General features: G+C 36.9%; 4 protein-coding genes and 9 non-coding genes across 19 annotated transcripts in view; 12 read left to right on the top strand and 1 right to left on the bottom strand.

Annotated features, from left to right (window-relative positions):
* LOC121383169 (sulfiredoxin-1-like) overlaps window positions 1–3,867 on the bottom strand; it is a 5,271-nt gene extending 1,404 nt beyond the window's left edge. The window contains exon 1 of one of the 2 annotated variants that reach the window (XM_041513000.1): window positions 3,465–3,867. In XM_041513000.1, coding sequence (XP_041368934.1) covers window positions 3,465–3,806 — 342 coding nt within the window. In that variant the 5' untranslated portion in view covers window positions 3,807–3,867. The remainder of the gene's footprint in view (window positions 1–3,464) is intronic. The other variant, XM_041513001.1, reaches the window with a different exon arrangement.
* A 2,093-nt stretch (window positions 3,868–5,960) lies between these two features.
* LOC121383346 (von Hippel-Lindau disease tumor suppressor-like) lies at window positions 5,961–10,069 on the top strand. The gene is made up of 3 exons (XM_041513323.1): window positions 5,961–6,046; window positions 7,855–8,228; window positions 8,602–10,069. The coding sequence occupies exons 2-3, from the start codon at window positions 7,892–7,894 to the stop codon at window positions 8,742–8,744; spliced, it is 480 nt and encodes a 159-aa protein (XP_041369257.1). The 5' UTR covers window positions 5,961–6,046; window positions 7,855–7,891; the 3' UTR covers window positions 8,745–10,069.
* Window positions 10,070–26,789: 16,720 nt separating this feature from the next.
* Window positions 26,790–87,794, top strand: LOC121382710 (protein PRRC2C-like). 5 transcript variants are annotated; one of them, XM_041512257.1, is made up of 40 exons: window positions 26,790–26,933; window positions 30,508–30,680; window positions 31,456–31,596; window positions 32,927–33,036; window positions 33,634–33,712; window positions 36,157–36,306; window positions 37,097–37,368; window positions 38,107–38,183; window positions 38,484–38,675; window positions 39,419–39,466; window positions 40,925–41,219; window positions 42,220–42,327; window positions 43,035–43,127; window positions 43,523–43,753; window positions 44,314–44,430; window positions 44,884–45,133; window positions 45,526–45,690; window positions 45,964–46,036; window positions 46,454–46,621; window positions 47,331–47,518; window positions 49,046–49,251; window positions 49,753–49,844; window positions 50,517–51,376; window positions 52,058–52,214; window positions 52,387–52,953; window positions 53,795–53,901; window positions 64,377–64,558; window positions 67,088–67,301; window positions 68,300–68,523; window positions 70,920–71,006; window positions 76,454–76,597; window positions 77,234–77,472; window positions 78,155–78,455; window positions 80,202–80,396; window positions 80,677–80,917; window positions 81,262–81,520; window positions 82,009–82,114; window positions 82,965–83,174; window positions 84,562–84,757; window positions 85,972–87,794. In XM_041512257.1, the coding sequence occupies exons 2-40, from the start codon at window positions 30,566–30,568 to the stop codon at window positions 86,313–86,315; spliced, it is 7,803 nt and encodes a 2,600-aa protein (XP_041368191.1). In that variant the 5' UTR covers window positions 26,790–26,933; window positions 30,508–30,565; the 3' UTR covers window positions 86,316–87,794. The 5 variants fall into 5 exon arrangements, with proteins under 5 accessions (XP_041368191.1, XP_041368190.1, XP_041368189.1 ...); XM_041512256.1 differs by having other exon boundaries at window positions 68,300–68,604; window positions 78,155–78,389; XM_041512255.1 differs by having other exon boundaries at window positions 68,300–68,604; window positions 80,217–80,396.
* LOC121384835 lies at window positions 54,131–54,226 on the top strand. The gene has a single exon (XR_005959452.1). It is a non-coding gene; the product is annotated as a small nucleolar RNA SNORD14 (small nucleolar RNA).
* On the top strand, window positions 54,703–54,798 carry LOC121384834. The gene has a single exon (XR_005959451.1). It is a non-coding gene; the product is annotated as a small nucleolar RNA SNORD14 (small nucleolar RNA).
* LOC121384830 lies at window positions 55,130–55,225 on the top strand. Its single transcript, XR_005959447.1, has one exon. It is a non-coding gene; the product is annotated as a small nucleolar RNA SNORD14 (small nucleolar RNA).
* LOC121384832 lies at window positions 55,768–55,862 on the top strand. The gene has a single exon (XR_005959449.1). It is a non-coding gene; the product is annotated as a small nucleolar RNA SNORD14 (small nucleolar RNA).
* On the top strand, window positions 56,196–56,291 carry LOC121384831. Its single transcript, XR_005959448.1, has one exon. It is a non-coding gene; the product is annotated as a small nucleolar RNA SNORD14 (small nucleolar RNA).
* On the top strand, window positions 57,563–57,658 carry LOC121384828. The gene has a single exon (XR_005959445.1). It is a non-coding gene; the product is annotated as a small nucleolar RNA SNORD14 (small nucleolar RNA).
* LOC121384829 lies at window positions 60,451–60,546 on the top strand. Its single transcript, XR_005959446.1, has one exon. It is a non-coding gene; the product is annotated as a small nucleolar RNA SNORD14 (small nucleolar RNA).
* On the top strand, window positions 61,088–61,183 carry LOC121384833. Its single transcript, XR_005959450.1, has one exon. It is a non-coding gene; the product is annotated as a small nucleolar RNA SNORD14 (small nucleolar RNA).
* LOC121384836 lies at window positions 63,818–63,913 on the top strand. The gene has a single exon (XR_005959453.1). It is a non-coding gene; the product is annotated as a small nucleolar RNA SNORD14 (small nucleolar RNA).
* A 4,837-nt stretch (window positions 87,795–92,631) lies between the features above and the next one.
* LOC121383194 lies at window positions 92,632–120,703 on the top strand. Of its 2 annotated transcripts, XM_041513050.1 has the most exons (8): window positions 92,632–92,886; window positions 96,202–96,510; window positions 111,917–112,270; window positions 112,719–112,820; window positions 113,230–113,541; window positions 115,511–115,873; window positions 117,786–117,908; window positions 118,307–120,703. In XM_041513050.1, exons 1-8 carry the CDS (start codon window positions 92,826–92,828, stop codon window positions 118,423–118,425), a joined length of 1,743 nt encoding a protein of 580 aa, XP_041368984.1. In that variant the 5' UTR covers window positions 92,632–92,825; the 3' UTR covers window positions 118,426–120,703. The 2 variants fall into 2 exon arrangements, with proteins under 2 accessions (XP_041368984.1, XP_041368985.1); XM_041513051.1 differs by lacking the exon at window positions 96,202–96,510 and having other exon boundaries at window positions 92,635–92,886.
* Window positions 120,704–144,179: the final 23,476 nt, after the last annotated feature.

Here is a 144,179-nt window from a genome sequence, read left to right as displayed (position 1 = left end):
ATCCCAGTCGAGGCATGGGATTTTTAATACAGATACCGACTCCAAACCCTGAGTGAGTGCTCCGCAAGGCTCAATGGGTAGGTGTAAACCACTTGCACCGACCAGTGATCCATAACTGGTTCAACAAAGGCCATGGTTTGTGCTATCCTGCCTGTGGGAAGCGCAAATAAAAGATCCCTTGCTGCCTGTCGTAAAAGAGTAGCATATGTGGCGACAGCGGGTTTTCTCTAAAAACAGTGTCAGAATGACCATATGTTTGACGTCCAATAGTCGATGATACGGTAAAAAAAATCAATGTGCTCTAGTGGCGTAAATAAAACAAACTTTACTTTGTCCAGTTGTGGTGCATTGGTTGGAACGAGAAAAAACCCAATCAGCAGAATGGATCCACCGATGTGATTCGATCCTGCGACGCAAGCGAGCACTCAACCGACTGAGCTAAATCCCGCCTCCCCCCCCCCCCCCCACTAACACAGAGACCAAAGGGGAGAGCTGGAGGACACTCGACACACCCATAATGGCACCCGTCAAATGGATGAAACTCTGTGTATGTGGCCCGACACATTGAGCCTAGCGGTGCACTGGTAGCAAAAAAAATCCCCATTGCCTACCAGCCTCAAGTCCGATGGCGAACGTTGTTTATATGGAGGTCGAGTTATGCTTCCCTGGAAAATATATCGAAAAATATGCTTGAGCAGAGGGTCGACCCCCGAATACCCCACTGCACACGCGCATGTAACGCAAAATGTGACATTTGTTATGCCCCTACCACAAAGTAACCTTTAATAAATGTGAGACTGAAAATTAGTTATTATATATGAATATATGAAACTGGTTTCCTGTTTGGGGTAACTGTGGGTCCACCGAGGAGGTTCGAACCTACGACCCAAGTACCTCAGGCAAGCGCTTTACCAACTGAGCTTATAAACCCCGCCCCACTGAAAGACAATTTGCGAGCCGTTTAACAGTTAAGAAGGCACGTGTACAGGGGTGGACGGGGGAAGTCAAAACCCACCTGCTTCTCTCTCTCTCTCTCTCTCTATCTATCTCTCTCTCTCTCTCTCTCTCTCGTGTATCGGGCTGGCGGTGGTATAATTTTAGAAGAGGGGGTTGTCTTGGCATTACAAAACATTATTACACTGGTGAGGGTTATAATAAATGTAAAAGAAAAACCAATTCCCAATACCAGTCTAATATGCGGGGGGGGGGGGGGGGGGTTGTTACACCATTATACATGGGGGTGGGACGTAGCCCAATGGTAAAGTATTCTCCAGATGCGCGGTTAGTCTAGGATCGATTCCCGTCAGTGGGCCCATTTGGGGTATTTCGCGTTCTAGTCAGTACACCACGACTGGTATATCAAATGCTGTGGTATGTGATATCCTGTCTATGGGATTGTGCATATAAAAGATCCCTTGCTACTAATAGAAAAATGGGCGCAGGTGTTGACTTACGCCGGCTCCTTCGTCCAGGACAGGAAAGGTGTTGGGGTGGGGTGGGGGTGGGAGAGGGGACCGTCTGCGCTTGGCAAGTGCAAGAGAGCACAAGCAGTCCGACCAGTGTCGGTAGCGGGCGGAGGTGTTACCGTCTGCGCTTGGCAAGTGCAAGAGAGCACAAGCAGTCCGACCAGTGTCGGTAGCGGGCGGAGGTGTTTGTGGTGAACATCCCGTAGGATGGAGTCCAAAAATGCAACAGTTTGCGCAATTTCGTGAGGTAATTTTGGGGATACAATCCTATCGATTTTTAATGATACACTCGTGCGTATGCCTGGCTACGTGCTAAAACGACGTTTGGTTAAATTTTAAAACTTTGTTTTGTTTAATGACACCACTAGAACACATTGATTTATTAATCATCGGCTATTGGATGTCAAACATTTGGTAAGGTTTTACTTGTAATTTTCCCATTAACATACAGTAATTTCCCTAGACAGGACAGCACATGCCACGGCCTTTGATATACTGGTTGGGACGGGGGAAAAAACGACCAACGAATGGGTCCAATGAAGTGGTTTGATCATATGATTACATTTATGCGCGTGTTAAAACGTCATTAAAAGCATAATTGTCTGTAATCATTGATTTATTTCAGTAATTTTGCGAATATGCTTCATACCAAATCTTACAACTGTTCCAAAATTATAGATACCAATACTGACAGCAAGTGTGGAACAAAAGCCTGCCAATTATAAACAGTGGCGTAGCCGCGGGGGGGGGGGGGGGGGGGTGTGGGTGCACGCCTACCCCAATCAATTCTTTTATTAACATTGTATTACATTTTATAAAACCATCGCATAACACCTGTTACTAAAACTGTGGGTTGTACCCCTCCCTCAGTATACTCAGTGTATTAAAAGGGAAAGACTGCGGCTTTACATTCATCTCTTTGATCTTTATAATGTCCTAACAAACGATTTCTTTATCCAGGGCTTGCGCTGTCGGTAGCTAAATTATCCATTCGCTAATTTTTACAAATTGTCTCTGGGTTATATGTTTGGGAGTCTTATAAATAACAGCAAACAAACAGACAAAGAAGAAAAAAGAAAGAAAGAATTCACCTCCAACACAACACCGTATACGTCAATAAGCAATCACTTTCAGGTAAACGTATACGTCACAACGCAATACATTTCATCAGTGGATGGCATGGCTGTGGCAATGGTATGTCTTTAAATTAATAACACGTGCTAAATTGTCGTGTGAGATCATCAATAACATGATGTTCTCACCAAAATATGTAACAAATTCACATTGTGCTTTACTATGAAAATAAGCAAACTGGATTAGTTGGGGTTTTTAAATTGTCTTGTAAATGTCCAATTTTCATTAAACTAACTTGCGTTGATAAAATAATAAGAGAAATTGTTTTTGTTAGTTGTTGGCAGCAGCTATACTTCCGACACCCAACTGAAGAGTATGCACACCCTCCAAAGATAAATATCAAATTAATAATAATATATAATTAAACAACTCGTCCAGTTGCCAGCATCTTCCAAGGCCTAGGGCGGGATGTAGCCCAATGGTAAAGCGTTCGCTTGATGCGCGGTCGATCTGGCCCGGGATCGATCCCCGTCTGTGGGCCCATTGGGCTATTTCTCGCTCCAGCCAGTGCACCACGACTGGTATATCAAAGGCAGTGGTATGTATTATCCTGTCTGTGGGATAGTGCATATAAACGATCCCTTGCTGCTTATCGAAAAAGAGTAGCCCATGAAGTGGGTTTGTGCTTTCACTATCTATGTGGTCCTTAACCATATGTCCGACGCCATATAACCATAAATAAAATGTGTTGAGTGCGTCGTTAAATAAAACATTTCCTTCCTCCCTTCCTTCCAAGGCCTATGCAATTGTTAGAAAGGGTAAGGTAAAACTTTAATCCAAGCAAGTTATTGGTGCAACTTGCAGCGCATGTGTTCAAGACGGGGCGAACTGGTGGGAATTTAAATGAGGTATAAATTAAACTACCTGTAGGCCTACCAGAATTGTTTCCATCAAAGACTGTACTTTCTGTTCATCGAGCACTGGCGGAATTGGCCGGATCAGAATTTGTAATGGCACGTTGTGGACTTCGGTGATGTGCGCTGCGTGAATTGTATAGCCTTCTGGATGTTTAGACCCAGAGTCATACATTATTGAACTTTGACGATCTCTGGAGCTTGGACTTGAAGACATCGCAACTGCTGCAATATTATAACGCATGCAGCTTCGACTATTTTGTGCTTTAGCAATGTCTAGTAAAGTAATCAGTAGGCACCGACGCAAAATACATGTTTTCAGGAAATGTCGCAAACAGCACCAACCAGGCATAGTCACATAACCCTTGGTTATTTCGTCATATTTCTTCGTAAAACAAAGCACGTACCTAAACCAGGAAGTAAACAGGAAGTAAATACTAGAAATTATAAGGAAACTAGTTTCTAACAGACTCCAAACCAGATATTACATAATTCAATAATAGGTCTACAGTACTAGTATATGGAGTAAAATAATCAGGGCACGAGCTATTGGTGTGTCCAAGTACGTCCCCTTCGGTACGTACTCTGTGACACGCCATTCTTTGATTTCTCTTGCCTAAATATATAAAGAAAGAAACTTTTTAAAAAAAAACACCCCACAACAAAAACAACAACACCCGGAAACCTGGTGCAGTAGGCCTAGCCTGGTCATAAATAGCAAACCATAGGTTCGACATTAGCGCCCAGAGGGCGGGACGTAGCCCAGTGATAAAACGTTCGCTTGATGCGCGGTCGATCTAGGATCGATCCCCGTCGGTGGACCCATTGGGCTATTTCTTGTTCCAGCCAGTGCTCCACAACTGGTGTAACAAAGGCCGTGGTATGTACTATCCTGTCTGTGGGATGGTTCATATAAAAGATCCCTTGCTGCTAATCGAAAAGAGTAGCCCATGAAGTGGCGACAGCGGGTTTCCTCTATCAATATCTGTGTGGTCCTTAACCTGACGCCATATACCCGTAAACAAAATGTGTTGAGTGCGTCGTTAAATAAAACATTTCCTTTCCTTTACATTAGCGCCCAGGAAGGTGAGACAGTATATATACAGTCTACAGTTCTTCTTTGTGCAGTAACATTTTAATCTAGTAGGCCTACATTTAGGCAGACTCGACAGCCCTGTGGTTCTAAATAAGGAGCTCTATCAAAGGTGCACAATTAAATAGCAGCTTACCAAATATTTATAAATTTTGTCTTTAAAAGTAAAGATTATTCATTTAACTATGTGCTTATAAACGTTCAGTCAAATAATTGTATTTATTAACAATCTAATTAAAATTAGCTCCACTATTACATGTGGATCTAACAGCAGCCCGTTGGAGCTCATGTCCAGTTGATCTTTCATTCGACCAATGAAAACCTTACTTGCAAAATCATGCCAGTGATTTGAAAAGAATTTGAAAACATTCGGAATTATGCCGAGGGTATACGAAATGATTCGGGTGAATTACGAAGTATGCCGGAAACTAATTTCAATATAAAATTTTATATAAAATTTGTTTCAAGACGAAAATAAATCCGTGATGTTATAGCCATAAAATCTGTTTATACTAGTATACAATCCAGAGTTTATTACTGCACTTTCCCCCCATGTTTTTCTCAATGCTGAAATAGACCAACAAGTTCGCCTATTGCATAAATAGTCTCGCCCGATAGTTTTAGAATTTGTATGCTCCCGAATAACACTATAAAAGGCGAAGTGTAATTGGTCGATATTTAAATTGTTATTTATAGATGAAATGTCACCTGGACATGAGAGTCCACACAATGCTGTTAGATCTACTGGTAGTAGACCAGTAGAGCTAATTTCAATCAGATTGATTTATTAACAGAAAGAAATAATTAAATTTTATAGGAAAATTTGTCAACGATGACTGAAAGGTTATATTATTAGTCTGAAGGAATTACCACATGGGTATGCAAACTTTTGTGCATATTTGTTATCTGCAGATTCTGATTCCGTAAGGGGTCCTCATGCATTGATCTCAATTTTGGTGGAACCAGTGTCTTCCTTGGCTCCAAAAACCATGGGGTAGATGCAAGAATTGCTGTTCTCTGTCAAGTTAAAAGCAAGCTATGGCCATTTCTTTGTTTGGTCACCATCTTGGATTTTACAAATTTCTCAATTTCCCACAACAGAGTTAAAATTCGCAGAGAACAACTCTGCACTAAATGTTGCACCCTTCGGCCCCAAATTGGCATTAATTTTGGCAACTGGACTATGTAGACTCAGTGGAGTTAATTTTGCACACATTGTTTAAACCCTTAAACAATTTTATGTAGGATAGTTGAAAAACAAAACAAGACACAAAAAAAGAAGAAATAAACCCTAACTCACCCACCAATCCCCCTCCAAAAATAATCTCACCAAAACCCACCCAAACAACAAGCAGCAAAACATAATTTATATATAGATAGTAGTATACAGATATCTTCTTTAATACTTCAATATGATTGGTCGCAGAATACTAGAACGAGAAAGCAACACAAAATGGTTGACGTTGTCAAAATGCTGATAAGAGTCACGTAACTTCGTCGTAAGTACCACTATTGCATCATTATTGTCATTGAAAGTGAAGAAATGTGTGTTTGCTGGTATACTGGTAATGACTGAGTGATTGGCATTAGATAGCATATCATGTAAATGGATGCAAAGAGAAATGGATGCCGAGATTTTGGAGCAACATTTTTTCAGCTGTTCTGTTGGGTTTTTTTGGACTGAAATTTGTTTTGCGTTTAACGAACACATTGATTTATTAATAATCGGCTATTGGTTGGATGTCAGACATTTTGTATATATTATCCCCAGCTGATAAAAAGTAGTTTCGTTTTTGTACAGACGGTGCAGTGTTCTCGCTGGGTGAAAATTAAAGTAGGGCGGCCGCGCGGCTTGAAACCCTTCAACCCCCCCCCCCCCCGCAAAAAAAAAAAAAAAACAATAAAAAAAAGAAGAAAAGAAAAGGATGGTTACCATATTGTTGTGTGTTGGATGACTTTGTGGAAAAACATACTTCTTATTTTGTCTGTAAAAAAGTTTATACGAAATACAAGCAGACTCGTTTTTTAATTGAACCCGGGATGTTATCCGTCTTGACATTCACGGGCAGTTCCGCTTTTGCTGAACCGATCAAAGTTTTAATATTATTATTTTTAATAATGATTTTAAGATATACGAAAAACAATAAAGATGTTTGTAAAGTGATCCCCTAATGTCGGATACATTTTTTGTTATTTCCATCTTCATAAAATGAATCGATTGTTGTGATAAAATATTATTGCCAGCTGATAAAAAGTAGTTTCGTTTTTGTACAGACGGTGTATATATTATTTGGCACCCAAGATAAATTATTTTAAGTATAAACATTAAACACTACCGTTGTTTTTATAAGCGGTGTTATCCCTCCAAAATGAAAAGTTTATAATATTTTATAAAGAACTGCTGAATAAACAGAATGATGGAAATGACAGAAAGTAAAAATCATCAGTTAAACCAATTATATCTACAATAGAGGACAAAATATTGGACGATAGTGGAAACAAAAGACAGAATGACCGTTCTTATCACGTGACAAATTTGGCGCCAAATAAGTGAGTTTTTGTTTTTTTCAATCGGAATTGCTGAATCCGTAAAAAATAAAAATGTTTTCATTGCTCAAATAAATTACAACTTTTCTTGTTTGTATTAAACATACAAATGGATACAGGTATGGGACCAAATAGAGGCTGTTAAATTACGTTGTACGGTAACTGTCGTAAATGATTCATCAACTGCTTTTTCGTACACACCGCAGCTTGTTTCCTTTGATGTCCAGTGTGCAGACTGATCGTTGTTTTTGCGTTTTTTATGTGTGGAAAAAAGTGTGCATTTGGAAATAGCAGAGACAGGTGCTGGAAAATATAGTATGGTGCTGGAAAATTAGTGCGCAGAAAAATAAAGCATGGCGGAGGGCGGCAAAATGCAATAGTCACTAGTTTGTATTGAGGTCAGCAGTTTGTATAGCTCAGTCCTAGTAGATGATCCAGGTTTTCATTATAATCCATATTAAAAATATACACGTGTAATATGTACCATGATAGACAGATCACTCATTGATGAATTTCTATTTCACTTAAAGATCACAAGCATGGGTCACACTGGAAAGAAATTTGTTTCAGCCTAAGTGAGGTGTATTTGTTTGACATTGTAGTTAGCCATTAAATTATTTTAGTATCTAGGGGACAGCAAAAGACCACTTTAATGGCCCACTTTTATTTTATTTTGCACAATGACTAACATATGATTTTACACAATGCGTGCAACAATTACACTTTTAACAATATTTTGTTCTTTAATTATATTTCCCAGGTATTGCTGAGAAGATAAATTAGAAAAAAAGTGGAAAATGACAGCAGTGGCTGATGCCAGTGATGCCCATGGGCAGAAATGGATGAAATCTGGACGATCAGTTGTTTATTCATTTGTGCGATTTGTTAACTGCACTAAGAGGCGTGTAGATATTATATGGCTGAACTATGAAGGAGCTCGGGTCAAGTACCGAACTTTGCAGCCTCATCAGTTTGTAGATGCAAACACATTTGTCGGTCACCCGTGGGTGTTTCGAGATGCTGACACGGGAGACAGATTAATGGTACAGCTTCGTGAGGTGTACGAACCTGTTGGGTGGTCGTCGTCTGATGGCTGGCCCCCACAGCGTAAGGTTGTCAATATTTCTATTCCAGGTTTGTGGGTTTTGTATCTCGTCAGCAAATCAAATAGCTGCTTATCTTGTGTTTAAAATTTTGCATTACCAGACATTTGGATTTTTTTGTTTTTTGTTATTGTTGAGCAATTCAACAATTATGTAATGATTTGGAGGAAGGGGAATTATGGGAGTGAGAAAGGTATAATTATTAGGTTTCAAGTGACGTTTTCAAAATGTAAATGCAGACAGTTGTGACCAATTTTTCTATTAATGATATTTTTTAAATAGTGAAAATCCACTAATTTATAAACAATGTCTTGCAGTGAATTTAATAACATAAATAAATGATAACTAGTTCTTTTTTTTTGTTACTGCTTAAATTATTTCTAATTCTACATTTATCTTTTCAGTATATTCTTTGAAACAGAGATGCATTCAAGTTGTTCGGAGTTTTGTCAATCACAATTCAGTTTCTCTTTTGGACTTGCCAGTATCGCTAAAGGTAGATTTGAAAAATGCTTTTAATTCAGCCTGTTCAAACACTGACAGCTAGCAAATATAAGAAGACACAATATTGCAAGATTGACCATTTGAAGAGGAAAAACTTTTCAGTAAATTTATTCAGAGGAGATTCTGACTCTACTGACACTTTCTAAGGTGAAGACAGAAGGAACTCCTCGGTGTAACTTGTCAGACGGAAAAGACGATTTCCAAATGGGAGTGATTCTTAAACAAAACTTTCCAAAGGGAAGGAACTCTTAATAGAAACTGTTCCAAAGAGAACAAAATCTGTGGAAGTGGATCTTTGAGGAAAAATAACAACTCTTTAGTAGTGTTTCCTCAAAGATTAAATTTTTTCTTTGAATTTTTGAAATGGCATTTAAAGACGTTCAGCACATTTATATATTTAGGTCCACACAAGATAATACCATGCCATTGATTCTGTTTTCTAGCTTGAATTTTTTTTAAAAGTCCTTTTAAAACAGAAAATATTTCAGCTAAGCTGGCCCATTCATGTTATAATGCAAATTAATAATAATAGATTTTTAAAAAAGATAATTGTTTTAATTATGCAAATAGTAATGTGTATGTATATTCTTAATACAGATTAACTTTTTAGTTTGTTTGGTCTTACAGTGTAAATAATTTAGTGGTTAAGCCAAAAACAAATAGGATTTTGATCTTGTGTAGCATGTTACGGCTGTGTACATGATGTCCTAAAGTTAAGGTGTGAATGAAAAATGGGATAAATGCAAAATTAGACTTATGAAAGTGATGAATGGATGAAATCATTGTGCATACCATTTGCAGTGCTGAATGTACATGTGCAATCTTCTGTTTCAAAGTTCGGTTGAGGATCAATAGCTCAACAACGTTTTTAAAAAATAATGATCACCTCAAACAGTAAATTTTTTAATTTAGTCATAATTCGTAGAAAGTGCCAGTAGGAGCAATGTTTTGGTTCAAATAGCTGGACAGATAAGGACTGGGATGTGGAGTTGGACCTCAAAAGAAGTTAAAAGATGGAGGAGTTGCCAGAATATATACATATAGATATATATACATACAAATAATGTGCTATTGTTCACTTGTAATTAGAACCCTCAAAAGTGCTTAAGTGTAATATATGTGCAGACCCTATGACAAAACATCAATATAGTTAATATAATAATAGCAATAACACAGTGAAATTTCCTGACTATGGATTAGGGTTTTAGTTGAAGTAACTCTTTGCTATTACTGTTTAAGTGATTCCTTATTTCTTTCCATCGGTATATTAAAGGGACACACCCTAGTTACGGCTAGTTGTTAACCATTACGGCGTTGTTTTTCGCTATTAAACCCATTTTTTCACAAATAAAATTGCACTTTACTTACCGTTTATTATTTAGAATATACATTTCCATTCACCTGAAGTGTTTTTTGGTAATCCTGGTTTTTGTAATACCACAAAATGCATTTTTCGTATTTCATAAATCGCACGCACATCTGAGAAAAAAACGTTGAGCAGACAATGTCTAATCTATTTTTAGAGGGAATATTTCCATTTCAATGTCACAGACGTTGGTATATCACGTGACCCGTTATCATTTTGGTTCGGTTTGTTTTCTCATGCAATCAACATCCGATTTGTTGTTGTTCATTTGTGAGATTTTTCTTCACAGTTCGTGAATATTTTCAGTAACAAGAAAGTTCAGACAAGTAAGTGTCTCAATACAAAACGTTACAAACCCTTAAAACCAATAATTTTGCTAAGTCTTACGATATCTGGAGAGGGGATACAACCAGGACACAACAGTTGGAACAAAAAAGTAAAGTTTGTTTTATTTAACGACGCCACTAGAGCACATTGATTTTTTTATCTTATCATCGGCTATTGGACGTCAAACATGTGGTCATTTTGACACTGTTTTGAAGAGGAAACCCGCTGTCGCCACATAGGCTACTCTTTTTTCGACAGGCAGCAAGGGATCTTTTATTTGGCCTTCCCACAGGCAGGATAGCACAAACCATGGCCTTTGTTGAACCAGTTATGGATCACTGGTTGGTGCAAGTGGTTTACACCTACCCATTGAGCCTTGCGGAGCACTCACTCAGGGTTTGGAGTCGGTATCTGGATTAAAAATCCCATGCCTCGACTGGGATCCGAACCCAGTACCTACCAGCCTGTAGACCGATGGCCTGCCACGACGCCACCGAGGCCGGTCCAGTTGGAACATGTCCAGGAGAGGTGAAAGAAACGCACCCCAAGTTTGTGAAATTTGTCGTGACGTAGGCATTGTTGTGCTTTGAGGGACATCTACTGGTGACATCAGAATACTAACTTTCAAAATTATTTCAAGCAATTGGGACATGGGGATTCCCATGGTATTTATCGATATAAAACCTGCTTTTTCACTCCATTTGATAAAAACGTGATCTAAGTGTGTTACAGGTTTGTAGATTAACCAAATTATAATTTATTTTTGCTGGATGGAACTAGGGTGTGTGGCTTTAATAAGTACTCTATGATGTTTTAGAAAAAATTTTGAGCTAGCAATTGAGGTATACATATTGCCAGTGAAAGTTTTAACAACTTTTATTTTTCACATGGTTTACAATAAACTGTTACAGAAATATATTATTATTTGATGCTACATGTAGTTTTGTGAAACTGATGTAAAAATAAATAAATACTTAAATGGTACTTGAATTTGTGTTTTATTATGTTAAAGAAGGGGAACTGGTTTAATTATTACGTATGTTGTAATATTGTCATAAGCATGACCGTGGGGTACAGAGGCAACTCCCCCGCCTACCACCAAGTTCTGTAGCAGATCCACTCATACAGGCAAAAATGATGGAGACTTTCAGGGAAAAAGAGTGGTTTGAAAACCATATATAAAGTTGCATCGTCCTCTTGTGGTGAATTTTACTTGTAGAATTGCAGGACATCTAGTTTTAAAATATTTCAATATTTCCAGAGAGCATTAGCAACAAATAATGTTTTAAATGCACTTTTCCATAGGCAGGATGGTGTATACCATGGCACTGGTTGGAGGGCGACTCTGACAATGGGTCAATATTTGACGTTTAATCCTATGTACAACCCAAACATCTCTGACGACCGGTCTACCAACTGTGCTTGATCTTGCTCCCTACTCGTTAAGACATCTATGTGTAGTGAAATACATTTGATCATGGGAAGTTGAACAATATCATATTAGGCTAGATTCTCACATTTTTCGAAAATGGTGCATAATTAGGTTTTATTCTGTTCTCTAGGCACCAGAAGTAAAATGCGTGTTTGGTGGGTTGTGGAGGTGAAATGACTTTTTTTTTTTTATCTTTTTGCTTTTCACAACAACAGGCCGAGGGTTTTAGGGGCGTCAACCTGCCCCCCCCCCCCCCCCCCGCTTAATGTGAATTTTCTTTTTTTTAATATTTTATTCCTAGGGGGCATAACTTGAACCCCTCTGGAAACGTCGCTTGCCATAGTATAAACCCCCTTTGCATAATGTTCTGTACAAACGCCTGAACAGAAATTAAAGAATAAATGATAAACATTCGTTTCAGAGTTGCGTGCTTGCAGTCTTTCCATTCATCTGGGGTGTTGTTGAACATATTCTATTACTTCCATTCGTTAACTTCAGCGGAAGATCTGAAGACGAGAATAGATATGTTTTTAATGGGTTCTTTCTCTTTTTCTCAATGATAATCATGACATTACTGGCTTCAACAACATTAAATAACTGGATGGCCACGGTATTTATTTTAAAGATATTCATACACATATAGTTCCTTTAATTTTGTTTCAAACGTATGTCATGTTAGTAAATATCTGACTCGATGTAAAACTATTCCTCGAAAACACCGCCAAGGCAGGGAACTGGCTACTAGTATATGGTAAAATTAACAGTATGCGGTTGATTTCATTATGTAATCAAAATAAGTGTTTAAAACCACATGTTTTATTTTGATGAAACGTTGATACTTTTAGCCGACATTGTGATTTTAAACATACTTTTTATTATCGGTTCAGGAACGGGGGGTGGTGGGGTCGGTTGACTCAGACGAACCTCCGCTAAGATGTTGCTAATCAAAATGTTGAAAACAAAATATTCCGTACCCTAAAGCTAAAATACATTACAGTAAAGCCATATAGGCTGTAATTTAATTATTCACAACAGTGTCCAGGAAAAATGTCGACAACATGGTTCGCTAGGTTCATATTCGACCCCCACCCAGCCCCTGATTCAGACCACTGTCGCTTTAGGTCGAATATTTCTGTCTCTAAAGATATTTTTCATATTCATTTTAAAACATGAAGTATAGTTCTACTGACAGAAATATTCAGTCTATTTGTTTATTTTATATTAAATGTCTTATGTTGCATAAAACGACTTTTTGTTTTGTCTAGCTTTACAGTAAAGTTGTTTTGTTTAACGACACCACTAGAGCATATTGATTTACTAATCATCGGCTATTGGGTGTCAAACATTTGGTAATTTTGACATTTAGTCTTAGAAAGGAAACCTGCTACATCGTTTCCATTAGTAGTAAGGGATGTCTTATATGCACCATCCCACAGACTGGATAGTACATACCACGGTCATGGTGCACTGGCTGGAGCGAGAAATAACCCAATGTAAGTTTACTTGGCTTGAACGTTAAATTTAGGAACCATTTCTCAGGAACTAAAAGTCTTACATCAATGAAACTTGGTTTATAGCTGCGTCTATGTATGTTTATCAAAATGCATGTTAAAAACAATGATTTCAAAGTTATAATTTTTAATTAAAATACTATTAATTAGCATTTAGCTCAATGTTAAATCTTCGCATTTATATCGCGTTTTAGTATGTACTAGATCAATGGAACCAGTTCATTTGAAGGCTTTTAAAGCAATTTGAAATTTATTAAATTTATTTAATTAAAAGTTAATTAATTTGAACATGCATTGAACATCTCTTTATGCAAATATGAACGACATGGAATAAATTTACGGTTAGCGAGAAATTTAATTCCGAGGAATTCTAGTCTTTTATTGTTATATAGTTGTCGAGACTCAAATGTAACATTTATTTAAGAAAAATACATGTGTCAAATGTATTATCAAGAGTGGAACAAATAGTACATTTTTGAAGAAATTATATGAAAATTATGCAATTGCTTTTATATACTATATACGTTTGTACTATCACTTGAAATAAATAATTATGCATCAGCTGTTATTGATATTATCAGGGTTTCTGCTAGAAGTAAATTTGTGGGTATGGCGCTACGCAGTTGAGGTTTTAAAATGCGGGTGCCAAAGGAAATGGAATTTAGGATCCCTCAGACACATTTTCCTACCTCTGTTCACCTTGTTTTATATATTCCTTCCATATTGTGTCATCCTGCTGTACATATGAAAAGAATAGTTTTATAATCTTTCAAAGCCAACATTAATCATACAGTAGTATTAATTTTTTTCAAAAGGTCAACTAAAAATAAAAAGTGTAAATTTTGGGTGTGACATTTTACCCGTTTTACCCTCTGGCAGAAACCTTGATTATATATATAACATACACTTATTCATTATACAGTGTATACCTTAAACATCACTTGTACTGTATTACAGATCTTTAAAGGCAGATTGTCACAGACCACTGACCTATTTAATGGTCTAACAAGGTATTACCTGAACAAAAATAATTTGATTTGTCCTTAAACGTACTTTATTCAACCATCTTCATAACCACCATACTCCATTTATTAATGACATTTTGTAAAAATAATTGAATTATGGCAATGGTCCATAATTCAAAACCTAAAATTGCCGAGAGGGATGACATGGATTTCACTCGACCATGGTTCAGTTACGGTGATGCGATAGCTAGATTTGGTTTCCAACAATTAATGTAATTTTTATTTATTATCTATTTTTAGAGAAATAAGGTCCTTAAATCCGTGACAGTGTGCTTTAAACAGCCATTCCTCTCTACTTGTGCTCAAACAGCATGTCCTATAAGTCTTGCACTTGAGCATGTCTGAAAGCATTTCCATTTCCTGCCTTTACAAAATATGGGTCTAATAAATATGTGTGTCAATCAAATTTGTTGAGAGGTAAATCTGGTACCGATGAGTAAACAAGCTTGCTTTTGGTAACTTTGGGGAGACGGTAGCTACCTATCCACGGTTACTTGCCAGGTCACCTTGAAGGCACAGTGCCAGGGATTACACAACTAGTGTGTATAAAATAGTGCTAAGCAAAATACGTGTTAGAGTTTGAGTATCCACACCACTCATTTTTGCGGTAGGTATTGTACGCATTCTTTCCGATGTGTATGAATCACTAACCATATATGTTTGGTTGTGGGAAATCGGAGGCATCACTTAAGGAGCCATTACGACCAAAACTGTAGTGATACTAAGGGTATACCCCAGAGGCCGATCTAGGGGAAGGGGGCAGGGGTCCACCCACCCCCTAAATTTTGCGACAGTTATAATATTTATTATATATTAATTTCCATCCCCCTCCAAACCTCCCCAAACGTTCCCTTGGCATTCCGCAAAATGTCATTGCCCCCCACCCAAATGGATTTTCTGAATCCGTCACTGTACCCCATTTTAGGTCAAACTAATTATGATAGATATCGCTTTGTGGCAGGTAATAATGAATCGAAAATGTGTACACGATATCATGATCCTCAATGCGTTGCTGAACACTGAACCTATTTATAAATGTAGCCTACTCATGCATGTTAAGAGCTGTATTGGTAAATGTGTATATGTCTTATGATGATAAATTTAACACCTACTATTTTTAATACAAAATATAGGTGTATCAGGCTGTACTGTTTAACAACGGACACCATGGCAATGAGACTACATAAATGGTATATAAGCAACAATACTGTGAATAGGCACAACTATATCAAATGATTAGAAGCACAGTTCTATGAGGCCTGGTATTTGGACACTGTAGTACCTATTGAAAACATCAATGTTGGTAGCCTGCAGTACCACATCACATTCGACTTCCTTCACACAGTAACTATACAGATGCAACTAAGTATGTTAACTTGTTTTCTGTTTAAATCACATAATGTTGCCAGATACCAGCTCTCTCAAAGTATATAAGCACCTTCAGATTGGTAACCATGTCTGTGCATCTTGACCACGAAGTCTGCCATAGGGTTGCCACAACATATGTATTTGAACTATGTAAGGCGAGTGATCATACAATACACTCCATGCTGGAGAGAACAATTCCAAATCACATCACTTCTAAGCTATATGCGAGCGATCTTCATCAAATGCTATACACTATCCAGGCTGTTGGTAGAATGTCTGGTAGTAAAATATGTGGCAACGGACTACCATAGTCACTAAGTGATTAGCCTGTTGATTTACATAACAAGAGGGTAGTGTATAACAAAGTGAGTGACAAGTGGAATAACCAATTCCAATACCCACATCAATTTTATCATCAGTTATGTATAACATGGAACGAGTTCACCAATATTAGTTTTTATCGTGGAAACCTAAGTCATTGTCTCCTTGTGCATTAAGTGGCTTTAAAATTTAATCCTTTAAATTTGCCGATCAATGACCACAGCAATTGTGTTTATATACATGTATATTAAATTAACAATAAAATCATATCCGGTATTAGTGAATATAACAATTATGTTCCCAACTGGAATAAAAAGTTATTTAAAAAATACAATGTGTCACAATATCTTTATCATACTATATTTAATATACATTATTTCTTTTTAATAATTGTATTTACTTTTTTATTGTTATAATGTTTTATGCTTATGCACAAACCAATAGGTCCATTCTCCACTAAGTTTGAATTTCAAAAATAGAAAGAAAAAAAAAGAAGAAGTTTGTAGAATGTAGATCATTGTTTGTTATTTTGATAGATACATGTCTTAGTGAACGGAATCTGACAGGGTTGCATCTTGGAAGCCATATTTTCTAAAATAACTTAATATACATAACAGCACCCATTATGGAAAACAACATATACGTTACATACGGTCTTTTAGTAACATAAAAAAGTATCTATGGTTGATATCTTTAGTACAAAGCAAGCGTTTGTTTTGTTGAAAGATATGCCTAATTAGGATTTAAATATACATATTTGCAACAGATTAACTTAATTACGGTGTTTAATATAAGAAATGATAATTCTTCCACCTTAATCTGGATAAATGTTCCATAAAAGCAATGACACATTGTGATGGATATACTAGTAATATAATTTTATTCCATAAATAAAGACTACAATTTTTCTGTAAAACGTTACTCCAAACTATTTTCTATACTTCTGTAACATGTTTGCTGCAAGTAACAAACAATGGCGGATTGCACAGCTGCTGTTACATGGTAACGTATCTGTATTAAAAATAAAATAGAAACAATTGTCAAAATTATTTTTAACTAAACGATCTATCTATAAGTGGTATAATTAACTATTTAAATGCAATCCCTATTTCACACGACTTTGATGACAATAAATGGCAAACAGCGAATCCCCCACAAAAGGTAGACATCATTTGGATTCTCATTCTCTGGTTGGAATGCCGACTGACCAACTGCAGCCGACTCGACCTCATGTTCTGAAGTGCGGCTATTTCACAACATTGTGTTGTAGATCTGAACACAGCTTGCGTGGTACCCACCCATTACATGGATGACATACCTCACTGTAGCAAGATGTCTCAAGAGTATATATCTATCCATCATAATGTTGATTGGACAGCAGGTAACTTCATTGTACATGGACTTTATTTCTCTAAATAGTGGTATTAATCAGCAGATGCATCAACCAATCAAATTGGAATTGTTCAGGGGTTTTATTTTTCGTTCTCTGTAGGATATCTGCCCTTGTTTTAACCATTGTCGAACTAAAATGAATTTCACAGAGTAAAGTAAAATTCAGTACAAACGAAATTACATCAATGGTACGTATACTATCGACCGATATATATATTATTATTATTATACAAAGTGAATTTAAAAAAAGAAGTCTTGCACCATATACGTTACTGCATTATAAAAGATACGTTACCACAACACCAGACAAACCTATCAGATAACTGATTCGATTATTTTAATATTACAGCTGTTTTTCTTGTATGTGTACATGAAATATGAAAACAATCAATATAGCATGCATATGATTATTATGTAACAAGAAATAGACAGGAATTTACCACACTGATGCAATGATTACACTTGATTTTAATTAGATACAAATATATCTGACAAAATTTGTTTCAAACACTCAGATTTATGCTGGAACACTTCTAGCTGACTCGTAATCACAACAACGTCACAATAGGCAATGTAAGCGGCAGGGGGAGATCAAAATATCCCAAATGTAACTGATTTTTGATCACGTATTTGGTTGTATCGTATTTGGCGACCATTATGCAATTTCTGTGAATTTTATGTATGTATGGCCAAAAACACAGTGTATGCCGATATATATTGAATGCCTACCATGGGTGTTATGGATAAATAAGTGAAATGACACTACATAATAGATACAGTGGACACGTCCATGAGAAATGTTATAACGTATCTGTTTCAAATCTTGCGTAACACAAAACATACAGACGCTATACATCCTTAACTATATTTTATTATTAAAATAAGGTTTTAACTGGATGTATCATATATTCTGTAAATGAATTAAGGTTCAACCTGCACACATTGTAATCTACATCCATTCTATTCTGGCAATGTGGATCTACGCTTACAGATACGTAACAGTAACTTGCGACAGGTGTTTTAAATTTTCTCCACAAGTATTCCCCTCTGAAATTAACATCAAATGATGTTCAGTGGTGTTACTATTATCAGACCAACAAAAACACCCTTCATTCTAGATACACACAGGTGTATTTAACAACTACGAGGTAGATTACTGATATATATTCTTTATTCCTCTTAAAGAGAGTTGTAACAACAAAACAACAGATAAACAGATATACATACAAAGAAATAATTACAGCACAGAGACAAACAAGTATACATATTAGTGATAACTACAGAGAAGAATTAAAAGAAAACGATTTTCAAAATAAACATAATATTAAATGTATTTTACAATTGTACATGCACACAAGGTGTGCCGTTTTGCTGTGCACTGTATCTCAGTTATTAATTAACGTGTTAAAATATGTTTTACTTAATAAATATATGAATTCTACGACAATCTCAACATAGGATTTCGTGGTATCTTTATCAAGGTTTAAGGGCGGATTGCAAGATAGTAATTGAGTAATGAACGCCTCGTCTGAAAGATAATGCAATTCTGTGCTTAGCTCAATTGGACCAATATCTAAGATTGAACACCAAAAGTCATCTCTGGTTTTAGATAAATACTGACAGCTAATTATAACATGTATAAGAAGATCGGAGTAATGTAAATTACAAAGGGAACAAAAACCTTGAGATGATCGAGGCCTCCATGTAGCGCATATACTTATAACATGATGTGCCTGTTCTTTTAGCAAAGGGTTTGAACGAGAAATATCCCATGCTTTATGTATTTGTAGGTTTGGGTGGATTTGTAGAAAATGATTAGTATCCGGAGTTACAGATATTTGTCTTTTCCATTCTGTTTCCTCAAACTCGAAGACACAATTCTTCACTATTCTTTTCCATGTTTGTTTGGGAGGAAATATGGACGTTTTATAGTGGTCATCTAAGTATGCAATTAATTTATATTTGCAAAGGATCCTATGTATGTCTGCTGCAAATCCAACTGGAGAAGAAATGCACATATTTTTTAAACATAATAATCTGCTTGTTATAACCTTATAGGGTAACGTCCATGTAGGTAAGCGAAGGAGATGTCCTAGGAAATATAGTTTATTAGTGTCTATTTTTGCTTCAACTGAAATAGTACCAATTAACCCTAAAGATATGTTTGTTCGTGTCCTTTTTGGTAAACCCTGAATACTTTTTATTGCAAATCTGAAGGCCCTTTCTAGTGCTAATAACTTGCTTTTGGTAATAGAGTTCCATAGTTCACACCCATAGAGAGTTTTGGATAAGCAAAGAGCATTAACTAATTTTACACTTGTAGCTGGATTTAGGCCGCGTGGGTGACACCCTGATTGCAAAAGTACCATACTTGTAGACTTGATAGTCTTACATGCTTGTAAGATTCGATCCCAGTTATTTAGATTTTTATTCAAAGTGATGCCAACATGTTTTATAGAATTTGTGATAGATATATGTTTATTATATAGAAAAAAGGGTGGATCCCCCTCTCTACAGAAATTAATCATTTGACTTTTAAGCGACGAGAATATGAATCGCCATTTTAAGCTATATTGTTCACAGATCAATAGCATATCTTGCATATTGCTTGATGTAGGAGAAATAATAGCTATATCGTCCGCTTGTGTGGGGCAAGATACGTGAACATCAAGTATCATAGTTCCTTTTTTTGATCCGCTTAACTTGCTTAGCAATTCGTTTATGTATAAAACATATAGTTTAGGAGAAAGAATACTACCTTGACATAACCCCCTTTGTTGCCTGAAGTACTGTGAGTATATATTGTTTACAAAAACACAAGATTTGGCATTGCTATATATCCCGTTCAAAATAAGCCAGACTTTAGGAGGGATTCCTATTTCTGATAGTTTATATAGCAAACCTGCATGCCAGACAGTATCGAAGGCTTTTGAACTATCCAGAAATGCGACACAAGTGCCGTCACTGCGTTCCTTATAGTGATTTAATGTTTCTTGTAACACAAAAGAAGCATCGATGCTCGACAGGCCTTTTTGAAATCCACATTGATGATTATTCGGGTAATCAGCCGATGAGACTAGCTGTGGCATTAATGATTCTAAAACTTTCTCAAAAATCTTAAAAACTACAGATAAAAGCGTAATCCCTCTATATGAATCTGGACTTAATTTGGACATATTATGTCCTTTGTAAATGCATACCAAGATACCGCGATGCCATTCATCAGGAATACATCCATTGTTAACCATTAGTGAAAATAACCTTGATAGGCAGAAGAAGAGATATTCGCCTCCATATTTAATATGTTCATAAAATATTCCATCTAGGCCACATGACTTGTTATTTGGAAGCTTGGAGCATATATTGCTAACTAAATTTGGTGAAATATCAGTTTTCATCCGATCTTAGTGCATCAGCTTTAAATGCCGACACCTTGGCTTCTAAGCTTGATTTAAATTTATCATCAAAATTCGCATCTGTTGGGTCGCTAAACACTTTGCAAAAATGACCAGCCATAGAGTTACAAATATCTACTGGATGAGTAATAACTTTCGTATCGACCATGAGGGACATTATTGAGCTACTTCTTTTTTTATTACGAAGTGTGGTCCATAAAGTCTTGTGGTCAACATCACAGGCTTCGTCTAGGGAATTATAAAAATCCCTTTCATATTTCAAGTATGCGTTTTGGAGAGTCATACGAAATGCATCTTTTGCTTTTTTGTACAACCTAAACGTGTCGAATTGCATACCACGTGGTCTACCTTCAGCTAACCACAGACGTCTGCGATACGACATTTCTACATGACATTCTTTAACTGCATCAGACCAATATGGCTTCGAATGTTTGTTATATTTTGAACAAGGAATAGTTTCCTTGGCTGCTTGAGTTAATACATTTATTATCTTATTGTAAAATTTAAGAATATCGGATGCTGATGCACTCTTGCTTGGGATATGTATTGGCCATAACATGTGAGAAACGGCGAAAGTATAGTCTTTTAACAGATTATGACGTATTGCCTTTTCGCAAGAACGTTTTTCTGGTGGGATGCTTTGTTCCTCTTTAGAATCATTGACTAACATTGAACACATTACTGGTTTATGATCAGAAAGCAAGAGCTCACAGTCGTCTTTGACTAATGCATTTTGAACATAGGGGATTAAATAATCAGGTACTAGAATGTGATCTATAGCTGAGGAAGGACCTCCAGTATGAGATTCGTAAGTATGAGACGGACCTTTACAAAAAAGTTGAACATTGATTGAAACCAAGTTATGTCTACTAACAAATGCATGGAAGATATCACTTCTTCTGTTTTTAACAAATCGGGTTTTTGGACCCGCTATTTTTACATTAAGATCACCAATAATAATAACAGTTCCTTTTGAACTATAGGCAATGTACAATTCCTCCAACAAATCCAAACATTCAAGATATAAATCATTCGATAAATTAGATGCAGGAAGATAAGCACAAAATACATAGATGGCTGTGGAATCGCTGAGCACAACTTCAATTCCTATAATACGATCACTGTCAATTTCTATTATAGTAGTACATCGACTCAAATGTTTCTGAACAAGTAGAGCTACACCGCCTTTGTTAATAATTCGGTATAATGTGGGGTCTTTTTCTGTAGCACATTTCGTAAATGCAGTGTAATTAGGGTCAATAGTATTTAAGAAGTTACTGTTATATTTTCTTAAATGGTGCTCACTAATTCCACAAACATCTATATCATGTTCGTTTAAACATGTAAGTAAATAGGGTGTTCCAGACATAACACCCCGACAGTTCCAACACATAATGTTAATCATCAACCGAGCCATTTTCATTGTTATTGTTAAACTGATTTAAAAACCTTTGCTTGGAGAGCCACGGTTTTACATATATGCCACAGGGCCAAAAACCTTCACTCTCAATTATGTCTCGGTGTTCGTATAGCACATTAACTTGTGCTGAGGCTGTTTTTCTGTTAACCCTATTGAAAAATCTCAAAAAGGTTAGTTTAACACCATTTTCACTTAAAAAATCCCTAAGGCCAGCCTCAGTTGACTTTTTGTCAATTCCACCAACATAAAAACGAGCCACTTTGTGTTTTGAAACACCACAGAATACTGACTGTTTAGATAAAGTAGCACCACACTGGTCTGTAGGTGCCCATACACTAATGTTGCTGTTGCCATGAGGACAAGAACCGTTAGATAAGTCACGCTGGGTGTGGTGTGTCACGGTGGGCCGATCACACCGGGTGTGGTGCGTCACGGTGGGCCGATCAGGCTGGGTGTGGTGTGTCACGGTGGGCCGATCATGCTGGGTGTGGTGTGTCCCGGTGGACCGATCACGCTGGGAGTGATGTGTCGCAGGGGACAAGTCACGCTGGATGTGGTGTGTCCGGGGGACAAATCTCGATCCGAGTTGTATGTCTCGGAGACCGGCTCATGGACGGGCAAGGCACTAGTGTTTGCGGAGGTGTCGCGTTCGGGTAAATGCAACTCGTGCTCCTGACGGACAGTACCGTTACATGAATTTGTATTGAGGGCTGATGAATCCAGTACAGTTGATTCACTGACGCTATGGGACGCCAGTAACGTGCTACACTCCGTGTGTGTACGCGGTTTGCCATTCATGGCACTCGCGGTTGAATCGCATGTATTGAATGTTTCTGTTGATATGTTACGTGTTATTGCCTCTCGGTAACTTTTCTTCGTCGAAATTTTTTTTATTTCTTTTTCCAATAAACACACGCGTTTCCGCATATCAGTTGTTGAGGTTGTTACGGACTTTATTAAATTTGTCATCTCATCCAAATTTTCTTCTATGTCTTTCACTTTTGTGTTTGTTATCTGAACTTTCGATTTGATTGATGAAACTCCCATACTTTTTTCGTCGGCTAGACGAGAAATATTAAGACAACCATTATCAACTTTCTGTTTAAGACAGATGAAATCTTTCTGCAAATGATCATGTGAAGTTTTAATTTTTCCTGTTGTTTGTTCTAATTTCTTTAAAGAAACAACTGCACTCTTTAAATCATCAAATGCTTGGATGTGAGATTTCATATCGGTGCTGTTTTTGTCAATGTCAGACCTGAGATTTTTATTTTGTTCATAAACCTTTTTAAATTCTCCCAGAGTTTGTTTTAGCATAGTTTTATGATCTATTGACTGCTTCTCCAGCTTTTGTTGAACAGTAATTACTGTTTCGTTTAACTGTTGATTTTCATTTTGTAATTGTGCATACAGTTCTTTTTGATTATTTAATTGTTGTCGCAAGTCCGACAGTTCTGTTTTAAGAGTAGAATGTTGCTTGGCTTGCTCTTCTATTTTATTGCGAGAACAGTCGATGTCTTGAATCAGTTCACCGCGAAGCGTAATCAGGTCGCGTTCAATACCAGCAAGCGATTCACGGAACACAATGCCCGATGTGTCGCTCTGAACCTCGCCTGAACACTGCTCACTGTCTGTTGTAAGGGTTTGATGTTTGGATATGTTTATTACATCAAACAAATCTTCGTTCATGTCTCCCCGTGAAGATCGAAATAATATAAAACAATCTTTTGCGAGTTTTTTAATCATGCTTTCGCCTGTTCTTGTTCGCGCCTCATGTCTTCTTTTTAACTGAGCCGTTTTGTGCTCAAACTGTTCATTGTTTTTGCACAATTTTAACAATTCATGGCGTAGAATTTCTAATTCATTTTTATAATTTTCGACAATTTCAATAAGGCGATCAGTAAACACATCTTTAGGTAGACATGACAAGTCACTGAAGATAAATTGTAGCAGATCACAGCATTTTCTTGGCACTTGACTATGTAAACATTGATTTGTTTGAACATCACTTGTGTCGACAATGGGGTATGTTATGCTACCCTCAGAAGGGCTCGAAAGTCCACCCATATAAGTGTACGAAAAGTCATCAAAAAATGGCGTTGTGGGTACAACATTAACTATATCCATACCTGATGGGTTAACTCTTCGAGTAATGTGGGTATGACAATCTGCAGTAGCTGTAGAAGTTGAATTATCAAGATTGTTATCAGAGCGTATACCGGGTGGTTGACCACCGGTCGCCATCTTTTTTCTCTTTCACAAAGATAGAACAAGAATATTATGTAGTTTTTGATCAACTTAAGACAAACATATAGCAAATAACACTAAACGGAGGTCAGGGTCACATGAATATGGGCAATTTGCACACTTAGTGGAGAATGGGCCAATAGACCACAAATTATCACAACCTGGCAATTTAAAAAATGGCCACGGCAAAGAAATGCCGTAGAAAAATAGGCTCCATGGCAGTTTTTACGGAAAATTTGTAAGAGAGGAGTTTAATTTATCAGTATTGCCCCCCCCCCCCCAATAAAATAATAATATTTTTTTAAAATAAAGTGACATTAAAATGTTTAATGTTCCACGGAAAATTAAAATACCACGGCAATCCCCACGACATTGCCGATTGCCCTGATTACTTGCCAGGGTTATCATAGTAGCCTACCTTGTATTTATTTTAATCAGAGAAAACTGTATTAAACTAAGAGGGTTAAAAATAATTTAACAATGTTTTTAATGTATAGACTTTTTTGCCAGTGATAATGCATGCCAAATATAAGAGGGGCGGTATTCTGATATGACGTCACATGACCTGTAGGCGTGCTGTTGTGTTGGTCCTCTTATTACATTTTCTTACACACCCGTTGGTAGAACATCATTCGTTATTTTTGAAAACACATGTACTTGTTAACACATGTACGTGAGTGATGACCAGGTCATCAATGCCATACATCCAGTGAAAACACAGCACGATAGAAATCGATTACACTGTAACGTATAGTTAACCTAGCAATCATCTGGACATCTGTAACGAGTAAGTTAGCTACAAGCTTGCGCAAGGGCTGTAAATAACTTTTAGTCGAAAAAAGATGTTAAAATTTGCTTAAAAACTTTTTTAAGGATATGTAAGAAATAGAATACTACATTCGTGTCCGTTATTTTACAACTTGTTGTTTAAAAATGTATCCAACTCTATTTCGCTCGTTATATACAGGGCCGTACCCTCCGGGGGGGGGGGGGGGGCAGGGGGGGCAGGTGCCCCCCCCCCTGAGAATATTGTCCTTTTTTTTTTTTTTTATATATCTCCAGTAATAGCATAGAAATGTTTAATCTTTATAGTATGTTAAAAATTATTTATAAAATTTAGTGCCCCCCCATGGATTTTGGTCAGGGTACGGCCCTGATATATAGGGGCCTACATTTTAAAACAACTTGTTGTAAGATAACATATGTTTTTATAAATTTCATATTTAGGCTATTAGGCTATATCACTAAAAAATTAAATAAAAAATAAACCAGCATATTTCAGTGATAGAAATAAGCAAAACCATTTACTAGTCCACCGGACAAATACATCTAGAAATGTATTTGTCCGCCAATAGTTTCACTTCTCCGAATAAATGGATTGTTTTATTCATGTACCAGGATGATGTTTGTGATTGCTCAAAATGAAACGTACTGCACTGAAATTTTTTACTTGTCCACTGGACAACCACCGAGGCACACTTTGCTTGTCCGAATAGATTTTCACTTGTCGGGACACACGGACAAGTGCTTATTTCGAACACTGTATTTACATATTAATAGAGATCATCTTGAAAAATGGCCATATTTGCTAGTATACTATTTTTAAATGACATTTAATTTTAAAATGCTTCCTATAATATACGCTAATTTCATCTCAATTTTAAATACCTAATTTATTTATTTATTTTGTGTTTTTCGGTTCATCATATGAAAAATCTATGGTCTCCTTTAGTTGCTACATAATAACTTTTTTCCGCAATAGAAATTGACTGGCCGACCAATCCTTTATTCAGAATAGACTATCTAAGCTGTTTAAAAATATCAAAATAAAAAGTATAGCAGAAGAGTTTACTGTGAACCTGATTTTGAGCCCTTATTTCAAGTCTGGCTCCCTGAGTAAACTAAAAGGCGCAAAACACTTGGGGGTCCAGAGACATACTCCCCCACCCCCCACCCCCACCCCCCCGACATTCTGAAATCTGAAATCTAGAGGCTCTGAAATACCATTTTGCAGCCATTTCTGATATTTCAGGGAGGTAACATGCTTAAAACGTCAATATCAATAAACAGTAAATCATTTTTTTTTAAATGTCCCATCCCTCACCCCACCCACCCCCGCTAGCTACGAAAATTAGAAGAAAATCCTGCGTAAATCGATCGTACTCCTATCGCGGAAATATTGATTAGACTGAACATCACGATTGCAAGCCTTATTTTCGCTGTGCACTATGGGAAACAATGACATCATCGCACCTCATTTACATATTTATGTAGCTCGCCATTTTGGTGTTACGTTTACGCCAAGGAATACCGTAAAAATCAAACGGAATCAGAAGCCATCCGTAACGCTTCTGTGATATTTATTATCTTGTTTATTTCTACAAACAACCCAAGGGAACGGGCCGGCGTAAGTATCTGTCTATTTCTCGATACAACCGAAAAATATAGGTAAAATGTATGTGGGGGGTAGGTCAGTCTTTTGTTTCTTACCATCGTATCGAAAATTAAAAAAGGGAGAAAATCATTTATGCAAGAAAGATCTTAGCATAAAAACGTATATTATCTCATTAATAATGTATCAATGTTACTTTTCATCAAAATACTAAAATAATATATATTGTGTAAGTATTCTTTTTTAAGCAAGCGTACCTAACGTAAAGTTGAAGAATCGGGAGAAAAAAATGTTGGTAACCGGAAGCAAATGTCGATTATTTAGCTTTTGCCATTTAATTTTGATCAGAATATATTAAAGGTTCGTGTTCTTATTAAAAGATGGGTTATATTTCTTGCTTAGAATAACCTTTTTGGTGCATCCCCAAATCTGAGAACACAATTAAAAAAGAAATAATAGGATCATTACTAGCATATTTTTTCTCGACTATCCCATTTCTATTCTATCTACTTTTATTACTTATATTAAAGCCGCACACCCTAGTTCCCTCCAGCGAAAATAAATTATAATTTGGTTAATCTACAAACCTGTAACACACTTAGATTACGTTTTTTTCAAATGGAGTGAAAAAGCAGGTTTTATATCGATAAATACCATGGGAATCCCCATGTCCCAAAGTAGGGCGAGATCGCTGTAAATTCCATATACTGGGCGAAATCGTCGTACTATATATATCTAACTAAAGAGGAATTTTATTATTTAAAATGTTTATATTACTATCATTTACTGCATGAAATGATACGAACAATGTTCGAATCAAATGTGATGTGTCCTTTTTTTCTGTCTTTGCCTGTTAAAGTGTTAGCTAGTGTTTGTATTCTGCCGATCGAAGCTGGGTGAAATCGCTGTATATTGCCGTAAGGCCCCTGCTGGTTGAAGCTGGGCGAAATCGCCGTAGTTTTGTCCGGACTTGGGCTACTTTGGGGTGTATGTACATAGTGTATGTAAATTGAAGGGACTGTCGCTATTTCTGCTTAATAAATGTTCTAAACAATTAAGCTTGGTGGTTCAACATGTTAGTCTTTGTGACATCTGCAGGACGGGGTGGTCGTGGAAATACGTCAACCGGATCTTCCTCTATGTATGTCGCCTGTAACACATGGGAATACGTTAATTATATAATTAGTTTTAACAATGAACACTCGTAATTAACGAGATGGGATTAATCAATTAACTAACACAATAATCTGTGATTATTTATCAGGATTAGTACACTGAATATATCAAATAAGGTGTATGTATTGTAAAGATTGTAGATTGATACCAAAGTTGGTGGAAGTGTGTTAATCATTAAAAACGTAAATAATAAAGCATGTATATATACACGCGAATATAAAAGCATAACGAATAATATAAACTTATGCAAGCAAATATAATTAATTGGAACAACAAACGATGTCCGTGTTTCTTGTGAGTATAGTTTTCTCGCAGTGACCACTGTGCATACCGTTTTAAAGACGATTGACACTAATAATTAACTCTAATCAACATATAGACATAATAAACTATTATAATGAATTATAATCATCTGTATTACAGTATTGAAGGGACACACCCTAGTTACGGTTATTTGTTAACCATTACAGCTTTGTTTTTCGCTATTAAACCCCATTTTTCACAAATAAAATTGCACTTTACTTAATTATTTAGAATACACATTTCCATTCACCTGAAGTGCTTTTTGGTAATCCTGATGTTTGTAAAACCACGAAATGCATTTTTTGCATTTTTTCACAAGACGTTCTGTCGAGAAAAAACCGTTAAGCAAGCGAGGTCCAATCTATTTTTAGAGGGGATATTTCCATTTCAATGTCACAGACGTTGGTATATCACGTGACCGTTATCATTTTGGTTCAGTTTGTTTTCTCGTGCACGGTTCGCGCAATCAACATCCGATTTGTGTTGTTCATTTGTGAGATTTTTCTTCACAGTTTGTGAACATTTTCAGTAACAATAAAGTTCAGACAAGTAAGTGTCAATACAAAACGTCTGCATGAATAAACTTACACTAATTGTGAAGTTTGCAAGTTTCTGAACGCCTGCAGGTTTTGACGTAAAACCAATTTGCGGTTAGCATAAATTTTATTTTGCGTAACCGACAGGCGAACAGAACAACGATTTGCATGAAATACTGTGCCCTGTTGTTGCAACTTTGTGGAGTCTGAACCAAAGTAGGCCTAATAAAAACTGACAATACGTGTCAGTTTCAATACACATGCTAGTTCAGGACCAAAAGACAAGCAAGCTATCCCTAATCTGGTCTACGGGTTTAACGTGCACGTTCAGAGTAAGCTGTTGTAGCAAGCTGGTCCAGTCAGCAGCCTAGCCTGAGTATTTTTAACTATTTTACAAGCTGAAATGAACAACAAGCATTTCACAAGATACCAAAATCAATAACTGCAACAACACAGCACACATTACGAAATTGTTGGGGTTTGGGAATTTATTGGTTATTTATTAAAAACTAATAATAATCATAAAATAAAGAATTCAATACAACATAAAGAATGCTATTTTAAAGAAAATTTTAGCTATTTGCAAAAGGTATCTGCTCTCAAATTTCTATTTGGACAAAAAAAAGGAAATATAAAAAAACAACACCACCCATAAACATTCACCCACCCCCATATTTCTGTATGTATGTTGATTAATGTCGTTTTGTGTTTTTAGTCAAGTGACAGACCTTAGTTTTTAACCACAACTACATATTTTTTTACTATTAACGCTGTTTTTGATAATTTAAATTAGAAGTACATATATTTTATAATTTAGATTATTACTTTTTGTACATGTATCCGACGTCTGTTTTTGCAATACCCCAAAATCCATTTTTCATAATTTTGCTTGAGAAGTAATAGTTATCGAGACAAGCTCTAGTTATTTTTAGACTGCATTTCCCTGTTTAAACAATGCAGACTTTAGCTTCTCTCTGTTATAACCGTATCCAAATGTGTGTTGCAGGTTTGTAGATTTAACTGATCTTGGTGTCCATTTTCACTCGCTGGAACTGGAACTAGAATTTGTGTCTGTCAGTCCAATGTTTGTGAAAAGAAACTTAAAGCCTTTCAATATCATTGGCTAAGTTTGATTGTCTTGGTTTAGATTTTGTTGAATCTTTGTTTTGTTTAGTTAAAAAAAAAATCATTATAGGATCAGATACCATATCATTTAATTCAGTGGAATTTGTGTTTTTGTTTTTATGTCTTCGATATGCCATGATAAGTAATGCTGAAAAAATACTGAAATAAACATCGTCTTTTTTTCTTTTAAAAACATTTTATTCAGGGTTTTTTCATTCAATTTTAAAAATATCTTCTTTCACTGTTATTAATATGCTAATATATATGAAATGACATTTCTGTATATTCATTGAAAATTCCCATTGCGTTGATGATTGTCCTTTGCCGCAGGATTATTTTAAATGTTTCTACCTCTGTCCATAACTCCAGAATAGTGTTTCATAATTGACCAGTTATGCCAATATTTTGTTTTAGTGTTGCTTCATGCATATTTTTATTTTTGTTTTCAGATACTTGCGGTTCGTTCATAGGGTATACAAGAGACTTCAATGTGTGTGCTTCGACAAGATGTCCTCAGTGTCGGGGTTAGGCAGTAAGGGAGAGAAAGGAAAGGGAAAATTTACGTCGATAAACATAAATAACATTTATAAGGGAAAAAGTGTTGAAACACCACAAGCAAAAGGTAACTCTTAAATCTGTTATTACATACTACATCTTTTAAAAGTTTACTTCAATTTCTATAAGTGGGCTATGAATGTAGCAACATACTTTGATTAGCAAATCCCATATTTTATAGTATTTATTTTATAGCAAGATATATGGAATTCCAAAATTTCTTGATTAGATTTTGATGGAATCCTAAAACAAATCCTGAAATTCAGCGCTTGGTAATAAATTTTTTTTTTATAGTCTCATACTTTAATATATGAGTCATTATTAGGCTGCTGATTATCTGAATCCAATTCAGAATACTGTCCATTTTAAAAGAGTTTTTGTTTTTATGTCTATGATATCATGAGTACTAAAAATACTGATATAAGAGATACATATCAATAATTCTTTGAAAGTGCAGATATTTTTTAATTTGTAAGGCAGTCTCCATAACATTTTTAAAATTTAAAAAATTTCTTTTAAAAAACAAAACTTTTAACTTAGAAAATTACAAATGTATTTCTTCTCTTGCTTCATTCTAAAACTTGAGAAGCTAGAGTGATTCTCTGTGGCAGTTCTCACAATCTAATAGAACTTTTTAAATTTAATTACAAATAGCTAATTAAATGAGTAATCCAGTCTGATATGCCTCTTTTTTTTTTCTCCTAAACTCATTTCGAGGTTGCTCAGTGCTGAAAGGGATGGTGGAATTGACATTTTAAATATATATACATATGTGGTATTTTTTGTAATACTGTGTTTAAAATGCATTATTTTGCTAATTTTTTGTGGAATTGTCATTTCAGTTACTCGTCAGCATGGGCTTCAAAGCTTGGGTAAAGTGGGCAGTATGCGGCGAATGCCGCCTCCGGCCAATTTACCTAGTTTGAAAAGTGAAAACAGTGGAAACGACCCTACTATTAGTCTCGTACCCAGTGGTGGATCAGGTAACTGGCTTTTACATATTAGTGTTATAAATAAGCACTTGTCCGTTTGTCCTGATCTGTGAAAATGTGCATGGATAATTTTTTTTTTTTTTACCTCAGTGGTTGTCCTATGGACAAAGTTAAATACAGTTTCATGTTGAGCAGTAACAAACGTCGTCCTTGCTCTTGAATAAAACAATTTATTTGGACAGTGAAAATAATGACGGACAAGTAGATTTCTAGACGTACTTGTCCGGTGGACTAATGAACAGTTTTGCTTATTTCTATCACTTCAGATTGTAAATCATAAAATTTAGCGAAATCAAAATAAGTAACATGTTAATGAACAGCCTCTTGTACGTCTCTTTAAATTTAGCATCGTTAAATATTAGCATCATGTATTGCCTCGTCATAAAATATTAGTGTCATGTAGGACCTCAATAAATTTCCTAAAGTTTTATGTTTACTAATATTTCCTGATTTACAATATGTTGAATGCCAAGTATTATTATGGCTTTGGTTTTATGACTTAAACTTGTTAATTCTACAAGTAAATGTTAGAAAAAATTTGTTAATCTGCATGTTGTGCCTGTGTTGTCATGTTATAAATAAGTACTAAATCGGCAGATAATGTGTATTTAGGTAACTTTAAGTAAATCAATCATCATGATGAAGTAACACATAGACTTCATAAATGTTTTTAATGTAATGAGCACATGTCATTTTTGTTAACAACCTTTAAACTACTGGATTAATTTTTGACAAAAAACATGTTGAATGGGTACAAGTTTATAATTTTTACTCATATGTTCACTTGAATGTTTTATAAATACATAAAATAATGTTCATATTTGAATCGGAAAGTATTATTTTCATATATTTTTATGATATTTTAGATCAGTTAATGTTGATTAAGACTGGGCAAAAGATCTAGAGTCGCGTTTATATGTATACGGGCATTTGTGGCCAGCTGTCCAGTATTTATGTCCATTATTTTTTAATAACAGTGGCTTTCTGACCAGAATATTTTTTTCATATCTCAATATTTGGTGATTTTCATTGTTGGTAAATGACAGCGACATGCCACCATTGTTGTCAATTGAAAATACTTGCCAAAAACCAATTTTTCAACTCAAAAATTCCAAAATATTTTCCACTAAAAATTAAAAATCTAAATACACAGGAAGCCCAGTTGTTTTCAGTTTCCTGTTAATAAATGGTTTCCGGGGAGTATCATGTGCAAAACGGCAGGAAATATGAATTGGGTAATGCACTGTATACAGTGTACAATATGTCGACTGGCGTGACGTCGTAGTCAGAAGGTTAAACAACTGAGTGTTTTGTTCACTAGGATGGGGTGTGAAAGAGGAGAAGAAGGAAGAGAGCAGTGGAAAAGTGCAGCCGTCGTCGCAGCCGCAGCCGGCTACATCTGTGCCCTCCGCACAATTGGTGCAGACAAAGGTGTGTTGTATGGCATTTATTGAGGTGTGGGGAAGAATCTAGCTAGTAGGGAACTTATCGGAGGTGCTTGCATTGTAGGATCGAACCACCTCAGTTGACCTATTCTCTAATTTGGTTTTTCCCTGTCCCAACCATTGTCTCACTACTGGTATATTAACGACAGTAGTATGTGCTGTCCTGTCTGTTGGAAAGTGCATATAACAGATCCCTTGCTGCTCATGAAAAATGTAGCAGCTTTCTTCTAAGATTTACAAATGATTGTCACTTAGCAGGGTACGAAATTAACATGAGCCCTGTAGGTTAATTTGCTAAAGGACTGGTTAAAATTTGCAAAAACTAAAATGAACCAGCCCCAAAGGGGCAATTTTGATATCTTAGTGCATTACATTTTGGTCGGGCCTGCTACAATCATTAAAGGGTCTGTTTAAAAAACCCATGACTGGGCTGGTGCAAGATTAATAAATTAATGAGCTGTTTTATATAAAAATATTTGCAACCATGGGCAGGGAAAAGGCCTTTTTTTCCCGGTCCAGATTTTGATGTATTTTTTTTTAAATAATGATAAATGTGTAAATGTTCATCTGATTATTTTTGTAGACTGTCAGTGTGCCTGGGGGTACCACAAATACAGGGGTGAAGTCGTGGAGCAGTGTAACTGTTGGGGGCACCTCACAAGGTTAGTATTTTTTGTATTTATTCATGTATCCAGTGTAGCTTGCTGTTTTTTGACCTGTAGTGTGTTTGTTCCATGAAAAACTGGAGTGTTTTTAAATCACACCTTATATATATTGTCAAGTGACAACTGAGAAAAGAATATTGAAATAAAACTTGAATAACATGCAAATAGTATATGCACTGTTGATGATCAGCATGAAATTCAGTTTGAAATTTCACAAAGTGTAGCTGATAATTTTCTTGTAATTGAGAAATTGAGTGGTGTTGCTATTTTTTATGGGCCTGTCTGGTAGGTCGTATTATGGTATGGTGTTGTCCGTCCGTATGTATGTCCATCTGTTAACTTTTTCTTGTCGGGACCATATCTTTCGTACAGATGCATAGCATGATTCCTCACTTGCAGGACCAACTTGGGATGGTGGTATGTCACATACTATTACTTTTCACGGTCTACTGCACATATCGGTAAACCCGTGTCCGGATCAGATCTTGCGTACAGGACCATCAACCTCACATGTAGGAACAACTTAGGGATGGTGGTGTGTCACATACAATTACTAGGTCACTGTGACACAAATAACGGGAGTATCATGTATACTACTCAAAAGAATTTAAGGGTCAAAAATTTATAACCAAATAAGTTTCAGAGTTTATTAGATTGATGATGTAAACTACACCCAATTTTTTTTTTATTGTTCCATATTTACAAAAAACCACAAATAAACGTCACTGTATACAAGAAAGTCACATAACATGCTGTCATAGTTGAAGGTTGTCAAACATGGATTTTACACATTAGAACATTCGTTTAATAGTGTGTGAATCCACCCCTGGCGCGAATACACTCGACACATTGTTGCCTCATGCTGTTGATCAGACGTCTGAAGAACTCTTGAGGAATGGCCTGCCACTCTGCCATAAGAAGTTGACCCAGATCATGAAGGTTGGCCGGAGGGGCATGGTTATCCTGAACTCTCCTGCCTAATTCGTCCCAGGCGTTCTCTATTGGGGCCAAGTCAGGCGAATATGCTGGCCAATCCATCCTGGCGATACCTTGTTGTCTGAAAAAGTCCATTACCACCCTGTCGCGATGGGGTCTGGCATTGTCATCCTGCAGAACTGCCCCGCCGCCAATCTGCTGAAGGCCTGGGAGAACCAACGGCCGGATAATCTCATTCAGATAGCGGATTCCATTCAGATTGCCATCCACCACATAGAGGGGGGTCCTGTGGTGGATAGAGATGCCTCCCCACACCATGACGCTGCCACCACCGAACCGGTGACGTTGTCTAACGTTAATGTCGGCGAAGCGCTCCCCAGGACGTCTGTAGACACGAACCCGACCGTCGTTGAATTGGAGACTAAACCTGGACTCATCAGTGAACATCACTCGACCCCACTGAACACGTTGCCACCGCAGATGAAGCGTGCACCAGTGACGTCTGGCCGTTCTGTGACGTGGTAGGAGTGGTGGTCGAACAGCCTGGCGACGGCAGCGTAGATTATTGGCTCTCAGACGATTGCGTATGGTTTGATCAGACACTCGAGTTCCAGTCGCAGTCCGCAGATTGTCACGTAATCGGCGTGCAGTGGTTGTGCGTTGACGTAGAGCCATATTGGTGATGTAGCGGTCCTCTCTATTTGTAGTGCTTCGGGTCTTCCCGAACGTGGACGATTTCGAACAGAATTCGTTGCTTGGTACCGTTGCCACAGTCGGCCAACGACACTCTGACTGACACCAAGTCTCAGAGCAACATTTCTTTGCGTATTGCCATCCTGAAGCCAAGCAATAGCCCTTCCTCGATCTTCATTAGTCAGTTGAAGTCGTACCATTATCGAATTTGGAGTACCATTATCGAATTTGGAGTGTGCACCCTACACGAACGCAAGCTCCAATTATACGGAAATTCAGCATTGGGAACATGGAATACACGTGCAAAGCGTGCAAATGAAGCGCTTTGTGAAAAAGCAAGTTATTGGCACTTAGCAGACCTTTCGCTTTCGCCCTAATTTACGTGCAAATGTAAGCATGTTTTCGCCATTAGAACTAGTCGACATTGTCAATGACAGTGGATTTTAATTCATTTATGGGTTGCTTAGACCTACTTTCGTCAAAATGGAACAATACCATGCGTGACATTATGGTTTTGCTAATATAATTGACATTCAGAAAATAATGTCGAAAATATCGCCTGACCCTTAAATTCTTTTGAGTAGTATACCTCACCGGTACTCGTTTTTTTTTAATGGTGATTGTATTTTGGAGAACATAGTTTGGTTAAAAGATTGGGTAAACAGTTATACAAGTTGGACTCACTTTTACCATTGTGCTTTGATGTCCAGGATTCACTGCCATTATTCTCAATCACAGTTTCTATTTCTTTTAATCAGTAATTTAACCAGTTTTATTTGCTGTATACTCATGTAACTCACTGTGGTTTTCAGCAGCATCACTTGTGAGCCATCAGTCGCCACTGTTCCGGGAGGAATTTCCAAGTTTAGCTGTGGGAGAAGAAAAAGATGTAAAGGACACTGTCAAAAAGGAGGAAAACAAAGACATACAATATGGACCAGGGCCAAGTTTGCGACCACAAAGTATGTTTTTCTCATTACACTTTGCCTGTTTGGGTTATTAATGCAGTATCCAGGATACAAGCTAGTTTTCATAGATGACCATCATTTTGGTGATAAAGCTCAGAAAATCTATCCAAAATCATGTTTCAGTCTGCCAAAACGACTGAATGGCAGTAGGTCACAGATTTTGGAATACAGTTTTTTGCTAATCACTGAATACATCTTGAACATCTTAAACCTTGAGTATTTTTTGGTATGTTTATCTGTGGGTCTGATTATGGTATGCCGTCTGTTAACATTTTCTTGTACAGACCATATCTTGCATACATGACCATCAAACCTCGCATGAAGGAACAACTTGGGATGTCCAAGTCATACACACTTTATAGGTCAGTGCGACCTACTTTTCACTGTCTACTGCACAACAGTAAATCCTTGTCCGGACCATATCTTGCATACAGATGCATCAAACCTCGCATGTAAGAACAACTTGAGATGGTGGTTTGTCCAAAACAAACTGTTCATCCATCCCATTGCAATTTCACATAATTACAATTGAATCATACCCGTAACATATTCATTAATATAGATATGATTTTCCATCAAACTCCTGATGGGCATATCATGTACCTCACCGGTACTCGTTTGTTGATTAATAAGCTTACAAAGTTTCAATCTTGTAAAACCAAAATATATGAAAGTTTGATAAAATTCTGTTTTCACTATTATTTGTTTTTGTTTTTATTGTGCAGCTCGCCATGTCAGATTTAATTTGTGTTTAATCATTAATTCTATTCTATTTAAATTTCAGATGTAGGGAATTGGCGCGATGGAGGTGGTCGTGGCGTTATGCAGCAGCAAAAGCCCGACTCGCAATCCCCTCCGCTATCTTCTCCATCCCAGACCCAGACAGAAACACAGCAGAATGGCCCCCCGACCTCCGGTGGGGGAGACATCCCCTCTCCCTCCCAGCCCATGCCACCTAGGCCGGGATCGAACCAGGGCCCTGGAGGGCAGGGACCCATGCCCATGGGACCTCATATGGGCATGCCGGCGCAGTTCAGAGGGATGATGACACCATACGTAAGTAGCCTGCTGAAAAAGTGCACAATAGGCTAAAGAAGATCCTTTTTGTTTGCCTCAAACTTAGTTTGTAAATTAATTTAGATTAAAAGTAACTGGCAAACATTTAACCATTTTGAGGTTTTATCAACTAAAATTAATTTGAGCTATAATGTATAGTGTTATGAACAATATTCAGAACGAGCTGAACTGCATTTTCAACTATTTAACTGCAGATTAAACAGGACTATCCTGAGTTTACTGCCATTATAACATGTTTCTAACAGATCCCTTTTAACAACTAAAACCACATGTTAAAGTCATTTTCTTATTTACGTTATTGGTCTGTATTGCAAGTATAGATGATGGTGATATATTTTTATTTCTCTTAAATTTTTGCATCGCTGATTCCCTAAAGTTTGCATTAATAAAGAATTTGCTTTTGTGTATATTAACCACATGTGATCCACAAGATAGACCAATACTGTCTCGCCTTTACGAAGTAAAAGTGAGTGAAATATAGGTATTACGTGACGGTCAACTTTTGCATTAAAGTTTAACATTAGTTTCATGTTGAATTAATTTCTCACAAACTAAGACCTAGGCCAATGGAACTTTGTTTATAGTTGGTTGCACCAATAGATGTTTCATAACTGCTTCGAAAAATATGGTAGGTGAGGCATTTAATTCCGTGGAATTCCTGTGTAAATTGTCTTTTAAAACTTAACATATTTTATTTGTGTTATTATTTTGTTTTAGATGTTTGGAAGGATGCCTGCTGGCTATCCACCCAATTACCCTGGAATGCCAAGACCGCCGTATCCATACGATGGAAGGTCAGTGTCGTGTGTTCAATTAGTACTAATGTATTTTTAAAAGTATATAAAATTAGCTATATAAAAGAATGATGTGTTTTAAATAAAGTTACTTCTGTTGTTTTTCTTCTACTTGTAACAGACTTTTTGTAAACAAAAAATCAAGGGTCCAGATTTACAAATACTTTTTGTCTTAAAATCATGCATTTAAGTGAAAATGGCTTCTTATTATTTGTTATGGATGGTTTTTATACCTATTTAATTTATTTACATTGGGAATAAGTGGATTTAATGCATCTTGAGAAATATGTCTGCATCTAGGTACAGAGGACCCCCACAACAAATGCCACCTCAACGTCCCATGGACCGAGACCGTAGTCATGGTGATTACGATGATGATGTAAAACGGCCAGCCATTATCTCAGACCGAGACTTGAAGGAGTTTGATGAAATACTGAGAACCGAAGCTAATGATGGAGGCTGGGCTGGAGCACAAGGCGAAATTGATTATAGGTCAGTTGCTGTTATTTACTGAAAATTCTTGCCATCAACTAAAAGATGTGTACAGTGGATATAAACAAATTATATTTCAGAAGTCTAGGTCAAGACTTGAGAACAAGCCCTGGCTGTTGGGAAATGGATAATGATTTTTATTTATTGTTAACATGGTACAAGATGTTCAAGAAATATAACCAGTATGACACACATGTCATAATGATCGAAGGGATGTCATAACTTAATGCGGCTTCTCCAGTCTTACCTCTTTTGTAATCACTTACCAAAATGACGTCATTTCGCCCTTGCTCGGGCAATACAGGAATCCTGACACTCATTTTGTAAATTCAGTACGACACACAAGCTCATGTAATAATCTATATATGTAGTAGTATGATGCTTTTTTGGTATGCTTTCAGGACTCTTAAAATTGTATTTATGGTACAGTGATTTTCCTGTTAAATCTAATGAGTTTGTTTACCTGAATTTAAAATGTAACCCCTGAAGATATTTTAATATGAAAAATTTGCCACCACTGAAGCTTTGTGCATTGACCCAATTTAAGATAACCGTTTGCCCACCCCTCCAATATCAATCAATATTAGATACAGTTAACGGGATGATCATTTGTGTGAAATTTGTAGTCATTGAGTGTTTACACTTTACCCTAAATTAATTTCTGATAATTAACATTTGTGTATCCAAGATAATAAATTGATTGGATATTTCCTATGCTTTAAATAAAATTTCAATTGTTGCAGTGCAAAACTTGTCTTCAGTGATGATGAAGATGCCGAGAAAAATGGACGGTAAGTGAATTATTACTTTAGCTTGCCTGTTTTAATGCAAAATACTTTGACATTGATTTTTGTGGAATGCATGGAGCGATTTATATGCCACCTTTGTTTTGTTTTTCTAATTGTAATGAAAGGTTATTTTATTTTAGGGATTTCATAACAGTACAAATGCATTTTAATTTGTACAGTCATGTATTTTCACATGAAAATTACAGAGAGACGTCTATTTACATAGAGGTTGATTATTGGAGAATCTGATTTGTGACACTGTTCAGGTTAGTTAGGGTCTTAAAAATTGTGTACATTATGAACTCTGGAAAAATAATGATCCAAAGATATACACTGGTGGCACCTTAGTCTGTGCACCTAAGCATTTGTGTTATATTTTAAAGTTCAAATATTTCTTTAAAAATATTTGTTTCACCGCCACAGTACAATGGAACAATAAACGTGTTAAAACTAAAGTTATTTTAATTTTAATATTTTTTAAACTCAAGTAATGAGCGCATTTTTAGTGGGACACCCCTGCATTTACTGGCCTGCATAACTGCACATAAATCTGCACAGCAAACATTAAAACAACCACTTCTGTTGCTAATGTTTACATAAAACAGCAACAAACAATGGATCCGACTTTTTATAAGTTCTAAATAACAAACACTTCCTGTTACAGATTGTGCAAATGAAGATAAATATAAATGGTGTTCCATGCTCCTTATTTTGGACAACACAAAATGACAATATAAAAAAGAGCCAATGTAAAAATATTTGATTATTATTCAACAAAAATTGTCTGTTATTAACTAAATGAGCACAAATAGTGTTCGTTAGACATGTAGGACAATCAATGATAATTGTGAAATAGACTATAGCTAAAATAGGCGATGCTGTAAGTGCAGTCTTCAAAGTCTCTGTGCAGCCATTTTGCATTGTGTCACTCGGAGGAAAATCCAAAGTATGCTTGGATGTTTACGTTAAGAGATTAAATAAGACATTCATTTCATTTATGGATTCATAAATTACAATAAGGTATGTATTGAAGCTCCTGTGTAAGTTTATGTAAGTTGATGTGCAAAGTTGATCATTACAACGTTGACAGACACGTGTTGACAGGTGATAATCATAATGCCCGTGATACAAAAACACGTTCGAGGCTGGCAAAAGTATACTTTTAGTGCATGCATTAATTCAGGGTTTTTTCAATTAAAGTGTTATCGACCAGTTTTATACATATATTCACAATAAAGATGTGTCGTTTTAATAATGGTTTTGTGAATTAAATTAACGTTGTTTGTTTGTTTACAAACATATCCTGACACTTGTTTCAAGACGTAATGTAACGTCATTAACATGTGCAGACTTTCGTGCCGTGCAGACTAAGGTGACATGCGTGTATTTCATTCACAAATCTTGATCATCTCGGCAACAGCCACCAGTAAATTAATGAGTTTTTTGTTTTGTTTAATGTAGAGAGAACCGAAAGCGTCCAAAAGATGACAAGCGGGGTAAAGTTGGCTGGAGAGAGAAGGATGATAGGATGTCTCACGACTCTAGACCAGTGAGAGACGAGCGGGGTGGACACGATGAGCGTAGGGACAGAGATGTGAGGGGTGATGCCCGTGAGAGGGAGATGAGGTCAGTCCGAGATGACCGCCGAGAAAGAGATGACCGCAGTGGGCGTGACGACAGGGATGTCCATCTACAAAGGCCAGGAGATAAACCAGGAGATAAAGATGGAGGGCACTACCAAATAGACAAAGACAAGGTATTCTACAAAATTCTGTTAGTGTAAAAATTCTGCAGTGCTAGTTTGATTCACTATAGGTAAACAAAAGTGTCATGTCTAATTATTTTTAAATGTGTTTCGGAATTCTTGATTTTTAATCGTCAAAGTTGTTTTTACAGGTTTTTTCTGCTATTTATCAAACATTTTTCATATTCTCTGCCCAAAACTTAAGATATGGTTTTGTCTGATGCTTTATATCCATTCTGAATAGGGGGTGCCTTTTTCGCACATTAAATTTCTGATATTGCAATTGGTGGTTGAATTGTTTTTCAACTTTCTGGATACTGCAGTTGATATATCTCGCCAACAAGCCACGCATGTCGACATTTTGTACACTGTTTACAATGCATTCTCCACTAATGTTTCTGCCGTTTTGCACGCAGCACTTACCGGAAATACTAATAAAAAAAACAGAAAATAGATTAATTGAAAGTATGGCAGAGTATTTTTTTCGTACAATGGCAGAATGTTGTCATTTTTTAGGAGTTGATAGCTGAATGTGACAGCTAATTTGATAACAAATTTGGCAGTTTTACCAACAATGAAAATCACAAAATATTGAGATATGAATTGTAGTTCATTTCCAAAAAATATTCTGTTTAGAAAAACTGTTATTGGGAATAATTGACATAAATACTGGACATCTGGTCACAAATGCCCGTACGTTAATGCAACATTTTGATTTTTTTTGGCCTAATTTTAATAAACATTAACTAATCTAAAATATTATACAAATTAAAAAAACCCACGAAAATAATACAATACCAATTCAAATAAAAATTTTATCTTAAGTATTTATAAAAATATTAAATGATAATATTTGAATAAGTTATGAATTTGTACCCCCTCAACGTGGTTTTGTCAAAAATTAATCCAGTAGTCAGAAGGTTGAAAGCTGAATCTTTTGTTTGAAATCTTTTGTTTGAAGATTTCCTTTGTTTAAAAATTATAATTGCATAGAATACTTGATTTCTTGTAGGATGATCCAGGATCAGCAGTGCCGAGAGAAGCTTGGGGACATGGACCACCAATGCCTCCTCCACACTACCGTGGTGGACCCAGGCCTCCACCACCAGGCATGGATGGGGTGAGCATGCTTTTGTGTTGTACAAGACTGACTGAAATTGGTCATTAGCAAATATTGATCCACTGTATTCTTACTAACTGAAACAATTCTGCTTGCTTGCCTGGTTTACTAACATAGTTCTCTTACCTGGGAAGATGATTGATACATCAACTTTTATCACATTTCACTTTGAAAACCCCCCCACTTCTTTCAGTAAAAAATATCTGCACACAGAAGCATATGAACATGTAAGTAACGTTTTAAGAGGAAAGGGTAAACAGAAAACTGGTGATGGAATCTCTCTCTTGCTCTGTCATGTATTTCATTAATAGATTGCATTTGCATTTTGAATAATATCTGCTTAGTGGCTTAAAATTGAATCTACAATTAAAATCTGCTTTTGTTCTCCAAAATGATGAACACTATCTTTATTATTCCTGTATTATTTTATATTTATCAGTCAATTCCATAATTATTATGCTTGATCGGTCTGGATGAAGGAAGGGGTCAGTAACGAGTTCGACTGGTGAAAAGATGTCACATATTTGTTATTTATATTGGCTGTGTAGAAAGCCTAAATTTTTTAACACCCCTCAAACACTGTAGTGGCTACCAAGACTGTCACTTGATCAGTCTTTTTTTTTCCCCATCCAAAAATGTTTGGTAACTTGAAACACTGTGCACCTTCTGTTAGTATGCACCTTCTTTATGTGTTTCTTCTTCTATAGCGCTGGCCTATGCATCCTTATGAATTCATGGGAGCGAGAGGACCGTATCCACCACCATATAGAATGGGTGTGCCCCCACCTCCACAAACTCAGGTGGGTATTTGTTTGGTGTCCTGTCCTACCATTTTAATTTGTAACAATACCGAGGGTCAACAACAAGAACTGGTTATGTTAAAAGTTCACATTTGCAAGAAAAACAAGTTCAAACAAAACTATAGAAAAATGTGAAAAGAAAACACTTTTTGTTTTAGATATATAGCTTAGCATCACTATTTAAGTGCATATCTCCCCCCCCCCCCCCCCAAACCAAAACCCACCGACAACTGAATTAAGAAGGGGGAGGGGGGGACAAATTAAAATAGTGGACGACTCTTTTTCGCAAAAAGTGGGCATACAATGTTCTGGTAGTCGACCCTTGATGTATTTGTTTTAATTCTCAAACCATTTGTAATAGGTAGATATATTTACTAAAGATGTGTTTAATTCAGCGGCCTCCGTACGCTCAAGGCCCTCCGTTGAAGAAACCGGGCAACGAAGATGAAGATGAAATTTGGCGTCAGAAGCGTCGACAGCATGGAGAGGAAGTGACAATTGCAGTTGAACGAGCACGCCAGCGCCGCGAGGATGATGAAAAGCGTATGGAAGCTGAACGAAAAGCCGCAGCTGCCGAGAAGCTGAAGCAGTTGGACGAGAGAAGTGGAAAGAAAAAGGATGATCAGGTAAATGAACTGATTTGATGCTTCATTTCTTTTCACACAGAATCTCGGCTCTCGACATTAGTGTAGAAATACAGAGGTCGGGTTAAGTATTCATGAAAAGTTTGTTTGATATTGAAGTATTATGACATTAAATGTAACCTGGTGTTTAATAAATTAAATTCACATATTTGAATTGTTTAAGCCTTATGTTATTTTCTCCAAGTTGTTGGTTGATTATATGCATACTTTCTTAGATAATTTGCCTAGATATGGTTTCAACCTACTCTTCCCTGTGAAACACTAAATAAAACAATATCCATTGTCATTTTTAGTATTAACATATTTACAGTGTAATTTTTTTGTCTTGGTAATATAAATCTGACCAAATTTAACAAATACTATTCAAATAAAAATTGCTGTAAAACTTCTAATTATCAATGCCAGTGTTGTGATTGAATTGATTGGATCAAATTGAATTAGGTTTTACTTGTACACTTTTATGTTGTAGTATGCAAATCTTCGAAGAAATACATTTTATAGGCTGTTTACCCATTTAAACCTTAAAATTGTTCTATTTGTAGGATAGTTCGGAACCCGAAAGTGGTAGATCGAGTCGGACGATCAGTGAAAGCAGTGAGAAAGATTCAAAGGATGGAAAAGAACGCTCACAGAGAGATTCTCAGAAATACCCTGCAAACGTGAGATATTTTTGGGGGAATTTGTATTTTTTTAGGAAGTCTATTAAAAAAAAAAAATTATGCCAAATGAGCAGAATGTATTGTGAAAGGATTAGAAAATTTGTTTGTGTGCAGGTTTAATACCATAAAATACATAATAGAAACATTTATTTAAAGGTTAAGCTTTTGTAAAAACATTTATATTACCAGTTAATCCTGTTTTGAAATCTAAAACATCTTTGTTATTCAAGTGGGGTGGGTTAATACTTGCAAGTCAGAAATGTTTGGTTCTTTATTTTATTTTATTTTATTTTTTCTCAAAAACTTGCCCCAGAGAACATTGGTAATGTCAGGGATTGGGCCCTTACCTTACATTGTATTTTAAACAAACATTGCCTAACAACATATTTATTTATGATGATGAACTTGATTAACTATATAATAATGTGCGTATGATTATGAATGTTGTAACAGGGAAGCCAGCTGTTTTCTAAAACGTATGCTCGGAACGTGCCTCCACGCTTTCAGAAACAGCAGCAGGAACAGACTGGTCGCCCCCCAACATCTGGTCCACAACAGGCAGGGCAACACGCACAGATGCCACAAGGCTTCCGACAAGGTCAGGGACCGCCACCACCGTGGGGACCGTATGATCCGAGAGCCTGGGGAGGAATACCTCCACCTTTCATGGACCCACAATTTAGTGGACGGATGCACTTGCCAGGTAGTTTGTTTTGAAGCAACCTTAAACACACACCCCCCCCCCCCCCCCCAAGTAAAACAGCTGCCAAAAAGAACTTTATATAACCATCTTATGTAAACTGCAGTTTTAAACTGCATCTTAAGGACTATTCCATAAGCAGAACTGAAAAAAGTATAATGTCATTGTAGATAAGTTTTGATTGTAAAATTTTTAAGATTAATGCACTATGATGGTAATTTATAATGGATCCAGCTTTTTATAATTACTTGATTGAGTCGGTGATAAATATATTGACATAAAATATATCCCCAAACCAAATACATGCAATTAATTTGTAAGCAATTGAAATCCAATGCTTGACAAACAAGATTGTATTTAATGTTGTTTTAAAATTTTGCTGTGCATTATTTCAGGAATGCACATGTATCCCCCTCAAATGCGAAGACGAACAGATAGTCATGGTTCGGGTACAGACAGTCAGGATGCGGAAAGTAGAGAGCAGCCACAGTACGAGCGGGAAGCACGCGACCCTCGTGAGATGAGGGCGTGGATGGAGCGCAACTATCCACATGGTCCAGGTTAGCTTGTTGACACAACTGAAGAAAATCTCTAAATGTTACTGATGAAACAAGAATTGTAGACTTGCTCTTGAGACTGTTGGATTAGGTTTCACAATTTAAGACCGTTTCTCGATTTAGGTTTGTTTCATTCTATATATGTGAAAAAAACCCACCAAAAAACTTTTGTATATCATTTGAATTTTTTTCAACATATACTTTAGGCACTTTTATTACATTATTTCTTTTTTCTTTTATTAACATTTGATAGACTAAAAAATACTTATCTTGTAGGTCCCTTTGATGCACGAAGTTATCCCTACTTTGACCCAAGAATGTGCCAGTATGACTATGATGGTGAAAAAAAGTAAGTTTGAGCTGTAAAATGATAATGTAATTACCCTTGGACATAATTAACATTGATTTATTGTGGGTTGTTTACTTTGTCACATGCAGTAATATCTTCGGGGATCAGAAACTATGAGATAGTCAATTTTATGGTGTTCTCGTAGAGAAATGTTGCATTATATAAAATAGAAAATCACTTGTAGCGGTTAATGGATGATAATTTTTTTCACCATAATTTTTTTTACAGCCCTTTTTAGAGGGACATTTGACTTGTAATAAGCCTCATAGCAGAGTTCCAAAGTAATTACCACGGATCCATCATCCAACTTAATCTGGAACCAGAAATTCTGACTAGCTGTAATTTCTTGACTGGTGATGACTGCATCAGTTTGCTTGGACCCCGACATTGATGTATGACAAATATCTTGTTTTATAGAGAATACGACAGACGAGACCATGATGACGAGCATGACGTAGGTCCTTTGGATGTTGACAAGTCGCCTAAAGATGACCGACAGCCGGCACCACCACGGGAACCGCTAGTTCAGAGAGATCCCTTTGATGAGGCTGCTGATGAATCCAGCAGCTGGGCTTCAATGGAGAAGTTGGTTTTTTGTTTACGTTCCCATTGAAAACTGCAATTTCACTTTTGATTTAGAATTATTGGATTAACTTGTTTTGGTTTTTGATAATAAACGTATGAGCAAATAAGTGGTATGATTAATTTTTTTTAAAACATTATTTGTTGGAATTCTACACCAAAATTCACTTGAATTCAAGATTACAAATTTCTGAGAATTCAGATTTTTTCTTGAATGATGTTCAATGTTTTACTTAGTTTGAAATTTAATAATAAATATGATCTTGTTGGATGGATTAAAACAGTATAGTACTTGTGTGAATTGATTATTCTTCTGGGTCGGATGTAGCCCAGTGGTAAAGTGCCTGCTTGATACGAGGTCAGTCTGGGATCGATCCCTGTCGGTGGGCCCATTGGGCTATTTCTCGTTCCAGCCAGTGCTCCTCAGCTGGGACAAAGGCTGTGGGATGGTGCATATAAAAGATCCCTTGCTGCTAATCGAAAAGAGTAACGTGGCGACAGTATCTGTGTGTTCCCTAACCATATGTCTGACGCCATATAACTGTCAAATAAAATGTGTTGTGCATCGTTAAATAAAACATTTCTTTCTTGATTATTCTTCTAACCATTCACCATATAAATTGCTTTATTGTGACATTGCCATGCTTGTTATTCAAATTTTGGAAATTAATAATACTGACATGTGTAACATCCATATTACATATGGTTTTAGGACTCTGGATAGTGGACGTGGAAAAGACAAGAAGTCTGATGTAGCCACAATTAAAGAAGAAAGAGAACATGAATCGCCCTCAAAGAAAGATCAAAACTTTGAAAGACGACGAAACCATTCAGATTCCAGAAATCGACACCCACAGATACAAAGAACATGGCAATCAGAAGATGGATCCAGGCCACCAAGTAAGACTATATGACCACTTGCATGCATAAGAACTTGCTCAACAGGTGGAGTGCTTGACTGATATTCTTGAGTCGAATTATTGAACCATTCCACGGACCGATTCTCTGATTGGGGTTTTTCCTCGTCCCAACCAGTGCACCACAACTAGTATATTATAGGCCTTAGTATTTGCTGCCCTGTTTGTGGAAAAGTCACCATTTTTCATGTATTCCTTTAGGAGTTGGGAGGTGGTGGTAAAAAGAGAGTACTGTTTTCAAAATGTTGATAATTGTGAACAACAGGGCTTGAAATTAAAAATTTATCACCCACACAATTTTTAAAAGAATTGCTATGGGTGAAACAGCCCACTTACAGTAATTTTGAGCCTACCTATGGCTTTTTTTTTAAAAAGTGACTTATTTGCAACAAATAAACATGACTGAAAGATTATTTTGCTGTATGTAGACCTATTTCAAATGTGCAAATGTTAAATATTAGCAAATAAACTACACCAGGTGTATACATTTTGCCATTGTTGAGGAGCTTTACTGACTGCATAAAAGTGCTGTTTGTGATGGTCTCTACCTATGGCAATTTATATCTCGAATACAGCACGTTATTATTGGTATGCCAAAATATTATGATTCACTGTATAAATACGTAGAGGATATTTCATGTTTTTTGTCAAATATGATTTATATCTCATCGAGTGAAGTTTGCAATCATATCTCACAAGTCGTGCTTACTCGCATGACGAGTGTGATGTGATTGCAAACTTCACTCGATGAGATATAAATCATATTTTAACAAAAACCAAGAAATTTCCTATTATATAACTTTTTTTGCAATTTACCTTTATTTTTAAAATGCCAGCAGCAAAATATTTCCGGCTTTCTTACAGTGAAGATAACTTTCTACAGTGACTATAACACATTTCAGAGTGAAATGGTTAAATTTTCACTCTAAAATGTGTTATCGACACTGAGTGACTGATAACACTTATTTCACTGATATTTTAAGATATTTCACTAAATGTTATATAATAATATGCATTACGATCATCCCACCTGTACCGATAATCAGTAAATTCCATATTTCATGTTTTTTGACAGATTGAAACCCAGGTCTCTTAGCTGTTTTCAAAGATGTGATAAAAAGATAGGGTCTTGACATTATTAAATAAGCTTAGCACACGAAGTGATCCATGTATTTTATCATTTTAAATAATAAATTTTAAAAATTGTATAATGTATTTTTTAAATTATTATTATTATTATTTTTTTTACATGTCTTGCTTCAATTCGGTTACATTGTTGTAAATAATATATTATGATACTTATTGTAATCCAGAAACCCATATTGTAATATCTTTCCCCATTGAATTGCTCTTTGTCCTCTAGATATTTTAGAAATAAAAAAGATGGTTTGACTTATTTTGCTTATTTGAGTTTGGTTTTCTCAGCAGCATCATTGTAATTTATTTAGATGTAGTTAATTTAAAACAACTCCATTTATTATTTCCTCTCTCTTTTTTTTTTCTTTTTTAGGACGGGACCATCCCAGTTGTCCTCCACCAATCTCTGCTCAGCAGGCACAACAAAACCATCCACCAAGGAGCAATTTCACATCTCTAAAACGCAGTGCATCTAGCATATCGGCAGGTTCTACAACTTCCCAGGACAGGAAAAGTGATTCCCCTAAAGAAAATATAGTGTCTGACAGAACAAGCACTGTGAAGAAAACTCAAAATAAGGTAATGCAACCTTTATGCTGTTACTTAGTGAGAAGGGGTGGGATTTAGCTTAGTCAATAGTGTTAGGGTAAAGAGCTTGTGGACACTTTCTAATTGGGTGTTTCCATGTCACAACTAGTGCCCCATGACTGAGGCTGTGGTATCTGGGGTACTGTCTGTGAGAAAGTGCATGTAAAAGATCGCTTGCTACTAATGAAAAAATATAACTGGTTACCTCTGAAAACTACATGTGATGAGTATTGCCAAATGTTTGATACCTAATAGCTGATAATAAATCATTGTGCTCTAGTGGTGAGGTTAAACAAAACGAACTTTACTTTTCTTATTTAATGAGAAAGTACTCTGTTAATTGATGCTCTCGAGATTAAAAGTATTTTTTGTTAGTCATTTATTTATTTTTTATTTTTATTTTTTTGCATTTAGGTGTATGTGTGTTTTCCCATATCAGTAGTACATTGTACTAGTTTGCTTATCTGTGGGGTATTTTTTCCTTCTTTCTAGGAACCTTTGAAAGAAGCAAAGTTTCAAAACAAAGAAACGAAAGAGAGCAAATCCATAGAACAGCCTAAAAGTGTGTGGCACAAAGAAGATAGGTATGTGACCCCACTTTCTTTTTCATTGGTTAAATTGTGGTGGTGTGATATACCGGTGGGCGTTACCTTTCAGTTGCCTTTGCATTCATCTCCACAGCAGATGTTGGTGATGAGCTCTCCCTTTTTTTCTTCACAAATTTGAAGTCTTGAATCTATGAAACTTTGTTAATAGATGCTAAAAAAAAATTAAAATTTAAATTACTTTTTATTAAGGGATGGTCCTGAGGTTGCAGTCATTGTAAGATGTTTCTGTATAAAAGCCTTTTTTGGCACCTGTATATTCAATATATACTTCTGTATATCTAATGTGTTGGTGGCTGTGTGCTAATGTCTGTGGCAGTTATTTTCATTTTACTTCATAATATACATTTACTTAAATATATATTTTTTTGACTAAGAGTGACAACAAATCTGTTTATGGTAGGCAAGACATCCAATTCTGTGATGTTCTTATTTTTTAAGTAAACTAGAATTTGTATAATTTAATTTTCCAGTAATGTGCTATGATATTTGACAGACATCTTTAAAAAAAAAAAAAAAAAAAAAAAAAATTTTTTTTAAATTCATGTTGACCCCATAAGATGTTAATAATAATCTTAAACTTTCAATTCTGTTTTCATTTTGGTATAAAGAAGTATATTTTTCTTATTCATTAATTTTTTTTTTTACTAGATCGAAAAAAGAAGATGCTATTGTGAGTGAACCTAAACCCCTTGCTTCATCAGACGTGAAGGAAGAAAAAGAAAAGCCAGTTCAAGACGTAACTGAGGACCATGCTTCTGACAAACGTGATCACAATGCAAGTAACAGGCCCCCAGCAAAGAGAAAGAAGGAAGAAACCAGTGACCGCTATCATGATAGAGGGGATCGTGGTGATAGACGCCCCATGTCTGGTAGAGGTGGTGGGCGCGAGTTTGTGCGCGGTCGTGGCCCCAGGGGTCGGTCTCGTGGGGGTAGGTCGGGTTTCCCCAATCGTGGCCGAGGTCGTGGTGAATATACTTACTTTGATCGACCTCCTAGCTCAAACAGAGGTGAAAGAGGACGTGGGAGTGGCACGGGACCATTCGTTGGCCATTGGAAAGGAAAGTCTGAGGACAGTCCTGATGATGGGGAAGGCTCCCGACGTCGACGGAACAAAGACGAAGAGAGCGATGTATCTCTGGATGAAGCAAGTGGCACGTACAGTGAAAGCTCTAGTGAACGGACTTCAGAAGCTAGAGATGTGGGACAGAGCCGCGACAAAGAAAGCAAGGAGTACAAAATGACGAAAGAAACGAAGGATGAATTTAACAAAGAAAAAGCTGCTTCAAAAGAAAAAGATCGCAGAGAGGAGAGGGGTCCACCGAAGAATGCATGGCAGAATAATAAAAAGGTGGAGCAGAATCCAGACAAGCAGGACCGCGGCCAGCCTCGAAACCAGTATTACTCTCGTGATGAACGCGACTATGGTGGTAGTAAGGATCGAGGCTACTACCGTGGTGGCAGCGCCAACACATTTGTTCCTAGAGGGGAACCTTCCAGGAGAGGCAGAGGTAAAAATCTTTAAATATATTGTAAGCTTACAATATGGGGCTGAATTTACAAAGCTTTTTTATGCCTTACATGCATGTAACTACATACATTTACAATACTTAAACACCTGCGTTTGAGAAAAACAGGCTTTGTAAATTCCGCCGATATTGTTTGCTTAGTGTTCATAGTTACATTACTTTTACACATTGAAATATACTTTTTCCTTGCACTTGTTTTTATTGCTTTAACCATAAAAATTTAGAATAAAACGGTAGGATGTTTAGAATTGTAAGTAATATTATTTAACTGATGTATTTTAAAAATAATAAAATCTTTGTTAGTATGCAAGTAGTTTTAATGCTAAGTATTGTGATACAAATTTGGTTGTCTTGGTGCAAATTGATATTTTGATCCATTAATGACCTCAAAATTGTACATGATTTGGTACAAATTTTGTTTTTGTTAACCATTTTTCATTAGCATTTTAAATTAAGGACCTCATTTATGGTAAAATGTGATCGGGTCCTGAAGTTTTGTTGTTGAAACCTATAAATGGTTTTCGCAAATTTTTAATGTTCAAATGCATAGATTCAGAATATAATACATGTCAAAAAATGAAGAAAAAAAAAATGAATTGACGATAACAGTATAGTCATGTGAATGTTATGGATAAAGTATTTAAACCTTGTGTTATTCTGTAGGAGGAGGTAGCGGTGATCGAACAAATTCCCAGAGGGGACGTGGTGGTAGAGGTGGGCGTTACTTCTCAGCTCCACCTCAGAGAGGATTTGGTCGGCCACCCATGATGAATGGTGAACGACGTGATGAGGGAATGAGTGACAGTAGTTACTATGTAAGGTATGAGAAAGGCCATGTGTTACGTGCATACATTAAAGCATCTAAAACCAGTTTTCTTTGTAACATAAATGCCAATAATTTTTATTTTTAAATAGTCTTTTTGGAATTGCTGCATCATCAACTCCTGTCATCAATTAAATTTAAGTTGATGAATTGATAATTTTTCTTTTAGGAAGGAGCCGAGACGTCAAGAGAGGAATCCTCCACCTCCTCGATTTGCTCGAAGAGGGGGGTCAGGTGGTGACCAAGGTCGCGGGTTCGACCGAGGTAGGGGCCGTTCAAAAGGACGTGGGGGCAGTACCCCTGCAGCCTCTAATTCCACAAGACCCCCTCTGACAAAGCAGACATCAAATGAGGGTGAAGAATGGGAAACTGCATCTGAAAGTAGTGATGTATTGGAGAAGAGAGATTCAAAAAATGACTCACGGGATCCTAACAAGGATAAACACGAACAGCCATTATCAAAGAAGAGTTTCTCTAGTCAGAGGCCCCTTAACGACCGACAGAACAGACGAGTGAACCCAGCCATGGATTCGCGAAAAGCCAATGGGATGGATCGCCGAAATAAAGAGAAGTCTCCAAACAATACAAAAAACGGGGGAGGTCCGACCAATCCTCACAAGAACAAGGCAACTGTTAATTTAAATTGCAAGGAAAACGTGAAAACTGTATACAGAATGGATGGTGTGATTGCAAACGACCAAACTGCAATCAACAATGCAATTAACAGTCTTGGCAAGTGAGTACATTTTTCTCCAGTATATTGTTAGGTTATTGAGCCTGTAATCTAAGTTGTGACTACTGGATTAATTTTTGACAAAAAACATATGAGTGGGTACAAGTTTATAATTTTTACTCACATATATTCACTTTTATAAATACATAAAATAAAGTTCATCTTTCAGTCGGTAAGTATTATTTTCATGGATTTTTCTAATTTTTATTATATTTTAAATCAGTTAATGTTGAAAAAAATAAAAAAATCATGTCTTCTTCTTGGCATTTGTGGCAAACTGTCGAGTATTTATATCCATTATTCCCACTAACAGTGGTTTTCTGACCAGAGTTTATTTTTTTAAATGAACTATGATTCATATCCCAATATTTGGTTATTTTCGTTGTTGGTAAAACTATCAAATTTATTATCAAATTAGCTGTCACCATCAGCTATTGATCCCTTAAAATTACTGCGACATGCCGCCATTGTTGTCAAGCAAAAATACTTGACTAAAAATTCCAAGGTATTTTCCATTAAAAAACCAAAATCTAAAGATACAGGAAACTGAGTTGTCTTCCGTTTCTCGCCTGCAGTAATCAGAAGGTTAATAAAAAGAAAAGCCTGAAAAAAGGTGTTGTTTAATCTTTAATTTTTGTACCAAATTTTTTTTGTGTGTTTAAAGACATTTCAGATAGGTAATGAGATGGAATGATGGAGATGCAGTTATTTCCCTTTCAGTATGAGACTATTTAACAATGCCATGCTTCAAACGTGGTTAAATTTAAAGGAATAGCTTTTTTATGTACAGTCTGTTCATCCAGATATATGGTCTTCCATTCTGACATAATTTTATTCAATACAGAAACAAAATGGGGAGGAAGTCGGACCTAACAGATGTCTCGAAACCCTTAAGAAGTGAAAAAGAAAAAAAAGATGCCTTGGCCAACATTGACATCAATAATTATGCCAGTAAGTATTTTTCTTTGTTTTAGAGTGGTCTTAAGTTTGGGGTTTGTTTCTTATTAAAAAAAAGGTGGATTATTAAAAAAAGAAAGGTGAGATCCACCTAACTGTTTTTTTGTGTCCAGAGGTGTTGACAGCAAATTGGTCACCAGTGAATTAGTCTAGTATCATGTTATTGATTTGAATATTTTGTCTACTTGTGAACTATTGTCATCTGTAGACCATATTTACACTGTAGCTATGATGAACACCTTCCATTATTCGCAGTTTCCACCAGAGAGGAAACTCGTTCCTCGAAGATGGCAATAACCTTCCTTGGATGTCTGAGCTACCAATGTATTGTATATTAAACATGTAATATTAATATTAATATTACTCCCCATTTAAAGTATTATGGTAACAGGGCCAGTATTACATATTAACTTGCGTTAAAGGCCATGCTTTGTCTGAAAAGTGCATATAAAAGATCCTTTACAGGTAGTAAAGATAGTACAGATAGTAATCATTACTGTCCTTCATTTTGTCTTCCCTTCCCTTCCCTCTCTGTCTCTCTCAATCCCTCTCTGTAGAGTCTGTGTCAAGAATTGAAATAACCATATTTGAAACGCCAAATGGTCATAGTTTAAAATGAAGTTATTAATTTCCTTTTTTGTTATTGTTCAGTGGACTTTTACTTGAAGGACTTTGTTTATTTCTTGGAATATATTTGACCATCATTATTGTTCTATACTTCATATGGACTTGATTGAGTCACAACTGGTGACCATTTAACTTGGAGAATATTTCGTCTGCATTTCTGTACACTTGTAGCCATGATAAATATTTTCCATTATTCGCAGTTTCCACCAGAGAGGAAACTCGTTCCTCTGAGATTGCAATAACCTTCCTTGGATGTCTGAGCTACCAATGTATTGTAATGCTTCCCCTTCTATCCCCAACCTGTGCACCATGACTGTTATGTTAAAAGCCATTATCTCTCACCGCCCTCCCTCCATCTCTCTGAAATGACCATAGTATTATTTCTTCTTTTTTTTCTTTCTTTTTTAAATGTCCAGTGAGATTTTACTTGATGGGGCCCTACATAATCATTTTGTTTAGATCTTGGAATATATTGGTACCCACCTAATCATTTTGTCTAGTTCTTGGAATACCTTTCTAACACTATATTTCTCAATTGAGTGGTGACTGGTGAGCATATATCTTGGGGAATATTGCCTTTTATATAACTGCATTGTAGCCATGATGAACATTTTCCATTATTCGCAGTTTCCACCAGAGAGGAAACTAGTTCCTCGAAGATGGCAATAACCTTCCTTGGATGTCTGAGCTACAAAATATGCTGTTAATGTTATTTATATGAACGAAATGTGGAATCATAATTAGCAGCAGTATTTTAATGTACAGTTCTTGTTAATTTTACATGCTCTGTGAAGATTGAGACCAGCCCTTGATAACAAACTTTTCCATCTGAAGTGTTATTTTGCCTGTCTGATGAGAAGTTACTCACTGTTTGGTAGTTAACCTTTTTGTGTGTGTGCTGAATGATGTCATGGACTAAGCATTTTTATGATATCCGACTAGTAGTGGTACAATGCTCTGTCACGTCTACAATTTAATTCTATTGACTGCATGCCATGTTCCTTTACACTCGAGAGGGTTAATATAACAATTCACAACAGAAAGGGTTAATATAACAGTTCACAACAGAAAGGGTTAATATAACAGTTCACAACAGAAAGGGTTAATATAACAGTTCACAACAGAAAATGGCTCATTCCATGAAATCATGGGTAATTTTTTTTTATACTTCATTGAATGGTCGGGTAAATGTGATACTGCTCTCTGTTATTAAATGGGCATCACACTGCACTGTAGCCATGATGAACATTTCCATTATTCGCAGTTTCCACCAGAGAGGAAACTCGTTCCTCTGAGACGGCAATAACCTTCCTTGGATGTCTGAGCTACCAGCACACTGTTAATGCTTCCCCTTCTATATCGAACATGTACACCATAAATGTTATGTCAAAGGCCATTCTCTCTTCCTCTTTCCCCTCCCCCTCTCTCTCCCTCCCCTTCTCATTCTCTCTCCCTCTCCCCTTCTCATTCCCTCTCCTGTCGTTCTCATCCTGAAATGACCATCGTTTAAAATAATTATTTTAGTTGTAGGCCCACCTAATCATTTTGTCTAGTTCTTGGAATACCTTTCTAACACTATATTTCTGTACTTCATGTCTCAATTGAGTGGTGACTGGTGAGCATATATCTTGGGGAATATTGCCTTTTATATAACTGCATTGTAGCCATGATGAACATTTTCCATTATTCGCAGTTTCCACCAGAGAGGAAACTCGTTCCTCGAAGATGGCAATAACCTTCCTTGGATGTCTGAGCTACAAAATATGCTGTTAATGTTATTTATATGGATGAAATGTGGAATCGTAATTAGCAGCAGTATTTTACTGTACAGTTCTTGTTAATTTTACATGCTCTGTGAAGATTGAGACCAGCCCTTGATAACAAACTTTTCCCATCTGAAGTGTTATTTTGCCTGTCGGACGAGAAGTTACTCATTGTTTGGTAGTTAACCTTTTTGTGTGTCTGCTGAATGATGTCATGGACTAAGCATTTTTATGATATCAAACTAGTAGTGGTACAATGCTCTGTCACGTCTACAATTTAATTCTGTGGACTGCATGCCATGTTCCTTTACACTTCGAGAGGGTTAATATAACAATTCACAACAGAAAGGGTTAATATAACAGTTCACAACAGAAAATGGCTCATTCCACGAAATCATGGGTAATTTTTTTTATACTTCATTGAATGGTCGGGTAAATGTGATACTGCTCTCTATTATTAAATGGGCATCACACTGCACTGTAGCCATAATGAACATTTCCATTATTCGCAGTTTCCACCAGAGAAGAAACTCGTTCCTCTGAGACGGCAATAACCTTACTTGGATGTCTGAGCTACCAGCACACTGTTAATGCTTCCCCTTGTATATCCAACCTGTACACCATAACTGTTATGTCAAAGGCCATTCTCTCTCTCTCTCTCTCCCATATCACCTCTTTTTCTCTCTCCATCTCTGGAATGAACCTTGTTTAAAATGGTTATTTCTTATACTTGTAACCGGCCTCGGTGGCGTCGTGGCAGGCCATCGGTCTACAGGCTGGTAGGTACTGGGTTCGGATCCCAGTCGAGGCATGGGATTTTTAATCCAAATACCGACTCCAAACCCTGAGTGAGTGCTCCGCAAGGCTCAATGGGTAGGTGTAAACCACTTGCACCGACCAGTGATCCATAACTGGTTCAACAAAGGCCATGGTTTGTGCTATCCTGCCTGTGGGAAGCGCAAATAAAAGATCCCTTGCTGCCTGTCGTAAAGAAGAGTAGCCTATGTGGCTACAGCGGGTTTCCTCTAAAAATAGTGTCAGAATGACCATATGTTTGACGTCCAATAGCCGATGATAAGATTAAAAATCAATGTGCTTTAGTGGCGTCGTTAAATAAAACAAACTTTACTTTACTTTCTTATACTTGTAGCCCCACAGAATCATTTTATTTAGTTCTTGGAATATCTTCGTAACACTATATTTCTGTATTTCACATCTTAGAAGAGTGGTGATTGATGAATATTGCCTGTTGTATCAATGCATTGTAGCCATGATGAACATTTTCCATTATTCGCAGTTTCCACCAGAGAGGAAACTCGTTCCTCAAAGATGGCAATAACCTTCCTTGGATGTCTGAGCTACCAAATATACTGTTATTTATATGGATGAAATGCAGAATCATAATTAGCAGCAGTATTTTAATATACAGGTATTTAACCTTTTTGTGCGTCTGCTGGAATGATGTCATGGACTAAGCCTTTTTATGATGTCAAACTAGTAGTGATACAGGGTGTATACTACCAAATCAAATCCCATAGACGACAATAGTAACATATGTGGCTAAAACTCCTACCTGCAGCATATCAGTTGACATAAATGCCATGGATATAAATACTACCACCCCTTATCCTTAAAGTGAATTGGAAAAAATTGGGGGTCAAGCTGCTCATTTCTGAGATAATTGATGGTGTCTATGACTAACCTAGTTCTGCACAAAATTCAAGTACTTTTTTTTACAGGTACCCCATACATGTATTAAACACAGTGCTTCTTGACACAGTGATGCTAGATGAAATAAAATTGCAGTCTTCACCAGGAGCAAAATCAAGGCAAGCTGAAGTTGACTTCTGAAATTGTGTTAGGCGAGCAATCACATGTGTCAAATAAACTTAAATATTTTAGTTAGAGGTGATCAATTTGCTGCTTTCCTAAATCTTTCAACGCTAGTGTGGAGGGGAGCGGGAGTGATCACTTGCCTCTCCTGGCAAAGACTGAATTGCATTTTTTTTTTACCCAGATGAAACCAACACGCTCACATTTATCATCAATCACAGGGTTCTCTATCAAAAGGTGGGGTGCACCTCGAACTTTGACCCAGCCGGAAGTTATTTGGTTTAGTACTACCTACAGTACTGTGACATCTACAGTTTAATTCTATTGACTGCATGTCATGTTCCTTCACACTTCGAGAAGGTTAATATAACAGTTCACAACAAAAAATTACTCATTCCATGAATTCATGTGTAATTTTTTTTTATACCTCATTGAACGGTCAGGTAAACATGTGATGCTGCTCTTGTTATTATTACATGAGTATCACACTGCACTGTAGCCATGATGAACACCTTCCATTATTCGCAGTTTCCACCAGAGAGGAAACTCGTTCTTCGAAGATGGCAATAACCTTCCTTGGATGTCTGAGCTACCAGCATACTGTGTTAATGCTTCTAATAGTATTTCTGCATGTTAACTTGGGAATTAATTAAGTTTTAAGTAGAGCCTTAAATATGATATACACTATACATAGGTAAATGTGAATTCATGTCATTGGTTGGTGCTGTGTTTGTTCATGCAGTTGATAGGTGTCATTTTGAACACAATTCGCACAGATTTTGGTAAGTTAAGGAATTAGAACACCAGAATCTTGATGGTTTTGGAACAATATGAACTTTTAACTGTGACCTACCTTTACATGCATATCACTTTATATGGTAGCTGATGAACATTATCGATTATTCGCAGTTTCCACCAGAGAGGAAACTCGTTCCTCAAAGACGGCAATAACCTTCCTTGGATGTCTGAGCTACCAGTATTCTGTTAATGTTTCAATATACCAAGAGCAAGAATTAATGGCCTCCTGATCTAATAGCCAATGATTAAAAATAATTGGTGTGCTCTAGTGGTGGTGTTAAGCAAAACAAAACATTAACTTTTCCTCTTGTGCTGGTGCATGCTGACATGAGCAAACCTGCCTTCCCCAAACATCCCACAACCCCTTCAATTAAGAAAATGTTCATGGCATGGCAAAAACACAAGCCATTGAATTTTTATTTTTTTAATTTTTTATTTGGTCCAAGGCAAAAAAGTACAAACGAGAATTAAAAACTCCACAGCAATGTTCACTGCATTGCTGATTGCTGTGGGCAGTTCCAGGAGTTGACATATTCCACAATAGATGTTCATTGACGAGAATGATGAGATGTTTTAGTTAACCAAGAGGGTATGATAATATTTCTTAAACAGCTGACTTGAACATGGGCCTGATGGGAAGAAGCTTGATACATAATGTGCATAATTTTGTTATTCACAATTTAATAGTTGTACATAAATATAAATATAAATTGGTTTGTTGTTTACATTTGGCAAATGTTCATAAGTTGTCTTAGCTATCTGCAAGGCAAGTTTGAACAAAAAGACATTTGGTTGTAGCAGTTGTGGAGACAGGTTTGAAGTTTTTATTTGTAATTAACATTTATCCGAAATGTATGATCAAGTATGTTTATGTCCAAACCATGTTCAGTAGTTCATGAAGCGTGACAATTTGTTAGGTTATTATGAATTTCAGTCCAAACAATGTGCTGTTTCCATGGGAAAATGCACATAAAAGAACCTTTGCTGCTAATGAATAAAGACTACCAAGCATTGACTTCCAATAGCCAATGATTAGTAAATCAGTATGCTCTAATGGTGACCGGCCCTGGTGGTGGTGTGGTTAGGCCATCAGTCTACAGGCTGGTAGGTACTGGGTTCGGATCCCAGTCGAGGCATGGGATTTTTAATCCAAATACTGACTCCAAACCCTGAGAGTGCTCCGCAAGGCTCGATGGGTAGGTGTAAACCACTTGCACCGACCAGTGATCCATAACTGGTTCAACAAAGGGCATAGTTTGTGCCATCCTGCCTGTGGGAAGCGCAAATAAAAGATCCCTTGCTGCTATATAACCGTAAATAAATATGTTGAGTTCGTTGTTAAATAAAACATTTTCTTTCTTTCTTTCTTTCTTTGCTCTAGTGGTGGTGTTACACAAAACAAACTTTAATTTAGTGTATGTTTTCTGTACTTGATTCAGTGATTTGTTCAGGTGAACTTAATCATTTGGGGTTGGCATTGTCTTCCATTAGCATCTTTACATAGATATCATTTTATGTGTGGTAGCCATGATGAATATTTTCCATTATTCGCAGTTTCCACCAGAGAGGAAACTCGTTCCTCCAAGATGGCAATAACCTTCCTTGGATGTCTGAGCTACCAGCATAATATACTATACAGCATTTGGCCTGCAAAAATTAAATGCTGATCCAAATATTCTGTTAATATATATGCAGGTTCTTTTTAGAACATAGGATTATGTTGATTATAATAGGATACTTACTGCATCTTTAGGATAAATTTTGTTTCTTGGATTTCATAGCTGTTCAAGTATACCTTTGATGTTTGTGAATATGTACCCTCAGAAAAAATATATTCATGCAATGGATGGTGTGAATTTGTAAAAAAAATTCTTAGTAATAAAGATGTATTTTTGCATAGAAATAAATGACATGTTTCATAGATGCTCAAGAAAATATCCTCATAGGTTAATGTTTGACATGCACTACTCGGGTCTGTTGGTTTGCAGTGTCGATTTCTAGTGAGCTTTTTTTTTGTTGAAATAGAATTATTTTGCTAATTTCTTGAAATATTAGTAAAGCTAATTGATTTATTTGTACTTGGTCGAGTGAGGTTAGTTTGTAATAGGGCAGATATTGTTCTTTGCTGGTTATCTTCACATGGATATCACTGTACACAGTAGCTATGATGAACACCTTCCATTATTCGCAGTTTCCACCAGAGAGGAAACTCGTTCCTCGATGATGGCAATAACCTTCCTTGGATGTCTGAGCTACTAGTATACTAGAAGACCCAGTGGTTTTCTGTTTTAAAAAAAAACTATTTTCCGTTTCATGTTTTTGTAAATTCCGTTTCAGAATACAATATGTAGGCCTAATTAACAATTTAAATAACACAAGTTGTGACAAATTAATGCTGTTAACTTTTTAATTTTTCATAATTCTTGACAAAATATAAAAAATTTAAGTTTTAAAAGATGAAAAAAATAAAAAGTACCTTTTGTCAAATATATCATATAAAAAATTTACCGTTGGGTCTGTTTTATTTACTTTGTATGAAACCAAAACAAGGGTCCGAAAATTGGTTATAATTATAACAACTACATAAAGCATAATTGTCCCAACAATTGAGTGCACTGTTTTATTTGAAGGGGCTTAGTGTTAACAAAACGTAAACATTTATTTTTATCACAGCTTCTAATGTCGTCTGCAATGTGAAGTATGTGCATGACACAGCGGAAATAAAGTAACATTGCAACGTTCAGCCAGCGGTTTTTTGCAAAACGTTTGCAAACATATTTTGATTGGTTCCCGAAGTGGTCATTCGGTTTAATGTGTAGCGTAAAAATCTGTCTTCCAAGATGAGCGTTAGCGACAAACCGCTGGCTTAACTTACTCCTGAAAAAAAAAACCTATCCCATCTGCGAAGGCGCAACAGACTTAGCAGTAAACCAGTCCCAAGTTCAGCCACCAAATGTTTCGCTAATGTTTGCGAAGTATTTGGTTCCCAACGTGGCCATTTGGTTTACCGTGAAGCGTATAATCCAATCTAGCCGACGTTTTTCCGCTCGGTCTGGCTGAATGTAGCCCCGGTAAATACGACACTACACGTTTGCCAATAGTACTGCACATGGGCTAATCGTCAGTTTTACAGTGTGTGGCAGTAGTAAAATGGTATTAATTTTTTTAACTTCGCGGAAAATCGTAATTTGCGTTTCACAATGGGAATTCCGTTAATTCCGTCTGTTTCCCGCAATCGCGGAAAATCACTGGAACTGTACTAGTAATACTTTGTATTATTAATGTTATTGATTTGTATGGCTTCAATGTTGCATAATGGGAACTGTTTTAAATATATTGGTTTAACCTAAAAATTATATTCATGACATTGTTGAAAATCGGCAACAGTCGGTTGATGATGCATTCAGGTTTGAAATGCATATATGTGGAATTATTTCTTGTAAGAAATGTATGTTTGCTTATACTTAAGTATAAACTACTCACAGGTTAATAAGGTGGAAAAAAGTTTTAGGTTTGTTGAATTTGATATTCTTGACAATAATATATTTACATAGCAAGATTTACCTGGTGTGTGATTTGTTTGATATATAGAGGATACTCCCCAATGTCTTGATATACGAGTCTGACATACAAGGCTTGCCAAGGATTTTTATACTTTGATCAATGAGTGCTGATAAATTATATCATAAAATACACGGGGGTATTCTTTTTATCATCCATTATCATTCTTTTCATTTGCAACAATTGTAAACAATGTCAGTAATGTGGGTTGAATGTCGCTATATTTGGCAGCGGTAGACACGTTAACTAACAGAATGACAGTGACGTGGCATCACTATTGATAGGTTTACTGCTGAAACAAACAATGACGTAACAAAAAGAAGCAGGAGATATTGCAAATTATAGTGTCAGCGATATCTCCTACAAATCCTTTAATGGATGATAAATGCATTACCATCATTGATGCACAGTCCGTTTTGGATCCAATGTTCAATTCCATTGAGCACGTAAAGTTCCCTTAGAGAAATATTTTTCTTGAAATAAATACTGTGCAATTCATATTTTCTTGTGAAGTTGAGTATTGAGTTGAATATATAGGAAATCTTGCCTTCCATTTACATCTGTGTGTTACAGCTATGATGAACATCTTCCATTATTCGCAGTTTCCACCAGAGAGGAAACTCATTCCTCGAAGACGGCAATAATCTTCCTTGGATGTCTGAGCTGTCAACATGCTATATGCTAATATTTCTATATCATAGTATTTCTGTGACTGTTAATGCATAATGTGCACCAGTTTCTTACGCTAGTGTGCAGGGGTGTCTAGACTATGGCATTTAAAATTTGTAGATGGGTTCAAGCATGCTCCAAAAAATATTTAAAAAAAGAAATTTACTAGGTTTCAAACGCCCCCCCTCCCTCTGTACACGTGCCTGCCTCGATATGACATAGTTTGGGTAGTTATTATACATAGATAAATGTGTTAACAAATTGTATTCATAAACTTGTGAGTGCAGGCTGGGCATTATTAGTCCCATATTGGTCTTAACTGGAGGCGACTATAGGTTTCTTCTCTGTCCTGTCTGTCTGTTCATCTGTCTGTCCCACATATAGTTTTTTGGATATATTTTTTTTCACAATGCTTGAGATATTATTGAGTTGACATTTGTATATAGCTGTATCAAGTACTGTTATAAAGTTTGACTTTTATGGCGATTTACCCATTTTTGACAGTTGTGGCCCTTATTTATGTAGTGGACACCAAAGTATGTTAAAATTATATCAAGTTGTTGTTAATTGGGTGTTTGAATTATTAAATTGTTTGGCATTTTTTAAATGCAGATCTTGGCCCCTCATTGGCATTTTTATAAGAGTATCATTTTAGGTGGTAGCTATGATGAACATCTTCCATTATTTGCAGTTTCCACCAGAGAGGAAACTCGTTCCTCGAAGACGGTTATAACCTTCCTTGGATGTCTGAGCTACCAACATGAGATATATTAATCTTGCTAAAGATTCTTTTATTGGTTAAATGCAACTAAATTATGGACATAGTTTGTGTCTGTATGTTTGATAGCCAGATATTTAATTAGGATGGCCTCACTTTACTACTACAATTTGTAAATATGCTAGTCCTTGAAAGTGATAACCATGTGAAATCATTGAATTCCTTTTATGTATGACATCTGTTGCTTTAAATGTTAAGATGATTTAGTAACAACAAAAATCATCATACTTAAGTGTATATCATCTGCCTTTTCAAGAAATCCATTATAAATCTAATTCTGAGGCATAATTCACAAATGGGGAACTAAAGGATGATGCGATGTTGAGTTTTGTGAACTAGGCCTCACATTTTCACAGAGTTTGCAAAATGAATGTTGGTTTTACAGTACCACAAAACACTTAACAAGTTGATGTCTATTCACTTTCTTTTAAAAAAATTAGGTGTTGTTGTAATTGATGACCAACCTGAAGTGACCATAGATGATCCAACCTTTTTGTTTGAGAACAATGATGGTTTCCAGGAGGTTACATCAAAGAAAAGTTTGAAAAACAAACAAAAACAACAAGAAGCTGAACACGCAAAAAGGACAACAGACCAAAAGAAGAGAGATCCTTCATCAAAAGTAAAAAAACATTATATTGATTTTTTTAAAATGTAAAATCAAAAGTATAAAAAATTATATTGATTTTTTTTAATGTAATTTCTTTGGCATGTACATTGTAAAAAAAATAATATATTCAGGTACTGCAGATAAACACTATAGTGTCATTTACATTATTAAGAAATGATATGGGTTGGTGAAAAGTAAATGTATGCAGAACATTTGTCTCTACTCAAGTAAACAGTCGCATCATTTTTAATAGCAAGGATATTGAGGTCTTTTGACTTTTTTTTTACATGGATGTAAATGGTAGCTATGATGAGCAGTTTTTTTTCGCAATTTTCATCAGAGTGGAAACTTGTTCCTCGGAGATAGAAAAACTTCCTTGGCTGTCTGAGCTACCAGCTTGCTGTATATTACTGTTTTTAATAGTATGTCTGTTGCTCCAATGTTGTCACATACATCGTTCAAAATTTATATTGTTTCAGTGCACATTCAGGCATCAATGTACATCGAGACTGCTCGATAGGTTACCAGGTTACCACTTAAAAAGAAAGTCAAATGATATTTCGTTCTACACAGAATCAAATTCAAATATACTACTCAAAAGAATTTAAGGGTCAGACGATATTTTCGACATTATTTTCTGAATGTCAATTATATTAGCTAGACCATAATGTCACGCATGGTATTGTTCCATTTTGACGAAAGTGGGTCTAAGCAACCCATAAATGAATTAAAATCCACTGTCATTGACACTGTCGACTAGTTCTAATGGCGAAAACATGCTTACATTTGCACGTAAATTAGGGCGAAAGTGAAAGGTCTGCTAAGTGCCCATAACTTGCTTTTTCACAAAGCGCTTCATTTGCATGCTTTGCACGTGTATTCCATGTTCCCAATGCTGAATTTCCGTATAATTGGAGCTTGCGTTAGTGTATGGTGCACACTCCAAATTCGACAATGGTACGACGTCAACTGACTATCGAAGATCGAGGAAGGGCTATTGCTTGGCTTCAGGATGGCAATACGCAAAGAAATGTTGCTCTGATACTCTGGTGTCAGAGTGTTGTTGGCGACTGTGGCAACGGTACCAAGCAACGAATTCTGTTCGAAATCGTCGACGTTCGGGAAGACCCCGAAGCACTACAAATAGAGAGGACCGCTACATCACCAATATGGCTCTACGTCAACGCACAACCACTGCACGCCGATTACGTGACAATCTGCAGACTGCGACTGGAACTCGAGTGTCTGATCAAACCATACGCAATCGTCTGAGAGCCAATAATCTACGCTGCCATCGCCAGGCTGTTCGACCACCACTCCTACCACGTCACAGAACGGCCAGACGTCACTGGTGCACACTTCATCTGCGGTGGCAACGTGTTCAGTGGGGTCGAGTGATGTTCACTGATGAGTCCAGGTTTAGTCTCCAGTTCAACGACGGTCGGGTTCGTGTCTACAGACGTCCTGGGGAGCGCTTCGCTGACGTTAACGTTAGACAACGTCACCGGTTCGGTGGTGGCAGTGTCATGGTGTGGGGCGGCATCTCTATCCACCACAGGACCCCCTCTATGTGGTGGATGGCAATCTGAATGGAATCCGCTATCTGAATGAGATTATCCGGCCGTTGGTTCTCCCAGGCCTTCAGCAGATTGGCGGCGGGGCAGTTCTGCAGGATGACAATGCCAGACCCCATCGCGACAGGGTGGTAATGGACTTTTTCAGACAACAAGGTATCGCCAGGATGGATTGGCCAGCATATTCGCCTGACTTTGCCCCAACAGAGCACGCCTGGGACGAATTAGGTAGGAGAGTTCGGGATAACCATGCCCCTCCGGTCAACCTTCATGATCTGGGTCAACTTCTTATGGCAGAGTGGCAGGCCATTCCCCAAGAGTTCTTCAGACGTCTGATCAGCAGCATGAGGCAACGATGTGTCGAGTGTATTCGCACCAGGGGTGGATTCACACACTATTAAACGAATGTTCTAATGTGTAAAATCCATGTTTGACAACCTTCAACTTTGACAGCATGTCATGTGACTTGTATACAGTGACGTTTATTTGTGGTTTTTTGTAAATATGGAACAATAAATTAAATTTTTGGTGTAGTTTACATCATCAATCTAATACACTCTGAAACTTATTTGGTTATAAATTTTTGACCCTTAAATTCTTTTGAGTAGTATATATATACCATATAGTTTAACAAGCCTGTATTTTGTTATAACTTGTACCTGGTTTACTACACACTGTTCATTGCAATTCCTGTACATTATTGATAATTTAAGTGTATTAAGCTTTTCAGTACGTTGTTGGACAAGATGTAAGAGAGCAGCAGATTAACGTGCATTGCAATAAAATTTAATTTTATTTGAAACTTCATATGATTTCCGCCTAACACTTCAGCAGAGTGATTTGGCTCATGACAAAGACTGCATGTATAGATTATATATAATTTATTTAATTTATGTATTTTTATATGAAATGTTTGTGTATACTTTAAATTATGTATCAATTTGTAATTTTTAAAAACAAATTACAGGTTGTGGTAAAACCTAAAGGACTGTCTGGTAAGCCTGCTTCGTCTCGGTACAGCAAACAGAACAAGCTGCCACCGCGGCTTGCAAAACAAAAGGAACAGCGAGAAAAAGGGAAGGAAACGACCCGTGATATTATGCCGAAAATCGAGCAGTGGGATAATGATCTGGCTAACAACATACCTGCTATGGTGTCTTCTGAAGTGGAATCTGCCAAAAGTAATTGATTCTTCCAATCATGTTAATGTAGAGCTGAAATGATACCAATGTTTTGTTCAAATGTTTAAAAAAACTAAAGAAAATTTGATTTTCTTAAATGTTTACCGCATGAAAATTTTCGACAGGTTTTGTGACTGCAGACTGTTTTAAAAACAATAACTTACAGTAGTACTCGACTGATGTAAATGTTCAATATTTCATATATTTGTATATTTACAATAATATTAAAGTACTCTACATTATTTTTGAAAAACAATATAAAGTTGTTTTTAAAAATGGATTTAATTTTGGTTTTAATATAGTCTAGGTTTAGGGAACACACCATCATTTGTGTGTCGTAACTTGCTGCAGCAGCTTAACATAGTCCGGTTTAGGAAATAGTTCCTTATAAAAAGAATACTACATAATTCTGATATGCTTTTTGAAATCTTTATTTGATGATTACACGTAGGTTGACCTCTGTAGTATTTAAACAATCCATTCGTTTGAAGTAACTTGTTACATGTACGGTAGTCGAGCATAGGGGCCATTAATTGAAAAACTTTGTGGTCGACCCATGTTGATTTTTTTTTTACATGCTACATGTCAATTGAGTGCACTCCCTGAAAGTAGTAGTGACATGACCCTCTTGACAGTGTTGTATTTTTCATAGAATATATTCTGACAGAGAAATTATATTGAACTGCATGGAGTAATTAATGGTGACGTGTAACCGTTGATAGCTTGTAGGCTTGATTACCATCTCTAAATGTTTTTGTTTTTTTACTGTGACTTGAGGTCTATGATACTGGGTATTGAGGTCTATGATACATGCTTGCCTGCTATTTAGTAACGGCAAATTTCATCAGACTTAGATAACTACCACTATTTCAGATATGCCAAGACGTCATTAAATTTGCTTTCCAAGAAGTAAGTGTTCTAGTAATATGGTATGACAGATACTTTTGTTTTCTCCAACTGAATGAAAATGTTAAAAATAATTATTATTTCTTGTTTAGATATACCAGTGATGCCAGCGCCAGGAATTCACGTAGCACCTGCCTCAAAAATGCAGATGGCTACTGCTCAAATGGTCCCAATGTCGATGACTCCGGCGCCCATCCCGACAGTCAGTGCCTGGTCAAAACCCATCAGCTTCGCCATCACCGTGGGGGCTGGTCCGAACCAGACGGCAATGGAGCCAAAGTTTGACAAGGGAGATCAGCACGACAGTGGCATTGATGTAAGTGACCAGCCTAATTCTGCTGCCTCATCCACCCGGAGCTCCCCAAGTGCTGAAAACAAGCTTAAGGATGATGTTAAGGTATAGCATTAAGCTGTCCGAAAAGCAGCTTGATCGGCTTGCAGTTGTCGTGATTTCGTCTTATGTTACTTTGTGAAACTAGACACTTATTTAATCCTTTTTTAATTGCATGCCGTGGAGACCTGAAGCTCTTTTGTCAAATTGAGCAATATGAAGAGAGAGACAAAAAAAAACAATTCTTGCATACCACTGCCGATCAATGTAGTAGTTCAGACAAGTTTGGATTCGGTTCTCTGATGCATCCTTAGCACAAAGTATTTTAGCTGTTGTGTCGAATTTCTTTAAAGTGTAATGTGAGGAGAAAATGCTTACATTATGCGTGAAAATAACGTGTAATTATTGGTAAGTATAGTTGCTACATGATGCTGTCTAATGCAAGATAGGTTTATACGATTATGGTAGTCTTAAATGCGTGAATCTAAGCTTGCTCCACCCCTTGCATCTTGTGCTTTTGTGTGTTTTTATGTTGCTGTACACTGTATTGGCTCCCGTTTAAACTTGAAATTTGTCACACTGGCCACAGAATATTAATCTAAAGCAATAATAAAAGATGTACGTTATGAAGTGTAGGTTGCGAAGCAGACCTCGAGGTGAGAAAATGGTAGGGGAATGATTAACTACTCCCATAACTTAGATTGTGGGGAGTCGTTTTATTACCATATTTCCGTTGTATATTGAGCATTTATTTTTAATCCTTAAATACTAATGGAAAAAAAAAAATGCTAAAATCACTGGGAACTGGTCTTGGGGAAGTGATGGGGAGTCGGGAGTGATAACAATCCTATTAAACTGCGAGATCTGAAGACCTATCCTGCTAAAAAGTTTAGGCTTGTTTGCCATATTCACTTTTTTTTTTTTGAATAAATATTTACGGTGATTTTTATTTTATAATTTGCCAGCTTTCTTTATGGATGGTACAATGAGCTACACCTGTTATAAAGACAGACTTAAGATTATCTGCCCTTTCACTCTTTCACCTTTAAAAACCAAGAATGGTTTGAGCTGTCAAAACTGTTTCAATAATGATTTGCATAGCATTTTCATCATAGTTTAGTTTTTCATGTATTTTGGACTTGGATGTGTCACTCGTGGCTGCGTGTCAATTTTACCACAGTAAAGAGACTGCTTGATCCACTGAAGTATTTATGTACCCTTGATATAGTAGGATGGTAGCAGAGAATGGAACTAAGAAATAACACTGGTTTGTTGTAAGAAAATGATATTGTAGTGTAGTGCATATAATATATTTTGTTTGTTTTGCACGGCAAGTATATATACCTTTTTGTTTGGCTGATAAATCACTGCAATGTGTTCATATTCCTACACAATATGTATTCACTATATATCCAGATTTTATCTGACATTTTCTTGCACACTTGTTGGTTAGAACATCACTTGCTGATTAAAAGACATGTGTTATCGATTTCAGCATGACTGGCTGCTCCTATGCTCCTATGAAAAAAGCACTTGTAATCAAAATCAAGAACTCTGTGATGTTTAAGTTAACCTGAAGTTAATTACTCTGATGCATATGTTAGCTACAGGTGCTAGGGTTGTAAATGGGTTTTAGAAGGATGTGTTTTGAAACCATTTGTTGTCAGATAAATGGTATCTAACATCCACTCATGTCTCTATTTACTGCTATGTTCTTGGATGGTTTGTAATGTTTCATTTTAAAATCAAATGTGTTTTGTTTGCCGACACCACTAGAGCACATTAAGTGATTAATTTTTGGCTATTTGGTCTTCAGTGGAAACAGCTGAACATTTTCATCATCAGCAAGTCATATTTTATATGCACTTCGCCACAGACAGAATAGAATAGCACATACCATAGCCTTTGATAACCAGTCATCGGAACAGGAAACTTATTATTTTTTTTATTATTTCTTTTATTTTTTATTACAAGTTTGGTAACTTCGTTTTTCTTTTTGAAAATTTATGATATTGGTTGTGAGATCATCTTAATATAAATTTCAATTCAAGATCATTGAATAAGCCCAAAAATCTTAGAAAAGTAAATTACCTTGTCAAACCTTTAGCAAGAATTCCACTAGTAACTCAAAATGACTAGTTTTTTTTTCTAGGGCTGCAATGTTACAATGTAGTACATATATTTGCATTCCAGGAAGTTTCAAAATATAAGATGGCCTCTAGTGCAAAGTTACAAGAAAAACAAAGGTACCAAGGTCTTATTTTCAGAACAAAATTGAAATGTCAAGTGACCTGTGACTAGTGGAAATGCTTTGGATGAAGATTCTAGTTAATCAGATACAGATGTAACTTTAAAAAAAATTGTGTCTTTTATCTTTTTAGGCTGAAAAATTGCTGGAAGACAAAATCAGCAATGAGGTGCAAGAAAATTTTGAAGCCCCGAAACCTCAAAGACAGCCCAAAGTACAGGTATGGACAACTTATCCATAGTTCATTCGTTTAACATGTGAATAGCTTTTAATGTGTTCTACTTAAAAAGTAGAGGTGTGGACAATTCATTCTTTAATTATAAGAAATAAATAATTGCTAATCACGTTTGCATGGAACATTTTGTTTTCAAAATGAATGATATTTCTAGTCAACTGAAAATTGATTACCAACTACTGTTTTAAAATTGTGTCACAATCTCTGAAATTTGCGTAACGAATTGCAAAGAAAATATTGAACAAAATGTTCCCTGCCTTGGCTATAGTATTGTAAAACATAATAATTAGCACAAATTTGTGGTGGAAAAAAATCCGAATTGTTACTAAAAGTGCCAAAAATATATATCTGAGTGTGATAATTGGAAGGCTAGTTGAATTTGAGAAGGGCCATTAAGATCTGGCGACCGTGGTTTTCATGTTAATTTTCAACCCTGTGTCTGTATTGTAGTGAATTAAAGCTGTTTGTTTTTCAATGGTTTGTCCCAAGATTGAAATCAAATATAAACAAATATTGTTATTTACGGAAATAAAAATTATAATTGACAATAAATGTTAGAATAAAAATCATTTTGAGGTTTAAAAAAAAAAAATATAACCACTAAGTAGGGTCATCCTCATTAATATTACTAAATGACCACTTTGAGAGTCGGTCCAGTTCACAATATAGTTAAATTTTTACTAATAAGAAAAGTAAACATATCCATGTTTATGCACAATCTAGCCAAGAGAAAAATCCATGTAGGAATTTTAGATGTGCATGGTAATGAACATGCATCTGCAGTAATGACACCAAATGCTACGTGTGCCAGGACAGCACTGTAAATGAAGTGTTGGCAACACCAATAATTGTTTGTATTTCATAAATAATGACAAATGTAGTAAATAAATGTGGTATTTTTTATTTATTTTTAGGAAATGAAAATATTTCAGCATAATAATATATTAATAGTTTATTTCCAGGTACTTTATTTTGTATTTAGTTGTATTGTTTATTAATGAAATGTTTGTTTGCAATGATGTTTTTATATATATCTGTCAATCCAATGAAGTACACTGATTATTCTATTTTAAGTCTGAGCAAACATTTATTTCTAAATATGATCATTAAGTTTGGTTATTTGAACAGTTGGTTGTTTAAATATGTTCAGGAAGTTGTCGGTGTGTTATAGGGAATTAAAGCTCAGTTAATTTTTCAGTGGTTAATCCCAAGATGGAAATCAAATATAAGCAAGGAAGGAAATGTTTTTAACAACGCACTCAACACATTTTATTTACGGTTATATGGCGTCGGAAAATATAACAAATATTGTTATGTACGTAATTAACAATTATTAGAACTGACAATTGTCTAAAAAATAAAAAAAAAAAAATCCAATGTGTTTTTTAAAAATTTAACTATGAAGTAGGTCATCCTCCTCAATATTAATAAATGACGACCAGTCTGTAAAGACCTTCCTTACAATTTATTTTAACTAATCGCTAAATAGAACTCCTTTATATTTTTTAAAATTCTTTTCCCCATTTCAAAATGGAAATTACAGAAAAAGGCAAACAAAATGAAAGTTGTAAAACCTTCCTTGACAGTCTGTCCAGTTCACAATATAGTTACTTGCATCTATGTATGCACAATCTAGCCAAGAGAAAAATCATGTAGGAATTTTAGATGTGCATGATAATGAACATGCATCTGCAGTAATAACAAAACAAATAACATAAATAATGACAAATGTAGCACATTAACAAAAATGGCTTTGTTCTTCGTTTTTTTTTGTTATTTAAAAATTGACACTATTTTGGCATAATTATTAATAAAGTTTATTAATGAAATGTATGTTTGCAATGATGTTTTTATATATAATCTGTCAATCCAATGAAATACACTGATTATTCTATTTTAAGTCTGAGCAAACATTTATTTCTAAATATATTACCATCAAGTTTGATTGTTTAAACAAGTGTTTAAGTATTAATACATTAAACTCTTAAAATATTTTTTAGACAAACTGCCAACAAAGAAAATGATTCCCAAAATATGATGTAATATGTGTTCAGACTTGTGTGATAGTCAGTTACCACAGTAACATTTTTAATGAAAAAAAATAATAAAACAATTGTGTGACGACAGTGTAGAATTCATTGGCTACAAAAATAAGGCTATTGGCGATCTATAAATAATGAGTTCTCTGGGTCAGATTTACTGAGCTGAATCAGAGACCATGGAAATAGTTTTGGATACGGGGTGTGTGTGACTACATTTATGCTCAATTTTAAAATGTTTATTTACTACAGACGTAAAATAAATTGTATAGTACTTTAAATTATGCACTGCTTATTTGGTGAAAAACAAATTTACTATGTATTTCAGTTTGAATGCCAAGTGTGCTGATATACCGGGCAGCACTGTAAATGAAGCGTTTAACACCAATAATTGTTTGTATTATATAAATAATGACAAATGTAGCACATTAAAGGAGACCGGACACCGAACCATATATACGGCGTAATGACTTGTTTGCCGTCATAAACCACAACACGCAACTACCGCGCTCCCCTTATTGACCGTGCCAATCTTGGTTGGGGATTTTTTTTTCGCCCATCTCCGACGTTTGCCGGAAACTGTCGACAGTTGATGAGCTAGACCCGTGATGTCATCGATGAGAGGAAAACTGAAGAAACTACCAAGCAGCATGAACGAACTTAGCGATTCGAGTGACGAAGAATTGTGTCCAGCTTGTGCTAATGACATCAAACCGTATCAGTTTGAACCACTTACCAGAGACTTTGTCCCTAATCCTGGAAATGTTGTCTTAGACGAAAATTCGGATGAATCAACTGCCAACAAAGACGAGGAAGCCACACAGTCATAGACAGCATACAAGCATTAAAAAAAAAAAAATTATGACATTTTTAATGTAAACTGAAGCAAATGGACCTAATTAGAAGAAAAGCACACAAAATGTAATAATATTTCATCATAACTCTTGTTCAGCATAGATGTAAATATGACACATCAGTGGATATTCCAGAGGCCAATTTCGCAAATTTGCAAAAAGCATCCCCTCCTCACCAAAGCAAGATATAATAATTTAACAAAAAACTTTGTTCTCTTCACTAGTTGCCCTCCAAGTTTTAATGTGTTTGGTTAAACCGTGTACTTTTAATTATTAAGAAAATGTGTTACCAGTCTGCCGAAACTGTCCACAGCCGGCAATCTAATTTAAATTAGCTCCACTATTACATGTGGATCTAACCGCAGCCAGTTGGAGCTCATGTCCACCAATCAAAACCTTACTTGCAGAATCATGCCATTGATTTAAAAATAATTTGAAAACATTCCGAATTATCCTGAGGGTATACGACATGTTTCATGTGAATTACAAATGCCTTAAAACATGTTTTATTTTATAAAATAAATAATTTTTAATGTAAAATTGAAGACTGATAACCCCTCCCGTACGTATTGGTATGGTTCGCTGTACTGCGGCCACTAAAATAATCGCCCCATATTTTTAGAATTTGTATGCTCCCAAATAACGTTATAAAAGGCGAAGTGTGATTGGTCAATATTTAAATTATTATTTACAGACGAAATGTTACCTGGACATTGGTGACTATGCAGTGTTGTTAACAATCTGATTAAAATTTATTCTACGGTACTGGTCTAAATACGGCATTCGTAATTCATATGAAACATATCGTATACCCTCAGAATAATTCGGAATATTTTCAAATTATTTTCAAATCACTGGCATGATTCTGCAAGTAAGGTTTTTATTGGTGGACATGAGCTCCAACTGGCAGCTGTTAGATCCACATGTAATAGTGGAGCTAATTTTAATTAGATTGCACAGCCGGGTACAGAAACACTTGAGCTTTTCTTTATCACATTCATTTTTGCCATTGTAACCAAAATCTGATGTAGAGTTTATACCCGGTCCGTCAGTGCGCGCCCCACCCCAAGTCGTTCTACGGGCCTGTAAAAACTAAATATATTCAAAGGAGTATATTGGGTGGTTATAGGTCTAGGTTTGAAATGGGTTTTTTATTGAACATTTTATTTCATGCACTTTAATAAATTTTAAACAGAAATTATGTTACTATAATCTATCGAAAAAATAAATCATCATATATATATATATATATATATATATATATACACACACATTAATTTCTGAGATTTTTTAGTACATACATGTAAGTTTACCCTCGGCACCCTCTGGCAGAAAACCAGGGTAGGTATTTAAATAATTATTTGGTGTAGAGTATTTTTAATAAGACATACAGAATTTATTGAAAAGTACAATTTGATTATGCTTTAATAATCGATATTAGCTTTAAAATTATTTAACCATCATTCCTTCTGGCCAGAGTACATATGTTGTTCCTGCCAAAGTGTTAGCATTTTAATTTTAATGACAATATACTGAACTGACGATAAACATTAACTAACGTAATGATTCACGTTTTGAAGGTGTTTTGTTATGAGGTTAACAAACCAACTAGATCAAGAGACATTAGTATGGAGTCGTTATGGGCTGTCGGCGAAAATTAATTTGGTAATTATGAGTAAATAAATGTGAAGTTTAAATATTCGTATGTGAACAAATTGCAATACCTTTATTTAATGTATATCTTAAGTACATACTTGTTTTAATTTTCACATTGTAAATGTACCATAACCTGCTGTATTTAGTTGGTGTAAAGCCCATTCAACGACAATAATGTGTCCATGTTTTAAAACAACTTTCGTGGGTTTTTTGGAAATCGAAACCATGATGTTGACCGTTTCTTGGGATGCATTGCTGTTACTGTTGCAGTTAACCATCATATAATTACGTCGACAGTATATAATAACACTAATTAACTTTTAAATTAAATTTCCGATAAACCTAGAGACAAAAAAAAAAAGACGACTAAAAGGCACAACCAAAGAATCAAAATCTTTGCTTGGTAACTCTCACGATGACGTATTGCCTCGCTTTCGTTCAGATCTATGCATAATCCTGCCCACTTCTGTTTTTACCCCAAACCTAAGACGCGCAGCTAACCGGTGCCTCGCGGCGAGCCGGGCGTTAGAGTAATGCGGTCTTTGACGCTAACTTAATCCATTACACACTACATGTCTTTTGGTGTCCGGTCTCCTTTAACTTTTTTTCTTTTTTTTTAGAAATGAAAGAATATTTTAGCATAACTATTAATAAAGTTTTATTTCCAACTATTTAATTTTGTATTTAGTTGTATTGTTTATTAATGAAATGTTTGTTTGCAATGATGTTTTTATATATATCTGTCAATCCAATGAAGTACACTGATTATTTTATTTTAAATCTGAGCAAACATTTATTTCTAAATATGATCATTAAGTTTGGTTGTTGAAACAAGTTAAGTGTTTAAGTATTAATACATTAAATGAACACTTAAATCATGCAGGTGAACCAGGGAGACAAAATTATATCCAAGGAAGGTCTGAGCAAGACTGAAGTTATAAAGACCATTAAAAAACCAGAACAAGTGAGAGAGAAACCAAATCCAATTCAGATGCCACCAAGTTTTAATGATCCTATTTTTGAAAAAGTAAGTGTTGCGATTTGTTAGTATCTTTATAACCGATAATGTAGTGGGAGGGAATATGTTAAAAATTTATTTCCTGGATTTAATTGCCAGCTACTTGTTAACCTCTTAATAACACATTTCTTTGTTGATATGTTTAAATTTCAAACGTCACCTCCTGATACATATATTTGAATCTTGTCAATCCAGTGTGTGTCCGAGTGAACATTTGTATTTGGTTAGAAAATGGAGTTGGAAAAATATGAACATTCTTTAGCTCACATGCAAAGTGTAATGAGAGTCAGTACAATTACTTTTTTTGTCAGAATAACTGGCTATCTGACAAGGATGTATTTTCTATTATGGTGTCATTGCATGTCCTGACTTAGTCCCAAGAATTAGACTGGATGTTTAGTTTATTTAGAAATGGTTGAACAAATTTGCAGTTGCCAGGTCATTTCGAAGGTTAGGGTTAATTTTCTCTGATTGCTTTTAACTCTTGAATCATTGGAATTACTTAAATCTCCCGTTCATGTGATTTGATTTACCTATTTACTGTTCACCAGTTAACATGTCAAGCCACCATGGCTTTTCCATTTAGTATCAATTTAAATGTTAAGTAATGAATTTTGATCATATGCAATATTGACTTGTTTACAGGTGGATCATGACCTAAAATTTGAGTTTGATGAAGCTTTGAATACGTACAACAGTGGCTCAATAGAATCCGAGAAAACCGAGATTATAGAGCCTTCTCAACCTGCAAACGTACAGACTGGGTCTAACTCGAACAATGACATCAACATCAGTTCTCCTACATCGCATGCCACTCAAGACCTGAACCAGAAGATTGCTTCTGTGAAAGCAGTGTGGGACAAACCGCATGTGTATGAATCAACGTAAGTAAATGGTTCTAAGTGACCTTAACTGTGTATCTGCAAGTGTGAATGCAGTTTAGGGTTATTATTTTTTTTTTTTTAATTCCAGATATAAATTTTGTGCTGTGATTGATAATTGACTATTTGCTCATCTTTGAAGATAATTTATTTAATTTATTCAATTTTGAAAACAATATCAAGATGGATTTCTTGACTTGACATAAACACTTTGTACTTTGCTCATCAACTAACATTTGACAATAAATCATTTTTAAAAAGCCTGGTGTTAGGGCTGTGTAGCCATAATTGTTATATAGCTAAAATGACAAAATAAGATTTTGTACACTTAAGTCGATCACATATTTCATGTTTCAAAATAAAATCATGTATTTTGATTGTTTCGTTAAAAGGCTCCCTCAGAATAACTTGGCCCTGATATAAATAAAATATGATACATATTGTGATACAGGGACCTATATTTAATTTATCGCAGTAAAAATTTTCTCATAATACCCATCCTTACTAAAGAGTGGATGACAAAGATTATCATGTAGCATTCTTGGGCAGTTGTCCTTGATAGAACAGTTGCAAAGTAAGTAGATTGTAAGCTGTATTTTATATTGCAGGTAATAATAAGTTAATTTGTAAATTGTAATATTTTCAAGTGTTGCTTAGTTTTTCAAAGACCTATTTTATATTTCAGAACAACTTCCCTCAACGGCACATCATTGACTACGACTAACAGCGAGTCTTCAACTGGAAACTCTACATTCTCTGCCTTCAACAGTGAAGTGAACAACGTCGTGTCGTCTCAGAACAACGGACTGGAGAGTGTGGGAATGAACGAGAACAACAACCACATATCGCCGGAGCCCACCTCGCTGTCAGCTCTGTCGCGGTCACTCGACTCGATTCCAGTCTTCGTTCCGGAGAACGTGGTGAGCATGAAGGTCATGATGGACAATGGGAAAATGTCCGTCTCGGAGCCAACCAATGTGTGCAAGGTAATGCTCTTGTATTGGGTTTTATAGGTGATGGGTAATGGCAAGTAGCTGCGTGGGACGATCTGAAGAACTCCATAGTTTTTGTTGGGCCCAGGGGAAGGATTTGGCTCTGTTGGTAGATTGCTTGCTGGAGGTGCTTGGGTTGTAAGATGCTTAATTCTGAGTAGACCCTTCTCTGAATGGTTTACATGACTGGTATATCAAAGGACATTACATGACATTACATATACAAATTCCATTACTGCTAATGGAAAAATATAGCAGGTTTCCTCCGAGACACTCAAAATTATGTTTGAGAGGATTAATAAATTAATGTGTTCTAGTGGTATCGTTAAACAAAACAAACTAACTTTGTTAGAGCTGTTCCAGAATCCCTCCAAAGGAAAGAAAGGGTGTGTTTTTTCTGAGAATCACCATGCTTAACCTTTAGACTACTGGATTAATTTTTAACAAAAACCACGTTGAGTGGGTACAAGTTTATAATTTTTACTCACATATATTCACTTAAATGTTTCATAAATACATGAAATAAAGTTCATATATGAATTGGTAAGTATTATTTTTGTGTCTTGTTTTGTAATTTTTATTATTTTAGATCGGCTAATGGTGATTAAAATTAGGCAAAAAATCGAAAAAGTTGCATTTACTTACGGGCATTTGTGGCCAGCTGTCCAGTATTTATGTCCATTATTCCCGATAACAGTGGTTTTCTGACCAGAATTTTTTTTTAAACCCGAACTATGATTCATATTGCAATATTTGGTAATTTTCGTTGTTGGTAAAATGATCAAATTTATTATCAAATTAGCTGTTACAATCAGCTATCGATCCCTGAAAATGACCGCGACGTGCCGCCATTGTTGTCAAGCGAAAATACTTGCTGAAAACCACTTTTTGAACTCAAAATGTCAAGGTATTTTCAATTGAAAAAATCAAAACAAAAACCACCATTTTGAAAAAAAATCTTTTTTCTTTAATTATATTTCTGTTTCTGGTGAGTGTCGTGTGCAAAACGGCAGGAAATATGAATTGGGGGATGCACTGTATACAGTGTACAGTATATCGACTGACGTGACGTCGGGCGAGATATCTCGCCTGCAGTAGTCAGAAGGTTAATTTTTGTCTAGTGGGATTGCTGCATACCAAGTTTAAATTTTGGAACAGCCCCAAGTTGGTTACTTTGTGACAGTCATTCCATATGTTTCGGCATGTTAGTTCAATCCCTAATATATTAAGTATGGTCATCCAGACAATAACATTGGCTCTATTTATGTCTGTTCATAGAGACTTAAAGTATGGCATTTGTAAGATAGAATTTTCATGGATAGCTGTGTGGGTTTGACATGTCATCTTGGATAATAGGTCAGTATTTACATGGATAGCTGTGTGGGTTTGACATGTCATCTTGGATAATAGGTCAGTGAATTTGTCAGTCTTCTATTCATTGGTGTATAACCTGTTGTATTGGTTAATGCACATATTTAGTTTTGGTCAATATTAATGTTTGCAATGATGTTATTGAAAATATGTTAATCCAGTGAATTACATCCGATTATTTCATTATAAAATTAGCAAACAAGGTTTTTGCTAGCTTTTTATTTTAAAATATTCAAGTCTGAACTGCCAATCGGACTTAAATTTTTAAATAATGCATTATTCTACTGTAGAGATCAGTCTAGTTCAAATTATTTTGATAGGCATAAGTCGTTTGAAGTATGTCAAGTTGAAACCTTGGTTGCCTTACAGGTTAAACCTCAACAGTTTCAGAGTCAAATGATTGGGTCAGGACAAGGTATGGGACTGAACCAGACTGTGGGTCCTAGCCAAACTGCAGCGATGCTATCTAACCTGCCGGCAGTACCTAGTCCTCCGATTGTAATGTCGAACCAGCCCTTCCAGACAATACAGCTTGGCTCGCAGCTGCTGCAACAGGAACCAAGGGTATGCAGCTTCTCTGCTTCTGTGTTGTAACAAAATTAAAACACGGGTTATAAATGTTAAAAGAATTATATATATATATTTTAATCTTTGTCATATAGGTTTGTAATTGTGAAATATTTTCATATCCTGTAAACGTGATTTATTCTGCATATTAAACATTGTAATTTGAAAATTGGATATAAAATTTTGTATTAGCTGGGTTTTCTTTCTGGAAAATGTAGTCTTTGAAAATGTTTGGAAAAGTTCTGTAAATTTACCAACAAATTCTTTTGTTTTGCAGCCCAACTATGGATTTAGTCTGTCCCAGCCGCAGGCCCAGATTGGTCAGCCAAATTTCACACAGCCCAGTTTGTTCTTGCCATCAACACCAACACAGCCAGATTTATTTCAATCACAGCTAACAGCTTTTCCGAGAAATCAACCGTACGGACAGACACCTCATCAGAACACTGTTATGGTTTCCTCCTCCAATTCCTCACTGATGTCAACATCAATAAAACCTCCGACACAGAATGCTTATGGTAAATTAATTTTTTGCAATGTTGACTGAATAGAATATAGTTTGGGACTAGTGTTCTCACTTAACACACAAAGGGACCTGTGACCCTTCCCATTTCCAACCAGTGTTCTTGGATCACTGGGATATTTATTCAAGCCTCTGAAAATTATAAAAAAGAGTTCTGTTTGCTTTGTGCAAGTACAAGTTTTGTGTAACCCATTTTAATTGGTTCATGCATTAAATTTAGGACATGCAAATGGTTGAAATAAGTTTACACAAAATGAAACTGGTTACCTGGAATTTTTTGTGTGTGTTACTAGATTACTGAAAAGATAATATAATAAAAAAAAGTACATTTCCTCACAGGTCAGTTGCAGAAAAACCTTGGTAACTTGGGCAACATGGGCAACATAGGCAACATAGGCAACATAGGTCCCAGCTCGCTGCAATTTGGACAGAGTCTGAGTAACTCGTCGCTGCAGCCGTCGCAGATGTTCATCCAGTACGACCCGAGTCAGATGTTCAGCACTAACCAGATCCTCGGGACGACCCAGTTGGGCAGCTCACAGCCAGCACAGAATGTCAACAGCTCACAGATACTGGGATCGCAGCTCATTCAATCCAGGTAATGGTGTCATTTCAGTCTTAAGATTTCCTACCAGTTCGAAGATTTAAACAATGTGAAAACCAGTTCTTGAGTATCATGTGGTAAGTTTTATATCTTGCCTAGTTAAATCCATATTTACATAATGTAAATGGTCTGATTTTGTGAAGAGTTTTTGAAGTTAAGATTGGAACAAATTTGGGATTGAAATATGTTTTAAGATGGATGGGGGGGGGGGGGGGGGGGGGGGGCTTTACTTTTCCAACTGTTCTGAGCACATAGTTTGAGAATATGAAAATCCTTTAAGGGAAGTTAAAATTGTATTGAGGTTGTATTTATGAACTCGAGTGATTGTTCAGATACTATAGAATTTCAGACAGTTGACTGTTATTGATGCATTACAAAGAAGGACAGCTTAACATGTTAATGCATTACTACGAAAGTTGTATGTTTACAACAACTGTTCAACAAATTAATGTCTCAGTTTCAGTATTATTTGTGTTTTTCAGAACGGCTGTGCAGCAAGTTCAACCCTCGTCGTCTTTTTATCAGCAATCTCAACCAACCATTCAACAGACTAGTTTTTTCACTCAACAACCAACTTCAGCACTGCAGGTAAAAAAAAAAAAAAAAAAAAAAAAAAAAAAAAAATTCCCTTATGTTTAAGAATCTGTTTAATTCTTTGTATGCACTATCCTGTCTGGTATAATGCATATAACAGATACTTTGCTGCTAGTACAAAAAGGCAGCAGCATGTTTCCTATCTTGTCTTAGTGTTCCATGTATGATGCCATATAGACATAAATTTTATAAAAATGTTGAGTGCATCGTTAAAGATTTTCATTAAAATGTGGCACCTGAGTTTCACTTGAATCATGTTCTCGTGACAAAGTGGCAAAATATCCATATATTAGACCACAAATGGCCTTAGTTTAAAATGTGCTGAGGTGTTACCAACCATATATTCCTTGCCTTTTCCTTGAAGCAAGTAAGCTCCTTGTTTGTTCTGATCAGTCATGTGTCCACCTGAGAATATGTTGGTTTTCACACCCAAAATGAATCAATTTTAAAAATGTCTTCCAAATTTGACAAGTGTTAAAAATGTTGGGATGACTGAACCACTTCGTAATAACTAACTACTTGATCTGAAATTGTGACTGAAGTAACTCCGTAAAGAGTTGTCCCCCTTGTTGTGTCACAAGTTGGAGCAGTTTGCATCATGGTTTACAACATGCCAAAGAATCATTTTAAATATTTGTGGATTGATAAAAAAAATTCAGTCAATTTTTTCGTTTAGTAAATTAATGAAATAAATAAATTTTTAATACAAATAAATTTGAACTTTTACACTAGGCCTTTATTTTAAGGTTTTGAATAAACGTGGAAGTAATTTTAACAATATTTTTAAATAGTTATAAACATGTGAATGTTCTAGTGGTGAATTTGTCAGTTTTGTTCTATTCAGGGTGCCTTGCAGCAAGCAACTCAACAGTTCTCACTACAGCCATTTGGCAACCAGCCTGGTGGCCTGAGTTTGACTCTGCAACCCAGCACACCAGGTCCTAGCCACGCACCAACACACCCGCAGTCGCTAAACCTTGCACCACAGCCACCACCTTCCAAAACTTCTCAGTTCAACCCGATCATGCAACAGCAGTCGCCACAGAGTACTCCGGTAAGAAAAACTAAATCTTCAGAAACTGATTTAAAAAATAAAATGTAATACTATTGTTTGTGAAAAAGTAGTAAAATGTTTATTAGAATGTAACTACTTGATTACTGGACGACTACTATCTTGTGACTACTGGATCAATTTTGGACAAAAACCACGTTGATTGGGTACCAATTTATAACTTGCTCAAATATTTTCACTTTTTTTTTTTTTTATAAATACATAAAATAATGACCATATGTGAATAGTCCAGTATTATTTTCGTGGGGTTTTCTAATTATGATATTTTAGATCAGTTAATGTTGATTCAAATAAGGCAAAAAAAAGCAATGAAGTTGCATTTACTTGTGCAGATTTATGGCCAAATGGCCAGTATTTATTACCAATATTTCGTGATTTTCATTGTTGATAAAACAGTCAAATTTATTATTAAATTAACTGTCACAATCGGCTATCAATTTCTGAAAATGACCGTTTCACCATTGTTGTCGAGCAAAAATACTTGCTGAAAACAACTTCAACTCAAAATTTCCAGGTATTTGTCTTGCAAAAACAAAAAACTGAAGTGGCCTTTATCAAGATGAGTCATGATACGTGTTCTATTATTATTTCTGTCAGTTCTGTGTGCAAACTGGTAGGAAATATCAATGAGAGAATTTACTTTATTACACACCCGTGTAAGATATTGATCATGTCGTAACAATCAATCAGTATCTAACTAGTGTAATATTGGCATGACGTAGATCGCTTGATGACCCAATTTGTAGAAAAATAATGTGTAGTAGGTTTCAATGTCTGCTTCTGCGTTGCGGCTTGTTTGCAGTTGGTTTGTAATAAATAAAATACTAAACTAGCTTGCCTATCATACCATTTTTATGAAACTCTTGAACAGTGTTTGTATGACTCGCTTTCGCTCGTCAGATACTAAAACTGTTTACTCATACTATGCGATATACAGTGTGACAGATTGCGTGATGTTGGTTGGGATATCTCGCCTGCAGTAGTCAAAAGGTTAATTGATTATTTGAGACTTTGTCATGACAGTGCAATTAGAATTCTAGGAATTTTTTTTTTTGAAAACAAAATTAAATTTTAAATTAAATCTATTTTAATAGGACCTAGTATTATTTTGTTTATTGTAGACTATTTACAGTACACCAATATTTTATCGCAGTTTTTGTCTATGGTTTTATTGCACTTGGTAGATTATCAGTACCATGAATTGCTTGTGGGAAAAATTATCCTAGTTTATGATAAAATTTAATTACATTCTACCATAAATTTGGTATTCTGCAATCGAAACATGATATATCGATTGAATGTTCACTGGAAAGAACAATTTTTTTTTTTTTTTAATTTTTAAATTATATTTATTTGATATTCTTTGCAGATGAAATCACCGCCCCAGAGTCTTACGCCTACAAACCTTGGGAGCAGTACATCACAGGCAACGAGTCCAAATTCAAAACACTTCAATGTGCAGATGCAGAATAGGAACAGTGGTCCCAGGTTTCCCGGAGTACAGCAGCAGTTCCCGGGCCCAAAGTTTAACACAACGTTTGTGGGACAAGCCTTGCAAACTGGAGGTGAATATGGCCCAAGTATTTTCACTCGTATCAATTTGTGGAAAGGTTTACTATTGGGGATATTCTACCAATACATATTTAGGAATATTCTACCAATAAAGCTGCTATATCATACTAATGTACTGATGTACCCACAACAGCTGTTAATTTTTTTTATTGAGGTTGGAAATGAATATGGTAGCTTTTTAATGAACTGCTTGTTTGCTTAAAACAGACCATTTGATTAATTTGTGTCCCCGATAAACTGAATATGATTTGTCAGTTTACAATTGCATGGTAGGAAAATACATGTATATGTATTGACAAACCTTGTTCGATGAATAATGATTTATCAGACACGTTAATCCAGGAATAAGTTTGGTGAAGAGCAATTCATAACAACTGGGTTAAGTAGGGTTTGTTTGTGTACTATATATATATATATATATATATATATATATATATATACTGAACAAAATCAGAAACTTCCGCTAACTTTGCTTGAACATAACTTGATGAAAACAAACCGGGGGAATAATTGTTATATATGCGTTTAAAGTGTGTTCCATGATGCATCGTTTGGTGCAAAAATCATGGCCATAGGTCAACAGAAATTCTCCAAGTGTGGTAGGGGTTAAAAAAAAAAAACCCGACCCACTTAATAACGGGTATGACCACTTCTTGAATTGACCACTGCAGTGCATCGCAGGCGCATAGAATTGACTAAAGTGTTGATTTCTGCCTGTGGAATATTGTTCCATTACTGAATGAGCGCTTGACGAAGTTCGTTGACGTTAGCTCGATGGGATTGAAATAAGGACTTTTAGCGAGCCAGTCATCAATGAAATCAATGTTATTTGTCCTAAGAAAATTTACAGTGTCTCTAGCTGTATGAGAGGTGGCATTATCATGCTGAAAAATCGAGATGTTGGCGTTGTTATGGAACAGAGGAATGACGTGATGAGCGAGAAGGTCATTCAAACAAATTGACCGAATGCTACAAGGGACATGTCGAACCATGCATGCACGTGCAAACTGAATTTCACGTTGTCGACGATTAACAGTGCAAAAATAATTGATAAAATTCATGAATCCGGATAATACAGCTCAAGGCTAATACTACCTATATAATTTCATTACACAATGAATTCTTTAAGACAACAAATACTATATGTACAAATCGGAAGTTTCTTTTTTCGTTCAGTATATATATGTTAAATCGTTTTTATTTTCAGCTCCATTGATGCGTCAACAGATGGTGGTAAGTAACATGCTGCGGCCTACTGGTCCTCCACCCCAAAGAAATCCATTTCCCAACCCTATCCAGCGACCAGCTGTGCAGGTGACGACCACTCGATCTCCGAGTGCACCACCGTTGTCGATGACGTCCTCGTTCAAGGCCCAGCAAGCAAAACAAAGGCAAGAAGCTGTGGCTCTGGCTCAGAATTTTTTGAACCCACAAGCAAAAGCGTCGAAGAATGGCAATGCCGAGACAACTACTGAAACTTCAAAACCATCAAATAGTACAAGTCCAAGTGATCTGAAATCGCCTGAAGATAAGCAGTTGGAGAAAAAATAACTTGATTGTGAAGCTTCCTGTAGTTTGTGTTGTAACTAACCTACATAGTTTTATTTATTGATGGCACACTTCAGGATGAATATTGATTTATTGTGAGAATTAGTGAACATTTTAAAAATGGACAGACATACTTTACAGAAGCCCCAAAGAATTGACAAGGCCAGGTTGTAGCTTAAATATTGTGCAACAGGAATGATATAAAACCTTAAAGTAAAATCCACAGCTTTGGTGTGGATTTTGAGCAATGGAATTGTGTGCATGTTCAGTGGATTGTGACCGCCCAAAAGAGAAAGCCCCTCTCCCCAGGAGAATACAGATTATATTGGGTCCTAAGGTGTACATCTAATGAAGAATTTACAAGGACCTTGGCAGCTGAACCTAAAGCAACAGCTCTTGCTTCATCTTGTTGCAGCATGGTGTACATGTTGTGCTAAAGAATTGTGATGGTGACTGGTTTTTTGACAGAAAGTTTTAAACCTTGTGAAATGAAGACTTGATAGATGGACACTAAGACAAGAGACGCATTGTATTTTCAATACATTTTGTCATAATGACCTATTGTTTCTTCAAAAATATTAGTGATTAATGACCGATTGGTAGAAATTGCATGAACCCTGGCACGGTCATAATGTTTTCCATAGATCCTGGCATCTTGATGGTAAGATGTCCAAATTACTCAACCTCCACGACATATGAAATGTTTTGCTATTACCAAGTGGTTGTAAATCTGTTGTTTTCTATGAGCGAGGTCTGAACCAAGCAGATTTGTGTTAAATGTTAGATTGCAAAGTGAAGAAAGTACTCTGAAACCCAATACTTTTCTTGGAAAGGTCTCTAGAGAAAAGTGTCCTTTTGTTTTGTTATAACGCAAGCGATGAAATGTGTGTTTAAGATAGAACAAAAAAAAAAAGTTTTGAGAAACTTAGTTCCTCCAGAATACCCCAGAGGTAAGGTGTTGCAATACCCCCAGGCAACATGGTTGTCTTTGTTCTTAAAAACAAATGGGGATGATGTGAAATGGTCGATAAAACCCAACTAGTGCCCCAGTTGGCGACCAGGTAGCATCTGAACTGTTTGTGTGTTAATTTTAGTAAATAAATAGATGTTCTTTAAAAATGGTTTTAAAATTTAATTTATCGTAATATGTTGAGCTTGTTCAGTTGAGCATGAGCGCATTTTTTGTGTGTTTGAAATGAGAGTTGTGTTTTGGCTCTTGTTCGTTCATTTTTTTTTCCAAAGGTGTCTGAGGTTATGTGAAGTTTTAAAAACAAATCAATGCTTGTATGTTTGAATTTACTTCTCAGAAGATTGGAAAGAAAATCTCAAGACCTGGAACTACCTTTATTTTGTCCAGGTAGTTTGATTTTTAATAGGAGTAAAACAAATTTGATATGTTTACATACCTTCAGATATATTCTGCTGCGAAGTTCAACTGTACGTAGCTCACAAAAAAAAAAATTAAAATGCTTGTACATTTTATATGCAGTGTGTGTGTTGTCTTTGAAAAGTATCTTTAACCATCACAAATACTTAATTTGTGTATTTTAAAGTTGCAGTCTCTAGAATATTTTTAATATATAAGCACATGGAATAGATCATCCAATTCACCAGGGGTGGGACATTGATTTATTAATCATGTTATTGAATGTCAAAAACAGTTACAGGAATCCCCCTATATATTTTTTATTGGCATAGTAGCAAGGGATATTTTATATGCATTAGTGCCACCACCCCACAGACAGGATAACACATACCACAGCCTTTGATATATATCGGTCATGATGTACTGGATGGAACTAAAATAGCCCACTGATATGGGGATCAATGCCAGATCGACCTTACATCGGGCAAGTTCTTTACCACTGTGCTCCGTTCCACCCTGATAAAGGAAGTACAGTAGGCACCTACTGTACTTCCAGTATTCAAAACTACAATATGTGCATTATATACAGAGAAAGCTAACACAATTTTAAAAAAAAAGAAGAGAGATGTGTTTTCAACACACGCAACTGATTTGCTAAACTAATTTGTTTCAAATCTGTTTGAAGGTGAGGAAATTGAAGCCAACTGAAGCCAACGACAATAATTTATTGTGGGTGAGGGAGACTTAAACATTGTAAATTAAAAAGAAACGTTTTCCCACATAGACGAGGATGACGAAGCCTCAACAGGTGCATAGCGTGTTCAGTCTTTAGGGATAGGGATTGGGGGGTATTTCGAATATGAATCTAGCGAACCGGTTCCTTTGATACTTGTATGAATAGCCTGATACTACACTGCAATAAAATATTTTAGCTTCGTAATGTCAAAAAATGCTTGATGTATGTCGTTAATAAGAACTACTCTAAATCTACCATAGTCTACGGCAGTGTCCGCTGAGTATATGTGGGTGGGTCGGTGGATGACTTTGTGCAATGACCCGGGGAGGAAATTTAGTTTGGGGCCTGAACCTACTTCGTGGACATGCACCATCCCCCTAGAACATGTTTAGATACGGTATTTACAGCCTTCTGAGCACAATGGCGGGCGAGAGTAGGGGGAGCTACGCCGTGTTCGCACTCCATTGAATCCAACCACTGTTTGCTTTCCTCAAAATAATGTTAAATACGAGATGAAGTATTGTCATGACATGAAAATGAAACCGAATAAAAACAGACATCTCAATTCAGATATCGAAGGCGCGATTTAATTCAGTCCGAGGCGGGATTTAGCTCAGTCGGCAGAGCTTCTGTAAACATTGCGTGCTTTAATCAATCGCAGACAGTCGACTGTTTTCCATTAATTATTGTTCAATATGGTCAGTAGTATGTGTGCGCCAAATTTCAAGAACATTCAATGTCTAGACTACTCCGTGGGAATTATCCATAACGGGGTACTAACTAAATTGAAGTTAAATTGCATGGAGAAGGGGTTTTTTTAATTTGCTTTTGTGGACTACAGAGAAATATTGCACCTAGTACTATTATATTTTATAGAAAATATGTTGGGCTATAATTCTGACCAATTTTCATTTCAAGTTCACGAGGGCAACAAGGTCACGGTCAAAAGGTCATCACTCTTTAACTTGCCCAAAAAATTTCCATTCAAGAGATGTCATTCCCATCAAGATTGGAACAGTGGTTACCTATTTATGGACGTTCAAATATATAGGGCTCCACCGCCCAATTTTGGCGATTTTTGCCAAAATGGGCGAGCCGTAGCACCCAAACCACTGGTCCGATTGAGCTCATCTTTGAAATTAAGCTTTTTCAGCCAAAACCACCCTAGAAATAAAATTCCAAACAAATATGAGGGGGGTGAGCTTAAAAATTCCTCTTTTGGGGTGATTTGACACGGAATGACCCAAAAGCGCACACAAAAGATCCCTTGTTAATGAAAACGAGTTTCCTAGGCCTATTGTCAAAATTAACAAATGTGAGACATCCAATACCCGACGATGTAGCCTATAAATACGTGCTCTTGTTAAAACAAACTTTCAGGCCAAATATACGAAGCCTGTTCATGTCTTACACGCGTGTAACTACATAGATTTACAATACTTTTAACATCTGCGTTTAAGAAAAATGGTCTTCGCAAATTGGCCTCCAATGTTCTATCGATTAGCTCAATGAAGTTAAAAAGTTTTTATTTAACACAACTAGAGCACATTGATGTCGAAACATTTGGAAGACGGTCATAATAAAGACCCCCAACAAAGATGGGTTTAAAAAAAATATATACATTTTTTTTTTATTGGAATAAAAAATAAAGCAAATCAAATCAAACCATTGGGTTACCCTTCGTGCAGGGTGCACATTAAGTCGATACCTTTCTTGACCACACTTTCTACATCCGTTCAGACTAGGTTACCCTTTTTACAAGTTGGTACTTGTGCGCTCTTTTCCGTAGGAACTCCCAATTTTCTCCCTAGAACCGCCCCTGATTTAAGGAAAAACGATTGTCGATTCTTCAACCACAGACCGAAACTATTTTCATGATCATTGAAATAATAATATACTTATTTTAAGGCCTTATATGCGTTGGAAGCAGGGGTGGGGTGGGGATATAACTATTTTTGTTTTAAATGTGTATTTCGTAATACGACATTTGTAATGTACCCAATCGACGCCGAAGGAAACCATCGTTCTGGTTTAAACAATATTTATTCCAAATTATGATGATGGTTGGGGATTGGCCAACAGGCAAAATGCCTATATCAAGACCTCTCCCTACAATTTGAAGCTGTAATTCAGGTTTACACAAGATGACAGACCAATGGTAAATTTCATGATTCAAACTCTTGAGGCATATTACCACGGGCAAGTTTACCAATCTGTTCGCAACCCCAGGTCTACCAAGGATTATAAATAAAAGTAACCTTGATTACTACTGAGATGGAAGAAAAGGCGGGTTATTTCTAGTCACGTGACAACCCAGTATATGCCTTCAAGACTGGGAAACAAAATATAAAATCTAAATCATACATTTTAGATAATACCATGGGCGCCAATCCGGCTTTAAAAAAGGGGGAGGGGACGTGTTAGTGTTTGTGTGTACGTGTGCGTGTGTATTTAATCGGGGGTTACATTGTCAGGAAAGAACGATTCTTGGTAGTCTTTAAGTGTATTATTTGGCATCGGCTGTTCTTTTCACAATGCCTAATTAATGTGTAGATCATTGTGTGTGTGTGATAAAGGAAAGGGGTGGGGGGGGGGGGGGGGGTGGAAAGAGACGTATATAGATTGTCCCCCGGCGTTGAAAATTGAGTGGGACGCGTCCCCCACCGATCGACGCTCTGGGTCACTATTAAAGGGTCACTCGTATTGTTGGTACTACACGTGTTAAAGGCGAGGACAATTAACGCATTTGGTCTGGTTTGCATATTCAACGATATATAACGATGCCCGTCCAACACACTAATTGTAAAAGAAGGAATGTATTGTCTTTGTGGATTAGGCCCAGAGTGAGGTTTCCTAAGTAGCATCTGGATTTCAATATGAGTAATGGTACTTCCGGTTAGAGGCCAGAACAAAATGGTAAAAGTTATGCAAACACATGAACCTACTATCACCCCAACAAATGGGTTGTCTCAACACACACATTTTGTATGTTGTGCTCGTGCAATGCGTTCTCACCATGAGTATAAACGTGTGCATGATTGCCATCCACACATTCACGCACGCTTCAGTTGAAAATGTGTCATGTTTTGACTAATGTTGAGAAGAGCAATGAAGTAAGTCGCAAAGCAAAAACACGACGCATTTTCAACTGAATTGTGCGTGAATATGTGGATTGCAATCATGCACTATTTTATACCCATGGTGAGAGCGCTGAGTACTAGTACAAGCACGTAATTGTGTGGGTGTATAGACCAGCACGCAGGTGACGATAATTATAAAGTAATTACTTAGTGCATTAATTAGAAGTCAGGGTCCAGGGACTGCATGCTGTTAGTCGGGTCCAGGGCAAAGTTTTTTTGTTGTTGTTTAAGTCCAAAATGGAAATCTCTAAAAAAACAAAATCGAGAGTGCAAGTTTGATTAATTAATAGTTAATGTTAAACCATACAAGTCGGTCATCGGTAGTACCCGCGAGTGATTGTTGGTAGGTTCAATATGCTGTATTATTATTAATAGGTAATGAATTCAGAGACCTGCATAATCATCATATAATTCCATTCAGCTCTAAAATATAAACCACGATTATAAAAAAAATATTTTTAGAAAAGGTGTGATTATAGTAAAGTGCGCGAGAGTGATGTTTGTTACAAAAAAAGAAGAAGTTTGTTTTATTTAACGACGCCACTAGAGCACATTGATTTTTTATCTTATCATCGGCTATTGGACGTCAAACATATGGTCATTCTGACACTTTTTTTTAGAGGAAACCCGCTGTCGCCACTACATGGGCTACTCTTTTACGACAGGCAGCAAGGGATCTTTTATTTGCGCTTCCCACAGGCAGGATAGCACAAACCATGGCCTTTGTTGAACCAGTTATGGATCACTGGTCGGTGCAATTGGTTTACACCTACCCATTGAGCCTTGCAGAGCACTCACTCAGGGTTTGGAGTCGGTATCTGGATTAAAAATCCCATTCCTCGACTGGGATCCGAACCCAGTACCTACCAGCCTGTAGATCGATGGCCTAACCACGACGCCACCGAGGCCGGTCTGTTTTGTTACAAATGCGTGAGAATTCGTTAATTTATTTCCGGAAGATAGTCATTTCTACCAAATAACACTGTTTTGAGGTCAAAACCACTGTTATAATAAAACTTTGTAAGGCGAATATTATTATACATAAGACATGTATTTGATTGAAATTGCTTATCTGGTAAATTGAATATCGGACAGATTTCTTTTTTAAAAGCTGACAACGATTCAATATTTGTAGTGTCATTGAGTTGTGTAAACAGTCTGTTTACATGGCCGTGACTAACAGTTATCACACGACACCCGGAAGTTAATGCTCCCTATAAAACTCGAACCGGTACGTGGCGGGGGCTTTCCCACTTGGTATACCCACGGACATGAACACTGTATCACTGGTTCCATTAACCGGACTTCTGGTTCTGTCACTAGGTTCTCACGGTAAGTTTTTATTTTCCTTTCTTTTAAAATACGAAATGAATCATAATTTCGTGTTATTTTTGGACTAAATACATAATTATATGGCATTTTTATAACATAGGCCTACACGTGCTTATTTCTAAACCTGTTTTTAGTTTCACATTTTAAGATAAGTCGTGTATTATAGATTATACAATGATGGTCATCACTATCGCCAATTGCGATAAAATATAAAAATGACGACTAAATTATCAATGTGGCGAAAGTCTGTGGTGATTTTTGTTTTTAATTAAAAAATCTTAAATTCGCGCCCACTTCTAAGTATCCAGTAACAAATAATACCATTATCTAATCATCCATCCCCCCCCCCCCCCCCCCCCGACTCATAATGATAGTCCCGGTTGTCGTTTATATAATAATTATACATATATACAATGTATATACATGTACATAATAATAATTATTATACATGCATATATATATATATATATATATATATATATATATATATATAATATATATATATATATATATATATATATATATATATATAACTTACCCATGATATTCATGCTAAATATTGAATGAAAATGTTATTTTAGAAGTGTTATAGGATAAATTGAAGTCGCTATTCGTGTTTTTTAATATGTAAAATATCAACCTGGTCTAGTTAATCGGTATTTGTCACGGCAGAGCCTCGACAAATGCCGATGAACGTAGACTGTTGATATTTTCCGCATTAAAAAACACAGCTTAGTGACGAATTCTGCCCCCCCCCCCCCCCTCTCTCTCCCGCCACATGGCTACCATTATTCGTCTCTCCCCAAAATCACGAAAGTTTGTGTTAAATCGTTATAGTTAATAACAAAACACAGTTATTATCCCCTAAATAAACGACGCGCTATACATCTGTTTTTTGCGTAGCATCACCCCCCCCCCCCAAAAAAAAAATAAAAAAAAATAAAAAAAAAAAAAAAAAATAAATAACAAAACAAAACAATAACAACCCCCTACAAAAAGCCCCCCCCCCCCAAAAAAAAAAAACCACACAACAAAACAAAACAAAACAACAACAACAAAACAAAAACAAACCCATCCGACAAAAAACAAACAGACGGCAGACAATAAAACGCGCATCCTGAAAACAACCCATAAGAAGTTCGGGGTTCACATTTTGAGTGTGTTTGTTTCGTGATGCGGACCGGCCTCGGTGGCGTCGTGGTTAGGACATCGGTCTACAGGCTGGTAGGTACTGGGTTCAGATCCCAGTCGAGGCATGGGATTTTTAATCCAAATACCAACTCCAAACCCTGAGTGAGTGCTCCGCAAGGCTCAATGGGTAGGTGTAAACCACTTGCACCGACCAGTGATCCATAACTGGTTCAACAAAGGCCATGGTTTGTGCTATCCTGCCTGTGGGAAGCTCAAATAAAAGATCCCTTGCTGCTAATCGGAAAGAGTAGCCCATGTAGTGGCGACAGCGTGTTTCCTCTCAAAATCTGTGTGGTCCTTAACCATATGTCTGACGCCATATAACCGTAAATACAATGTGTTGAGTGCGTCGTTAAATAAAACATTTCTTTCTTTCTTTGTGATGCGGAATAAAGGATTATTCGAATAATGTTGGGTTGGGTTTAATTTGGTCAATGATATTGACTAACACGCAACATCACCAAATACGTGGAAAATATATCCTTATGACTCATGGCCCTTGTATTAAATATTTAGTAGCTTATCGTAGTCAAAGCTTTTTTTTTGTGGAACATTATTTAAAATCTGAGATAACGTTCAGTTATTGTCATATCCATCATTGGCGTAGAAAGCGGGGTTGGGGGCGGGTATGTGAGGAGGAGACAGTACATCGTCCTGGCCCTTCCTAGTTTACAGCTAATGTAGCCATAATATGTGTTGCCACCCTCTAAAATTAAAAGGCATATTAATACACAAGTATATATGTTTTGATTGTTATTTTACTATTTATAATGGACCAAGGTGCATGTGCATATACCTTCCAGGAAGGCGTGACTCAGCACCCCTAGAATCTCCGCTCACCAAAGTCTAGACACTCCCCTGATAAATTTCTGCACACATGTCTGAGATCATCCATTGTTTTAATTATTAGTTAACTATTTATAACAGACCCAGACGTGTGTGCATATAATTTCCAGAGTAGCATGACTCAACAGCTAGAATCTTCGCTCACCAGTCTAGACCCTATCTCCAACAAATTCCTATAATCCATCACCTTTCTCAACGGGTTTTACAATGTTAGGAAAGCTGATTTAAAATGCTCTGGCACAATATTTTTATTTCCCCCAGCAAACTTTTTATTGTAGTCTTACATTTTTCTTTATTGTTTAAAATATTCTCAACTAAAAAAAGAAGAAAGTAAGCTATATATGTAATGATATTTTATCAACCTGTCAACCCTATGGGGCACATTATTTCACGAGAACCGTTGTTCAGTTCGCGTGTCGGTTGCGCAACTTTAAAATCATGAGAACCGCCAATCGGTTACATGGTGAATAATTACTTTCTAAAATTATATCAGTAATGAAAGTGAAAGTCAGTTTATGTTTTTGAACCACCAATGTAGCACAGAACCGTAGTTCAAGTGTTTTAGGATTAGGTAGGCTCATCGGTTACGAGAACTTTATTCACGTAACCGTACAATCGGTTACCTAAGTAAAACACGTGAACCGACTTTCGGTTACCTAAGATTTTGAAATATTGTCTCCTGGATACTAGAGGGCGAGACGTAGTTCAGTGGTAAAGCGCTCGCTTGATTCGCGGTCGGTCTGGGATCGATCCCCGTCGGTGGGCCCACAGACAGAATAGCACATAGCACGGCCTTTGATATACCAGTCGTGGTGGACTGGCTGTGACGAGAAATAGCCCAATGGGCGGGGATCGATCCCAGACCGACCGGGCAGAGAGGAACGTATAAAAACAAAACAACGAGTTCAATGGATCCACCGATGTGGTTCGATCCTGCGACGCAACTATATTCATTATTAAAGCTGCAGTCTTATATCACCAGCGCATAAGACGTAAAGCCTTTAATTTTATACATTTAAAATAGGCTGCACACGACTATAGGTTTAATAGCCTACATTTTTGTATATCTCCGTGTTTTTAATACATTATAACAGTGGAGAAAATTTTCCACTTCTGAGGCAAGTTCAGCCAACAATTTGTCTTGAACGTTTGCTAGACTGGATTTTACACTACATTTTAAATCGAATGACCACTGCGGGAGCCAGTAAAAATAGTTTGTAAACGGCCTGATATGAATGTAATGGAGAATATAATACATTTGGTCACCTTCGTTTTCAGGTACTTTAATAGGGAAATGCATCAACCACCGAGAAGACAAGGTCTCGTTCAACTGTCCACGTGGTCACGTCATATACAGACCCATTTTCTACGCTGGCGTCAGTAACAGCAGCGCATGCTCTTTTCAAGATGGCGACTGCGTTGGCTTGACTGGTGCTCTACTAACGCAAAGGAACAAATGCTACTGGCGCCAGTCTTGCTCGCTTAGATGGCGTAGTAAAGTGAACATCGTCTCGACAGAACGCGCGGAATGCATGGGACAACTAGCCAACTATGTCAACTATGAAAATCCTACATGTATACCCAGAGGTTAGATAACACTTTGCGTATGTGTGTTGTATGTTCTGTCCCGTTTGTAATATTTAACAACAAACAAACCCCCTAATCCCCTAAAAAAACTAACAAAAAACAACTATTCACCAAACACTCCCCCAAAAATCGATCAAAACTTTATCTGTGTCGCTCTCGATCGCTCACTCTCTCTGTCTGTCTGTCTCTGTCTCTCTCTCTCTCTCTCTCTCTCTCTCTCTCTCTCACACACACACACACACACAAACACACACACACACACACACACACACACACACACACACACACACACACACACACACAGCTGGTAAATGCCATTTTAATAATTGTCTGCCCAGGACATGGGTATACGTATAGTCGAAATGGGTGGATAGAGATAGATAGAGAGAGAGAGAGAGAGAGAGAGAGAGAGAGAGAGAGAGAGAGAGAGAGAGAGAGAGAGAGAGAGAGAGAGAGGAGGAAGAGGTGTGTGTGTGTGTGTGTGTGTGTGTGTGTGTGTGTGTGTGTGTGTGTGTGTGATGGCATTACATTGCCCAACATAACTTTGCGTTGATCTTGTCTTGGCGATAATACTGACATTCAAACCCACCATCTACAACCTTAAGGAAGATGATTCTTCCAGTACACCATCGAGGCCAATAAAGTTTACAAATGTGCCTTAGTGTCATTGGTCGTAAGTCTTCCGCATTCAACTCAGTGTTAACAATACAGAAATACTTGGAAACATATTGTTAAAGTGATCCGGGTTAGATTTTATGATTATGATAACGATCATTCACGAATTTTTTAGTAAAGTGTGACGTGGAAATAAAAATAAATGCAGTATTTTATAACCCTGAAGTTATATTGAAAACTATCCGGAATGGTATTTGTTTTCTTTATTTTGAAACACTACTGTTATATTTAAAATATCTGGAGTAGGTCTAATATTTGCACTCATTATTTGTATCTATTTTCCTAGAAAAGCCGAAATGTGGTTGATCTATTTTTCAATGGAATCTAAACAACCTACGGGGCGGGACGTAGCCCAGTGGTAAAGCGCTCCCGTCGGTGTTATTTCTCGTACCAGCCAGTGCACCACGACTGGTATATCAAAGGCTGTAGTATGTGCTATCCTGTCTGTGGGATGGTGCATATAAACGATCCCTTGCTATTAATGGAAACATGTAGCGGGTTTTCTCACTAAGACTATATAATGTCAAAATTACCAAATGTTTGACATCCAATAGCCGATTAATAAATCAATGTGCTCTAGTGGTGTCGTTAAACAATACAAATTTTAACTTTATTTGCTGTCATTATTTATATCTTTTTTCTTAGAAAAGCCGAAATGTGGTTGATCTATTTTTCAAAGGAATCTAAACAACCTAGAGCCTACATTCTTTTGCTATTTTCTAATATAATACTTTGCGCATATAAATAAGTTGTTCGAAAAAGTTATACCTTTTAATTAAAATATACCCATCCCACTTATTTTGGATAGTGTAGTTATGAGTCATGCTTCAAGGCTGGATAATTTGAATCCCCAGGAAACTTGACCCCAAATCCCATTATTGCAACATTCAACCTTTGCGTCTTTGCCGCTCCCTAGTTATTGACCCCTTTTATACACCCCAGTTGTCAACAAATCAATCCTAAATCCTCTCTTGAAAGGGTTTCATGTTATTCAATGATAAGGCAATTTTCCTCAATCGGTATAGTTACAGTGCGCCAACACCGCCAAGATTTCCCACGAGTTTAAAACACACGTGTGCACATACACTCGCTCGCACGCAGACACACACACACACACACACACACACACCACTATCCACGCACATGTACACACATACGCACGCACACACATATATACACATACACACAACTCCCCATTAAAAAAAAAAAAATCATAATAACAAAAACCAACAAATTTGTATTACTACTTTTGATGAGCACTTAACATTTAAGTTGTATTTTCGATGAACAAACACTCAGATCATTTTGGTTGTTAGATAGCTCCAGATGAACAGCTTCTAATCGATACCTTCGAATTTTAACACTTTCAGGCAACACTTCGAATTACGTCTTTAGATTAATAGTTCGAATTAATGCTTTTCGAATTTCGAATTAACACTTTCAGATTAATGCCTTCGAATTAACATTTTTGTCTCTCACTATTTACACATTTTGTTTGATACGAAAAAGCCGTGTTATAAAACATGCTGAGGTGTCGTTAAACAAACATTGGTTTCCTCTGTTAGCACCCAAACGTTTATAGAGTCGAACCTATGCTATAACAACGAGAGGGGGAAGGGGCGTAGAACTTAAAAAATCAGAACACAGTAATATAGGGTTCTCAATAAGACACTCCCCTCCAACAACCCCCCACCAAAAAAAAAAAAAAAACCCCCAAAACACCCAAATAAAACAAACAAAACAAAAAGCAAACCCACTTATAAACCAAAAAAGTACACCTGGTGGGAGGGGAGGGGGGATTGGGAGGGTTAATGCCCTTCAGACTTCTCTAGTTACGACCCCGCTTTAACACTGTTGGAGTTTTAATAATATTTATCCCACCTAACCAGGAACAAGGAACACTTCACGGTTTATTCAATGAACTATGTTGTATATATTTGATCTATGGACTGTCTGTTATAATCGTAGCTAACGTTATTCTCGAGGAAGCACAAATAAAAAAGGTGTGACATTGCATTGCTGTAATACAAGCGAAGCTTCTTTTTAATTTAAATTACTTTTGATTTACAACCATAACAACGACAACCCCGTCACCACTACCATCACCATCACAATAACTACTACTACTAACATACTGTTACTACTACTACTGCTACAACTGCCACTACTTCTATTATTATTATTACTACTACTACTAATATTACTGTTATTAACATAATGTTACTACAACTACTGCCACTGTTACTACAACTACAACTACAATTACAAGTGTAACAGTACTACTAATATTACTATAGTTACGTCTACTACTACTCAGTGACGTAGCGAGGGGAGGGGGCCACGGGGGCAATGAACCACGACTACTATTACTACTATTATTATTACAGTAGTACTATTATTATTACTACTACTACTACTAGTACTACTATTATTATTACTACTACTACTACTAGTACTACTATTATTATTACTACTATTATTATTACAGTAGTACTATTATTATTACTACTACTACTACTATTATTATTACTACTATTACTATTATTATTATTACTACTACTACTAGTAGTACTACTATTATTATTATTACAGTAGTACTATTATTATTATTACTACTACTACTAGTACTACTATTATTATTACTACTACTACTACTACTATTATTATTACTACTATTATTATTACAGTAGTACTATTATTATTACTACTACTATTACTACTACTACTATTATTATTACTACTACTACTACTATTACTGCTACTATTACTACTACTACTACTATTACTACTGCTACTAGTACTATTATTATTATGACTACTGCTGCTACTATTACTACTACTATTACTACTGCTGCTGCTGCTGCTACTACTACTACTACTATTTACACGTATTTAAAATTGAAGCAAAATATTTGACATTTTATTTATATGTTATGATGTTTCGTTATGAAAAAGGTTTCGAAACTAATCCCTTAGTAACAACGACATTACCTATAATATCATAACTGCCAAGTTTAATCAACAGACTGCTATCTATCTGTCTATATCTATATACAGTGAAACTTCTCTAAACCGGACCCTCAGTAAACCGAACTTTCCTCAACACCGAACTTTTTTCACGGTCCCGCGTTTTACGCAGCTTTAACCACTGAAATAAACCCCTGAAAACCGGAAACCCCTCTACTCTGAATACCGAACGAATTTCCGGGTCCCGTTTTGTTTATTCAATACAAATTTTACCTCTGAAGACCGAACAATTAAAAACTCTGAAGGAGCAGGTCAGGTCAGGTCATAGGGTTTTACGTGCACATTCAGAACAAGCTGTTGTAGCGCACGCCCGTCGTGGGCACAATAGCCGGCTCCTCCGTCCATGACAGGAAAGGTGGGGGGGGGGGGGGGGGGGGGAGAGGAGGGACCGCCTGCACTGGCAGGTGCAAGGGAGCGCCAGCAGCCCGATCGAATCGGTAGCAGGCGGGTGGGGGTGGGGGTGGTGGTGGTGCTATGCTATGGTGCTAAGGGGTGCGCAATTTTGATTGAGGAAATTTGGCGCAATTTTGAACGGTCGGTCGAAAGGTAAATGGCCGAGCTAATATAGATTTTGATATTATTGAATTGAGAGTAGCTCGTTAATTATAGACCTCTATGATGCTGGGTGTCTCCCTAGGTTGCCCATAGGGCCCTTATAAAGGGCTTTGACCGCTTCTGGTCGTGGCATGACAGCCCAGGGGAGACTCGTGCAATTGTGTAGTTGACACTGGCAGGCAAGACAGTTGTTCCGGGTTGGTCGACGTGATGTTGTTGGCGTAGTCCTCCTCTTTAGTATCACCAAGAACAAGTTATCACCAGCAGCAAGTATTGGGGGTTTGGGTGATGGAGGCTGATATTCTTTTGTTCAGCTTCCCCCGGGTGCATTGCAATTGTGTACTCGGAACCGGTATTCTTTTGTCCGATTCCTTATTAGAGCACGTGCTGGGCCATTAAATGGGTGCGGGTGCATTGTTAGTCAGTGCACCCTGTGTACTGATGCAGTGAGCGTGTAGTCTGTGTGTGAATCCTAGTTTTGTGTTAAGGTTGTACCTATTGTCTTAAGTCCCTATTCTAGTGAGTTCAACGGTCATTCATGACCACCCATCCCCCACCGTCTTTGTATAGCATTGAATACAATGACGGAGGGGGATTTATACTAGCCTAGCTATCTAATTTGAAGGGTGGAACCCTTATAGTGTAAGTATTGGTTTAAAAAGCATAGTGTTTGGCATACTTAACTTTATTACCAATGAATGAAACGAAATTAACAGTGGCAGGTAGCAATTGTACAGTAGAACAGTTGACAGACAGGTACTTAGTTTGAAGAATTTTGATTCCCGTCCCCTAAATAGAATATCTTAGTAGCCTTACTTGGTTTGTCTTCAGGTTATCTGGTTTTCCTGCTTGTTTTTTCTTCTGGAGCCCTAGTTGACTTACCTTAGTCAGCTAGGATTTCATGCATCAATAATAAAGAACATGGTGCGAGTGCAAAGACAAATTCGTGCAGTTTATTTACAGTTAGGTGTGGTGGGGTTCTTGATCCGTGATTGGTTGGATTGCTGCAAAAATAAAAAAGAAGTGATATTTAGTGGTGTCCTATCCTGGTTGATTGTCTAACGATGTTGATTGGCTGGTTATTAGCCAATTGGGTTGTTGCGATTTCGATCCTGTCTTAGTGGAAAGTTAAAAAAAAAAAATCCGGGTTTCAGAACATTAACATATTTACAGTAGAATAATATGGTTATCGTGGTTAGGTCTAGTTGGCGTTGGCATATCTAGTGGTTATTATTCACTCGCTACTGTCCCGCCGTTAATCCCCAGGTTGAAGTGTCCGGTCGAGTGCTTAAGGTGACTCTTCCATCCAAGGGATGTACAGGCGGGTGGTTTTGAGTAATTGTTAATTTATATTGCTAAATTTATGCCAGCTAATTTGGTTGAGCATATGCTTTTACTTTTGTCGTTTCACCGTTCTCCCCCCGGGTAGAATACGTGGTCTGTTCGAGTGCGTAGGGTGGATGTTTCACCAAGGGGGTCACAGGTGTCACGATCCAAGCATTGTCATATCTAGCGGTTCTTAAATCATTCGCTACCGTCCCGCCGTTGTTTCCGGGTTAGAGTGCTATGTGGCCGAGTGCTTAAGGTAGTACTAGACCAAATAACTTCCGGCTGGGTCAAAGTTCGAGGTGCACCGAACTTTTGATAGAGAAGTGAACACCACAAGTCCTGTGATTGGTTATAAATGTGAGTGTGTTGGTTGTAAAAAATAATAGTTTTATCTGGGTTAAAAAAAAATGCAATTTTATTTCATCTAGTACCAATGTGTCAAGTAGCCTTGTGCTTGAAACATGTATGGGGTACCTGTAAAAAAAAGTACTCGAATTTTGTGCGGAACTAGGGTAGTCATAGACGCTACCCGTTATCTCAGAAACGAGCAGCTTGACCCCCATTTTTTTCTGATTCACTTTAAGTGTGAGGGGTGGTAGTATTTATATCCGTGGCGTTTATGTCGGTTGATACGTTGCAGGTAGGAGTTTTAGCCACATATGTTACTATTGTCGTCTATGGGATTTGATTTGGTAGTATACACCCTTAAGGTCGCTCTTCCGCCCAAGAGATGTACAGGCGGGTGGTTTTGAATAATTGTTAATTCATTACTAAATTTATGCCAGCTAATTTGGCTAGGTATATGCTTTTACTTTTGTCGTTTCACCGTTCTCTCCCCGGGTTGGAATACGTGGTCTGTTCGAGTGCGTAGGGTGGATGTTCCATCCAGGGAGTCACGGGTGTCACGAGTTAAGCAGCGTATTAATTACTTATCTTAATTATAGATCACCACTTTCCCTCCGTTGGTCCCCCGGATTGGAGTGCATGTTGGTCGAGTGCAGAAGGTCGCTCTTCCCTCCGGGAGACGTACAGGCGGGTGGTTTGTGATCATTTTCTAGTTTTAGTTTTTAACTTTATGACTGTCAGGAGCCCGGTGGGTGTGCTACGGTTTCCCATCCTGCCTGCGATCAGTCGGGCCGGGGGTCCGCGTCGACTGAACGCTGGCAAGGCGGGCAGTACGTGACACTTATAGTTTTGGTTTGGTGGACTGGACGAATTGATATACTGCTTTGAAGGTTTTATGTTTTAGATATTTATCAGGGTCAAGTAGAAAGTTAGGCGTGATTGGTTTGTTATGGTTGGCTTCGGTTATTGATTCTATCATTAGTTTTCTCTGACTGTCGTGTAACGTGCAATCCAGGAGATAATGTTTCATGTCTTCCCGGGTGCCACACTCACAGTCAAGGTTTTATTGGTGAAAGAGCAGCTGTTGAGCTGCGATGATTTACCTATGCGCAATTTAGTAATTATTTTATCCACATAAGTGTTTAGGTGTTTAGGTCGGATATAGTTGACTAGTGGTTTGATGTTATAGTGCCATGTATTGGTTGTTAGGTCCCAGTTGGCCTGCCATTGATTAATGTAATGTTTTCTTGCTTTTGACATGAGTTCTGAAATTCCTAAAGGTAGTGTTGTAATTTTACTAGTGCTTGAAAATGCAGTTTTGGCTCCATAGTCAGCTATTTCATTGCCAATTATCCCTACGTGAGCTGGGACCCATTCGAATACTACTGTTAAATTGAGATGGTTTAGTTCATGAAGTTTATTGTGGATAGCTGCGAGAATGTCTGGTCTGGTAGATTTATTAGTTTGAAGTGATTGGATAGAGCTAAGACTGTCTGAGAAAATAACGCTTTTTGAGTATTTTTGGGTTTTGATCCAGATTAGAGCTTCATGGATGGCTGTCAGTTCTGCTGTATAGACTGATAGATTATCTGACAGCCTGGAGTGTTTAACTAATTTAGAGTGTTTAGATATTTGTTCTTCAACTATTGCGAAGCCAACCCTACCGTTATCTGGATTTTTTTAGCCATCCGTATAGATATGGATTTGCTCAGGGTAATTTTCGTTGGCTGCGGCTTCGAACAGGATTTTCTTAAATGGTGGAAATAGAGTTGAATCCGTAGCTTGTTTAATTAGATATGGTGTGTGGCACTCGACTGGCTGATTAATATGGTATAGTGCCACTGGCGTGTTATCTATACCTACTTCTATTTCTATTTTACTAGCTTTAGTGGCGAAAGAATCGTTAAGATTTTGATTGGTTTTGAAAACTAGTCCTTGTTTAGCTATGATAGGAGTGAGTTCCTGAACTGGGTGATCTAGTTTAAGAGAGTGGATTTTTAGATGATAATTAAGATGTTGAAGATTGCGATGATAATTCAGTGGCATAATGTTAAACTCAACTTCTAACCTCTGTCCGCTGGTATTTGATGGAACTTTAGCTATGATTCTAACATCTAATTTATAACAGTTTGGGGGCGGCGCAACTGTAGGCTTGGGCTCTATAATCTATTCTGGAGAGTATGCATGCTTGGTAAACCATAAGCATTGCCTCTGTTTGCGCTCCCCAACTGGTACCTGAGATGGCTCTTAACAAGTTTAGAGTATTTTTTGAGTTCCTGACTATGTCATTGATATGGTCACTAAAGGTTAGTTTTGAGTAAAAAGTTACACCTAGAAATTAAAAATTTTTGACTCTAGGAATTATTTTATCACCTGATTTAAGTTGGTGATTATCTGATTTATTGACTTTATTAAAAAGCATATAGACAGTTTTAGTGTCTGATAGTTTAATGCCCCAATCCAGGGCCCATTTGTTAAGGCTATTCATATCAGCTTGCATTAGGTGAAATAAATTAGTGGTTGTGTTGCCTGTGCGCCAGATGGTGCAATCATCGGCAAATAGTGCTGTGTTTAATGGCGTGGTCGTTTTTGTTTTTCCTTTAGCATTAAGTGCTTTAGTTATGTCATTAATACAAATGTTGAATAAGGTTGGTGAGAGGACCGAACCTTGTGGTATGCCATTAATTATTTCGGTTCTATCTGAATAGTGACCGTTCACTCTATTATGGATGAAATTGTTGATACAATTAAACATATTACCTTTAATACCGTTACTCCGTAGTTTATTTAGTAGACCTTGACGCCATACCATATCAAAAGCTTTTTCAATATCTATGAATATTGTTAAGACCTTATGAGATTTTCGAAATGCATCATTAATACTATTTTGTAATCTAACTATTTGATCTATTGTTGAATGTTTAGTTCTAAATCCGCTCTGTACATTAGTTATTAGGTTATTTTAGAGTAGGTAATTGTTGAGTCGTTTATTGATAATAGTTTCTAAGGTTTTGCACATATGGGACGTGAGTGTTATCGGTCTATAACTCCCTGGGAGGGAATGGTCTTTTCCCGCTTTAGGGAGACTAAAGCATTCTGCATGTTTCCACGCAGTGGGCATTTGACCCTCCCTCCAGATTCAGTCAAAGAGCGATAACACTACTTTTAGGGCTAGGTCCGGCATATGCTTGAGTAATGTGTAACTTATTTGATCAGGCTTGGTGGCAGTACTTTTTTTTTTAGCTTTAAGAGCTGTTTTTAATTCTAACATTGTTATCGGTTTATTAAATTCTAAATTATCAGTAGTTGGGTGATTTGCTGTTTTAGTATCATTAGTTGGTAGAGAGTTATCTTTCTTAAGTTTTTCAAAAAATTGTTTAGGAAAATGTTCGTTGCTGCTGTTTTTACTGAAAGTTTTACTGAGAAGGTCGGCCTTTTGTTTATTAGTAGTTGCTGTTTTATGTTTTTGAAGGACTGTGGAATTAACGCGTTGTCCTTTAATAGCCTTAATTTTTTTCCACATTTCTCTAATAGATGTTCTATTGTTAATTTCACCGCAAAATGTATGCCAGCTGGCTTGTTTAGCATTGATGATAAGCTTACCTACTTCGTTTTTGGCTATTTTATATTTAGTGTGGTAGTCTTGTTTCCCTGCTTTTTTTATAAAGTTTACGCATCCTGTTCCTAAAGCCACATTTAGATTTAATTTCGTCCGTCCACCAGTTAACTGGTCTATTTTTATTGAAGGGTTTAGTTTTAGGAATATTCTTTTCAGCTATTTCTATTATTTTATTAGTAAGTGTATTAGTGGCGTCGTCAATGTTTAGGCAATTTTCTAACTTAATTTTACTACAGTCACTTGTAAAGCCAGCCCAGTTAGCTTTACTAAATTTAAATTTAGGTATAAATATTTCTTCTTCTGTATAAGTAGTATTACATTTATAGCTGGTTAGAATGGGGAGGTGGTCGCTGTTGAGAGCTTCTAACACCTCCCATTGGGCGTTTGCACCTATATTGTTAGAGGTGATGGTTAGGTCGATGGCGGATGTGCCCAGATAGTCATGTATAAAAGTAGTACTGCCATCGTTGAGACATACTAGATTGTGTGTATTGATGAATTCCTCTAGTATGTCTCCCTGTGCGTCGGAATGCAGATCCCCCCACAGTGTGCTATGACAATTAAAATCTCCTACAAGAATCTAGTCATTGTTTGAGTTTATGAGTTTATTGTAGTCTCTTAACGCTAGTTGATTATGGGCTGTTCCCGGTGGGCTATAAACATTGATGACGTCAATAGGCATTTTATCGTTTTGTATAGTAAGTCCTAGGACTTCTAAGTTTGTATTAATAGAATCGTATTTAATTTCAGTATGAGGTATGGTATTTTTAATTAATGTGGCTATTCCACCTCTGGTGCTGTTATCTCTATTTTTATAGTAACTAGTATATCCTGGAATTTTAAATACTTTAGCTGTTTTATTGTTATTTTTAGTGCCGATTCCTAGCCATGTTTCTTGTAGGCAAATTATATCTGGCTTGATGTTGCTGGTGCTAATTAGTTGACTGAGTTTAGCACCATGTCCCACTGAATGGAGGCCTTTAGCGTTCCATTGGAGAACGCTAAGGCCCTTTTTTTTTTTACTGTGTTGATATTATTAGTGGGGGCGTGTGGAGACGTATCTCCCATTACGCAGGCCCGAAATTATGGTTGATGATATATATTATTTAGTTTTAGCTTTAGTTTTTAGAGGTTACCAGGCTGGATGTTTTTGACCACATCGGCTACAAGTAGGAGGTTCCCTATAATGTCGGCATTTTGCAGCCCCGTGCCCCCACTGTTGGCAGTGTTGGCATTTGCTTGGCTTCCTTTCAAATGGAAGAAGCTGATGTTGGCGACCATTGATGACGATGTGCATGTCGCCGGTAGTGGTGGTTGATATAAGAACATATCCGTTTGACCATGTGGTGGCATCGTGAATCTCAAGGTGGGGGTTATCAGTTTTGAGAGTGGCTAGAGCTGTGGCCTGAGGTGGAAGTGGGTGAAGTTTGGCTAGCCACTTGTTGGTAAGTTCAGTGGAGCGGTTAGGTTGGAATGGGTGTTAGTTGGTGGGATAGGGGTGGGTTGGCATGGTGGTTGGCTGTGCTGTTGTGGCTGGTGCTACAAGCTACCAGTGGCCTTGATGGTCACCTCTTTATAAAATGGCCCAGGGGACACTGAGGTGTTGTTAGTGGGTGGGTTCACTACCTTATTGGGCACTTTGGTGGTTTGACTGGTTATCTTGACTCTTTTTTTTCTGGTTGAGATGGTTTATTTATTTTAGTTTTGACGAAGGACGCAGCTGTCAGTGGTTTGGTATGTTTTACTGGTCTCCTAACTTTTCTATTGCAAATTGTCTTGTTAGCAACTACTCTGAACAAGGGACTGGCTTTTTTTACCTGAGTTGGAGTAGTTTTGATGGTTCGGCTTGCTACCTGTTGCGCCAGGTTGCTTAGTGGCGGACCTCATGTTGTCTGTATGGAAACTTAAAATTAATATCACTAAAACGAAGGTAATTATTTTTAACGGTACAGCTAAAGACTACAGACATATTTTCAAGATAGGAAACACTGCTTTAGAAAACATTAAAGAGTATAAATATCTAGGAATTACATTTACTAATAAAAATAACTTCCGAATTACAAAGATGAGACTTAAACAACAAGCTACCAAAGCAATGTATTTTGTACTTGCAAAAGCCAAAGAACATTTTCTGTCAATCGACTGTAAACTTAAAATGTTCGATGATCCTTCCAGTTTTACTACATGGGTGCGAAATTTGGGGACATAAGAAAACTGATATCTTAAACGCTGTCCAAATACATTTTTTCAGACATATTTTACCAGTAAAAAAATCGACACCACTATTTATGTTATATGGAGAGCTGGGGAGAATGCCTATCGAGCTAACTATATACAGACGAATGGTCTGTTATTGGGCACGAATTGTATCGGGGAAACAATCTAAACTATCTTTCTTATTATATAGAGCAATGTTATTAGACCATCTTAGCAATAATACCAATTATAACTGGATCACTACAGTAAAACATATCCTGAATAATTTAGGAATGAGCGATGTCTGGCTTTCCCAATCTTTTGTATCAGTTAAGATCCTCTCTCAACAAATAAAAAATAGACAATATGACCAATATTTACAAACATGGAGTAACGAAATAGAACTCTCATCGAAAGGCACTACATACAGATATTACAAAGAACACCTCAGTCTAGAAAAATATTTTACTATTGTCCCTGAAAAGATGTGGACAATTATTTTGAAATACAGATTATCTAATCACTATTTGCCTATTGAAACTGGACGCTGGAATAACATACCTAAGAAAGACAGGCTATGTAACCTATATATTTTCGTCTGTAAATATTTTCATGATTCCAGGGTCCAGTTTCTACATCCATATTATTATACACGACCAAATACTTTCAAATTCAAACAACTCATGAACAGTAAACGAATCAGTGCATTATTACTAATATCTTTAAACGCTCCCAATGCACCCAAACTAACAGTATTTAAGGATTGTACTGTTTATACTGGAAAATAACTTATTTACTGCATATATTGTCAACCACCATCTTGTCATGTGTATATTGTGAAGTGAATGTGTGTACATATATACATTTATATTGTAAATCCCAAATTCTTAATGTATATATATATATATATATATATATATATATATATATATATATATATATATATATATATATATATATATAATGTTCCTTTATATTATGTAGCCCTCATATGCCGTTGCTGAACGGCCAGAGTGTAAATAAATTATGTTCTGTCTGAAGGAGCGTCGCCTGTCTCGACCATACCAATTAGTGGTAGCACTATACAAATTAATTTCCGGTTGGGTCGAAGTTCGAGGTGCACCGAACTTTTGATAGAGAAGTTAACACCACAAGTCCTGTGATTGGTTATAAATGTGAGTGTGTTGGTTGTAAAAAAAACTAGTTTCATCTGGGCTAAAAATGTATACAATTTTAATTCATCTAGTACCACTGTGTCAAGTAGCCTTGTGCTTGGAATATGTATGGGGTACATGTAAAAAAAAGTACTAAAATTTTGTGCGAAACTAGGGGTGTTGTAAAAACATCTAGTTATACCGAAAATGAGCCATGAAAGGTACCATTTTCTGCAGTTAATACTTTGAGGTAGGGGTTGTAGTATTGATATTTATGGGTCATAGTTTGGTTGATATATTGCATATAGTGTTTTTAAACACAAACGTTAACATGGTCGCCTATGGGATTTGAATTGGTATAGTCCAACCTAGTTGTCAAAGTCGCGGTGTTACTAACTATACCAGATGGTATGCGCATGCTCGGTGTAGCGTGTTTGAGCATTTCTCGAACAATGCTCTAATTAGTCTCTGTTACCTAGATTTCGGTTAAGCCTTGTCATTCAATTAACACCTTTAAGTTTGTAACGGGAATAATCATGTGCACTGTGTTTATTGGGAATGAGATTATTACCTCTTCCGAACAAATTTATCGCTGGTTATATCTGATTATTTTACACGAGGACCCGACAAAGCAACCATAAATTTAATTCATTGCATTCTCATTGTCTCTGTTCCAGTTTATTTAGACAAATAAGTCGGCTTCTGTTTCCGATATGTTTCGTAGGTACATCAATAGCATTTCATTCCATATCTGTCAACATGTCCGAACGTCCAGCAAAACGGCGTCGTGTAGAGTTGTCACTGGACGATAAACACACGTTTGTACCTTGGTAATATTAATAGCAAAAAAAAAAAGGTGGTTATCAAGGCTGTTTCTTAAAACCTCAGTAAACCGAACACCCTCTAAACCGAACATTTTATTCGGTCCCAAGGGTGTTCGGTTTAGAGAAGTTTCACTGTATATCTATCTATCTATCTATCTATCTATCTATCTATCTATATGTATCTACACACTTAAAGAATCACGTCACGTTTCATAACAATTCATACATGAATTAATTTCACTCACGATTTGTCAACACATGTCACGCATGGATAAGCGTGACGTCCTAACGTTTATTCATTTGTAATCGGACACATTTACAGTATGTTTACCCACGTCTGACCTTTTTTTTCTTTTCTTTTGAAATTTTGTTTTCGTGCGTCATTTATACCAACATGCGTGCTTATTTGGCCCACATGTTTACCCACGCGTTTTGTTTTTGTTTTCTATTGAGTCACCTAGGTTAAAGACGACGCCACACAATACGAGTGTCTCGTACGGGAATAGCCTATTATAACAAGACAAACATTACAATTTCATCGGTTGCTGTGCATTCGGCTATTCTCGTACGAGGAAATCATATTGTGTGGTGTTGCCTTTACACGAATGCATTCAATGGCAAATGTACGTGGGTTTTTTTTAAACTTCAGCTATATAAATATAGATAAAATATGGATCTGTTCCCCCCCCACACACACAGGAGACTGTGTCCCCCTCACATGAAATTGTGCCTCCCTCCAGATATCGTTCCTACGGACCCGAAGCATGATTTGAACACCACTAGAAACATCGCTTGCCACAGTCTAGAAACATCCCTGTATAATGTCCTGCACAGGAAGGGGGGGGGGGGGGGGGGGGGTTTGGGGGACCAACCCACTTAAAAAATAAAGTACCCCCTTTTTAATAATTTATTTACAGGGAGTTATTTTCAGGAAGTTAGTCCACGTGCCATTGACCCTCTCTAAAATACTTGGCGGGATTGCCGTTGTGGGGTACACGTGCCTGGTGAACTATGTATTACGGACACTGTGGGTGGAGGCCTAGTTATCAGTATTTGTTACTTTAGACTAGTCTTAACAGGAATCCTATCTTGTATTTCTACAGAAAGACGACGGACGGACAGATAAACAGACAGACGAATGGACGGATGGACAGACAAACAGACACACCAACAGTACTCATACTTTGACGATAATACATTGTCCCGCAAGTGAACGGTCAATTAATATATAACGTACCGCCCCTTCTCCCGCCTTTCCAATCTTCCGATGAGTTGAAAAAAAAAAATATTGTCGACAGTGGCAGTGATCGAATATAGAGAACGTATGTTATAAAGTATAAACATACAAGCTTTATTTATTTCATAGGTCCGGATTTAGCTCAGTCGGTTGAGTGCTCGCTTGAGATGCTTGCGTCGCAGGATCGAACCACCTCGGTGGATCCATTCAACTGATTGTTTTTTTCTCGTTCCATGCAGTGCACCACAACTGGTATGTTCTGTCCTGTCTGTGGGAAAGTGCATATAAAAGATCCCTTTCTGCATTAGGAAAAATGTAGCGGGTTTTCTCTGATGACTACGAGTCAGAATTACCAAACGTTTGACATCCAATAGCCGATGATTAATTAGTCAATGCGCTCTAGTGGTGTCGTTAAACAAAACAAATTTTATTTATTTTATTCCAGATAACATTTACGACATATGCTCATCGGACGACTACAGCATCAAGTCCATGATCGGAGTAATCCGGAGTCACTCGGGTTATCCGTGGACATACGACGGAATGCACCGAACATGTCGTCGCACGCTTAAACCTCGTTCTGGACACATCCTGTCGCTTACACTGGATGACCTGGATACCAGTGATTCCGACTATCTGACCATCAGACACGCAAAAGTGAATTCTGATGACATTCTGCAATTCGACGTCAAAATGAGCAGCCGGAAACACTGGTTTATAACAGATGGTTTTATCGAAATAAAATTCACAGCGACATCTGGTGTCAAATCTGCCAGTGGCTTTATTCTACAGTTTGAACGTGGGTACTTTGATATGATATGATATAACTTTTATATGATATGCCATGATAAGATGATATGCTATGCTATGATATGATAATACATGTATATGATGTAATATATGATATGATATGATGCTATACAATACGACACAATACGATACAGTACGTTACGATACGACACGATATATGATACACGATGTGATCCGATGCGATGCGATGCTATATATATGATAGGGTTAATATTAACTGATTTCGTTGTGTTTTTTTTGTCCACCCCGTAAAAAGCCATGAAATATTTAAGACACTGTAGTCATGTTTCGCAAGTAAAGACTGATAAAGTACTGTGAATGTATATCAGATATTAATTAACTCAATATAATTTACGGTTTTTGTTATAATTAAAAAACAACTTTTATTAATCCCCAAATAATAATTTTTTCAATCAAAGTTCGTGTTTATTTTTCAGAACTCCTGAACAATAGTGTTCCACTGCCCAGAGTGAATCACAACCCCAGTGACGTCGACAATCACAAGACATCGTTCTTTTCCAACACTCACTTTAGGCATCGTGAGTTTACCGGTTTATCTTATTGCTATGTTACGTTAGAAACTGGGATTTGCGAGCACACAAATCTGTACTATTGGCTAGCCTTTCAAATCAGGAAAATATCATTAAGATTAGCATTCTGCCGCAAGGCGTACGACGGTTTCATTAATTTATTTACTGTTAATTTTCGTATAAAAGTTGTCTTGTCACATTAAGCCTAACGATTTAACCACTAAAGACATTTTCTCACTCGTGTTTAAAAAAAAACAAAAAAAACAAAACAAACATTATATACATATATATATATATATATATATATATATATATATATATATATATATACATCCACTAGCGATTGTACCCCTCCCACTCCAGATGTCAATCTGCATTTTAACCTTCAGTTCTTATTTGCCATGCCATTTTGTTCCAGACATGGCGACAGTGGACGAGTGTATAACCTCGAAGGAAAAACGCACCAGTCTTCACTGTCCGTCTGATCACGTGATTTACAAACCGGAACTGCAGGTTGGCGTCAGCAACGTGAGGAAGTGCATGCGCACGGAGGGCGACTGTATGGGCATGACACACACTCTGCTCACCCAGCGAAACAAGTGTTACTGGAGGAACAGCTGTGAACTCTCCTGGAGATCCGGAATCCCCATCACCCTGTCTACGACACCCACGTGCCTGGCCCTGCCTCCGGACTACCTCTCACTTTCAGGATTCAGCTGTATTGCCAAAGGTGCATATATATGTATATATAAATCCGTGTTCTAAGCCATATCCAGCGAGGACATTTAAAAAAAAAACCTTTTAGCGTGCCCTCAGATTATCTTTTATTTTCAGATTCAACTGCATTGCAAAAGGTGCATAATAATAATAATAATAATAATAATCTTTATTTAAAGAAGGTTACACAAATGATGAGATGATGAAAAAATGCCCATTTCCTTTTTTTTAAAAACATACTCACAGACTGACTCGTTTTCAGAATTCAGCTGTATTGCCAAATATGTACATATATATGAATCTACGCTCAGGACCTTTTTGCTGTCCTCCCTGCGGGAAACCTTTGCCTTTGCTGCTAACAGAGAAATGTAGCACGTTTCACGTGAATTCTACGTGTCGGATGTATCAAACATTGATAGCCAATGATTAATCAATCACTACGCTCTAATGGTGTCGTTGAACAAAACACTTAACTTGAGGCCGTATCTAGCGAGAAACACAAGAGCGCCCACTCTAGCATTCGTGTACACTATTTGTCTACATTACTGTTCCCTTCCCAATTCACCAAACACAAAATCATTTTAAATTTGAGAGTTTTGTTTCAGCCCAAGTATTTGTTTACATAACATTAAATGTAATCGTTCTATAGAAATCGCTAGACCAATCGTGTGCCCCAGAGTTGTGACATAGCACAGGATCTATAGTAAATGACCAGCATGTAAGCTACATGACTTGCTTTTAGTGGCACGAATGGTTTTACGATTTTCTCGTTTCATATATGACCGTTTGTGAATTGTGCTAATTCTATAAATGTTATATTTAGTGTAAACACTGCTCCCACTCCAAAATACGAACATCTACTTACCTATATAGCCTGGATACAAGGGACGTTACTCTTCACGCACATGCGCAATGGGAATGAGAAATACCTCTGGTTTTAATATGAACACATTTAAACTACACATTGTTTGCCAACCATCCTCTTTTACAGAAGACCATAATTGTCTTTTCAAAATTAAATACTTTCCATCTTATACATCATTCATTAAGTGTATCTAAGCATAGCCGATTATCGTTATTATCCATCAGTAAGGCTTTAACATCTGCATACAGTAAAACTAATTTGATGTTTCCAAGGTCAATGATTCTTCGAAATTATTAATATGCATGTACACTGAAAACAAATATGGCTAGTCTCCTTGGCTTATTCTATTTTCGCGTATAAAAGGTTCAAATTGAAATAATGAGCGGTGAATCGTAATAAATGATTATGCACCTAAGAGCATCTACTGTTCAAGAAACCAGATAACATTGTTTTCAGTATCATGTCGCAAATAGCTACGCAAATTTCAGAGATCGCTACACAATTCTAAAACGAATATTAGTTGCTACTCGATTATCAACTGATCACGAACTGTCGCTAGTCAAAATTATAAAATCAAAATGTTCCCTAGAAGCGTCCAGATGAGCATATGACAGAACCTCAAACACAATTTGTGTCATTTTGTTGTCAATATTTATATGTAAACACCGACCTCGGTAGCGCAGTAGCTATGCCATCGGTCTCAAGGTGGTACACACTGAGCCCGCATCCCGGTATCAGATTCCACTCCGTGCGAATTTTAATGGCTTGGTGGGGAGATGTAAGACTCCCCGCTCGGAAATTTGTGATGGCCATTAGCCGTGCCGACGTAAAAAGCTGTTGCAAAATTGATTTTCGATGGCATTTTTATCATTGTTAGGTATTTACTTTGTTAATATTGATACAAAACTGTCATTGCAATCTGATTTGAATTTCAAGGGCTGAAGACCACAGACTTTTTATGACGCACAGACAGCGTGCTTGAACGTAAATGTATATAAGCACGAAAACGAAATGAAATATATATATATATAAAATCTTCTTTTTTCTCGTTATAACCTCTACCCCACTCTGTACAGCCATAAAGTTAATGAATTGTTTTTTGTTTTTCAAATTTCAGATCAAGTGTTTGACATATGCGATAAACGTGTAAGCACTGTTAACGTAACAAACGGACTAATTATAAGCCACCAGTACTACCCATGGCATTACGATTCAAAGAAGACTGTATGTCGCAAGAGAATTCAAATTCACCGGAAGTTAGGATTGCGCATGTCGTCAGACGACTTCGACCTCGACCCTGACAGCAGGAAAGATAACGTGAAAATATTCATCGTCAGCGAAGATGGAAAGCGAAGACCTTTAAAGAAATTTATGAGAAATCAAAACGTAAACCTCAGCTTCACAGAAGGCTGTGTAGATGTTGAATTTCGAGTCGACGAGCATTCGAAAAGTGGCAGAGGATTTGTGTTCAAGCTACAACGTGAGTATGTTTACCTTCTCCCAGTTCCGAGTCTGGCAGCCTGGAGTGTCACATCATTTTGTTTTCTTTCCGTAATACCACATTTTTCTATCAAGCTCAATAACATTACTGCAGGGTTTATGCACGAAGCACATACAATATTAGCATTTTGGAGAATTTGCTAAGGAAATCTGTTGTCAAATTCAAGTTCTATTTAATCAAACAGCAAAAATGGCGGTTCATCTATAAACGACATACAATTTTTGAATGAGGTTTTTGGCGAATCAGTAATGAAATATATTCGTCAAATTTCAACTTTAATTAGCATTTGGCAATTTGGCAAGTGACGGGTTAAAAAGCCCTGAATCATTACGCTACGTAATCGAGGGATGGCTGGCTCCATCTCAGTTTCTCCTAGAAGGACCCGCAAGTCTTCAGTTTTATGCCATTATAAGATGTTTTTGACCAATTACATAGCCTAAAACACGAGCCTTTAAAAGCAATAACGGTCAGAGGTTTTTGGAGTGACACAATTCACCTTTCATTATCTAATGCATCAATTATTGTTTAACTACTCTTTGTTTTCTCAACATCAGCAATATCCAGTGAATGTATGTGTAGTTTCTTTCTTCATCACTCTGCAATCGTTTTATCTGGTCAACAACATCGAATCAATTTATATCTGGTTTCTTGTTTTTCTGTACACCCTCGTTTGTCTCGTCACCCCCCACCCCTTAGGTCTGTTCAAATTTCGTATTTATCGAGGTTTGTTTCTGTTTGTGGGTTTAAATTCGTGTAAATTTACATTGGTAGTCTATCAGACACATTTTGTTTGTAATAAATTAATTATACTGTAGCAGTATTTTCTTACTTCACTGTAGGCCAAAATTACATTTCTGTTGATTTTATACCAGCACATTTCATGGAGACCAGTCTGTAATGGTTTATTTGTAAAGGTGAAGAAATGCTAATCTAAAACGTTTCCTTACGCACACGGCAAGCTTTGTTCACGTTTTGACATGTCTGTTATTTGTCCTCTACCGGTCCTTAGGTTTCTATAGGTGACTAAGGTTTCATCTCCGTCCTTCTGTCTGCCTGTTTGTCCCACAAGGTTTTCCTTAAGTTCTTTCACCTCCACATATCTAGTTGAATTTCTTTTTATATAGCTTTACAATGTATTGCTACAGATCAAGTTTGACTTTCATGGCGATTTACCCATTTTCAAAGGGTTATGGCTCTTGAACTTAGAAGATACGAAAATTTGATTTCCGGACGTTTTTCGCAATACCTCAAGATACTGAGCTGAAATTTTGTCATGTACTGTTAAAAATCAAGTTTGACTTTCATGGCGATTTACTAATTTTCCCACAGAGGTATGGTCCTTGAACGTAGCACACACGGGAATTTGTTAGGCCCGGTAGGGGACATGTATAGTTGTGTTTAGCAGTACTCTCAGAACGATTGTTTCACATGGCATTTTAAGAGTCTAGGCTTAATATCTGTCTGACAAGAACTTCCCAATGCCAGTCATAATTAATTACTAATACTATACATTACCAGAGCCGGTTTATCCTAGTGGCACATGTAGCACGTACTACGATCCCCGCGCTTCAGGGGACCCCGCGCTGATGTGTACATTTATTTTCCCCAGGTCATTTTTTCCCTCTCCCCGAGGGGTTTGCAAATTATATATCCTGGGAAGGGGACCCGCTGTTATTAGTGCTACAGGCCCCGCCGATCTTTAAACGGGCTCTGTACATTACTAATTCTAGTCAGTACAGTGTTGGCTTGTCTCAGTTAAACATAATACAACACACGAGGAAGCTTCATTGCCCTTACATTTATGTATCAATAGGTAGTAAGATATAGATGTGTAATATAATAATGTATTATACGTTGTTAGACTCATAACACATGTATCATATGTTCACAGCGGCGTTTCCAGGAACTGACGTTGATTCTGATGACGGGTTCTACACATGTCCAGGTTTCAAAAAACGAAGAAACAAACATCACCGCAGGAAAACCTCAAGAACAAGAAAACACAGACGAACATGTGAGTTTATATTTAAATATTAATTAATGGATTTAATAACACCTAAAATCGTATCACAGCTAGATGAGATAGATATACAGAAACAGTCGAACAGAGACAGGGAGAGATGGATGGTGGTGGAGGGAGAGAGAGAGAGAGAGAGAGAGAGAGAGAGAGAGAGAGAGAGAGAGAGAGAGAGAGAGAGAGAGAGAGAGAGAGAGAGAGAGAGAGAGAGAGAGAGAGACGGACAGACAGAGTGAGAGAGAGTGGCACACAGATGAGAGAGAGAGAGTCACGCAGATGGAGAGAGAGAGAGAGAGAGAGAGAGAGAGAGAGAGATTTTTTTCTTGTAATCTTTCAGTCTCGTGCAATCTAATATATTTTATTAAATATTTCTGATTCATTTTGTTTACTGACAGTTATGAAATCTAGACGGAAAACACACAGAAGGCGAAACAAGCCAAGGAAAGGACGGAATGGACGAAGAGGAAGAAGATATAGGAATAACAAGTTCAACGAAATACATACCATTTACTAGCTGAACGCTCACAGTTACTGTTTGGTTTTTGTGAATCAACGTAAGGTTGTATTGATATTGTTAGTCAACTGGTTGCAGACTGTTGCTCGGGGTGCAAGTTGAACACCGATTTCGATTGAAAGGTTACGCCGTTCAAGGATGCAAATACTTCGCTGCCAATGTAACTGTTTCCTAACTGTTTCCTACCTTGTTACTGTATTTTTTTTTCATTATTAAATCGGCAAAACACTAATTGGAAATAAACTAAAATCAATTCTGTAATTAACTATTAAAGGGACTTCATTTTGTTATATGTCGTTGACTAACTGATTCTTCAATCTGATCAAATTCGCCAAACTTTTAATAATCTTTGAGTCTTACTTAAACCTTTTACAGACACTAATATTATATATAAAAAAAAGTATTTAATATGTAATTTTAATTGTTAACAAGGCTCGTTTATTCGGAAAGATGTTACAATGGCACTTTTAAGAAGATGAAAGCAGTTTGCTGATTTATAAAAAAAAAACCTCAACCAACCATTGCATAAAGTTGCCATATAAATTTTTATATTTTTATCTACATTTTTCCATGATCATGTTTAGTTGTAGTTTCGCTTACAACTAATTTGTGACTAGTCACGCTCCTGGCGTGTGTGAACCACGACTGCATGTTACAGACATGTTAAACTCCTATCCCGTTCTTTAAAGATGGCTGCTGTTTCTGCAGTCCTAAAAATGTAATCATATCTTTAAATCCACTCCATCCTCTCCGATAGCAGATCTGAGGCAAATAAGTGCTATTCCTTTTGCAGTTGACCTTTTGTCGTACACAGTTAAATCACGAATGCAGCGGTGTTTTGACTGGTTAAATGAAAAATAACATTGACTTTGATCAGATCTATTTACTGACTAGATGGAGTGGCCAGTACGATCGAATATATTTAGTATTTTCATCTGTAGCGTGAAGTATGATCGAAGCATTATATTGTATTCATGTTTGGCATCCAATAGCCGATGATTATTTAATAAATGTGCACCATTGCTCTTATTAAATAAAACAAACTTTTAACTTTTACAATTTATTCTTTACGTGTTAAGTATAATATTTCTAAGACTCAAAATGTGCTAATTTTCACCTATCTTTTCTGCGAGCATATTAAAACATGTATGGGGGGGGGGAATGGGTGTCACGTGGCTAGCTTTGTTTTACATAGCTTAAACGTGATGCCATTTTCACCTATTTTGCGGACAAATACCTTAAAATTGAAATTTGACTTAATCTGTACTCAATTGAAATACATGTCAAATTTAATTTGTGTATGCATTATAGAAATGTAATATCCAGTAAAGTTTGTGTTCTCGACAAAAGTGCGCAGTTATTTTTAACATTGTTTTTACTATAGTTTCATAGTTTATTAATACATTTTGGGTTGTATAATTTTTTCGCCACTCACAAATTCCCACAAATCGTGTACACTACTAGCATGTGTAGGCTATTTACTAAAAATGAAAACAAAAGGTCACTGGCCTATTTAAGAAAATATTTCAAAATATATATCCCTACACGCTACTAATTAAAAAAAATGTTATGATGCAAAACTCCCACACATATAAAGCCTCGTGCGGTCACCTCTATTGAGGAACAACCCGTTTTAATCAGGCGCCTTCATATTCTTCTAAAACATATTTAATACAAGTTCGTTGGGGGAGGGGGGGGGGGGGGGGCGATTGACTCGGAAACAAACGAAATGACGATCCTGTTAGTTTAAAAGCGACGCCACACAATACGAGTGCCTCATCCTAGAATAGCGACGCCACACAGTACGAGTGCCTCATCCTTGAATAGCGACGCCACACAATACGAGTGCCTCATCCTAGAATAGCGACGCCACACAACACGAGTGCCTCATCCTAGAATAGCGACGAGAACAGCCGACTGTGACAAGACAACATTACGTGATATGCAATCAGCTATTCTCGCGTGGAGCTGTTTTCATAATACTAGTATATAGCTACAGAAAACCTGATGAAAAATGTCTGAGATATGTTTGGTCCCCCCCCCCCCCCCCCCCCCCCCGTTATCTTAGTCTAGGTACAACCAAGTTCAAACGGTTTTATTTGAAATGGTGTGTTTTTTGTTTCTTTTGTTATATAGTATAAACATTTTCCTTGAGTGACTAGTTTGGATGTATTAATAGGCACAGATGTATATTTTTTGGTAATATAATTTTGTTATTACTTTATTATGTTTTATTTGCTGTATATTTTGAAAAACAATAAAAAGGTTTTTATGAAAAGCAGTTGTTATTGTGGAAGTAAAACAATATTTACCCCCCCCCCCCCCCCCCCCCCCCCACACACACACACTACATGAATGAATGAATGTTTAACGACGCCCCACACGACAAATACATCGGCTATTGGGTGTCAAACTATGGTAAATGCTAAACATGAAGTGATGATCAACATCAATATAAAAATTCAAGATTTAAATAGAAACAGTGTAAAAAACTGTGCAACAATATAAATATAACAGATAGATACTGACTTTTACTTAAAAAAAAAAATTTGTGCTGTATTGGCCGTTCTCAAAGAGAATGTTACACCTCTGCACCACGGTGAGGTTACAGCACGCGCAGCCCCCCCCCCCCCCCACACACACACTAAAATACTGTTGCTGCGATTACTATTACGGCAGCAGCAACAACTACTAGTACCTACGACTACTACTAGTACCACCACCACCACTAGTATAATTACTACTACTACAACAACCACCACTACTACTAGTTACTACAACAACTACTACTACTATCATCACCATCACTACGACTACCACCGCCACCACCATTACTACTACAATTACTATTACTACAGTTACTACAACAAAATACTACTACCATCACCACTACTATCACCGCCACCACCACCACCACTATAACTACCAATTTCTATTACTACAATTACTATTATCACAACTAGTTACTACTACAATAACAACAATCACTACTACAGTTACCATTACTACTACTACAGTTACTACTACTACTACAGTTACTACTATTACAGTTATTACTACTACAGTTACTACTACTACTACTACTACTACAGTTACTACTACTACTACTACTACTACAGTTACTACTACTACTACTACAGTTACTACTACTACTACTACTACAGTTACTACTACTACTACTACTACTACTACAACAACAACTACTACTAAGTCAGCGCACAAAAATGTGCACATATATTATGTTCCAAACACGAACTATTAAAATGCATCAAAGTATTGTGGCAGGAAGCAAAACTCCGTTTTTTTGCAAGCTGTCACGAGGTTATATTTTCTTCCGCCTTCAATATCTATTCGAGGTAACGCCCATTGTTCAAGATTATGATATCTTTTGTATGAAGCAATCGCTGCACAAGGAAGATGGCGACGTTAAAACTGACGTGGCTGTTGCTGGCAATGTTCAGTTTTCCTGGTCACGGAGCAGGTAGGAAATAGAATATGCATTATTTCAATTGGCTGGACGTTTAGGGTCGAATTACTTCCCTGTGCATACGTCAGTCGCGCGATAACTATTCTAAGATCTAGACAGGGGGAAAACTATCTTGTTGTGAAACACGGTGTAATGGGACGGCGTAATACTTGTAGGTCAACGGAATATTTGTGATATATACATCAGGAAAAAAGTTAAGCGCCCTCAGAAAGTTAATGACAGCCAGGCGACTGCGAATGTAATTGGTAAAAATCATTTGAAAGATAACAGAGATATCCATAGCTTAGCTCGAGTGTCTACCTGTGGTGTACACACTCGAGTGTCTACCTGTGGTGTACACACTCGAGTGTCTACCTGTGGTGTACACACTCGAGTGCTATCCATAGCTAAGATGTGAATGTTTTCTAACGGTTTTCCAGTTATTTAGAATAGGCCTCCATTGATAGACAACCGTGCACTAAAGTGCATGTAATAAACACTCATTGTTTTCATGAAGTTTTTTTTTTAGTGGCACCGGATGATGCCAGCTACTTGGGAGGGGTGTAGTAAATCGTTTTCAACAGTGGGTGAATACAACTTATATAGTTTTCAGATGGGGGCGGGGGAGGGAGGCAGTGCTCCTTTCCCCATCACCAGCTCCAACTTGAACAAATGCACATCCTATACATCGAAGCAATAATTAATTAACTATACGTGGGTAATGGGGGGGGGGGGGGGGGGGGGGGGAGGAAACGTGATATGGGGAAGAAAATTTGGTTCAAACGATGACGTCATAGCTGCTGTTGAAGACAGTCTTCTTGTGGCCCCAGATAAAAACAAATATTACAGGATCTTACGAAATTAGAGAAGCGCTGAATCAAAATGCATTTAGTTACATGCTGGCCATTTTCATGTTCATAAAGCATCCAACATGACCCAAGTAAAAATAGGTCGAGACTTTTGCCCCCTCCCCGTGCATTTATTTCATTTCATTTTAACTTGATGTTTGTGTTTATATCCAATCGAGGTTCAAGCACGCTGTCCCGGGAACACCCTTAAGGTACCTGGCCTGTCTGTCCAGGACAGCGAGGTCAATGGCTAGTTGTGGATGAGAGACAAGTCGGTGTAGTGGTCTTATACCCACTCACTTGAATGAAACGATTACAAATTATACATAAGAGCCGATGGACACAAGAGACGGTACCTGGATACCTGCTAGCTTTATGTTCAATGATGTGGCATGCTTCCATGAGAGACCTATACAAGCAAACCTGTCGTATTTTGTTTAAAGACACCACTAGAGCACATTGATTTGTTAATCATCGGCTAATGGATGTCAAACATTTGGTAATTCTGAGAGGAAACCCGCTACATTTTTCCATTTATAGCAAAGAATATTTTAGAAATTTTCAGACAGGATAGCACATACCACGGCCTTTGATATACCAGTCGCGGTGCACTGGCTGGAACGAGAAATAGCCCAATGGGCCCCAAAACGGGTATCGATCCTTGGCCAAGGTGAACGCTTTACCCCCAACAACTTCTGATTTTGCCAGAGTTCTGTCCAGGACAAGGCGAACTACATTTCTTAAATACACACCAAATAAAGACTGGAACTGGGAACTCTATTAATCAAGAATCAGATTCGTCCATTCCAGATACAACCTATGACTTCGCCAGTGACTGTGCCTGGGACGGAAGGCCAAATAGTAACCCCAGTAACAGTTACATACTGCACACTGCACCCCGGTGTATTCTGGTTCTCATGCTGGGGGGGGGGGGGGGGGGGGGGGGGGGGGGGGCAACACTCTCATTAAGTTCGTTCATTTACCTTTGCCACCCAATCGCCAGTGTTCCTTTGTGTTGAGGTGTCAGTCATGCTTTCATTCTATTCACCCCAATGAAAGGGAAGAAACTCTTTTCAAGCTGGACAGCATCATAAGGTTGCGTTGTACCAAGCAAGAAAGTTCTGTGTCAAAGTTCGAGGTGCACGTTTAGTTCCATAAGATAATTATTATTATAAAATGTAATAACGAGTATCGCTCCATATTCACAGCCAATAGGTTGCACAAATAGTGGAATGACTTAAGGGAATGGTCAGGACATACTGGCCCAAATCACCAAATATGGCACAGTTGTGACAGTACAATTGTTTTTAATGGGGACTACCCAATTTTAGAGGTCAAGGTCAAAGGTAAACTTTAGACAATATTCAGAAAAGTTGTTGAAAACACTACATTGGACACATATTTACCCTACAAATGTAGAAAACTTTTAAAAGGGGACTGCTTCAATTTGTACGTCAAGATCAGGTCAAGTTTAAAGATCAGACTGAAATGGTATTCAAGAAATGCAAAAATTCACCACATTTCACACAATTCAATTAATAGTCTGCCAAACCCTCACTTGTTCTTTGTGGTTTTTGCGTGATTGTAAACAAACATGGCAGACATGGCACCCTTAGGTAGAAGCTGAGATTTATGCATGCTAGCACCTGGCATCCTAAATGCCCACCTATGGTTTAAAAATAAAGAAAAATACAGTTATTTTTAGTCTCAAGGAAATTACAAAAAGGGCTATAAAACTATAAAGAGGACTCATTTAAAATATTTTTAGTTAAAAGTTTGTGTTACTTTCATCATAATGTGTCCAAACTGCATGATTCTGGGTGCATTTTTGGATAATGTTCACACCCATACAAACCATACCCAAGCCGGATATCACACATATTTTTGTAGAAACTTTGCTAATCAAACCTTACAAAAATCCTCATTTGAATAAAGGTTTAGCTATTAAATGTTTCACAAGATCAGCTTGTTTGAAAATTACCCAAATTGATCGCGCCCCACTTTTGCAACAAGGAAAACCTGGTGCATGAATACCAAGCCTCATTACAGCTGAACCGTTTGCACTTCTGGTGAAAAACCAATTGTCGTTTTTTTAAAATAACTCATTGACTATCACTAAGCTTAAGAATTTACTTCCTATTCCAAATAATTAGCCTTCAAACATTGATCTATGCAAAAGCAACAGTATGGTGTCCAAGATAGCTACCAAAACCCATACAGCGGGCTATATCAGGGGTACTTCATCAACTACGACAAACTGTTGATGGGTTTTAGGAGTAGATGGAATTATTTTGAGGTACCTCAGCTAATTAATACCATTAACTTCCAGAACAAAGAAAGCAATGTATTGCATTTTATATCAACAAGGACAAAGTTTTGATGTTAAGTGATATCATCAAGGAATTAATTTATAAAATACATTTTGTACTTAATATATTGCATCATCATTTAAACAGCCAGGCGGTGTGTTGATCATGTTGTCGTCGATGACTAGAAATTACCGCAGTGAAGAGCAATCACAACGGCTCGTCAGGCAAATCGTTTATTATTATCAGTTGAGAAGAAACGCACCGCGCCGCTCGATATGACAGTGTTTGTGGAGACATTTGCCCAAAGACACCTTCGGGTGCAGTCTTTACAGGCAATAAAGCTACAGTGAAGTCTATATCGGTGTTTTCATTGTAGTTATCGCGTATGCACCCCCCCCCCCCCCCCCACACACACCCAAGTGACATCAGCTGCCTACAAACCTGTCTCCAACGCCCTCCTCTTATAACACGCCTGCAATCCTTTGTGGACAGTTCTTTTGCACGGATGCAACAAACTGAGTTGTCCTTTGTGTTTAGTTTATTTATTGCCTTAAGTTTTACAACTCATCAGCATATACAATGAGGAGAAGTTTATTTTGTTTAACGACACCGCTAGAGCATATTGATTTGTATGTCTATATACAATATGTATAGTATAATTTAGTGGGGAGTGATTTTTACATAATATGGTAACTGTCTAAAACACAATTGAACTGAACTGGATTAACTTAGCGAACATTTGCTGTATTCTGTATTAATATGTATTGGCGTAGCCTGGGTGGGGGTGGGTTGGTATGGGTCACTTCCCGTCAAGGAATCCCAACATATTTTATATGTTCCTGTCGCCCCATAACACGGCTCATTGACCGTGTGGGTTCCTCCTCCCAATGTGGATGCTTCTCCATAAAATAAAATACTGGCTTCGCCAATTCCTAAACACTCAGCCTCCTACTTCATCGACCCTTATAAAGACACAATTAAACAAACAATCATCAATCACTTACCTCTATTGATATATCCACCCAACATTTGCAGGAAATATTTGAACAGAACAGCACAGTAGTTAGATGTTATCATTAGGTAGTATTACATCCATGCACAGATATTCTATATTTATACACATTTAAAATAAATATGGTTATAAATATCAAACAGCGATCTTTTCGCACATTTCTGAATCTAAACTATATTCAGACGAATGTACATAGTATCGTTTTGACATCAATAAGCATATTAAAATGTCAAAGCATTGTAAACGTAATGTCAAAGCATTGTAGACATCATGTCAAAGGAATATTTACGTGTTTATGGTAACAGCTTCGGCAATTGTAACTTAACGAAAAATGTCGAAATACCATTGAAATGCGCACCTCCAGCACCCTTCCACTAGATTCGCGCCTGACAGGGAATAAAAGTAGCGCAGAACTATGTTAGTCCATGAGCCAACAGGATTTATCGGTATCAAGTTGGGGAATAAGGCTCATAGTAATGTTTAGCAAGGATTGCATATCTAGAGTTGGAAAATATGTATTATCACCCTTTTCCTGACCCTACCCTAAAATAATCATTTTAAAAATAGTACCAACACACGGTAAAACAACCTATTTCAACCTAGTGCTACTTTATCATTAAGCAGTCCTTGTCAATGACATTTGTCACATCTGTGGTAATGTTAAATAGCATTTCAGAAAACATTTAATAAAATGTTGAAGTTGAACATTTTAGCATTGGTAATACATACATTGCGGTGCATAATTTTGAATAATGTAGTATTTTAGTTTCAGAATTATTTTTATCTATCATTTAGTTTTAAAATGTTAATAAAAGTTTTGGAATATATACAATTACACATGTTTGTGGCTATTTTATAGAGGAATCCAAATAACTGAATATATGTTGTGCAATTTGTACATTACAATCAGTAGAACAAATGTTTTTACCTCTCCCCCAAAACGAAAACCCCCAACGTTTTTATTATTTTGATAAATTGTATTTCATTTTCCTGCTGCTGTTGAAATATATTCTTCTGATATCAAATAAACGTTTATAGTAGCATGTTGTAATTATTGTAAACCGACCTCAGCGGTGTAGTGGTTAAGCCATCGGACTTATGTCTGGTAGGTATTGGGTTCGAATCACAATACCGACTCCAAGCCAGAGTGAGTTTGACGACTCATTGTGTAGGTGTAAGGTCACTACACTGAATTATCTCTCACTAACTACTAACCCTCTGTCCTAGACCGACAGCCCAGATAGTTAAGGTGTATGTCCAGGACATCAGGCTTGAACCTTAATTGAGCAAAAGCAGGAAAATAAGTATAAATGAATGAATGAACCATTGTAAATAATGTAAAGTGTTCAGGACAAGTATGATTATCATATTCATTTCCCTCATCCTCATTTGTACTTTTCCCATAGTCCAGTAGTCTAAATATCAGTGTAATTTATTGACAGTCTATTTACTACACAAACACAATTTGGCTGTGTACTCGTCTTTGGACAGTTTCAAGCCAGCAGATCCCGAATAACCTCAGCTCCTTCTTCTTTTTCAATCATCCATCCTCTATCAATAGGGATTGGCACATTCGGTTCTTGCTCCAGACACTCCCCTCAATATTCTTCACATCAAGGTCTGAAGCAGTATCTACAACCTGAAGGCTGATGACTTTCTACGTCAACTTTCGTCACACAAAACAGGATGTACCCGAGATCACTGGCCTTAATGTATGATGCACCGAGAACACAGAAGAGGCATGTGGATGCCTTTACTTTGGAGGTTTTAGTTCTTTGGGGGAAATCTATTGATGACCCAACTAAAACAAATGTCTTAGGTCTCCCTGAAGCTGGTCAGCGATTTCAAGGCACTTACCCTAGCTTTGGCGGCAAATTAGTGGCTAAAGTAGCTTTGTTAATCTTTCTAAGTAATAAATCTGATGTGGACAGACCTCACGATAATTGTTACACCACAAGGATGCAACCAAACAAAGAACAAACTGCTTTTATTGTGATCATTCTCCCTTTTGATTTTACTTTTTTTTTTTTTTATACATAATGCTAAACCTCTACATCATGTTAATTTTCTTTAGTTTTTGGAATTGGTTTGCTGGTGGGTCTTTTTCTAATCTCTCATACTTAAAGGCTTCCATGAGTCTAAAGGTGGTGTTATTTCTGGGAGCTACCTTTGCAGTAGAAATGCTAATGAGGTTCCACTTTTCTGGGAATGGACTTGTCCTTTAATGACAAACACAACTGTTGATACTGCTTCCTGGTATTTTTTATTCTTGGTCAGTAAGTATGATGGAAGCTTGATTTGTTACCTGTTTCCCTGCGAGGATCCACAGCAGGTTCTTCTTACAGGCAACTTAACAGCTTCCTCGGTTTTCTGGATATGGTTCTCTCTGGTTAGATGAAGCCATATAGGTTCATCTGTGCACCGGCTACATAGATGCCCAGCGCGTGGTGCTCAATGTTGACAAATATCTATTTTAGCCATCGAGTCAGTGGCATATAAGTTTATGCCAGGGTTTATGGACCACATCGTCCTAGAGTCAAACTTCAACACACTGGAAACCTATGGTCCACCACACACCAAAGCTGCTTCTGGTTAGTCTTATGCTACCAAATTTTATTAGATCATGTTCTATGTCGTCTGCTGTCAGATCTATGGTTCACGCCAGCACAGATGTGATGTGTTTTGTCACATTCGATTCAGTGCATTTCTTTTTTAACTGGTACCATACTCACCAGCCTCAGTCCCAGCCCCGTCCCCAGCCCAGGTATATTTTGGGCACACACCATACCAAAACGTGTGCAGTATCTGGATGACGTCAACATTTCCAGTAAGTGTTTTTACGAAATCTTTTGGAGGTTATGTTGTCGACATGTCACGGCAAATGTCATGTCCTGGTTAAAAGACTGGACGTAAGTGGTGATCCTGTATGATTGCACCTTGGTGTCAGGGTGTCCAGTTAGAAGCCCGAAAAGAAATCACTTTGGTTGATTTGGTATGTAGAAAGTAGCACTGTTATTCTTCTGAAATTTTCATAAGGTGTGCATATATTTATTTATTTTTAAATATTGTTTTAATATTTTAATGTCTGTCTGTCTGTCTGTCTGTATGTATATATTGATGTATGAATATCTATATATTGTATGTATGTCGAGGTTGACTGTTGCATACTGGCAGGATTGATGACGTAAAAAAATACTTTGAAATATTCGTGCAACCAGTTCTTTGTCAAATTCAAAATCTAATGTCACGTCTTAACATGTAGGTCATCCAAAAAAGGGATAGGATAGGGATATTTAATTCAAGGTAAAATCGTTAAGTTTCATAAGAAAAATTTATATTTTGATCATTATGCAGCTCTAAGTGAATGTATTTTAAAGCTGCAATCTCGAGGTTTATATACATATTGTTTAACCATTTATAATAGACTGTTTTTCATCTACATCGGCGAGTTTATGATTTGTTATGAAATATAAAAGAAAACGAAAGTAGATTTAGTATAATTTTGAGGGGATTCCTAATTTAAGTGTTTGCTCAATTTGTTGAGCTTTGAATAACGTACATTTGCTTTCATGCAAAATAATGTTATGTAGCTAAAAATATTTAGGGATCACAACAGGCTTATGACCCGTAACTTTCTCCAAAGGAGGGGTCACTGGACCCGTGACCCCTCCCCCCTCCCGTGGATCCACACCTTCGCTGCTTATATCAATTTTGTTAGTAAACATTAACATTATCGGCAATAGGAATTGATTTGATACATTGGAACCATAACTGTGGCATGTTCAGGAGGCCGAGTACTCGCTAACGATTTGACTGGTACCAATGTCTTCTATCATCTACGGGCGCAATTTAGCTCAGTCGGTTCAGTGCTCGCTTGAGGTCCTTACGTCGCAGGATTGAACAACCTCGGTGGATTCATTCAATTCATTGTTTTTTGCTCGTTCCAAATAGTGCACCACAACTGGTCAAAGGCCGTGGTATGTGCTTTCTTGCCTGCGGGAAAATACATATAAAAGATCCCTTGCAGAATTAGAGAAAAATGTAGCGGGTTTCCTCCGATGACTCTATGTCAGAATTACCAAATGTTTGACATTCAATATAATAGCCGATGATAAATTAATCAATGTGCTCTAGTGGTGTCCTTAAACAAAGATTTTGTCTATCATCTAACATTCGGCGCAAAAGAACCCATTGTAGCGAGCGAGCGCGAACGCTCACCTAACCTTAATCCCATGGTCCGAGTGAGAGAAAAATAAAACACTATTAAAAATTCACTTCTGTGTATATTTTGTTAATTGCAGGTAGACGACAGAAATGTAAAGTTTACCAAAACGACTGTCACACGTTGTCCATGCAAGAACAGCATTCGACTTTAAGATGCAGACGTGGAACTGTGCTGTTCGCGCCTAGCGTGACGGTTTCTCTGACGTCAGACGGGGATTGTCGGGGCCACCGGAACTGCACAGGGTATCAGGTGAATGGAGTGGTGCTCACAAACAACTGCTTCTGGAAGGCCTCGTGTGAGATCAAGTATTCCAGCGCTTCGATTATCGTTTTGGCAAACGACAGCGCGTGCATTGGTCGGATACCTCACGTACTCCAAACCAGCTTCCGGTGTGTCAAACCAGGTAACGAGCATTGCCAGGTCAGGTCAGTTCAGGTCATAGGGTTTAACGTGCACATTCTGAACAATCTGTTGTAGCGCAAGCCTGTCATGGGCACAGGTATCAGCCTGGGCCGGCTTCTTCGTCCAGGACAGGGAAAGAGTTTGGGGAGGGAGGTGGGACCGCCTGCGCTGGCATTTGCAAGGGAACATAAGGAGCCTGAGCGGGGTCGATAGCGGGCGGATCATTGTCTTAACGATGATCTTAGATCCACTTTATACTAAACTAGGCCTAGAGTTAAAGCCAGACAGCTGAGGCACAACTAGGTTTGCTAATGTGTAGTGAAATATCAGGAGATGGCATCACGTACGTTTTCATTTCCAGTAAAGGCTAATTTCAATTTAACAAAACATTACGGTAGTTACTCTTGAATAGCGACGTAGTTGGTGTGATTGTCCCTTGAATTAGTGATGCTATTTGTTTGATTTGTGTACATACTGTACGTACTGAAAACATTAGAATGACGTCAGATATAAGGCGTCCTTGTTTTCTTTTGGAATGTTTAACGTACGTGTTTTGTTAGACGCTTTGCGGCGCTTACGTGATAGCAAAAGTAGATATAACATTTTGTTTTAACTCTTATTAGGAATACCAAGATGATGATGATAATGAAGAAGTTTGTTTTGTTTAACGACACCATTAGAGTACATTAATTTATTAATCATCGGTTATTGGATGTCAAACATGGTCATTTTGACACAGTCATAGAGAGGAAACCCGCTACATTTTTCCATTTGTAGCAAGGGATCTTTTATATGCACCATCCCACAGACAGGATAGCACATACCATCGCCTTTGATATACCTGTGATGGTGCACTGGTTAGACCGAGAAATAGTCCAATGGGCCCACCTACGGGGATCGATCCTAGACCGACCGCGCATCAAGCGAGCGTTTTACCACTGGGCTACGTCCCGTGCACCATGATGATCATTATCATCATCATTATCATTAGTGTTACATAACACTTTGTTTTCTTTTAAAACATTAACCTGAGTGTATACGTATTTTTAGGAGAAATTGTCACGATGGGGAATAACAATTATTCTGAACCCGTAACCTTGAGCCAAGGGATCATCAAAAGCCACAACGAGTTCCCCTGGCATTTCAGCCGCGAGATGCAAGCCAGCATTGTCCTGAAGGCCAAGGACTCCAAGAAACGCAAACTGCTCATCACGGTGCACAAAGCTGATATCGACTGGGACGTGGACAACGTCTCCATAGCTTCCAGTGATGGGATCACCAGTCTGACGGTCGACAGCAGAAACCTTCAGCCGATCACTGGGCCTGAAATCAAGATTTCCCTTTATTTCGACAAATATTCTATGATGGTAGCTGAAGGATTCGTCCTCTGTTTCAGATGTTCGTAGACGTTTTTCAATTTTCAGAAGTAGAATATTTGATTTCTGTAGCGAATGTGGACACCAAAACTTAAAAAAGATTTGGCAAGTTTGGTAAAAGAAATCTGTAGCCAAATTCAAATTAAAGGGACATTCCTGAGTTCGCTGCAATTTTTAAAGTTACATTATCTGGTTACAATATTATAACATCATGTACAAATGTGAAATACAAGCTCAAATGCACTTTTAAAAAAGTCGTGTGTGTTCGCTATGAACGGATATCGTCAAACGTATACGCATGATTCGTCGCCTGTGCCGCCATAGCTCAGCAAAGCACAAACGACAGCCTGTTGCCAGTTTCAGTTAACACGTGCGTTTGCCGATTTCAAATTGTAGGGTTCGTCTCAAAAAATTAAAAGAGAAATCTTGCGCTGTACGAGAGTCTTTAGTTAAAACCGGTTTGATCTTGACAACGTATTATCGACAGTCGTACCTTCCTATTTCAGAATTGATATTTTATAAAGTGTTAGTAGAACTTTCAAAGTTTAGTTTGTATACTAGTAACACATTAATCATGTATATATTTTTAAAATAAAATATACTGAAGTAGACAATGAACGGTTTCACTTCTTAATTTTACGTGTTAAAATCGACAAATTCAAATAAATACTATTTCGTTTGGAAAGGGTAAAGTTGGGGTGTGTGTGTGTGTGTGTGTGTGTGTGTGTGTGTGTGTGTGTTGTTTAACGACATCAAAGATAAAGTATATTGATTTAATAATCATCCGACCCCATACAACCGTAAATAAAATGTGTTGAGTGCGTCGTTAAATAAAACATATCCTATCCTTCCTTCCATCTGCTGTTGGATGTCTAACATTTGGTAATTTTGACATATAATCTTGGAGAGGAATCGGGTGTGTCTGCAGAGGGAGGGTATTGGAGGTCGAAACCCTTACTTGCCCAAGCTTAAAAACAATTGAAATGTATTTTTTGGGGGGAGCATGGCCCCATATAAACTTCGCTGAAATCCCTGTACACGCGCCTTGGAAACCCGCTACATTTTATTTTTTTAGCAAGGGATTGTTTATATGTACCATCCCACAGACAGGATATCACATACCATGGCCTTTTTGTATACCCGCCGATGGGGATCGATCCTAGACTGACCGCGCGTAATGAATAAAAATAACATGTAGTCTTGAAAAATGTTACGTAAATCGAACACAGTACTCTCTTTCTCTACCCCTAGAGCGTTACGTAATTAGTAACACCCCCTTACATGTAACGCGTATGCCAACAGCTGGCCACTGTCAAAATTTCAAGGCAAATCCCCCACTCACCGACCCCTGGAAAGGCGTTGTACCATACCTCTATGGATATAAATATGTTTTGGAGATATGAGACGACCTCTCAATTAAATAAGTTAAATTTGTTCAAAAATTGCGAAATCTCACGTGATCTCTTGTTGATGAATTCTATACTTGTGATAAGCCAGTGAAAACCGAGATCGGTACGAGCCTGTCAAAAGTGTTCCACTTTCAAAATCATGGCTTTGTTTTTGACCTGGATAAGCCAGCGTAGTGAAACCAATGCGGAGTGCGGCGTCATATATGCACCAAACGTAATTGGATTTTCTGTTCTATATGCTTAAATAATAAAAATATTCCAGGGAATGTAGTTTTAAGATGTTATCAACTAACAAAGACTTTTTAACGATTGCAATTACATATCAAATATATTTTTCTGCATAAAATATTAGTGGCTGTATATTAAACGTGTTTCTGGTCGTTCCAATATTTGTATTAGGTTAAATTTCATTTTATTTCCTAAAATATTTTTTTTTTCGTACGTACGAAATTATTTAAGACAAAATCCAGTTTGAGCTTTTTACAAATATTAAGACGACCAGAAACACATTGAATATACAGATACTGATATTCTAAACGAGAAAATATATTTAATATGTAAGTTTAATCGTAGAAATATTTTATTAGTCGGAAATATCTTACAATGCAGCAAACTCAGGAATATCCCTTAAACATTAATCAAGCCAAACATAACAGAATACTAGCTCTTTGAAGAATTAGATCGAGGGTGCAAAGCAAAGTTTCTATGGGTTCGGAGTTATGCTTCCACGTAAAATTTGAAAACTAGGTGTCCTGAAATGCAATTTCCTGAATTCTACAAGTAAAATTCATCTCTGCCTTAAGTTTTGCTACCAATAATATGTTTTTTATTAAGAATTATTGGAGGGTTGGGATGGGGAGTGTTAGATCCCCCAAGCAACCCACTGCTGTGCCGTGACTGTTAAATCCTGGTGGAAGTTTAGAGTCTGAAACACGTTTACTTAAAAACAAAACAGTGATTTTAGAAACCCTAAAAATATCCGTAAATCTTCTCTAGGCTTGCATACTAGGATTTTATTAGTAAAATAATATTGCATCACTATAAACAGCTATGAATGTGTTATCTGTAATTTATTTTATAGGGCTTCCATGGGAAAAAAATGTTGGTGAAGATTACAACGTTTGTGACAAAATCCAAGGTAAGTTTAAAATTTTACTTCAGCCGTCATATGACCGCGGCACCTGTTTTCTTGGTACACAACGGTGTACACAATGGTAGATCCGACAGTTTCTGTTCAAATGAAAACTTTAAATCCTCAATGGCTGACAGAATGATACGAGTTTGCTCATTGACTATTATCTTTCTTACTCTCACATCGAGTTTTCTTTACTATTTCATTATCATCCGATCTAAGTCTCTTTTTACTGTTACACAATATACCTTCATGCGACTCCTTTCACTTGGTAATAGTGATTGTATTTATAGGATATTAAACAAGCTTTCATTTCGTATCATATTTATGTACCGGGTGAAATAATTTTCAATTGTGATTTATTTAAGGTTGAGGGGTTGTATTATTTATATTTCAGGTGCTAATGTTGATTGAAACGTTGTATGTAGTAGATAGCAGGGGCGTAGCGTGATGTGGACCTGGGGGTGGGTGGGTTCGAATATGAATCAAGTGGACCTTTTTCTATTTTGTTTTTGCACCACCATTTGCTTCAGCGGGGGGGGGGGGGGGGGGGGGGGGGTCGTCCGAACCCCCCCTAGCCTACGCCCCTGGATAGCAGCTGATACTATTCTTATCTCTCAGATTTGATTTGGTGGTTTGCTAATCGTGGTATCACCAATATCAGTCATGGCAGTATTTAATGTTATATTTAAATTTAAGTACACTTCCAAATTTAATATATAGAGGCTATTTCATGGGGTTTTTCGAATACGATTTTTATGTCAACGAGTGATGTGTGAAAACCATATTTTCACGAATTGCGAAGCAATGAGTAAAAATATGGTTTTCGCACATCACGAGTTGACATAAAAATCGTATTCGGAAAAAACACCATGAAATGGTCTATTTATTATATACATATTTCCTAATTTTTGACAATATCTTTCGCTTCTTGATAATATCTTTACCTTATCCTATCGAAAACACATAACGTCATGATATATTTCTTCCTATGAAACTTTGCTAAAACATTTACTTGACCATAGACTTTTAAAAAGAAATTTGAATAAAATCGATCTTTATTAACATTTATTTAATAATACTACGGTGCAAACATACCTGACAAAGCGATCATCCAAAAACTCCCACAAAAACAAAACGAGTCGAATGCCGTTAAATTCTTACACTTACACTCGATGACACTACATTGTGTCATCATTATTTAGCTTCGTATTCAATTCGTTTTAGATATTTTATCGTAATTGTACTTCGTATCCCTTTTTAATAGGTACAGTTGTTTAAATTACATTTTTTTTTTTTTTCAAATACGATCAGATGCATTGGTAATCATTAAACTTAAATACGAAGAAACGAGACAAAGGGAGATAATTTAATCATGCACTTATGCAAAAAAGTAAATACGATTTCTATATTTTCACTGTAGCTAAAATACAGTGAAAATATGACTTTTCACCGGATATGACTTTTATGGTTTCCGTAGATCTATATATTTCACTGCTATGTATATAATAAATAGAGGCTATTTCATGGGTTTTCACACATCACGAGTTGATATAAAAATCGTATTCGGAAAAACACCATGAAATGGTCTATTTATTATATACATATTTCCTAATTTTTGACAATATCTTTCGCTCTTTGGTAATATCTTTCACTTATCCTATCGAAAACACGTAACGTCATGATATATTTCTTCCTATGGAACTTTGCCAGAAAATTTACTTTACCATAGACTTTTAAACAGAAATTTGATTAAAATTTATCTTTATTAACATTTATTTAACAATACTGCGGTGCAAACATACCTGACAAAGCGATCCTCTAAAAACTCCCACAAAAACAAAACGAGTCGAACGCCGTTAAATTCTTACACTTACACTCGATGACACTACATTGTGTCATCATTATTTAGCTTCGTATTCAATTTGTTTTATATATTTTATCGTAATTGCACTTCGTATCCCGTTTTTATAGGTACAGTTGTTTAAATTACGTTTTTTATTTTTCAAATATGATCAGATGCATTGGTAATCATCAAATTTAAATACGAACAACCGAGACAAAGGTAGCTAAAATACAGTGAAAATATGACTTTTCACCGGATATGACTTTTATGGTTTCCGTAGATCTATATATTTCACTGCTATGTATATAATAAATGTAAATACATTATGTATGTCAGTGTTAGCAATGGGTGAGCGGAAAACGTCGCCAAAATATAGAAAAAATTGCATTTACCCAGGGTTTTATTGGACAATATATCAATTATTACACAACATTTCTTTCGCCAAATAAAAATAAAATTTGCGAACTTATTTTAAAATTCGCTATTGGTGACCTTGGTGAGTGCCTGTAAGTTCACTCAATATGCACATGTTTTTTATTGGATTTTTTCCGTTATCAAACCTTTAAAGATGTATTTAACAATTCTTGAGCTTTGACCTTGACATGTGACCTTGAAGTTGTAATGAAATTAAATAATGGTAATTTTTATTCATAATTCTTTTAAGAAATCCGTGGTCAAGTAAATTTTTATAAACATTTCTACAGAAACAAACATATCTATATCATGACCCCTGCGCGTGCTGTAACCTCACGGTGGTGCAGGGGTGTAACATTATCTTTGAGAATGGCCAATACAGTACAAACTGAAATTTAGAGTAAAAGTCAGTATCTATCTGTGATATTTGTATTTTTGCACAGTTCTTTACACTGTTTTTATTTAAATCTTGAATTTTTATATTGATGTTGATCATCACCTATTTGTTTGCATTACGATAGTTTGACACCCAATAGCCGATGTATTTTTCGTGCTAGGGTGTCGTTAAACATTCATTCATTCATTCTATATCATGACGTTACGTTTGGATAGCATAATTATAATAAACAAAAAAATCAGAAAAAAGACTATTTCATGGAGTTTTTTGCAAATACAATTATTATGTCAACTCGTGATGTGTGAAAACCATATTTTAACTCTTCGCAATTCGTGAAAATATGCTATTTTATGGGGGATACGATTTTTATGTCAACGAGTGATGTGTAAAAAACATATTTTCACGAATTGCGAAGAGTTAAAATATGGTTTTCACACATCACGAGTTGACATAATAATTATATATATATATATATATATATATATATATATATATATATATATATATATATATATATAATATATCAAAAAGAAAGTATACCAATTATTTTTATTATAAATAAACACAATACACGTTTATGGAAGGTTAGATAGGTTCCAGTATTGTTCGTTATAATGCAATCAATAACTAATAGTCGCACATTGCTGCGTTTGGGCGATGCCGCACGTGCAAAATGAGTTTATTCATAAAATGTATACTGCACGAGAAACATGATACTCTTGCTCATAAGGGTGTAAAAAAGGGTGTCATTGCTTAGAACATGCCTCTGTCAACAGTAAAACACCAGAGAACATGGCAAGGCTAACTGCTGAAGAAAGAGAGAGAGCTATTGGTATGGTGCAGTTGGGTGCGAGTTATGCCCATGTGGCAAGAATCCTGAATTGCACAAAATTGACAATCACCAGGTTGATACAGCGTTACAGGGTGACTGGCAGGACTGCAGACAGACCATTAAGTGGAAGACCCCGCGTCACAACAGCCAACGAGGACCGCCATCTCCGCATCTTACACTTACGTTACAGATTCCTCACTATGACGTCATCTGCAGCGACTGGCCTTGGACACGTCATCAGTCGTCACACTGTACGTCGTCGACTACGACAGCATGGTATCAGGGCCTATCGACCATTCAGAGGGATGACATTGACGAGACAACATTAACTTCGACGTTTACGTTGGGCACGTCAGTTTCAACGGTGGCAACATCGGAACTGGCAACGTGTACTCTTTTCTGATTCATGAGAGCAGGTTCCAGTTATTCAGAGCTGATGGCAGGACTCAGATATATCGACGTGCAGGAGAGAGAACAGCTCCGTGCTGTGCTCAGGAGACTGAACCGTTTGGTGGTGGATCTGTGATGGTTTGGGGCGGTATCTGTGGCCAACAGCGGACAGACCTTATTGTCATTGACGGAAATCTGTCCGACGTCGGGTCCATGCTTGCATACTTGCACATGGTGAACATACACGCTATTGAAACATGTTCTTTGTGGTTAAATTTATTCACCTTCGTTATGAGTGGTCCTTTATGAAATCGCACATTTCACCCCTAGTGCTGTTGTGAACTGTGATATTATCATTGTATGGGTTTTATTGAGTATACTCGTGTTTATTTATCGCCAAATTATTATACTTTCAAAATATAACATTTGCATCAACTTGTGTTTTATGTTGTTTTTAATACTTTGAAAAAATAATTGGTATACTTTCTTTTGATCGTCAGTTTATATATATATATATATATATATATATATATATATATATATATATATATATATATATATATATACATGTATATATATATATATATATATGCACACACACACACACACACACACACACACACACACACACACACACCTGGAAATTAATTAAGCACCACCCAATTTATATTGCCACCAAATTATTATTACGGATGGTAGCCAGGCAATATTAATACTGTAAAAATCATGTCCCTTCCCATGCTCCATACTGTCGTTTCGTTGTCCTTGCCGGTCAAGAACCCGCACAAATAGCATGTGCAGAAAACGACCCTCACATATGGAGAAAACAAAGTTTTTGTACAATTAAATTGTATGCTTGTTTTCGGAAAATAATTCTCCTTTTGTGCTTAATAAGTGTCTAATGGTTCGCCGAAAACTGTCCATTGCCACTAGGTGGCAGATTATTGGAATGAATAATGCAGGATTATCACGCATGGAAATTGGGCATCAGTTGGGTCGGAATCATACTGTAATTAGTCGACTCGTACGAAAACACCAACAAACCAATGACGTCAAGGACATTAACCGTCCAGGAGAAGACAGGGCGTTTAACAAGACTTGTTCGACGTTTCCCTTTTTCCAGCAGCAAGATCTTGAGAGATAACAGGTTTCCCAAAAGGGTCATGTCAACGAGGACCGTAAGGAATCGGCTGAAGACCGTTGGGTACCGAGCCAGGAGGCCTATCAAACGTCCCCTTCTGACGCCAGCACACAAAGCAGCACGTTTAGCATGGTGTCAGGTACGCCACAGATGGAATCTTGCATCCTGGAGAAAGATTCATTGGTCCGATAAAAGCCGTTCTCTTCTGCACATGACTGATGGAAGAACTCGTGTCTGGAGGCAACCAAATACCGCCTATGTCGCCAATAACATCCAGGAAACCATTCCATTTGGCGGTGGTTCTGTGATGGTGTGGGGATGCGTTTCGCATGATTGCAAGTTGGATCTGATCACTGTTGAAGGCAATCTCAATACGCCAATCTGGAAACCGTTGTCGTCCCTCACTTTGACAACCATGCTTTGGCCACGAGACCAGTGTTTATGAATGACATTTCTAAACCTTATCGAACGCGTACAGTGATGGATTTCCTACAGCGAAATGCAACCACTACCATTCCTTGGCCGGCACGAAGCCCGACCTCAATCCGACTGAGAACTTGTGGGACATTCTGGGTCGAAGAGTACGTCAGAGAGATCTTCCAGTCCAAATTTTAGCAGAATTGTCAGCAGCATTGCAACAGGAATGGCGGGAGATCCCACAACGTCAGATCCAACGTCTGGTCAAGAGCACGAGGCGTATTGAAGCGGTCATCCGTGTCGGTGGGGGTTACACCAGATACTGAAGTTTTGAAGATTTTCTGAAACTCTGGACCTTGTTCGAGCATGACAGCCACAAAACACTTCTGCAAATCATTTCAAACTAGCGCCAGTCCCATAGTTAATTTACCTACATTTTCACCCACATTGACACGTTTCATTTCCCTTGTAACATTACACATTAGATTAGGATCATGTGATCATGTGACATGCTGCATCTGCACAATTTGTTTTTAGCAATTTACATGGAATGGGTCAATTAAATAGTCACAGTTTGTTCCGAAATATAAGTTACTTCCCAAAATTAAGAAGGTGCTTAATTAATTTCCAGGTGTATGTATGTATGTATGTATGTATGTATCTATCTATCTATCTATCTATCTATCTATCTATCTATCTATCTATCTATATATATATATACTTGATTGAGTAATTACATGCTATGACTGATACTTTTCACATCGTATTCTATTCCAGTCTGTCCAAGGAAACCTAATGGTAATCGTAATGGTAATGGTAGTCGAAGAAAGGAGAAAACGACGACACCTAACACCCAAAGCAAACACCAGAGAAAAGGGAACAAGGCTGAAGAGGATTTAGAAGCAAAACAAAACATAAAAACAACTCAAAACAAAATAAGAAACCACAATCGCAAACACAAAAACAAAAACAAAAACAGAAATAAAAACAAAAACAAAAATAAACGAAGAAAAAGAAAACCAAACCAAAACAAAGGAAAGAAAAAAAGAAAGAAAAAAAGAAGGAAAGAAGGATGAAAAGAAAGATAACAACAATCCCCCCCCCCCCCCCCCCCCCCCCCCGCTACAACTGACACGACAACTGACTGCCAAGTTCGGTGACGAATCTGAATGTAATATTACTACAACGGCACAGTTGCCAGTGTAGGCCTATGTAGGAACGCAGGAATGGTGAACGGCAGGAATTAATTGCACACGATTTGTTTTGCTTAGTTAAGCTCCATTGTTTTTGTTATCACCGTATAACATTTTTATAAATATCTTTAAACATAAGAAACTAATGTATTTGAAATTTTACGCTGTAAAAAAAAGATATAAGATGATATTGTATGCGATGTTTAACGACTCAGTGTTAAAACATAAGTTAATTAGGCGAAACATCCGCCGAAATCGTGATATTTTTGCTTTCTTTGGTAATGTTAGATAAATACTGCAAAAGATGAAAACATATACTTAATTCGACATATAGGATACAAAATATAGTCTATTTAGATCAAACATGCACACTTTTGTACTCTTACCGCCAATATTAACTGAATTATTGCATTTATAAAATGGGTAGTTGAAAAATGACGGTTTTGACTAGTGTACGATTCTAATACCCACCCAGTGTACGACATGCACCCATCATTTTTTTTTTTTTAAATATGCATTATTTTAATACACTATTTTTAATATTTCTTTTAGAGCACCATTATCATGGAACCATATGGTTGTAAATAGTATAATTAGACAAATACAAGCTTCAGTGACGTAATAAACAACTGTTTAGGTCATAATCCATCTTCAAAATTATCAATATCAATGATCAAAGCAGAGGGCAAATGTATTTCAGTTGCTACTGTTATGACTGTGCCAAAAATATTCAGCATTTCTCTGTGAACTGATTCTCTCTTAAGGAGACACCACACGATATTAGTGTCATGTACAAGAATAGCCACGGAAATAACCGAGTATATGCCAACCAATGGAATCGCAATGCTTGTCTTGTCACTCGGCTATTCTCGTTAGTATTCTTGTACGAGAAACTCGTATCGTGTGGCGTTGCCTCTGGAGACGAAGATCCTACCCCATAATAGATTAGGCATAGATTTTGAGTGAACTTACAAATAAAACAATACAAATGGTTCATTTACTCTCGTTTAATGCAAAAATAAGTAAGATCAAAATAAAAAATATGCCTGACAGTACTTTCTTCTACAAACTGTGGTTACCTTCTGGGTGAACAAAGATGTACTATTTGTGGACACTTGTAAAACAACAAAATAGTAAAACATGTTTGTGTAAGAACTGATATTCAGTTAAAATGACATGTAAAACAGTATGACGTCAGTCTGTGCATTTAAAAACACAAATCTACGTTTTCTATGCAATATAAAAACATGTGAACATTATGGCTTGAAACAAATACCGCAGCAATGAGATATCATAAGAGATCCATTGTGAAATCCAGCAAAACCAAATATATGGCAACTTAAATCAGTTCCAAGCATCTTGTATCAGTGGGGGGTTTTCCCCAAGAAAGAACAGTATTTGTACCGTGCTCCACATTCACATAATTAAACTACAGGGAGTACATACTTTTCACATGATCGTTTTGATATATCTTCAAGCAAAACGATTTAGTAGCTGATTACAATTGAATTTGGGATTACAACTGGACATATTCATTGCAACTTTTAGTATGATTCCCAAGAGCTGACTAAAAACCAAACGTTTTCTTACAGCTGGGGCAGCTGCTGGACAGTTTCACTACACATGTATGATGCACTACATTGTACATCACTATTAGCATTACGTCAGTAGTATAAGGGCCTGCCGGGTGCCATGACCTACTTTCCGTGACCTTGAACTTGGTGTCTGGCCTTGGTGTGAGTCATAGTGGTGTGGCCTACTAGGATGAACGCTCGCCCGTGTCCCTGACCGACTTAGGTTGGTACTGATGTCCTTGGACTGGCCCTGACCGACTTAGGTTGGTACTGATGTCCTTGGACTGGTCCTGACCGATTTGTTTAGCATTGATCGACTTAGAAGGCAGTGACTGGTATACCTGGGCAGGTGTGCGACCTTGGTGTAAGTCATAGCCTTGACGTACTTGGTGTGTGACTCATCGCCTAGCCTTGTCAGGGATGGTGTAAGATCATTAATTGCTACTAATGGGAAAGTGCAGCGGGTTTCCTCTCTAAAACTGTCAGAAGTATGTTTCACATCCAATAGCCGATGATTAATAAATCGAGATGCTCTAGTGGTGCCGTTAACCTACCACGTCTAAGGACTGCCCGACGCGAGGTAGTGTATTTAATTTTAGCGCGCTGAATGCTGAATGGTTATCACTGTTTACATCCGGCAAGTGATGGTATCTTGTGTTGTCAGTCTCTAAATAAAATACTCTACGGAACTTCTAGACGTTAAGTTCTCAAAGTCTGGCAGAAAGACGAAATGATTGAAATAGGTGAAAAAAGGAATTCTCGTTCTACACTATCTGATAGCGCATTCACAAGATTATTATGAACTGACCTATTTCGTCGCTTCATCCCGCGAGCACACACACACCCACACATATATATGGTTTAAATGACAAATTTTGCCAATGTCTCAGTAGCTCAGTCGTTAGCGTAGTCGACTTGAGCGTGAAAGGTACGTCGTTCGTATCTCATGTGGTAGAAGTATTTTTTTTCTATTATTATTTTTAAAATTAGTTTATTTATTTATTTATTTATTTAGTTGTTTTTATTTTATTTATTTATTTATTTGTTTATTTATTTATTTATTATGTTCAAGCAGAACCCAATACAAGCATCCTCTAATAACCCTGTGTGGACGGGACGTAGCTCAGTGTTCCCTTGATGTGCGGTAGGTCTGGGATCGATCCCCGTCGGTGGGCCCATTGGGCTATATCCAGCCAGTGCTCCACAACTGGACAACGACCGTGGTATGTGCTATCCTGCCTGTGGGAAGCGCAACTAAAAGATCCCTTGCTGCTAATCGGAAGAGTAGCCCATGTAGTGGCGACAGCGGGTTTTCTCTCAAAATCTGTGTGGTCCTTAACCATATGTCCGTATAACCGTAAATAAAATGTG

This window comes from Gigantopelta aegis, chromosome 10 (assembly GCF_016097555.1).
Source record: "Gigantopelta aegis isolate Gae_Host chromosome 10, Gae_host_genome, whole genome shotgun sequence".
In the NCBI taxonomy this organism is placed as follows: Eukaryota; Metazoa; Mollusca; class Gastropoda; order Neomphalida; family Peltospiridae; genus Gigantopelta; species Gigantopelta aegis.
Note: the sequence above shows the minus strand (reverse complement) of the source record. Positions and strands in the feature narration are given on the sequence as shown.

Bases quoted from the DNA above. Each gene is read 5' to 3' on its own strand.
- LOC121383194 (XM_041513050.1), top strand. From the start codon at position 92,826: ATGAACACTGTATCACTGGTTCCATTAACCGGACTTCTGGTTCTGTCA. The intron at 112,271-112,718 runs GTGGGTACTTTG...TTTATTTTTCAG, and splicing joins CTTTATTCTACAGTTTGAAC to AACTCCTGAACAATAGTGTT. The intron at 117,909-118,306 runs GTGAGTTTATAT...GTTTACTGACAG, and splicing joins AAGAAAACACAGACGAACAT to TTATGAAATCTAGACGGAAA.
- LOC121382710 (XM_041512254.1), top strand. From the start codon at position 30,566: ATGTCCTCAGTGTCGGGGTTAGGCAGTAAGGGAGAGAAAGGAAAGGGA. The intron at 31,597-32,926 runs GTAACTGGCTTT...TTTGTTCACTAG, and splicing joins CGTACCCAGTGGTGGATCAG to GATGGGGTGTGAAAGAGGAG. The intron at 45,134-45,525 runs GTAGTTTGTTTT...GCATTATTTCAG, and splicing joins TGGACGGATGCACTTGCCAG to GAATGCACATGTATCCCCCT.
- LOC121383346 (XM_041513323.1), top strand. From the start codon at position 7,892: ATGACAGCAGTGGCTGATGCCAGTGATGCCCATGGGCAGAAATGGATG. The intron at 8,229-8,601 runs GTTTGTGGGTTT...TTATCTTTTCAG, and splicing joins TGTCAATATTTCTATTCCAG to TATATTCTTTGAAACAGAGA.